The sequence below is a fragment of the Mauremys mutica genome, chromosome 1 (assembly GCF_020497125.1).
Source record: "Mauremys mutica isolate MM-2020 ecotype Southern chromosome 1, ASM2049712v1, whole genome shotgun sequence".
Taxonomy (NCBI): Eukaryota; Metazoa; Chordata; order Testudines; family Geoemydidae; genus Mauremys; species Mauremys mutica.
Window position 1 is genome coordinate 11,500,558 of NC_059072.1, and position 143,612 is coordinate 11,644,169.

Here is a 143,612-nt window from a genome sequence, read left to right on the forward strand (position 1 = left end):
CATGAACTCTGAAATTCTCTCTAATCAAAAACTAACTCTTGTAAGGACACCTTCCTCTTTCCACAGCCCCCCGTTCCTGCTGGACTAGATAAAATGTTTTTGTCTTTATTATTCATTTTAATAAGATGATTTTATACACCATTTATCGAGTCTTTGAGTCACTATAATCACAGCCCTGTGAGCAAGATAATGTGAGGGAAATTCATGAATGTTGGGCAGGGCTTTTTGCTCTATTAAAAAATGCTGGTGAATCTGACAGCTCTCAGCTCTCCACAGATACACCTGATTGCAGCCTTCGCTCTCCATAGAAACAGCCTTTATGGATTCTCCCAGCTCACAGTGGCAAGAGCTTATAACACACTTGATCGTGCCAGTCAGTGCTGCAGACAGATCACTGGGGTGAGTCATGTGCATTAGCATACCTAAGCTAATCCTGATCTTATTTTCTTACCGACTCCATGTCAGGTGGGAGTGTCTCGCAATTAGAATGTGGGTGATGCTCAGAGGAATTCAACTCTTGCATCTTTTATCAGGCAGGGGCTAAAATGCTAACACAGCCCCTCTAAACCAGTGAGCAAGATTTTACGTGGATAAGGAGAACAAATAATGGGTACAAAGATTGGACAACTGGAATAGAAATTTAGAGAGGGTGAAAGCCAAAGGAACCAAAGAATACTGTTAATTGGAGGGTGTGATACCAGGATAAATGAATGGAGGATAGGCGTATCAGTGGCTATTAGCTAAGATGGTCAGGGTTGCAATCCCATGCTCTCGGGGTTCCTAAACCTCTGACTGCCAGAAGCTGGGTCTGGATGATGGGATGGATCACTTGATAATTGCCCTCTTCTGTTCATTCCCTCTGAAACATCTGGCATCAGTCATGGTCAGAAGACAGGATACTGGGCTACAAGGGCCATTGGTCTGACCCAGCATGGCCATTCTTTTACTCATGATGCAGTATAGCCTAGTGGACAGCACACTGGGCTGTGACTCAGGAGCTCTGTGTTCTAATCCTGGCTCTACTACTGGCCTTCTGGGAGGGCTTGGTCTAGTCACTTCCCTTCCCCTGTTCCTCATTTTCCCCCATCTGTAAAATGGGGCTAATGATTCTGACCTCCGTTGTAGAGCTGTTTGAGATTGACTGATGAACAGTATTATTTTCTTCAGTACAAAACACATCTGCTTTCTCTGCTCCTCAGTGTTGTAGCTTTACTGTGGGTGAGATTTTCAAAGCACAATGATCAAGAAATCCAAAGCTATGGGTCAGCTCTCCCCAACTCCTTCATTTACCTATTTAAACTTTTTAGTACCCATCTTACACCCTAGGTACTTTCCCTGGATTAAAACAATGTAGCAATGAATGAAGCCAAGTCCGTCAGTCTGTTCCCGTGGAGCCGCCCCAACGGGGCTGTCCACGTCTATTTATTATAGTTGGTTACATAAATCATCCTATTATGCGCATGTACTAACACAAGCCAGCGTCTCACCCCCTCTCCTGATTGGTGCTTTATGCACTGCGTACTCCAGTAGTAAACACCTGGTCGGCGTTTTATCTGTGTGTCTCCTGACCGGAAGTGTGGGGGTGTGGGAACTACTTCAGCCGCTCTAAATCCGGGGGGCGGCATTCCTACCCCCTTAGTGTTTAAGAAGTGTAACGTTCCTACATACAGGGTGTAAAGCACTATATTAGGAATACACTGAGCAAAGCAACAAAAACCAATCAAGCAGGCGATAACAATCAAAGCATATTACAAAACAGTTCAAACCCATCCCATGGATGGCAGCCAAAAAGATGTACTCAGCCCAACTAAAACGGCTGACATTGGCATTACAATCTGATCTCATGGGGATTAAGCTTCGCCGGCATCGGGTGCGGGTCTCATTAATTTGGGAGCCAGTCAACATTGACCTTGTGGGGAGTATCAATGTGAGCCTACTTAGGCAGCATTGAGCTTCTAAAATATTGGCCGGAATATAATTAAAGGTCCTCTGACCACATGTAAAAAACCAACCCTCTGGTAACATGATGTGCCCGTAATTGCTGGACACATTTTGAAAGCGCGTACAATTCCATTTTGGGGTACCCACCCGCAAACATCCTTTTGGGGGCCTGTGACGTGTGCAATTAACCATCCGTGCACAGGTCAAATTGGCATGATTGGCTACCCGTGGGGTAAAGAGAAACAAGGCACTTGCAGGTTTCACATAAGTGGCTTGGCCCCATAGGCTCATTAAAAATTATTGAACCTCGGTGGCATTCATAAAATTTAACATCCCCGTTGCATCTGCAGCATCGCCTGGTGCCTTACATACTGGGACCAGGCAGGTGCCCAACAGGCCATGCATCTCAGGGGCCTGCTGTAAACAAAAGGAAAATTGATTGGCAAGGACCGCAAATCAAGCCCATATATTATAACACATGCGGCTATACAATTCGGGTTCGGCCCTAGCCGGTAACACACAAAAACAACACAACAATATGATAAAAGAATTAACGGTCAAACAAGCAAAGATAGCAGCAGTAAAATTCTCGGGGGTAGGCTTGGCCTTGTTATTCTCCAGCGTTTGCTAAGCCTGCTGCGCCAATCGTTTCACCTGCCCCCAGGTAACCTTTGGTGCTGTCTTTGTGGCTTGGCACGCTTGAAAGGTCTCGGTTAGATTCAGATTGAAGTTAAATATCGGGTTCTTGAGGCTTTGATGCCACGTCATTGTGCCACGGTCGCACATTCTTGGCAGGGACCCACAACGGACCTGTGGGAGTAAGCACAGCGGCATGCCCCCGTCCCCAGATTCTCAATGGAACGGGGCCATACCAATTAGGGTCTGGGCTCTGCCTATATTTGACAGATGGGCGTGGGAGCGGAATTCCCATCTTAAAATATCATTCAGTGGCTGTAAAATTTTGAAAGGCATTTAAAATATTAGGATAAACAATACCATCGCTAATTAATTTTGCTTGGCTCCCATGGTTGGCCCATCATCCCCCACTGTTTTATTTTGCTTTATCAGGTACTCTTTAAGTGTACAATAGGTTCATTCCACAATGGCGTGACCCGTGGAATTATACAAAATACCAAAAACGTGGTTAATTTGCCACTGCGTGCAAAAATCCGCAAATCTATGAAAAATGTAGGCGGGGCTTTTATCGATTTTTATCTATTGGGGGCGGCCCATAACGGCCACCGCAGCAAGAACATGATTAATCACGTATTTGGCCTGTTCGCTGTGTTGGGGGGTGGCCCAAATGTAATGAGAGTAGGTATCAATGGTAACATGTAAATATTTCCAGGAAAAAAAAAGGGGGAATAAAGCGTGATATCCATTTGCCAAATTTAATTAAATAAAAGGCCGTGGGGGTTAACACCCAATTCGGGGCAATGATGAAGACTTGCACAATGATTACGGGTTTAAACAATACATTGGGCCTGAATCAGGGGGATCTTAAAATGCTTCACTAAAAATTTAGCATTTTAATAAAAAAATGCATGACTATCAATGGGATCCAAAAGGGAACAGAATGGGTTAACTGAAAAAATTAAAGAAAAAAAAAAACTCCGGCCAGTCAAGGACACCGCTTCGCAACTAAGACTTGGCGAACAGCCAAAAGAAAGGGAGGGCGTGGCGAACAGCCAAGAACAAGGGGGCTTGGCGGACAGCCAAAAAAAGCAGCACTGAGCGCAACAGAACTCGGCCAGGTACTAACAAAATGTATTAGCCAAAAAGGGAAGGGAAGGATCACCATCTGGGCCCATGAGTCCCCTTGGTGCTGCTGTTTTGGCATAAAAGCCCAATTTTAAACATAAATACTTCCCACATAATCACTATCTATTACCCTGGGGACTATCTAAATGCCATATTTCCCGGCATGAAAACAAGGGAGGATTAACCTCATCGTGCCCGGGGGCAGGGGTCCAGAAAATTGGGTAGAAACCACCACCACCTCCCCAGGGAAAATAAGCTCCCTATCTTTAAAACAAGGAAAAAATATTTAAAAAAACAATCTTTAAAACCTATTATCACAAACTAATAATCCTATGGAATAAAATTGGGATTTGGGGTTCCACACTGCAGGGGTCCCATGGGTAAAATGCAGGCGTTAATCGCTCTAAAATCATGGAGCATTCGCCATTTACCAGATTTTTACTTAATAACAAAAACCGGCGAATTCCAGGGGCTAGTGGATTCTTCCACATGGCCCGCCTGGTATTGTTCCTCACATAAGTGATACAATGCAAAAAGCTTCTCCTGGGGCAGTGGCCACTATTCCACCCACACAGGGGTACTAATTAGCCATACAAGGGGAAGGGCAATAAACTCAATCATGAATAATAAAATGTGAACAAAATAAATTAACTAAAAAAGGCTGAAAATAAAACACTGGCCTCAGTCAAAAACACCACTAGCTACAAAAACTTGGCAAACAGCCAAGAAAAAGGGGGGCTTAACTATACCCAAACACAAGCGGCAAAACTTGGCCAGGCACTAACAGCACTGGCCTCAGTCATAGATAGTAAAATGTGATCCAGATTTGCTTAACAAGTCTCTTCCCCATAGGGATACAGCAATATCCATGATATAGGGTTTAAGGAGAATCTCCTTTCCCCCTTCTCGCGGAGTCATAGCAATCCATCGGGTGCTTTGTTGAGCAGCCTGCAATCCGCCCACTCCCCAAATGGCTGGCACTTAGGATTTGTCCCAGGTGGACGGCTACTGCCGAGCGGAGATGACTGTAACGTCAGCTCCAGTATCTGCCAGTCCCTCAAGGGGGATACCGATAAGCGAGCTTCCTCATTAATTCCCACTGGGCATCAGGATTATCTACCTGCCTCTGGATAGCCTCCTGTAATCTATTAATAAATTCCACATACGACTCTTGAGGGCTCTGGCGGGTGACGGTAAAGGATCCTGACCGGAAGTGTGGGAAAACAACAGTATTCAATATATAAAAAATGAAGATGTGTCTATTCCCCAAGCCAGCTAAATGATTAGAATGTAATGACTCTGCTCCAGCACATCAACCTGCTCAATGCCTGGGGGAAAGGTGGGTTTTACAGTCTGCCTGGAAGATTAACAAAGCTGGGCTCAGGTGAGCTAAAGAGGGAAGCGAGTTTCAGACTTTGATTTACAATTGCAGCTTAGATCTCACACAAAGGCAATGCTTGTAGCCAAGCCTACAATAAAGTATCTAAAGATTTATTAAATAGGAAAAGGAAATGAGAGTTATTTACCGAGTTAAAGCAGGTAAACATATATGCACAAATGAGGTACAATCTTAGTTTTCAAAAGGTAATAGAAACTTCTATAACAAGCAAGTTCATATGCTCTTTAGGACTAACCCAGGCTAAGCAGCTGGGAATCTCATGCTTATGCCTAGTAAACCTTGCCCCCGTCCCCAGAGTGCAAGCAGCATAAGATCCTGTTTCTTCTGTTTCGGCTTTTTATCCCCCTCCTGCTATGTGCGCTGAGCTGCAAACTCAGCTGATGATGAGTCATGGGAAATGGATTCCTCTCTTTATAGGGGCAGAGGGCAGAACAACCAATGTATTTTGTCCTCTTTAACTTCCCACAATAGTCAAGTGTGTATCAATGGACCTTTCCTGGTGCTGCTGGAGATCAGCACTTCATGCTGGTTAATGCCACTCTCCTGTCTGGTGATTTACACAGTCCCTGAGGCTGAAATACAACCACTCAACTATTACCTTGCAATATGGGATACAGATGTTATAAGTGAGATTAATGCATCCAGCAAGTCATAAGCATTCAATAAAGTCTAAACACATTCTTATAATTCTGATACCATTGTAACAATACTAACACACAGGTAAACCAGACTGATTCCAGCTATGTATTTGTCAGTGTTCAATTGACATATGGAGACTTTGGCATGAGCTGGCATTTTTCTGCTGGCATCACAGAGAGTACAATTATAAAATTTGCAGAAGACAGCAAGCTGGGAGGGGTTGCAAGCACTTTAGAGGAAAGGATTGGAATTCAAAATGATCTTGAAAAACAGGAAAAATGGTCTGAAATAAATAGAATGAAATTCGATAAAGACAAATGCAGAGTACTCCACTTAGGAAGGAATAATCAATTGCACAAATACAAAATGGGAAATGAAATTACTGCAGAAAAGGATCTAGGGATGATAGTGGATCGCAAACTAAATACATCAACACTGCAATAGCGTTGCAAAAAACCAAACATCATTCTGGGATGTATTAGCCAGTGTTGTAAGCAAGACATGAGAAATAATTCTTCCATTCTATTCAACACTTATAAGGCCTCAGCTGGAGTATTGTGGTCAGTTCTGGGCACCATACTTCAGGAAAGACATGGACAAATTGGAGAAGGTTCAGAGGAGAGGAACAAAAATGATTAAAGGTCTAGAAAATATGACCTGTGAGGAAAGATTGAAAACACTGGGTTTGTTTCGTCTGGAGAAGAGAAGACCGAGGTGGGACATAAGTCTTCAAGTACATAAAAGGTTGTTAAAAAGAGGAGGTGTTTTCCTTATCCACTGAAGATAGGACAAGAAGTAATGGGCTTAAATTGCAGCAAGGGAGATTTAGCTAAAACATTGGGAAAAACTTCCTTTCAGGGTAATTAAGCAGTTAAATTACCTAGGAAGGTTGTGGAATCACCATCACTGGAGGTTTTTAAGAGCAGGTTAGACAAACACCTGTCAGGGATGGTCTAGATAATACTTATTCCCACTTCAGTGCAAGGGACTGGACTAGTGACCTATCGAGGTCCCTTCCAATCCTACACTTATAATTATCCACCTCTGCGGTGACAGAGAAACTAAGAAAGTATTTTCAATAGAGATAAATAACTCCTTATATATTATCTGTATGTACATTCCCCAATGATGTTAATGACCAGTGTGACCCTGACTTTCATTTAAGACCTCACATGAAATTCTTTGGTGAGCCAGAATGTACATACTCGCATCAGGGTATTCTTGTAGCCCCCGTGCCAGTTGGCCTGGAGAGGTCCATGGGTAATGGTTTCTCTTTACATGTCCCTATTAAGTTCTGTTGGCCTATGATGAGAATATGCAGTGAGAAATTAATTGTTCACATTCACCCTTCCTGGTGCATGCACGTGTTTCGATGTATACACAGAGAGCTGGATTTAGATACCCTTCATCCCACTGAGTAGCACCTTATTTCATGGGTGGCCTCCCTGATGTAAACTGGGCTAATTGTGGAATAAGGTGCTACTCAGAATCTGGCTCAGAGTGAATTGAACACATGTGAAGATGTTGGGGAAGGGGGAGGGAGGAAGAACAATAAAACTACTCCCAATCTTTCAATGGATGGGGTATGATGCAAATCCCTAAGAAAGGGAATTTAAAATAGAGATGCAGGTCTATAGCCATGGATAACATCCCTTCCCCTCTGGGTCCAGTTATGGAGAAAGTGGACTCAGGCTCCTAGCTCATGGAAAACCCCAGTCTAGGTCAAATAAATAATCTTCATCCCAAAGCATCCCCAAATGCTTTGCAACTCTTCCTCTTTGAGTTGGGCTGGGGTTGCTGTCTTCACAGCATGCAGAAATGTTGCAAGCTTTAGGGCCGGAAGGTAAGCAGCATGTAACCAACGGATATTGAAAGTCTGTTGGGATATTGAAAGTCTTTTTCCCGAGTGTCTGGCTGGAGAGTCTTGCCTGCATGCTCGGGGTTCAGCTGATCGCCATATTTGGGGTCGGGAAGGAATTTTCCTCCAGGGTAGATTGGCAGTGGCCCTGGAGGTTTTTCGCCTTCCTCCGCAGCATGGGGCAGGGGTCGCTTGCTGGACGATTACCTGCTACTTGAAGTCTTTAAACCAGGATTTGGGGACTGCAACAGCTGAGTCAAGGGAGAGTATTATTTCAAGAGTGGGTGGGTCAGCTTTTGTGGCCTGCATTTTGCGGGAGGTCAGACTAGGTGATCATAATGGTCCCTTCTGATCTTAAGTTCTATGATTCTATGAACCCACAGAGGAAATTTAGGCAGGATGGAAGCATTCAAATAGGGAATTTGAGCACTGGGGTTGACACACCCTCTCCAAAACTGCCATGACACTTGTAACAATAACAACATACTGCTTCCTAGCACCATGCTCTGTTATTGGCTCATTACTGACTTGGTCCCTGATCGTGTAATGATCACCGCCCAGGGGGACCCACTCTGGCATCTGTGCTGAGCCCCATCCACTGCAGTGCCCCACAGCAAATCAGGATTAGAATCTGGAGTTCCTGGCTCCTATTATGTGTTATGTACATCAGTGGTTTTCAAACTTTTTTTTTGGCCACCCAGTTGAAGAAAATTGTTGATGCCCGTGACCCAACAGAGTTGGAGGTGAGGGCTTCAGGGTGTGTGGGGGGGCTCTGGGCTGGGGCAGGGGTGCACGAGGGGGTCAGAGCTCTGGGCTGGGGGTGCAGGCTCTGGGCTGGGGCAGGGGATGAGGGGTTTGGGGTGCAGGAGGATGCTCTGAGTTTGGGGGGGCTCAGGGCTGTGGCAGGGGGTTGGGGTGCAGGAGGGGGTCAGAGCCCTGGGCTGGAGGTGCAGGCTCTGGAGTGGGGCTGGGGATGTAGGGTTTGGGGTGCAGGAAGGGGCTCCAGGTTGGGGGGGGATCAGGGCTAGGGCATGGGGCATGGGCTTACCTCTGGTGGCTCCTGGTCAGCGGCACAGCCGGGGTGCAGAGGCAGGCTTCCTGCCTGTCCAGGCACCGTGCACTGTGCTGCACCCTGGAAGCAGCCAGCAGCAGGTCCAGCTCCTACGCGGAGACATGCAAGTGGCTCCACGTGGCTCTCGCCCGCAGGCTCCGTCCCCCCACCCCCAGCTCCCAGCCAATGGGATTATGGAGCCAGTGCTCTGGGCACAGGCAGCATGCAGAGCACGTGCCCCCCCTCCACCTAGGAGCCAGACCTGCTGGCCACTTCTGGGGTGCAGCGCAGTGTCGGAACAGGCCCTGGACCATGTCCCCTTCCCCCAGGGCGCATCACCCAGGGCAGGTGCAGTGTCCAGGGCTCCCACAGGGACCAGGCTGGGTGGCTCTTACTGCGGCCTGGCTCCAGCTTGCGGCCTGGCTCCAGCGGGTGGGGCCTTGCGGGGAAGAGGTCGAGGAGAAGCAGGAGGTGGGGCCCTGTGCTGTGAGGGAGGGGCTAAGGCCCCCACTGCGAAGAGGCTGGTGCCTGCCTAAGGCTACTCCGCCCATGTTAAAAGTGGGGCGCATGGCTCCTGACTCTCCCGTTCTTGGGCTCCTGGGGAGCAGGGGGCCCCACTGTCCTCTGTGCCCAGGGTAAATCAATCAACCAACCTAAACCCACCTCTGCCTCAGTGCTGAAGCCAGGCAAATATTAAATAATAAGGAGACTGTCTCTGTCCCCTCTCTAGTGGCTCTTTCACTGCCTCCGTTTGTGCTCCCCCGCCTGTTTCATTGTAAATAAATATCGCCTGCCCCAGCGCTGCCTTGGAAAGATGCCCGCCCTGCACCCCCATCCCGTGCAATTGTCCCCACTCCTGCAGCGAGCTCATGACCTGCCCACACCCTTCCCTGCCCTCCAGGGCTCCACAGCCCGAGCACCCTCAGGTTTGGCCGGGAGCTGGAGGTGGGGGGACGGTGCCTGCCGGCCAGAGCCAGGTGGAGCCACTTGCATGCCTCTGCCTAGGAGCCGGACCTGCTGCTGGCTGCTTCCAGGGTGCAGCGCAGTGCACGGTGCCTGGACAGGCAGGAAGCCTGCCTCTGCACCCCGGCTGCGCCGCTGACCAGGAGCTGCCTGAGATAAGCCCATGCCCCAATCCCATGCCCCAGCCCCGAGCCCCCACAAACGTGGAGCCCCCTCCTGCACCCCAAACCCTTCATCCCTGGCCCCACCCCAGAGCCTGCACCCCCAGCCCAGAGCTCTGACCCCCTCCTGCACCCCAACCCCTTGCCACAACCCTGAGCCCCCCTAAAACCCAGAGCTCCCTCCTGCACCCCAAACCCCTCAACCCCGGCCCCACCCCAGAGCCTGCACCCCCAGCCCAGAGCTCTGTCCCCTCCTGCACTCCAACCCCCTGCGGCAGCCCAGAGCCCTCCAAAACCCAGAGCAACCTCCTGCACCCCAAACCCCTCAACCCTGGCCCCACCCCAGAGCCTGCACCCCCAGCCCAGAGCTCTGTCCCCTCCTGCACCCCAACCCCCTGCGGCAGCCCAGAGCCCTCCAAAACCCAGAGCAACCTCCTGCACCCCAAACCCCTCAACCCTGGCCCCACCCCAGAGCCTGCACCCCCAGCCCAGAGCTCTTTCCCCCCTGCACCCCAACCCCCTGCTGCAGCCCAGAGCCCCCTCCTGCACCCCAAACCCCTCATCCCCTGCCCCAGCCGCGAGCTCTGCCCCACCGGCGGCTCGGCGCTGTGCCCGCTGCGTCAGGCGGGCTGCGGGGAGAGGCGGGTTCAGGCTCCCAGCCCCGAAAGTGCAGCCAGCTCTTAACTTCCTCCTGTGTCACAGTTCCTGCCTCGCTCGCTGTGTGCCGGGAATTGACCGAGTATGTCAGTTTCCTTCTGAGACAGACGGACGGACGGACAAGCCTGGCCGGCAGGGGGAGGCTGCGGAACCCAGGCGTCCGGTTCCACGCGAGCCCTGCTCATCATGCCCTTCCGGAAAGGTAAGGGCGCCGCTGCACCCCGGGGTGCGTGGGCAGGCGAGGCGAGGCGAGGCGAGGCGTGGCTGCCCCTGGCCGGGCCCGGGGGCAGCGGCTGGGCTGCAGGAGGGTTGAATGGCAAAGAGGAGGGCGGTGGGTTTGGGGGGGACCCCATGCCCAGCTCAAGGCCGGGGCTGCGGGGACAGGGGGTGCCGCTGATCCGGGGGCCGGTCCGCTGCTGCAGCGCCGGGTGCCTGGTAGTTCCGCGTTGTGCTTAGCGGGTGGTTTATTATCACTGGGGCGTCTGAGAAGCTGGTTGGCTTCCTGTTTGCTTGGGCTCGGATTTGAGTGTCCTCCTTGCCCTGGGCTATGGTGCGTGTAGCTGCGGTGTGTGTTAGTCACACGCACCCGTCGGCTAATAATAGGTACATAAACCGATCACGGGTTTAATTGGCTTCGAACAAGGACCTGGGATTTTTTTCCCGGTTATTTGAAAGGCACATTTTTCACTGCATTGGTCGCCTTGATTCACATAGCTGCTGTTGGACAGTTGAAGTACATCTCCCACTGCAACGGGTGAGGGAGTCATTTGAAAATGGTACAGACTGGACAAAGCAATGGGAAAATACACGGTAGAGACCAGTCCTGCGTTGTTGTGGGATGGACTTTGGCCACTTAGGCGGAGAGGACCTGGCTAGTGTGTGTGTTGCCCTCTGCTGGATAGAATTGGAACTGCTCAACTGTGTGTCATAGGACCTAGACTGCTAACAGAGATTCTCTTCTAACTGCAGATGTAGGCGATTGGGCTTTTGGAGCTGGAGGAGCTGAGTTCTATCCCAGAAGCCCCAGTGAAATTGTCATAATGTGGCAGCCTGGAATTCCTAGGTGGTCATGGATTTATTAAAGGGTTGAATCCATCCCACATTTCTGTGAAGTTCCACTTCAGTGATTGACTGAGGTCAGTCCCGTCCGCTTGGCCCAAAGTGCCGCAGGCCAGTGTGGGGTGAAAGTGCTACAGGGCAACGTACACAGCTTACAGGGGACAAAGGCACCTGCTAGCTGTCTAGTGAGCCACCTGCAGATATGTGCAGGAGTGGTGAGTGCTGCAGAGGGAGTAGATTCTCATCCTCCTCGAGCTGCTGCGATGCAGTGCCTTTACTTTAAGGGAAGCAGACTGGGACTCTGGAGACCTGCGTTCAATTTCTGGCTCTGCCAGTGGCCTGCTGAGTGACCTTGGGCAAGTCACTTCACTGCCCGGTGCCTCAGTTTCCCCATCATAAAACAGGACTAATGACTACTGACCTCCTTTGCAAAGTGCTTTGAGATCTAGCCATGAAGAGGGTTATATAAAAGCTAGATATTATTGTTAGTAATTCCCTTCCCATGTACACACATGTTGGTTCTGTGTGCCAGCAATGCTCTGTGACAGCTGTGACATCCCAGCATGGTGCGTGCCAGGATGCAGAATAGGAATCAGACAGGGCATCTGTGGGAAACCAAAAGGAAGAAAACCCCAGTACATTTCAAATGAACATTGTGTACTGCCCCTCTCTGAGCAGCCGCAGCAGGGCATATAACCCCACAATGGCTTCATCTTTCCAGTTACCGGTCACCTTTTAAAAATAAACTCACTTAAACTGGTGTACATCAGGAGTAACGCCAGTGAAGTGGCGTGAGACTGGTGTGAGAGGAGAACTGGGCTCTCTGTTTCAAGGAAGTAGGATTAGCCTGTGGCTATGAATACTGCACATGCTCATTTAAAGGATCAAAACACTTGTGGCATAAGCTTCTCTGGGAGGAGAGGGCTCTTTTCTGGTATCCCTGCTGGGCCCAAACAGCTGGTTAGATCGGCGTGCGGAGTTCACCCAAAATGATCGAGGGGGTTGGAGGGGTTGACTGATAAGGAAAGGTTGAGTGAGAGCCCTGGGGGAAATAGTCCCTTCAAGCATGTGGAGTATCTAACCCTGCAGCTTTGCTCAGAGAAGGGACTGTTTAAGGGGGCGTAAGTAGGAATTAAGGGATGAAATTGAGAGAGGGGGGTTTCAGACTGGATGGTGGGGGGGGGGGGCGGGGGAGAGAAGGGATTTCCTGAAAGTGAGACAGATCTGTTAGAATGTGAAACAGCCTCCCAGTGAAAGTTGGGGTCACTCTCACAACTTTGGACATTTAAAACTAGGTTGGACAAAGCACCATACAATGGACTGTGTGGAACAAGCTGTTTGGGTGGGAGGATAGACTGGATGATCTCATAGGTCTTTTCATAGGCTTGCATCCGAAGAAGTGGGTATTCACCCACGAAAGCTCATGCTGCAAAACATCTGTTAGTCTATAAGGTGCCACAGGATTCTTTGCTGCTTTTACAGATCCAGACTAACACGGCTACCCCTCTGATACTTCACCCTCTAGATTCTGCGGTGAACAATATGCCAGCTCTGGCTCCAGTGTGGTGAGGGCATGTGGGGTCATGTGCCCCCCCCCGATTTGCTGTGCGGCTTGTACTGAGCATGCTCAGTAACACTGTTGAAGCCGGCTGCCCCCCACTATCGGCAGGCCTGGGTCGTCTGAATCTTATCAAGAAAGTGGACTGAGTAAAGGACTGTCCCGGCTGAGAAGCTCTCAGTTGTTCTCCTTTTCTTGTCCTGGAGCATGGCCATGAGAATCCTGATGCTCTGCTGGCTCGTGCACTTCCTTTAAATCCAGTGGGTGATCCAGGGTGTGAAAAGGCAGCAGGGCTGGGGCCTAGGATTTAAAGTTTATGAGCCTCCATCCTATCCCTGCTGTGATCTCTCTCCTCCCCAGCCTTCTAAGCAGCTGGTCTCTTTCTCACTCCACCAGCTCGGCACAGCTGGGCTGTTTGACAGGAGGCGCATGGAACAGAGATGATGACATAGTGTGGTAAGAGTGGAAAACTGCAGTAAATACTGAGTCCGAACATGTGTGGGGAGGACCAGGGGAGGCCTGAGGAAAGACGAGGGTAATCCTGCGGGAATGGGAAGCGTGGGGAGAAGAGAACTGGTTCTGAGTGTCAGGGTGATCAGGGTGTGTGCAGGCTTGTTAATACAGAACGTGATCCCAGCCTAGGAATGTACTTCTGTTCCTTTCTGAGACTCGGAGCAGCCTGTCCTGGTTTAGATCTTTGCGGCTGGATTGGGCAGCCAATTTCAGATTTGTCTATGCAGTGTCAGGCGAAGGACGGAACCATTTGTAACAGACATATGGGAAACCCATGAGCCTGCAGGGAGCAAAGACCAATGGGGCAGAGACTGAAGGCCGGACATTCAAAAGTGCTCAGCACCCAGCGGCTCCCGTGGAGAATGATGGGGCTTGAGCACTTGTGTTAATCTGGGCTTTTCGTTCAGGTACCTAAATGGGGGCTGAACTCTATGACAATCAGGTCGCTGGTGGGGGGGGCCCTTTGATCACAGAGAGGCCTCTGTCCAAAGGGACCTTGGCCCAAGGATCAGCCAGTCTTGCAATCTCCTGTACTGGAACTGTGAAAGAGCACACACCTTGATTGTGTTTTATAAGGAACCTACTTCCACGCACATATTTAAGCCTGGCATGCACAGACCTCGACAAACCCAACCCTGTGAGGGAGAAACTGCTGCAGGTTGGTTGCGTCACTGCAGAAAAACAACCCAAACTCCTCCCAACCAACCCCTTCTTCCTCTTAGCATACGTGCAAGATAAGTGTCAACCCCTGACACTCAGCATGTGCCTCAGGTGGCACGTGACCAGGATTCATCACCGAATCTGGTCCACTGGTTGGATCATTAGCTTCCCTGGCCCAGGCTGGGTACTGCCGGGGAGCCAGACATGAGTGCTGATCCGTGCCCTCCTCCACCCTATGAGGTTGCAGAGCGTTGCCGGAGTACAGTTAAAAGAAAGCATGCCACCACATTGCTGACTTTTTGTCTCTCACCTTGACTGGATTTCATTGGACTTTTTGCAAATTTTATGTGCCACGCCAAGCTTGTGTGTCACAGCAGTGGAATATCAACACTGTCTCCTGTGGGAAGCGGGGGATTATATTCTGGTTTTGCAGGATAATGATGATCAGTGGCACAGGGCTCCGTGATCATCTCTTCAGGGTTTAGGGACCAGTAGGAGCCTTCCTGCCTTTTTTTCTTTTGGTTGCAGAGGGAGATGGGAGGAAAGTCACAACCGCTCTCTTAAGAAGAGGGCCAGAGCTTTGTAACATGGCCTCCTAGCTGCCAGGATGTATCTCTAAGGTAGACCAACTTTTAAGAGTCAGGACATAAGCCAGCTGCTAAGTGCCCTGGGTTAGTCCGATGTTCCCCCTGTGGCCATGTTATTGCACAATCCTCCATTATGAAGGCATTAGTCACTGCAGGATGCACGTATGCTCCGGTAAGGAAGTTCCAACAAGAGGAAGACGGTGATACCTGCAAGCTTGGAGCAGAGCAATAAGCCCTTTCTTCCTTCAGTGACAGGGCAGGGAAGCTGGCTCCAGTATCCTCCCCTGGCAGCAGAGTGCCTGCCCAGCCTTTTTAGACATGGGTTTTCTGGCAAGATGTCGATGTAGTTTTCAGCATGGGTGCAGAGAGCTGCCTGTGGGGGATATGGACAAGCCAGAGGTCTTCCCCCAGGCTTCCTTTTGCCATCAGAGAAAAATACTGGCATCCAATAAAATGCGTACAAAAATGATGTCATTTCCCTCTTCCCCCACCAGACACCCCCCTTCCCCCCCCAGACAGTAGATAGGTTCAAGTTGTCTGCTTTGTAGCAGGTGTGTAGCAGGTGTGTCCCTCCCTCCTCCTCCCCACACCCCAGCCTGTCTGTCTATGGTGGTGATACCTGTCCATGCTTATGTGCCATATCCATATGAGATCAGACATACCTACAGCACCCACAGCTCTGGCATCATGAAAATCTGGAGGTTTTTGAGGCAGCTCTGGAAGCGTCTGAAATTTCCTCCTTCCACCCATGTCTGAGTATGAGCCTTGGGTCATAATTGGGATTACGCTTCCCTTCTCAGCTTCTGGCATCGAGCGGAAGGGGTATTGGGTGAGCCATTGCGGGGGATCCAGTTGGCTGCATTCTTTTGAAGAGCCCTAGTCAATTCCTATTGTGGTCAATTCCCATTGTGGTCAATGGAAAGTCTCCTGTTGAACTCAGTAGGAGTTGGATCAGGTCCTACAGGAGGGAAACATGTACCAGTCAAAATCTGGAATGTGAGCTGACCAGTCTTGGTTTAATCCTGAGCTGATGGTGTCAAATTTGCAAATGAACTAAAGCTCAGCAGTTTCTCTTTGAAGTCTGGTCCTGAAGTTTTTTTGCTGCAGGATGGCTGCCTTTAAATCTGCTATTGTGTGTCCAGGGAGGTTGAAGTGTTCTCCCAGGTTTTTGTATATTGCCATTCCTAATATCTGACTTGTGTCCATTTATCCTTTTACATAGGGATCGTCCACCTTGGCTGATGTACACCATTTCCATGGGATGGAAAGACCTGAACAGCTGAAAACAAAATACAGGCAAACAAAACCAGCGAGTAGTGAGTGGGGATACAATGTAGCCAGGATACTAAGGCTATTTCCCCTCTCTGTTCAGGCATTACATTAGCTGTGCTCACCACCATAGTATCTGAGCCCCTAATTACTCACTTGAGCTGATCTAAGGTTTGTCCATCACTTGAAGTCTTTCAAGACTGGCTGAGTGTCTAACAGAGAACTTATGGGCTTGATGCAGGAGTCCCTGAGTGAGGTTTTTCTGGCCTGTGTTGTGCAGAAGGTCACATTAGATGATTGTAATGATCCCTTCTGGCCTTGAAGCCTAGAGTAATTCCCCTTGCAGTTTAAACAGGAGAAGTTATTTTTAGCCTCTCTCCTGTGTAATGAGGCAGGTGCAAAACCGATGCTGTGTTTTCACTGTTGAGATGGCTCCTTTTTAGTGCTGGACAAGGTGATGCCTTTAGCTACTGCTCAAGCATGTAGGGGTCTGTCTCATCCGATGAAAGATGCTAAATGCTTGTACATTTTCTGGGATGCCCACAAATCAGTGCATGCTGTGCTACACTGAACGACCACTGTATGTCATCGCAGTTCCACAGAGGGAGCCAAGCAAGCTTATACCGAGTGGCAAAGTGTGTTTCCTTAGGAAGACAAATGGAATGGTTTCAATTTCTGTAGCACTTCTTTACTGTCTAGTGGCTAAAGCACAGGACAGGGAATCAGGAGGGCTGGCTGCTGTTCCCAGCTCTGCTAGTGAGTTGATGTGTATCCTCGGATAAGTCACTTACATTGGTATTTTCAGAAGCCAGGTATCCAACTCCCACTGAAAGACAAGGGGTTCCTAACTCCCTTAAGGCCATTGAAAGTCTCAGACTCGGTTTTCCCATGTCAAAGGCAGTGATAATATCTACCTTCTGGGGGTGCTTTAAGGATTGATTCATTGATTTGCAAATCGTTTTGAGATCTTTGCACGGATGGTGTAATAGGTGCTCGGGTACTACAGTGCTGTGCAGAAGAGAAAATCCTAGATAGAGGCACACAGAACTATTAGAGCTCAACAAAATGAGCCGATAAGCCGCTTTGCAAACCAAAATGTGCCTGGCTCCCTCCCTCCGCTCTGCCCCAGGTGCTGCTGCTTTGCTACCAGAGGGTTGCCCTCAGGGAAGCATCTTCCAAAAAGCTGCCTGTGTGTTAACAAAAAGCTGCTTCTGTTAAATTGGACCAAACCTTTGTTCTCTGAGAGGATCTCCCCTTCCCTGCCCCCCACAGCTACCCTCCCGAAATGTCTAGGGAATAGTGCGTAATCTTGCAGGGGTGATTTCTGGGGTGGTTCAGGCCCCGATTTAAAGGTGTTTGTGGGGAAGGGCAGGAAGATAGATTTGCCTTTACAACATTGCTCTTGTTGCTAAAATATCTTGTCCTGTGGGAGCCGAATGCTCGTTAGCCCAAATTCTGCTCTCCGAAATCCACGTGTACCCCGGCCGGGGGAGTGCGGGGGATGCTGTGGGTGAGCGTGAGGCAGCGTGGCCAATGGGGCTGGAACGTGAGACGCCCCAGGCCCCCTAGTGATTTGGAGCCCTCTAATTGGCTGCCCACCCCCTTTGCCCACCTCCTGGGGCAGAACAACCAATCAGAGCTGCGGGGTCTCGCTCACCCTCACCCTATGGCAACCTGAAGCCGTCCTCACAGGAGGGGAGCAGGGCACTAAAGAGCCCACCAGAGCAGGGTGGCTCTGGTCCCTCGTCCCCCCTCCAGTGAGCAACGGGGACAGGACAGTGCGTCTGCTGCTCCCCCCTCGGAAGGGTGGGGGGAGGGGTGAAGAGTCTTTGGAGCTGCCCCCCAGCCGGGAAGGCAGGGAGGGGGCCCCACTGCAGCCCCCCCCAGGCTTGGAGAGTGGGGTGAAGAGCCCCAGGAGGAGCAGAGGTGAGACTAGGGGGGATGAATTGTGAGGGTGGGGGCTGAGGGGGGGCAAAACCAGCTGGTGGGATTTGCACTGGTGGGGGCAGAATTAATAGCTGGGGAGGGGAGGGACGGATGTTGGGGCGAGAGCTCCTGCCAATATCCCCTTGCTCCGTACAAGTGGGTGGCACCCACCGTGGTGATAGGCCCAAATCAACTGCCAGACCAAAGAAACACGTTATTGGCTTTGTAAAAAATAATAATAATAATAATAATCTCAAGATTTTGGGGGCCTGACTCATGGCTTTTGATCTCTTCATAGAGTCCAAGGCCAGAAGGAACCATTATGGTCATTGAGTCTCACCTCCTGTGTAACACGGGCCAGAGAACTGCCCCAGATTCCTAGAGCAGGTTTTTGTAGGAAAACATCCCATCTTGATCCAACGTGTTGAGGTTGGCAATGCTCATTAAGAGCCAGGGCCAGGCCAGTGCAACACTCAGGTCCTTCCTCCACCTACGCTGTCCTCTCTCATCAAGCTGAGTACTCTCCAAGTTCTTAGACAGGATTGTGCTACAGCACCCCTGTTGGGAAACTGTGTATTGTAGCAGGGTGATGAAATCAGGGTAGAATTTGCCCTTCTTTAGATCTTCACTACTACAATGGCCAGATGTGTCTTTGGCTATAATCCAGTTTGATGTTTTGTTTGGTTGTAAAGCTCCACAGGACACAACCCTGTGTAGATTCATATGCCATTGTGTTAAATATCCAGCTCATCCTTTGCTTCGGATGTCAGATTTTAATAATATTTTGCATTTTCCATCGAGGGAGCTCAAAGGAGTGTACGAAAGCTAATTAATTAAGCTCCTAACACCCCTGGGAGGTCAGTGTCTTACAGATGGGGAAACTGAGTCCCATAAGGCCAGGATCCTGGGATGTGACCGTACCATGAGTAGCACCCTCCCAGGAGCAGGATGGGCGGTGACTGCTGAGCACCCCACAGGATACAGGAAACCCGTGGCAAAGCCAGACATGGATCCCAGCTCTCCTAAGTCACAGGCCTGGGGCTTCACCCCAGCATCATCTTGCCTTCAGTAAAAACGTACCCTGAACGATTATCCGCCGAACTCAGTGCTCACAGGCTGGAAAGTCCTCCCACCCCGATTGCGCCACTTACTTCCTTGCGGCTGTTTGCTTGGTGACAGGTAGCGAGTAACACCCTGCCTGCCCTCATCCCTTTCAGGGGAGGCCTTATCTTTCCCAGTGTGGAAGCATGACTAAGTGGGCAGCCCAGGGAGGAGGATTGCTTTCCCTCCCATCCACCGCCTTCTTCCCCAACTCTTCCTTGGGAAGGTCTGCACACACACAGCCCTCTGCAGCCTCTTTCTGTGAGAGTGCTGCTGTGGGGTTAAGTCTGCGTCAGACCAGCTCTGGAGAAGGAGCAGGGCACCAGTTATTCAGGGCCTGACCTCAATGTGCTGAGCGCTGCTAACTTCCATAGGCTGCCTGCCTTGCTGTTGTAAGAGGGGACTCAGCCTACGCTGGTTACATTCATCAGTCTCATGAGCCATGAGATGTTAAGGAAACATGGGGAAGGGGCTGGATAACTCAGGGTCTTGGTGGCACGACACTGGTCCTTTAGGTCGCTTGTCCAGAGGCAGTACCATGCCGTGGCTGTTGGCAGGCCCTTGCAGATCGTCGTGTAGTGCTACTGTGTTCCATCACAGTCGTGGCTGCATTTCAGTAACTGCTGAAGCAATGGCTCTGTGTATACGTACCCCGAGAAGGTTGTTGGGAAGACACCATGAGCTAAAGGGACACCATCAAATGGAAAGCAAGTCCATTAAAAAAAAAAAAAAGTTAAAAGTAGCAGTCTCCCTTTATATCGAGGGTGGTTATAAAGGGTAAATGAATTATTAGGATGTTTGAATAGACTCTCACAGAGCAATAGGTTGCTTCTATCCATCTTCTGTAGCACCTTCCAGAACCATGTATAACACACATAACATTTCTAACTATCAATTAACTGCTTAGAAGCTATTCACAAATTAACCTTTAATGTAAAGTGTAGCCAAAGCAGTTTTATGTCCCATGCCTGCCCCTGCCCCCCTACCCTCTGCCGAACTTTATGGACCATTAAAATCTTAAGTATCAGAGGGGTAGCCAGGTTAGTCTGGATCTGTAAAAGCAGCAAAGAGTCCTGTGGCACCTTATAGACTAACAGACGTTTTGGAGCATGAGCTTTCGTGGGTGAATACCCACTTCGTCGGATGCAAGTGGGTATTCACCCACGAAAGCTCATGCTCCAAAACATCTGTTAGTCTATAAGGTGCCACAGGATTCTTTGCTGCATTAAAATCTTATGTTTCTTAGCTGTGCCTTGTGCTGTCTTGGAATCTGGTCATCACTGAAGGGAGAGGTGAGCTGAGCATTTACAAGACATGCTTGTTTTTTCCTAGCCTGGCCCCTGTGGGGGTCTTGTGCAGTTGTGAGCAGCCTGTCTGAAAGAGTCCCCCAATGAAGGTGGAGGACATGCTACAGCTCAGTAGCTACTATCCCCAAGTCGCTTTACTCTAGCCAGCTCTGGTAAGGAGCAGTGAGGGAAGCAGCGCGGGCGAGCCCTGTGAGTAACTATCCCAGGTTCTGGGCGGGTTCGTACAGCTCGTGCTGAAGCGCATGCTGTCATGGCTTCACGGGGTGAAAGCAAGCTGAGGGATGGCTACCCGAGCTGCAAATACCCTGTGATTACAGGGTAGACGGCGGCTTTGTGGCTTGATAGCTGGATGGTGATTTACTTGCATGAATTCATTTGGAAGACGGATCTGTTGAAATATCTGGTTTTTAAACTTATATTAAACCACACCGCAGGTCCAGAGATAAGAGGCTTCTCCCTTCGCATTTGCTGCTGCCGCAGAGAGGGGGCTGGAAATCGGGCACAAGTCCCTAAAGGCAGATGGTTGTCATGTAAACATTTGGGCTCTGATTCATCCTTGCCTCATGAGCAGATATGCAGATATGCAGCCAGCCTGTGAAGGAGCCTCACAAAGGGAAGGCTCCCACGCCTCTTCACCTGCAGCATGCCTCCAGAGGTGGATTCGCATAAAAGAAAAGGAGCACATGATTTTAGAGGGAGTATGGGGGAGGATTTCAAAGATAGCAGCTGTCAGTGCATGATCATGTCGCTGGTGCCCCGGCTGTCTCACATTCGGGTGACGCACGCTCCCTTTGCATTCAGATCCCCCTTCACGCCTTGGAGGTGCTCAGACCGGCCACATTTTGCTCCCTCATTTAGGGTTTATTTGGGGGTTCTATGGAAGGACTTTGCAACTGGGCTTCATTGAGATATTTGGGGTAAAACTCTGGCCTGCCTGGCTCAGGTGAGCTACAGGAAGAAGGTGACTCAGGAAGCTGCTTCCTCCCCATCCCACCAAAGCAGGAAGAGGGCTGGAGAGTCTGGGGGAACCGCTGGAGTGCTAGGATTCGGCCCAGCAGCACTCTGCCCTCCCAAAGGAGGGAGGCCAGACCTCAGCTGCTGTTGGCAGCAGTCACTAGGGGGCAGCACAGACTGGAACAGTGGTGATGAGGGGTGCTTTGAAACAGGGCCTCCCTTGAGCCAGCCTGCTGTGTGGGTCAAGCACCTTTCCTGGGCTGGTCCTGCTCTGCCGGCTTCCCCGTCCCAACCCCAGCATGCCCCACAAGAGGGAGGTCAGAAAGCCTCTGGTTTAATCTCACTCATTTAAACGGTGCCATCTCGAGAGCCCTGAGCTTGACCCACCCCACTGAATCTCAGTCACTAACGCCTCTCGGAATAGTTTGTCGCCTTGTCTAATCCCAGGCTCGCCTCACTGAGTGTGCTGTCTGCCATGGGACACCTGCGGGTGGCTGAAGTAGAAAGGTAGTGTGGTGTAGTGGGTAGAGCACTGGATTGGGACCCAGAGACCCTGGATTCTGTTCATGGCTGTGCCATGTAACCTTGGGCATGTCCCTTCCCCTCTCCAGGCCTCACTTTCTCCTCTCACCCTTTGGTTGTTTGCCTTGTCTGTCTAGACTGTAAGCTTGCCAGGCCAGGACTGTCACTAACAATGTGTGTGTGTACAGCCCCTAGCACAGGGGTGGGCAAACTTTTTGGCCTGAGGGCCACATTGGGGTTCCAAAACTGTATGGAGGGCTGGGTAGGGAAGGCTGTGCCTCCCCAAACAGCCTGGCCCCCGCCCCCGATCTACCCCTCCCACTTCCTGCCCCCCTCAGAACCCCTGACCCATCCACCCCACCTGTTCCTTGTCCTCTGAATGCCCCCTCCTGGGATCCACTGCCCCCGTGGGACACCACCCCCATCCAACCCACCTCCCCTGCTAAAGCCACTTTCTGAATCCGTCCCTGTGAACGTGGGTGGAGGACTCAGAGGAGCAGGGGCAGCCATGCAGCCAGAGAGAAGCGGCAGTTTCCTCTTCAAAGGGCCGCTTCTCTCTGACTGGCTCCGCGGCCGCCTGCTGCTTCTCCTGACTCCTCCACCCGCATTCACAGCGTTCCCGCCACCCGCACCTCCTGCCTGCTCCCCTGAGGCTGCGGGTGAGCCTCCCTCACTGCCCTCCCCACCCTTGGGGGGGTGCACTGTGCTGAGCTGCCCAAGTGCCTGGCCCTGGAGCCCCCTGTTGTTGGGGGGCCCATGCCAGGGCACCCTGTGTTCATTGGTAAATCTGCCCCACCCAGCTGGAGCCAGCCACACCAGTTACAGAATCTGGGCACCTCAATTCTTTGTGCTACAAACACTGGGAACATCTGCAGGGATCTACCTGCTGCTTCGTCATAGCCGTCTTTGTTTTTCCAGCAAAGCTATTGGATGTAAAATTCAGGACAGGCCAAGATGAGTAGGGGACATGCTTGATTCTGAGCAGATAGTTATTTACAGGGATGTCATATCCCAGGGGTCGGCAACCTTTCAGAAGTGCTGTGCCGAGTCTTCATTTATTCACTCTGATGTAAGGTTTTTTGTGCCAGTAATATATTTTAACGTTTCTAGAAGGTCCCTTTCTATAAGTCTATAATATATAAACAAACTATTTTTGTATGTAAAGTAAATAAGGTTTTTCAAATGTTTAAGAAGCTTCATTTAAAATTAAGTTAAAATGCAGAGCCCCCAGACCAGTGGCCAGGACCTGAGCAGTGTGAGTGCCACTGAAAATCAGCTCGTGTGCCGCCTTTGGCATGCGTGCCATAGGTTGCCTACCCCTGTCATATCCCATTCAGCACCCCTAAGAGGTATGATTTGAATTGTTTGAGGCCTCGGTGAGCTTATTCATTTATGGAATGAGTGGCCTTTGGTCAGAATATACAGGAAAGATGGTGACTGTGTAATCTACATAGACAGACAATACAGCTCTATTTTAGCTATCTATGGTATTTCTGTCCCTATGGAATCTGTCTGACATGCACCAGCTGACCAGACTGTGAGCTTATCACAAAACAGTGAGTAGTTTTTGGTCCCTCTCTCCCCCCCCTTTTCCTTTTCCCCCCCAGGAGTGCTAGGCACTCAGTCTAGCAGATCAGCATTGGTAGATTTCATAGATGGTATGTTTGAGTTGCTAAGTCCCTGGACGGTAATTTTAAATATGTAATAGTACTTTGCATTTCTCATCTTCAATTTTTTTACAAACATTAGTTCCATTAGTCTTACAAATCCCCTGTGAGGAAGGGAAGGATTATTAGCCTGAGTTTACAAATGAGGGAAACTTGAGGCACAGAGAGTTTAAGTGACTTGCCCAAGGCCACAGAAGTCAGTAACATCCAGGATCAGGACTCGGGAATTCCTGACTCCCACCCCCTATTCTAACCCCTAGACCACAGTTACTAAATTCTGCTGCCTTTTTTTCTCTGCCTAGCCTGTTATGTTCAGGGTGTGCAATCTGATAGGTCTGGCATCTGTAGTTCAGAAATTGCTGGCACTGAAGAGATGGATCTTAACTGTTGGGCTGGGTTTTTTTTCAGTGTTGTTGAGTTTAAGATGGATCATGAAGATGCAAATGCTATTCCGGCCTTCCCAGAGCTGCTCACTTGGGAGCAATAAACCTTTTCTCCTTTCTGACCCTGAAGGGTTTTTTAAATTATCTTTTTTCTCACTTTCCTTTGTTTTTTCCCATGCGAATTTCGATGTGAAACCCTAGACTCTGAAACTTCTGTTTATGCTCAGATGGGGCAGCGCAGATGAACTCCCCCCACTACTTCCTGCAGCCCAACCATTGGGGCCCATTGTCCTTGGTCCCTTCCATCCTAAACTTCTCTGAGACTGCCAAGAAGGGGGCCGAGGTGGTATGTTTCTGGGGCAGAGAGATGGATGGGTGTCTCTCTCCGTGGAGCTGCATTGGGGCCCCCTTTAGTGATTGTCTCCCTCTAGGGGTGGTTTCCCTTTCTCCCTTCACCACATCTTTGAGGTCTTTTCCTCCTCCTTTCTTTCGTCACCCTCCCCGCCTCCTTTAGATTTCTGCTTTCTCTGGGCAGTTCATGTCCATTCCCTCTCCCTCTCTTGGCTTCCTTTCCTTTGTGTCCCTCTGTGGATTTACCACTCTTCTCCTGAATTCCCAGCTGGCTATTAGCCAGGATGGGTAAGGAATGGTGTCCCTAGCCTCTGTTTGTCAGGATGGCAGGAGAGAGATCACTTGATCATTGCCTGTTAGGTTCACTCCCTCTGGGGCACCTGGCATTGGCCACTGTCGGTAGACAGATACTGGGCTAGATGGACCTTTGGTCTGACCCGGTATGGCCGTTCTTATGTTCTAGCTGCTGCTTCTGAAGCCAGTGGGTGGAAACTTAGCCTCGCAGTTCCTACCAATGGGTGTGTCAGACCCACAGTCCATCTAGTTCAGTGTCTCTGACAGTGGCCAACCCCAGCTGCTTCAGAGGAAGGTGCAAGCAACCCCACAGTTGGCAAATGTGGGATAATCTGCCCTCCATGGAGGTCTCATCCTAATCTCTAACAGAGTTTGGTTTAAACCCGAAAGCATGAGGCTTTCTCTCCCTCTCTTTGTTAGCAATAGCTATTGTAACACCGGATATTCTGGCTCTCCATGTAAATATCCAATCCCTCTTTTCACCTTCACAATTGTACCTTGTTTTCTGCAGCTTCTCCCTCCCTGCTACCGTCAGCAACAAGTGCTGCTGGCTGTTGCTCTGTTTATTTCCGGCTGCTGCTGTTGGTGGCTGGGTTTCCCGCCGCTGACAGGAATGGAGTGAGCCGCTGATGGATGGGATCGCTCTGTCACGCCTCTGATCCAGGCTTCCCGCAGACCCACACACATTCCAGACCTGGTGAATGCACTCCCATGTGCAGACAGGGCACAAACAGGGGGATTTGATACTGTGTGTCAATGCGTCGCTGTCCCGTCAGACTCACTTTACCTTGCTGATTGCTGCCCTTTTGTAGCAGACGTACAGTACCTCTGCACATGCCGTCCAGGTCGGCTCCGGAGTCCCCTCCTTGCCTTACTTCAGCTGGGAGGCGGGAGCCAGTTGGAAGATATTGTTGTTCAGTGTGGCCGCTGGGTGTCTTAACCTGGCAGAAAATAACCACACAGGTGGCATGGAAATTCACAGCCGCCTGGGCAGGGAGAAACCAGCTACTCACACAATGGCTGCTTCCCCAGTGTTGGCTGAGGGAGTGGGTGAATTGCCTGCAGGGGGTGCCAGTTAACTTCAGTCCCTTGGTTTTCCAGCACCACTCAGTCACTCCCCTCCCAGATAACTCCATGAGGCTCCAGCCTGGCACTCCCCCTTCCGCTCACGCCTGCTGGGAAGCTCCATCTTGCTCCCCAGCTCCAGCATCTCCCATTGCCTTGTCTCGCCTCCCCTCACCATAAGGCCCCTGCTGCCTAACTCCCCACGGCAGGTCTGTCGCACTGGACAATGGAGTTCCTGGTTGCCTGCCTGAGTCAGGGAGCAGGGCTGCTTTCTGGGCGTCATCTCCATTGCACCATGCGTTGCACTGATTGGCCAGGTAGCGGTGATGCCATGTGCGCTGAGCAGGGCTGCCCGGGGCGCGGGGGGGGGGAGCAAGTGGGGCAATTTGCCCTGGGCCCCGCAGGGGCCCTGCGAGCCGCTCTGGGTTTTTGGCAGCACTTCGGCAGTGGGTGGGTGGGTGAAAAAAAAAAAGCCGTGATTGGCGGCACTTAGGCTGTTCAAATGCCACGTCTTCCGTTTTTGTGTGTGGCGTTTTGCTTTTCAGAGGTCTTTGTGGTTGATTCGGGGATGAGCGCTGTTCACGCTCTCCCACCTTCGTTGCAGAGGCCGCGCTGACTCTTTCACAGGGCGAGCTTTCCTTCGGGGAGATAGTGGAACTGGTGAAAATAAGCAAATGGAATCCAAGCATTTTAAGCTGTTTGACTCCAAATCTCCTCCCCCTCACTGAATGCCGTTTCACTTCCATGGCATATGTCAGCGATCGGCGACCTTTGGCACGCGGCCCGTCAGGGAAATCCACTGGCGGGCCAGGACGGTTTGTTTACCTGCCGCGTCCACAGGTTCCGCCGATCGCAGCTCCCACTGGCCATGGTTCGCCACCCCAGGCTAATGGGGGCTGCGGGAAGTGGCGCAGGCCAAGGGATGTGCTGGCCACCCTTCCCGCAACCCCCATTGGCCTGGGACGGCGAACCGGGGCCAGTGGGAGCCGCGATCGGCCGAACCTGAGGACGCGGCAGGTAAACAAACCAGCCTGCCCCACCAGGGGCTTTCCTTGGCGGGCCACGTGCCAAAGGTTGCTGATCCCTAGCATATGTTTCCTCATTCCACCGCTCTTACATGGGATCCTTCCAGGGATGGGCAATTCTGAACTTCTAGGGTATGTCTACACTGCACTGCACTGGGTTCAGACTCAGGTTTGAGCCCCCAAACCCCTTCTGTCCACACAGAAATCAGTCTGACTCGGGCCAGGAACCCCTCTGGACTCAGGCCTGCGGACCCTACTGGGAGGGTGGGGGAGAGCCCAAGTCATGCTTAGATCTGGTCCAAGTGCTGTCACTTTGCAGTGTGGACGCAGGCCATGCCGCAGACCTGTGTCAGAAGGTCTGCTGACTGCAGTATGGATGTTAGCACAGTTCTGAGGGCCAGGGCCAGCAATTGTAAACCTGGGTTTTACAATGCGGTGTGGATGACCAAGCCTGGGCTTGGAAATGCCTGAGACCCCAAGCCCAGGTCCCCCAGACCCATCTGTACAATGCAGTGGAGACATACCACTAATGTCCAGACGAGAGGGAAGAAAAAACACTTTCTTGTTTGTGTGGGATGGGAAATGTACTGACCAAGCCCCGTTCTGAAGTCCCTACAGCGCCTCAGCCATGTGGAGAGCCCAGACCTGGGGCTTGCAGTCCCCTGCCCAAACCACAACCCCAGACAGCCTGTCCCCTTACTAACGAACTCTGCAACGCAGAGCTTCAAAAATCAAACCTCTGCTAGAAACCAGGGCCAGGTATGTTCTGCTCAGGTGACCTCTGATCCTTGGCATATGCCAGGCCTTTTAAAGGTGAGCGTGGGGCAGGCTCCCTGGGTACAGGGCCCTCTCTGGGCTGCAGCATGCCCTGGAGGCAGCGCTGAAGGGGTTAAGAGGTTCCTATATACCACTGGAATGGCCATGCAGCAGCTGAAATGTGAAACCCACCCTTTCGTCAACACTTTTCTCAGTGCCTCCCCACACTCTGGGTAGCTTGTTGTAAACTTGTTTATCAAACTGGAACCAGAGTGAGCCCTTACCAGGGGATTTTTGCAGCCCCGAGGCAGGTGAAAGCCTGACAGTTCTGGGAAAGTTCCTCTGCTTGGCACCTGGCAGGACCCTGCCTCTGCATCCCGAGAAACACAATCGTTGGAGTATGTAGGTAAACAGCCAGGGCTGTCTGGGAGCTCTCCTCCCCCTCGGCCATGCGAGCACTCCAGCCACAGCACTGGCTGTGCATGCCCTCTTCACATGTGCAGCACTGGAGGAAGTGCTGTTGGGCTCTCATCTCCCTCCCACTCCCAGCTCTGTTAATAGCTGTTCTCCTCGCTGGACATGTGAAAGGGGCATGAACAGTTACTGTTGCTGCTTCCCTGCCTCTTCTGCTTGAAAACTGACTTCCAAGAAACCTTGGGAACAGCTGAGGATGGTAAACAAGAGGAGAATGAACTCCCTGGTGCATTAATGTTTTGCTGAGCACTTGAGGGAGAAAACATATATATATTTTTCAAGCCTTGGCCCTGAGCTCATCAGGGCTTTACTTCTGTTTGAAGCAGGGGTAAGACCTGATTAGTTCAGTTGGTGCAAACTCTGGCTTGCCATTTTCTGTGCTTCGAGGAAAGTTTGCCAAGGGCTTAGAGCACTAACTTGCAACTCGGGAGAGCTGGGTTTAATTTCCTTCTCCGTCACAGACTTTCTGTGCAGCCTTGGGCAAGTCACTTAGCTTCTCTGGGCCCCGGTTGCCCATCTGGGCAATGGGGATAACAGCATTGCATTGCCTTTCAGGGGTGTTGTGAGGACAAATCAGTTGAAGATGGTGAGACAGATACTAGGGTGATAGTGGGCCATATAAGTACAGTATCTAAAATAAGCTGTCAGCATGGGTGTAGCTGCAGCAATGGCTGACCGCTGATTGCTGAATTGGAGCTATTGCTGGGCATAGACAAAACCTTGGAGAGTAAAGAGTACCTCAGCCCTGGTGTTTTCATGCTGATCCTGCATAGCTGAGGCTGCTGTGGCTGCTTAACTTCCTGTATCTTGTATAAGTAGAAGTTATAACTAATAGTTTTAATCTCTTGGTTGCCAGTTTGAATCCAGCCCTGGTGCTGGCAGTGACAGACGGTCATTCTGTATCACAGAGGCCTATGTGAAATGAGTTGCCTGTCAGGCCAGTTCCTTGGACAAAGCGTGACACTAGTTGGCAGCCTTGTCAAAAGAGTCAAGGACTTGTTTGGGCTGTGGAGGCCGATTATCCTCTCCCCTCTGGAGGTGCTCCCACTGGGGCAGGGGTCAGTATCGGGGAAGCTGGCTCTGTTGCTGCCGGGCGGGTCTAATTCTGGAGATGAGTCGAGGATGTCAGGTCAGCACTTTGCACCAGCGCAAAATTCCTTTTAGAAAAGACTGCCATACCATCGGAGGTACAGTGTTCCTTAAAGGTGCCCCTCCTTTCACTCTTGGGTTTGATGCGTGCGAAAATCTTCCATGATCTTGGCTGTGCTTTAGAGGATGCAGTAGAGAGATTTTTGATTCTTACAACTACTACTGTTGACTCAGTGCTCCTTAGCACAAGTGTTCGATCCATTGAACCGGAATCTGGTTCAGTCACACGATTCCCTGAATCCTAGGCACATGCTGATTTGTTGATGCGGGGTCCTCATGAGGGCTGGCTGGCTGGACAATGCTGCGAGGCACGCCCCCAGACACCTGCATCCCCCTCCCCACAGAGCCCAGCCGCGGGGCAGACACCAGAACCCCCCTCCCCACAGAGCCCCAACCACGGGGCAGCCCCCGCCCAGACACCAGCCCCGCCCCGAGCCTTTACTCCCCTCAACTTTTTTACTGTCCCATCAGGGGACATGGTGTGGCCCTGCCCGTCTTCACCCTTTGCCAGAGCTCCGTCTCGCAGGCCCTGTCCCATCTCTGGGAGAATGAGGATCAAAGAGTGTGCAGCCTCCCGCCCTGCCAGGCTGGGCACCCTGCTCACTGCAAGCTGGGCTCTGCAGAGTCCAATGACCCCTACTGATAGCCAGAAATTCTGCAAGGGAAACAGGGAATTCTGCAAAATTCTGCATTGTGCAGTGGTGCAGAATTCCCCCAGGAGTTGCACACGAGCCTTTATAATGTGTGCGTCCTGGCAAATGAGAGCTCAGGCTCTGCTAGCCTGACTCCATTTCTTTTGCAAACGCCGTGGCATGTAGGCACCATGTGTGTGACTCAGATGCATGTCTGACAGCCCCTGCAAGAGTCCCGGCTACACCGTTTGTGAGCTTCTCTTTCTCACATATGAAGACAAAGGTCCTTGCTGAGATCAGCTTTCACACAGGGGCTAGGGGAAGAGAATGGGGGTCTGGCTGTAGTCAGTAAGTTCAATGACCCCACCCTGGGCTATATTGCTAGTGACATGACGCGAGCCCATGTTCCAGGAGTCCGCCCCCAGAGTCCTGGCGGCAAGAGCAGGGGGAAAGCTGCCATCTCTACCCTGCCACCCAAACTCTGGGCATGGGCCCTCGGGGGTAATGTTGGAACAGTGGTGTTGGGATGACATCACAGTGCCACGTCTGCTGAAGCTGAATTCATAGAACATCCAATGTGGCTGAGGTGTCAATCTGAACAACACCCTCCACCCCGCTGCCATGTAGAGTGCAGCTCTGCATAGAAAGTCTGAGCTCAGCCAAAGTCCTAGCTATATGTTAGCAGGAAATGCTCCATGCTTTGCTCAGGAAAATCTCTATGGCATAGAGGGCTGAGATTGTCCAAGGTGCCTAAAGGAGATCAGCAGCAAACCCCCACTGGCTCTCAGTGAAAGTTAAATGCCCAACTCCCGTCCCTTAGGTGCCTTGGAAAATCTTTGCCCAAGAACTGATCATCACACTGATCAAGCTAAGGAATGTCCTGCCCTGGGTCTGACCCTGGGAATTGTTTATTAGGGAATTGCCAGCAGACGCTGAATTGGGACACTGTATAAGGATCTTCAGATCTCCTGTTGACTCAGACTGTTCTGTAACAGTTGTTTTGAGTCAGCAAGCGTTCTGGGCAAATCGCAGGACTCTGAAATGTGAAACAGTTGCTCTTGCGGTGGCATCCATGGGAGCAAAGCCATGAGACCAAAACTAGTAAACGGCAACGGTGACATCAGCTTTCATGGAAATGAAGGTGCAGACTGTGCTGTACCCTCTGAAATCTAAGGTTTTGTTTTGAGGGATGGGGAAGAGAAACTTTCAGCCTTCCTGGGTTCAATCAGTATATCAATGCATGATATGGCAATGCAAGTGCTTTGGAAGATAGGATTAAAATTCAAAATGAACTGGAGAAATGGTTTAAAGTAAATAGGGTGAAATTCAATAAGGACAAATGCAAAGTACTCCACTTAGGAAGGACCAATCAGTTGCACACATACAAAATGGGAAATGACTGCCTAGGAAGGAGCACTGCGGAAAGGGATCTGGGGGTCATAGTGGATCACAAGCTAAATATGAGGCAACAGTGTAACGCTGTTGCAAAAAAAGCAAACATAATTCTGGGATGTATTAGCAGGAGTGTTGTAAGCAAGACATGACAAGTAATTCTTCTGCTCTACTCCACGCTGATTAGGCCTCAACTGGAGTATTGTGTCCAGTTCTGGGCGCCACATTTCAGGAAAGATGTGGACAAATTGGAGAAAGTTCAGCGAAGAGCAACAAAAATGATTAGAGGTCTAGAAAACATGACCTCTGAGGGAAGATTGAAAAAAATGGGTTTGTTTAGTCTGGAGAAGAGAAGACTGAGAGGGAACATAACAGTTTTCAAGTACATAAAATGTTGTTACAAGGAGGAGAGAGAAAAATTGCTCTTCTTAACCTCGGAGGACAGGACAAGAAGAAATGGGCTTAAATTGCAGCAAGGGCGGTTTAGGTTGGACATTAGGAAAAACTTCCTAACTGTCAGAGTGGTTAAGCACTGGAATAAATTGCCTTGGGAGGTGGTGGAATCTTCATCATGGGGGGTTTTTAAGAGCAGGTTGGACAAACGCCTGTCAGAGATGGTCTAGATAATACTTAGTCCTGCCTTGAGTGCAGGGGACTGGACTGGCCACTTGAGGTCTCTTCCAGTTCTATGATTTACTTGGTCAGTTTTATAGTCAGCAAGACTGGAACCACAGCAATAAAAATGGTGTAAATTTTCCCAGTCCATCTTAACAGGATATCAGTAAATATTGTAATGAACTGAGCAGCATGTGGATGCACCACTGCCATATATGTTATGGAATCTGCTCTGCTCAACTACATGTTATAGACCCGATACAGCTAATCTTCTAAAAAGGCCGTGTCTTTAGCTCAAGTGACAGGGGTCTTTGCTTTTTGAAGCAAGGGAACGGGAGTTCTATCCCCTCTATTGCTCTGAAATGCCATGTAATATAATGTGCAGCGTACTGCCAACAACTGAAGTTTCAAAGTAGGATACTCAAGGTTCTGACTCACTGTTGCATAATAAACCCCAGAACATAGCAGGTAAACATCCAAATGAATTTTTTTCCAAATAGCTATTAAGTATGTCATTGTGGGATGGGCAATGGAAATGCCTTTGGAAAAAATATATTAACAATAAGCACTAAATATTGTTTATCTTGTCTCATAATTTCAGAGAAATTTCCTGTTAACATTAATTAGGGCGGGTTGGAAAACGTGAAAAGTGGAAATAAAATTGTATGAATATTTTTGTACAGTTTTCTCCCCATTTTCCAGCCAGCTCTCCCCTTAGTGAATGGAGTAAATTCATTACATGAAATATACAAATTAAAACCAGCTGGTTCAGTTGGCGTTTCAATGGGATTTCTTTAAATCCTTGCCCTACAGTAAGGAAAATTCAAGCAGCCACCGGTGTGGGAAACAGACTTCATAGCTATGTTAACATCCAATGGCATCTAGATTCAATCCCATCTCCACTTCTAAGAGAAGTTGGTTGGAATCTGAACTGCATGAGAGATACTGGCCTACGGAGCTTTTCAGCTCTAGCTTCTTGATCCATCTAGCCCTAGCCAGTAGTATCCGAAAGTCATTGCCACCTGGTGAGGAGAGTGGGAGTATGACATTTTAATCTTGGATTTTATGCCCAGCTCTGACATTCACTGGCACTATGGACGTGGGCAGGCTGGTTCGCTTCTCTGTACAGGGGCAGCATAAATTCCTTAAAAATGGGGTGGGGGGCACAGGTGGGTGAACTGTGGCCCTGCCCCCTGCTCCACCCCTTCTCCCTGAGGCCCTGCCCCTTCCCCAAGGTCCCGCTCCTGCACCACCTCTTCCCCCAAACCTCTGCCCCCCGCTCGCTCCTCTCCACCCCTCCCCCCCATCACTGGCCCTTATGGCCGATAAAAAGTGTGTGTGCGTGTGTGTGTGGGGGGGGGGGCGGGGGCTGGCCTCATACCTGCCCATCTGAAAAAAGGGAATAGTAACTCTAAGCTGTTGTGAGGTGTAATCAATGAATGTTACCTGCTTGGAGTACACGGCATGACAGGGGTCCTTCGGGAGACTAGGAAGGTTCGGGGCTGTTAGGAATCCTTGTAAAACCAGCTCTCTGTCTCAGTCCAGTTCCCGGTGAACACAGCTCACAAAAGAGAGGCCAAGGATTGAACTGGACAGTGGAAATGGACTTCCCCTTTCATGTCTGGAAGTGGTGCCTCCAGGTCAGGGCTGAGGCACATTGGACTGGGGCGGGGGAAGCCAACCCTGCTGCTGCCTGGGTTGTACCTGTTCTGGGGGGTAGGCTCAGGAGTTCAGGCTCTGGCATTGTGAATGTGGTACCAGCGCTTTTCCTCTGGGAATACAAGGCGCTGGGGAGTAACTGGTTGCCAGGAGATCAGCGAGCACCTACTTTGTTTTGAAATGCAAATGGTGAGAAATGATTTACTTTGCCTCCCTAAATGCGCCAGCATTTTGTAAAATGAAATGGCACAGGATGGCTAGAGCCGATTCAGAGACACAAGGTGCTGTGTATGATCTCTGATTATTTGGACTTGTGTTCCCCTCTGTTATTTCTAGCAGATGTCACCATTACAGAGTTAGGGGCTATTGTTTGGAGAGAGTCAGTTCAGTTTAGACTGAACCAGACTTCAATCAGAAGTGATGGGCTCCAGGCAGGAATCACCGAGTGAGATCTTTGGCTTGCATTATGCAAGTCAGAACAGTTGATCGAAATAGTCCCTTCTGGCCTTAAAGTCTAGGAATAAAGAGTTTAGTCTGATCCTTCAGAATGATAGGAATTCTCAGTGCATAGGTATATTGTAGAATTACACACTATCCTAAAGTCCCATCAGCATAGCAGCTTTGTAATCACGAGCACTTACGTAGTGCTTTGTATTTCAAAGCTTTGTGCAAACACTGATTTTAACTGAGTGATTCCATTAGCTAAGTATTACACCCATTTTATGAGTATGGAAACTGAGGCACACTTCTGCTTTGCCAGTGTGTTGCACCCTCGGGTGCAAATCTCACCATTCCAGTTCAATGGCAAATCAGGCCCAGAGAGTTTAAGTACGTTGCCTGAGGTTATGCATACACAGCCAGAGGTGATGCTGGATTTAGAACTCGGGAGGTCCTGGTTTCTAGACTTAAAATTGGTTCGAGGTACTGTGCTGCCTAAAAGCCCAGCATCACCAATCAATAATAATAACAAACACCACTTTTTCTTGTTTGCTTCATTGCTTAAACCAGCTGCTTGCAGGCAAACTTTAAACCACAGCTGATTTTACTAAAAATATCTATTTCCTTTTGCATCTTCGTTGATTATTGAAGTGGCTCTAGTCTAAAGAGAAGCTCCTGCCTCTGTAACTTTGCTACTCTATGAAGCCCCCAAACTATGTTCATGTGTGTGGGGGGGTCACTATTAGTTCCCATGGTAGCAGTGGAGCTGTCACTGCCATTGGCTTGTGACATCACTGGATAAATTAGGCCCAAGAAGGTGGCTGGGTTGAAAAAGACAGCCTCAGCTTCCCACATGGCACTGATGGGATAACCGGGGCAATGGAACCTGAGCTGAATGAAAGGTAAATGTAAATGAGAGAGCAGAAATGCTTCCTACCAGTGAGGACCATTGGATAATGGAGTAACTTGCTTTCTAAGGGGGAGATTCTGCCACCCTTTTTAAGGCTGAGTAGCACGATTAGCCCCATTAAAATGAATGGGATTATTAACAGTGGGAGGTAGTCCACTAACTTCAATGGGCTGTAGATCAGGTTCTTAGTTAGGCTAAGTTTAAAGGTACAAGAATCTGACCCTAAAAGAAGCCATTGGGGCCCTGTTATTAAAACTGTATGACTAATAACAATACCCTGTTCTTAAAGGGCCAGGTTCTTAGCCGATGTAAATCTGAGTAGCACTCTTGACTTGAGGGGTCATTTTCACCAGCTGTGAACCTGGATCATCACACCTGCCATCTGAGATCTCAGATTGCTTTACAAACTAATTCTCCAAATGTACCCGTGCGAGGTAAAGGAGTATTGTTCCCATCCTTCCAGTGAAGAAGATGTAAATCTAATAGTGATTAAGTGACCTGGCTAAGGTCACAGTGAGTGAATGGCAGACCTGAGAATAGCATCTAGTTACAAAATCTTGAAGGCCCAATCCATGCTCGTACAGCTACAGGTGCCTGAGAACCGCAGGTGTAAGACTGTGTCTGTCAGAGATTGAGCTGAAGGCCTCCTGAATATTGATGTTTGGATCCAGGCTTGAACTTTGCATCCAGCTTCTATTTCTATAAAGGACTGGGTCAAATTCCCCAGCTTGAAACATGCTGAGGCCCCATCTTTACCGTCTACGCATGTGAGACTGAAGAACTATGCTTGCGGGTTCGAGAGCCACAGTCGGTTACTTCATGATGTAGCAGTTTGTTATATGGCCTCACATGCTTTGGTTTTGCCCAGTGTTAGATTTGTGCGTGCAGGAACTTTGAGAGTACATTGCATAAGCCACTTGCATACGCTTCCTAGAGGCCTTTTGGTGTTGAGAAATGTTCCTGTTCTAACACTCTAAATGCTGGCTTCAGATGGATGCATGCAGCTGACCCTGCATCATTTAAGACCTTTTCGACAGAAATTGAGGCAAGACTCAGTGTGTACCTTTAAACGGCTTAACTGGTGCCAGGGGCTCATTCTTTCCAGTGAAACACATTTGTCAGATGGCCAAATGGGCCAGTGATGTCCCAGCATTCGACTGATTGCTATGGAATTATGTCAGCTTAGAGGACCAGTAGTCAATGGGTTAAATCTGTGGTTCATAAGCCTGCTATCTGGAAGGCTTCCATAGAGCAGTGGTTGAGTACCTCAGACTGAGTCATTTCTTTTAAATGCAATGACAAATGCATATTCTCTTCACAACTGTCAACAATCATGTTTCTTAAATGGAAAGATGCCTCTAACTACTCTGGTGGGTTTAGCAAAGTGCTGAGACCCAACAACCTTGGACAACTCACTAAGCCCTTCATTTTCAAATAGAGGTGCCTCAAGTTAAGCACATAAATAAATGGCCTGACGTTGAGCCCTACAGCTCCCAGGGACATCTGGCCAGGAGCATGATATCACTGGGACCTCTGCAAATTGGGCTCTGTAGTTTGGTGCCTAAAATATGGACGAAGATGCCCGTTTTAGGCTCCCAATCTTGAAAACGTTGGCTTCTATTGCAGGCCACAGGAGAGTCTGTATTACTAAACAAACCCTCATGCTGGAAAAAATACTTTGATATTTTGTCCCCAGTGTTAAATATTATACCCAGATGTAGATTTGAATCCTCTGTGTGTATAGTAGGTTTAGACTTCTGCCGTTCAGACTGCTTCTGTTACTATTTGACTGGGATCTTAAATAATCAAATCTCCTATCTTTGTTCAGGCGCCTTATTGATTGTTTGTGATCATTTTTCTGCACTGTTCATACATACCTCCCCTCCCCCATATTTGTAAAAAAAAATTCTACTTCCTTTTCTGACTGACGTTTAATTATATCTCTTGGTTAAGTGCGTTAATTGGGACCAGATACATTTAGTTAAGTGACAGATCAGAAAGGATGCCATAGCTTATTTTAAAAAGCGTTTTTGTACTATTTGTTTGACTCTGCATTAGTAACCGTCCTGTAGAAGCTCATAAATGATGTTCTCACCCACTGGATGTTGATTTTTCCTTTGTCCCAACCACCGCTTTGCCCCTCCATGCTGTATTTCTTTTCATGGTGCTGAAGTCAACGTGCCTCTTTGTCTGCCTTGGTTGTTCCTCAGTATCGTTGGTGTCCCAGTATTGCCAACTCCCGCCATTTTCTCTCAAGTAACGGGATGTCAGAGGATGCTGGAGCTCAGCTTGTGAGGACGCAAGAAGCTCCAGTCCCCTTGTGAAGTTCAGCTTTGCCGCAAGCCGGCAGGCTCCCTCCCCTTCACTCGCTAGTCTCACAGTAGGGGACGGTGCGGGGGCAGGAGCGGGGGAGAGGGCAGCATAGAGCCCTGGAGCTCAGCTGGGCTCTGTTCCCTCCTCAGCCCTCCCCTCCTGTGAGCAATGGGACAGAATGGTGCATCTTTTCCTCCCCCTGCAGCACACGGCCTGGAAGGGACCCCCTGCAGTCCCCCCTGCAGGTGTGAGAGAGGAAGGTAAATGTTGTGTATTTGGTTGTCATGGTTTTTGTTGCTATGGCAACTGAGTTAGATTATTATGGGTTAACTCAACCGGTTTCAACCGGCTGAGTGAGCTCTCTGTATATCTGTAAATAAAATGGAGGTTTTGGTTAGCTGCCTGCTCTCTGGCCTCAAGTGATTGCTTCCTACACCGGCTGCCCCAAGGATATAACAGTAAAGAACCCCAGAAGGAGCAGAAGTGAGTGTGGCAGGGGCGCTGAGAGTTGTTGGGGAGCTGAACTGGCAGGACATGGGAATGAACTGATGGGAGGACTGGGGGACAGGATAATTTCTGGGGAGGGGATGGGCAGATGTTGGGGTGAGTGAGAGTCTGTCCTTAAAATGTGTGAAGGATGGTGAATGGGCAACACTAACTGTGACACACCCTGGGGTTGGGCAGAGGGAGTTCAAAAATCAAAAGGGAGACTGAAGAAACGCAAGATAATCTTTTTTTGTAAAAAAATAGTTTTTTGGGGGGGTCTGACTCGTGATTTTTGATCTCGTGAGGTTGGCAGCACGGGTGTTGGTGTAGCTCTGGGGACTATCATGATCTTCGTACAGCCCCTTTCATCCCAAGGGATCCCCGAGTGCTTAACAAAGTACATCGTAATAAATCGACGGCCAGCTAAAAATTAAAACCCAAATCCTCCTGCTTCAGGAGCCCTTGAGCTAAAGGAAACTTGCTCTTAGGGAGTATAAAGCTGATGCCATAGCGTTGAATAGCACTGACTCCATCCAGTAGACCTCAGTGGTACACACAGCAGCAGTGAGTTTCAGTACACAGCCCGTGCCACTGAAATACAGCTGCTCTTAGCAGTGACGGATTAACTCCACAAACCCCTAATCTGCCTCTGGCTCTTAGTAGGGAGGACAGTGGCCAACTACACACTATTCATCAGTGCAGAGAGTAGGGACGGTGGAAGTTTTGGTTAAAGACGCTGGTGCGAACTACAAAATAGACCATGGGATTTAACGTACAGGCAGGGCCCCTGTTTTTGAGCATCTCATCTGAAAACTACACCCAGAATAAACTGCAGGGAGCTCAACTTCTCTATCACTGAATGATGTATGGCTGAGCAGCTCTTGCCAGGAACAGAACCTGCAGTTCCCGATGAGATAAGATACTCCAGGTCTGATTCTTAGACCCCCCAAGCTATTCCCTGCAGAGAGGCAGCTATTAGCTGCTGCTCACGGAGTTGGTAGGAAAAATTTACATCCCAGGTTTTGTGGGTCCTATGCAGTTAATGACTTTCCCCTGTTTCTCAGCAGTGAAGTGGCAGATTTGGACTATTTAAAAATTGGAGGACAAGCTTCCTAAGGCAGTGTTTGAACCCGAGCTGCTTGTACTGTTATGACAACCACTAGTGCACAGGGACTTCCCTTAGCAGCAGAAGTTACTCTGCCTCTGAGCCCAATAAATCGGCAGCAGCTTTAAGGAAGGCTAAAGTTTGACTCCGAACGTATTGCTCAGCAGTGGGCCAGCTACTCGGTTGCTATTTTAGTGTCTCATCATTTCTCATAACGGGTAGAATCATTTTTTTTTAATGGGGAAGGAAGGAGTTTCACTTGGTCAGATTCGTCATTCAACCTGATGTGCGTTACAAAATTGGAACAGCGGGTGCTTTGGTGCTGCAATCGTGTGTTTCATGGTGTCCTTCTTTGCCCCTCTCAGGGTCCCAAATCGCTCACCCTTACTTACTGAGGAGCGCCCCTTCATCCTCAAGCAGTGCCACTGAAATCCATAGACTCATTCCCAGAGTCCAGCATAGCCTGGCCGAGGGGAGATCACACCCGTGCAAGGGCATAGATCCAGATCAGAGGCTTGTATGTCTTTGCTCATCCAGCGCAGCGTGGCGGAAGGAGGCATTGCTGTGAAGGGGGAGCATGGCTTTCAGGCCCATGTGGCCGTTAAAGGCCAGTGTATCCCTTGAGCTACTGTATCACAGAACACAGGGAATGACATGCACTAAGCACCAGAGTCAGGACCCAGGGGAGGTTTAGGCTGGCTTTGCACCGCACCCACTGTGGTGCATTTTGGCCCTAACAAAGGATCTGGCTCATGATCTTTGTTTGCCGTTGGCTGTCACCTATGCACACTCACACTTTGTAGCATTGCCATGGCTGGACTGCAGCACCATGAAAATAGACCTTAAGTATTGTAGCGTTGGAACCATTCCTTTTATAGTAAGTATCAATCTATTTACTGACTTTAAAAATCAGGGGTAGTTTAATGGCAGTGCTTATCTGTAGTGACCTGTCAAGTGACAGCACTCATCCGCAGAGACCCCTGGCAGGAGAACATAATTTTACTCTGAATTTGTGGCTGGGCTCTGTCAGGCTCAACTGTATGCTCTGTTTTAGTATTTATTTTAAAATAGTTTGTGTTAGGTCTGGGAAAATTCTGCCAGATGTGGGGTCAGGAAGGAATTTTCCTATAAGTCAGATTGACAGAGATCTTGGGGGTTTTTCACCTTCTTCTGTTGCGTGGGGAGCAGGTGGTTTGCTAGAATCATCTGAGCATATCTAACCTAATCAATTTCCCTGCCACTGCAGGGGCCTCTGGCATTGGTGGAATCTCATAAGACCAGCCATACTGGATCAGACCAATGGTCCATCTAGCCCAGTATCTTGTCTTCCAACAGCAGCCAGTGCCAGATACTTCAGAGGAAATGAACAGAACAGGGCAATTATCAAGATCCATCCCTTGTTATCCAGTCTCAGCTTCTGGCAGTCAGAGGTTTAGGGACACCCAGAGCATTGGGTTACAGCCCTAATCATCCCGGCTAATAGCCATTGATGGACCTGTCCTCCATGAACTTATCTAAGGGCTTGGCTACACTTACAAATTTGCAGCGCTGCAGCAGGGTGTGAAAACACACCCTCTGCAGCACTGCAAATTGTGGCGCTACAAAGCGCCAGTGTAGTCAAAGCCCCAGCGCTGGGAGCCGCACTCCCAGCGCTGTCCGTTATTCCCCACAGGGAGGTGAAGTACGGACAGTGCTGGGAGAGTTTTCTCCCAGCGCTGGCGCTTTGACTACACTTAGCGCTTCAAAGCGCTGCCACAGCAGCGCTGCCGCGGCAGCGCTTTGAAATGCAAGTGTAGCCAAAGCCTAATTCTCTTTTAACCCATTTAGACTGTTGGCCTTCAGAACATCCTCTGGCAATGAGTTCCACGCATTGACTGTGTGTTGTGTGAGGAAGTACTTTCTTATGTTTGTTTTAAACCCGCTACCTATTAATTTCATTGGGTGACCCCTAGTTTTTGTGTTATGAGAAAAGGTAAATAACACTTCCCTATTCACTTTCTCCACACCACTCATGATTTTATCGACCTCTATCATATTCCCCCTTAGTCCTCTCTTTTCTAAGATGAACAGTCCCAATCTTTTTAATCTCATGGCATCGAGGCTGATTTAAGTGATAAATTACATACCACCGTTAGTTTTGCAATTTCATGTTTGCGTTTCTGCAGAACTCCTGGTGAACACCATCTGATCCTGGTGATTTTACTGTTTCATTTATCAATGTATATCAAAACCTCCTCTACTGACGCCTTAGATCTATCACCTGAAAAGAATGGCTCAGGTCTGGGAATCTCCCTCACAACTTCTGCAGTGAAGACTGATACAAAGAATTCATTGATTTAGCTTCTCTTCAATGGCCTTGCCTTCCTTGAGTGCTCCTTTAGTACCTCAATCGTCCAGCGGCCCCACTGACTGCCCGGCAGGCTTTCTGCTTCTGATATACTTTAAAAAAAACATCGCTGTTAGTTTTTGTGTCTTTTGCTAGTTGCTCTTCAGATTTTTTTTTTGGCCTGTCTAATTAGAATTTTGTCATCCCCTTTAAATAACCGACACTACTGGTCTCTGTGTTCTCTGTGTGTGGCACGCAACAATTCAGGCTCCTGAGGACGGAGATGCTTTAGTCTAACCCCAGTTACTGGGCTCAACACAGAGGTAACTAGGTAAATTGAGTGGCCTGTGATATGCAGGAGGTCAGAGTGGATGATCGATAGTCCCTTCTGGCCTTAAACTCCATGAAATCTATGAAAAATCATTTTTGTTTGATTTTGTGCCAACTTAAGCTTGGTGGGTTTGACTGCAGTTCAAAAGTTAATGGGTTCAACGTCTATTTAATAGAGCCTGGGCTAAAAAGAGCAAAGGCTGAGAGGGGGAAGGCAAGGTGTAGGGGAGAGAGAGAAATCCAGTCGAAATAATAGGGTTAAAAATGGAGAAGAGGACAGAACAATTACCTCCACTGTAGGACTCACTGGGTGAATTTCTCTGGCCAGTGTGATGGATGAGGTCAGACTGGATGATCTAACAGTCCCTTCTGGCCTTAAAATCTGGGAAGGATGGAGAGACAAACAAGACAGAGAAACATGAAGGTGTGGCAGGGAAAGAGAAGGACTCTAAGAGGAGACCGTTTATATCTCCTATACATGCCATCCACTTGTACCAGCCTGGCTTGTGGGATGGGGTATGATTCACTAATGCAGAGTTCTAGTTTCCTTGTGGACTTCCACTAGTTTTTCAAACCCTAATGCAAATATTTCCCAATGTTCGCAAAACCTCCCACTCCACAAACTTTTCCCATCAGTGATTTTTCACAAGTTTTTCCAAAGTCCAGCAAGAGAGAATTGTTGGCAGTGAAAATAGCTTCGTAGCCAGGTCCCAAGAGAATGAAACGGCCATAGTCTCTCATTGTGCTTTTGAAAGGTTCTCCCAGAAACGGCAGACAAATTCTGGGTTTCCAAAGGGTCTGGCTTTTTATTTTTTTTAAGAAACCGAGCCACGCATACATGTATGTAAGTACTGGAAACACTGGTCCATTTGTTATACAAATGGAACAAAAGACACCTTTATTACTATTGTGATATAAAACATTTAGCACCTCGATGGTTATTTATGAACTTTAGCTGATAGGTAATAAGTTATGCCCTTTTTATAGATAGGGAAACTGAGGCACAACCAACCCCCATCCTCTTCCCATAGAGGTCAGTGGCAAAACTCCCATTGATCTCAGCAGACTCAGGCCCTACAGAGGATAGGTGACTCTCCAAAGCCACACAGTGAGTTGTTATTGGAGCTCAGGAATTTGAGCCCAGATCTTCAAAAGTATTTAAGTACCTAAATAGCTTTGAGGAGTTGGGCCTTGGACACCAATTCAGCCAAGGCCCAAGCAGCTGCTTAAGACTTCAGTAGTACATAAGTGTGTGCTTAATTTTAAGCACACTCTTATGTACTTTATTGAATCTAGGCCTCAGGTCCTGGCTTCTTGGCCTGTATTCAGATCATGCCTTTGTCATCAACTTTAAAAAACGGAAACCCTGCCTTCTTTTCCTGCAACCTCATTACATTGCTTTCAGTCATTTCCCGTGTGTCCTGGGGGAAAGTACAGTGGTTTTAGGTACAGTATTTTGTAACAGAATCTGACGTAATTCCCAATAAGAACAACATAAGGCAGCCATACTGGGTCAGATCAAAGGTCCATCTAGCCCAGTATCCTGTCTTCCGACAGTGGCCAATGCCAGGTGCTTCAGAGGGAATTAATAGAACAGGTAAGCATCAAATGATCCATGTACTGAATCTATAGTTCTATCCCAGGGTAGCTACCAGTGAATGCTCACTATTTTTCTTGTAACTCTCCTCATTGGCCTGGAAGTAGCTCTCTTTGGAGTGTGATATGGGCCATTCGAGCCATTAAGCTTTGGGCATCTTTTGCATAATAATCTCAATATACACTGACATCATCTGGCATGCACGCTAAGTCCAGAGACATTGTAATGACAAATATGTAAAGTCCCTCTCTGAGTCAGTGAGATTTTGCATATTATCATCAGTTTTCTCTGACAGATCCAGTCTGTTCCTCTGCAGTCTATAGGCTGCACTTTTTGTGCCACATCGTGGAGCAGTGAATCTGGTTTCCTCTCCAAACTTCAGACCATGAAACATGGATGTGGCATAAGCTTTCCACTTAAGCTTCCTTGGGAATAAGAATAGGAGTCATGTCCTTTGGGAGTCAGCATTCCCAAAAATAAATCACTGTTAATCTTTATTTCTGTACACTGGATATTAATAGGAGAGATTTTACTGAAGATGGACCCAAGCTGCCAAATTCAGGTCCAGGTTCTTCCAAAAGCCTGGAGCATTTAGCTCTGGGCTTTGGGTTGACCCATCAGAGACACAAGGCCCAGCAGCTGCTATGTTCAGAGACTGACTCGTGCATCCGGAGGGCTTGGGGCACATGTACATGTGGGGTTTGGTGTCAGACGCTCATGTTTCTAACAGCAGAGAAACAAACAAGAACTAAACACACAGGCCAAGACTTTGAAATCACAAGCCCCAGTTTTTAAAGGAGCCCAGGGGACTGAAATTCAGTGGGAGTTTGGCACCTAAATCAAAGCCATCTAAGACCATATTTAGGCACCTAAATAAGTGGCTTGATTATCAAAAGTGCTGAGCAGTCAAGTAGCTCTTCCCGCTTTTGCTGAGATCTTCAAAATGGCCAAAAGGGCATTTGACATTCAGTTCCCATTAATTTTAACGTGAATTGTTGTCCAGAGCTGCCATAGGGATTGAAAAAATCTCACGCACAGAGCATTTTACTGTATGTTATTTAAGGACAATAAATAAAAATAGAAAAGAGATAAATAAAAAGGGAAAGAAGGAGAGAGATTATTACTGAGGAGATCAGAACTGAAAGGTTACTGGCCCAGAGCTATTTAAAGGCATTTCCAATTCCCTCTCTCTCCAACAGGGCTAGAAGCCCTGGTTTATCCAGGGTCTAATTCTGCCATGTTTAACTGTGCCAATTTCATTGAGGCTATTGGAAGGAGATGGTATTACTCAATGTGAGTAATGTTGGTAGAATCTGATAGTAACTAAAAAGCATCTGAAATCCACCAAAATATCATGCACAGAATTCCCTACCCCCCTTTAAGTGAAAATGGACCAAAATGACTCCCCCACCCCAAAAAAAAATAACACCGGAAGTTCTCCCAGGTAGACTTTGCAGCCAAAAAGCCAATTTCAAATGCTGACTTTTAAATTCCTGAAGCCAGCAAAGGGAGGTGTACAAAGGAAATGGTAGTGTACTGTATTTCCAGGTCCTGCCGTCTATGGTTGACAAGAGGTCCTTGTTTTTCTCTTAAATTCCACACATTTTCTTCCTTTTGAGTCTTGCCTTGTTTAGGCTACTTTTAAAATGTAAATGTGCTTGTTTAATTTTAAAAGTAGGTACATTTGGTTCTCCTGATAGCAAGCAAGGAACTAGCATACACTAGACTAGAGTGAGTTGTGCTATGTGGAGATGCTATGCAAGTATCCCATCTACTCCCCAAACTCTGCCAGTGCACATACAGCCTCACCTGCAACACCCCCTGCTACTCCAATTTCGGACCCTGCACAGCTCTGCCCATGCACCTCTAGTCCTGATCTTGGAAGCACTCAGAGCTTTCGTGATGAAGGCTGTATGCACCCCTGGATGGCTAGATGGAATTTCCAAGGTACAGGGCCTTAGCTGCTGCAGTACAAAAGGAGCTGTAGTGTTGTATGTGAACTGAAGACGGATAAGAACCCTGTGCAGGGTAACTTTATTTCTGCAGCAGCAGCATGGCAAATCCTAAAGGGACGTAGCCTCCTTGCAGATAAAGCGCCACCTAGATCAATCTCTAGCTAGGTCCTTCAGTAGCACCATTTTTTAAATGGTGGGATTTGGCTAACCAATAGACAGGAAGCCTTTTGGGTCCAAATCACAGGATTCTTCCTTTCCTGAACATCCCATAATGACTTTTGTTATTTGTATTCCTCCCTCTGCATCTTTCTTTACAGCCAGATCCTGTCCATTCCCTCTGGGTCCAGAGAGAACTGGCTTTTCTCCTTTTTGTTTGATGGAGGCGTCCCTCACCTTGGGTGACATGCAGGGAACGCTGCGTGACGGGCCGCCTGACACGCAGTCCTGAGTAATACCCAGATGGCCACTGCTAAGTGACTTCCAGTCTCGCACCCTCATAAAAGGGAATTAACTAAACAACTCATGGCCCCGGAATTGGGGAAGCAGCGTGTGCAGTTTACTTACAAGTGTGATAAGCCTGGTGGTGTATGAGAAGCTGTGCTTTTTACCACTGCACTTTAGATTAGACGGAAGCTGTTTTACAGCTTAGATAACCCCACCACCGTAGCATCTGAGTGCTGCACGAACACCAATGAACATATCCTCAATTTGACTCAGCGGGTGTAGCTGGGTGCTCACACCTTTGGAAATCAGGTCACTTACGTGCCTAAGGATTAACCTAACTTTAGGCTCCTGTTTTGGGGAATCTTGGCCAATAATTATTATGTAGCCTAATTGAAAGGGGTTCTGATTTTAATTCAATCAGGTTTCACTTCCTTGGTACTTGTGATGTCACTACCCTACCAGTTCTCCAGTCATCCACAAGTCTTCCAGGATAAACAGGATATACAAGTGTCACAGTATGAGAGGGGTAGCCGTGTTAGTCTGGATCTGTAAAATCAACAGAGTCCTGTGGCACCTTAAAGACTAACAGACGTATTGGAGCATAAGCTTTCATGGGTGAATACCCACTTCGTCAGACGCATGTAATGGAAATTTCCAGTGTCACAGTATTCTCTGCTCACCACTGGGGTGCCTGCTTGTGGCTGCAGCTGGGAAATAGCTTTGCCTGGTCCGAGATCCCTTTTCCATCTCTCGTGGGCTGCGGCCCTGTTCACGCTCCAGGAGTTGTGATCCTTCCTCTGTGTGACTCGGCCTTCCAGCCAGGTCACTATATGGTTTCTCCCTGCCAAAGTCTCTCAGGACTGGCTGACTGGGCATCATTCCCAGCCGTCCTCCAGTTCAAGCTTATGCCACTTCCCCAGTGGCAGGCAGGGGAACCTGGGCCCACCCACTACTCCAGGTTTCTGCCTAGGGACCCTACAATCAGCAGCCAAGGTCAGCTCCATCCCAAAATCCTGCTGTTGTTTTCCTGGACTGCTTCCTATTCTGTCTCTGTCAGACTTCCTCCTCCATCATCTCTCTGGGTGGGCTCTTCCCTCAGGGCCAGGAGTCCAGGACTTCTGCTCCCTCCCTGAGTTTCCTCCTTTTCCCTCTGTAAGCCCAGAGACTGACTGCAGGCTTCCACCTTGCAGCCTCCGTCTGCCCTCTCTTCCTGACCTTAGACCAGTCCTGCCTTCTCCTGCCCAGCTGGACTCCACCTTCAGTAGGTGCTTGCCTATCAAGCTTAACTATCCTTTAGCTGTGAATAGTCAGGTTACTTAACACCTCCCTCTCTCTAGCGGCCACCTTAATCCTTTTCCGGGGTAGTGTGGCATCGCAAGATCTTAATTTTTCATGCAAAGAAACAAGCAGGAGGAAAGAGTTTACACATCATCGGATAAGGACATGAAAACATTTTCCTGCCTTCTCAGGTCACCTTTAAATCAGGAGCGAAATTACAGACTTTGGTGGACCTGGTGCTGCTGTACGTTAGCAGCAGCATCTCAGCCCACTGCAATTCAGACAATGCTAAACTCTTCCTTGAAACTTGACTCCTTGGAGAAAGCTGACCTGAGAAATTCTTTCACTGATGGAATGGAGAAAACTGAATGCCTTTGCCTCTGTGGATACAGCCAAATCCGAGGCTGTACAGTTGTACTGTACCTTGAAAAGGGGGTAGACTGACCCTTCTAAACCTCTGATTCTATAATTCTGCCTGTATGCTGTGGCTATAGCAAGGATGGTTGGTATTTAAATTGTATAATGTAGTGTCTAACTGTTTGATCTACAGGGTCCCCCACTTCCTGATTTTGTAACAACTCTCGCTGCTCTTGACATACAATTTTGTTTTTTACCAGCCACGCCCTTTTGGATTTTTTTCCCAACTCCCAATTCCCTCCCGCCACCCCCACCCCCACCCCCCGGAGTGTTTTTTGGGACTTTGCATTTTATTCTCCTCAATCAAGGCTACCTTTACATGGGTGATTGTATATTTATTGCAAAGTAAAATTGTGGCCAATTATACGTTCTCGCTATAAGTTTGTAACAAAAATATATAGATTTGCTTCCAGAAATCAAGGGTACACTATATAGTGTTAAAAACTAGTTGACACTCTAAAGGTTGTTGTGCCAATTTGTTGGAATGGCTTCGTTTTCAAGCATGATAGGTATGTTAAAAATGATTAAAGCAGACTCATGATTCCCAGTATTGCATAAGGGCCTATAGTGTAGCATCTAACACTTGTGGTGTGTTTGTCTGTTGATGTGTTTACATTGTGCTCAGCACCACGTCTTGAGTTCCTCACCACTTCTAAACTTTCTACATAAATGAAGTAACTGCATGGGGGCAGACCCTCACCTGGTGTAAGTTGTCATAGCTCCATTGAAGTTAATGGAGTTATGACACTTTACTCCAGCTAAGGATCTGTCCCATCGTATCTAAATGAAGCAGCTTTGGGAATGCTGGGGACATGCCCCGTACAAGCTTGGGGTATATTTTTCTGGCTCTTCCATAATTTTATCTTCACATCTTTATTGGCTATGCTAATTTATTTCAGCCACCCTGGGACTGATTTCATTAAGGCAGTGCCGCTAGCCTGGAAGCATTGTTTTAAACTGGAAAGGTAGCTGGATATCAGATAAAAATCTGTCAATTTAAAAATTAAACCTTAACCAATCTGGTGCATTGCCTTTCCTGTGAAATAATGACTTGGCAGCACCAAGCTAATGGGCCCCTATAGGTCATTCCCTGGAATCTAACCATAATCAGTCATTAATCCTGCAGGGAATTAACTTTGCAAAGGACAATATTAAGCATTTATCCTTCCCCTCCCCCCTCAACCTCGTGATTTATTCTTGTGCACAAGAGCTCTCTCTTGCCTTTGTCATTCTGGGGCTGATCCCCCTTCCATGGGTTTTGGGGTAAGCCTCTATGTCCATTTGGAGAGAGACCCCAAATTTCTGCTGACTTCAGTGAGTATGAAGGGTGCTGAGCACGTCACAGGGTCCTGGGTCCCCGCAGGTTCTGTGTCCTTAATACCTGGATATTAGAGACTAGTGACTTCCCCCATTAATCTTACTGTTGTAGTGTGTAAATGACTATGCTTGCTAATAAAAGCATCAGGTCAGTAGGTTATGCTGTTAATACAGGGCTGCTGGACCAGCAGGAGTAGGTGCTTAGCAATAGGAACAACGCGCTGCTCCTCCTGTAATAACCAAGCTGAACTCATCTTGGGGGCTGGAGTTTCCCAGCCGCCTGCCTGTCAGCAAGCCCCCCTCTGAAGAGCTGCAGGAGGAGGTAGCGATCCGCGCCCGCTGGAGAGCGAGCCGGGCGCCGGCTCCTTCCTAGGGCTGCAGCTCCCTGCCGCAGCAAGTGCATCCAGCTGCGATGAAAGGAGCGTCTGTAGCCAGGGCTGAGGCTTCCCCGCAGAGTCATGCGGAACGTGAGGGACGTGCCTGCACCCGGCAGCCCACACCCCTGTCTGCGTTTTGCCTTTTGTGTCGCTTGTGTGTGTGTAAAAATCAGTTCACGCCCTGAAATGCAGCCTAGCGCTTTCAATGAGGAGGGGAAATGATCGATATTAAATAGAAACTATAATTGTCCTATAAAAATAAGCTCCTGCTCTCCGACCGGTTGCATAAAGGTTACAGGAGCCTGAATGGGGCAGGCAGCAATAGGATAGAGCCAGGGATTTTTCTTTGTTGGTTTTAATGCAAAATCTTTGCATTTATATTTCACCCCTTAATGGAGCGGAGCATTGTGCATATACAATATACTGGGAAATAATCCATTGATATTTGGTGTATATCTCAGGGAAATAATCCATTTGGGATTTAGTGTATTCACAATACAGTTCAGTGAAAATATTGATATGTCTATATTTTAGAGCTACTATAAAGTACATAATCCCCCCTTTTCTTATGCATATGAGAACTATACCCTTAGAGTTTCAAGATGTTTATATCTGTGCAATAAATGTGTCTATATATTATACACTTAGTGTGTATATAAAATATGCATGCACCGGTATTTACCAGTGGGTATTGCACCCAGACTCGTATATAATGCTAGAGAATGTATACATACAAATTGGAGCGACACGGTGCGCTCTTAAAATTATTCTAGAGTCGCGTGGATTATCCGTGCCATGTATGGATTTTTTTGCACGCTTGTCTCACTAATGTGAGTCCTTTGTCTAAGAAAAAGTTGATCGTAAACCCGCCCAGGGTGGCTGCAGCTCGCCTCGCCGCCACGCGGCGGCAGCACGGGTCGGCGTCTCCAATGCCGGCTGCTCCCTGCGAAGAATCTCCCCCGCCCTTGCCGGCTAGGGGCGGGCTGCGGGTGACGCAGCCTTTGCCGGCCGGTCTTTTGCTGCAGAAATAGCTGCGGCGAGGTGGGAGCCGGGGCATTCACACGAGAGAGGCAGGAGGTGGAGGCAGGCTCCCGGGAACCCGTCTCAGTGGCATTCCCCGAACGGCTCCTGCAGAGGGAAGCCCCCGGGGAAATTCCACCCGCGGAGCAGCGTGGCAGGGGCGTGAGGCTGCCTGGTCGGCGAGAATCCAGCCCTCCTGTCCCGGGGAACACGTGCTCCCCGCCGCTGCTTTTGACTCTGTCGCTCTGTCCCCGGGAGGCAGTGTCCCCGCCTTAACTTTGCAATCATTGCATGATCAGAAGCCTTAGGACTAGCGTGTAAAGACATCAGGTGCTGCAGCGTCCGGGCCCGCTTGTTTAAAAAACAAACAAAAAAAGGGCCCTTTTTATTGTCTTTCCCGTGCATCTATCCACCCAGCCGGACACGGAGCGCAAACCGACCTGGGTTGTAAAAATGCCCATGGAGCTGACGCAAAGCCGGATCCAGAAGATTTGGCTCCCCAATGATAGCCACCCTGCGCTGCCCCGCAGATGTGAGTACAGCACAGCGGGGGCGGGGGGCGGACAGATGTGTGGGAATAGGGCCGGGTGGGTGGGAGGGGTGATAAGCCTGAGCGGTGCCCGCACCTACGCAGAGCAGAGCCAGTCTCTGTGCGCGCTAATGCACCGGCAGGGTGGGCCATGCGGTGTAGTTCCGGGAGCTGCCGGTCCTGGCTCTCGCTGGGCGTGGGATGCCGCGAGTGGGGGGAGCTGTGTGCTCCACACGCCTTCCCAAAAGCTGCGAGCGGGATGCTGCCCCTCCCTTGCTCCAAGGGGCCGCCCCTTGTGCCATGGATTTATCCCTTCGGGTGAGCATCGCCCCGTGTTTTAAAACGGATCCTGGGCGCTGCTTGCAACATAGCCTGGGCCCGCAGGAGGATTGCACCGGGGAGCAGTGGGCATGTACCCCGGAGAGGAGAGTACCGGGCAGGCTCGGGAATGGAGTTTTCCTAGAAATCAAGCGTTGGACATGGGGCTCCGGCGGAGTGGGTGGGAGGAACATCCTCCCCCGTCTGCCCTGACGGGTTTCCCTTGAGCAGAGCATCCGTGTGAGGCTGAGCAGGGCGGGGCGGGGGGTTGCTGCACGCGGTGGGCCGAGGCCCCCGGCGAGCTGCGCGCCTGAATGGGCGTCTAACCGGCCCGTCGCTGCGCGTCTGCGTGTCCTTAGTGCAGCCGGCATGGGCGGGGGGTGACCTGAAACGCTCCCTAGCCGCAGCCGCCTCCTCCGGCCGCACGCAGGGCTGGAGGCGGGCGCTGCTGCGGGCGCGTGTGACTCCTCCGTGCGGGGGGGGACACGGGCTGGAAATGGCGATGGGTTTGCCGCGTCCGACAGCGCGCATCGCTCCTCGGCTGGGCGGGCGGGGGCCAGACCCGCCGCCTTCCCGTTCTTGGACCCTGGGGCTGCTGGAGGGACGGGACCAGGGAGCTGTCGTGCTGGGAGAGGACCGATGTGGCTGCCCCACGTGTAGCGTTGCTGGATTGGGGAGGAGAGGGGAGGGGGGAAGCATGGATGCTGCATTGTTCCCAGGGCCCCTCTCTTCCCCCGTACGGGAGATCGGAGCCCGGTGCAGTCCCACCTCCCTCCAAAAGAAATTCCTGCACCTAATTCTCCTCTTTGTTAAGGAGCTGCAGGGGCTGCAGTGCTGAACTGCATCGCTATAGCCTCTTGCACCCAGGGACCGCCACGTTCTTTACAAACATTAATTAATGAAGTCTCATATACTATCCCCTGAAGAAGAGCTCTCTGGGTAAGCTCCAAAGTGTCTCTCTCACCTGCCGAAGTTGGGCCAATGAAAGATATTACCTCACCCACCTTGTCTCTAATATCCTGGGACCCACAGGGTACAACAACACTGCATCGTACCATCCCCGTCTTTCCCCATGAGAGCTGATTAAAGTGTTGCTCCCCTGAAAAGTCCCATTGCTTTGAACAAGAAGTAAAGTCTGTAGCATCCCCCCCTCTTCTCCCCGCCCCCATCACTTTTAGCTCTGCCAGGATGAGACAAGTGGTGGTGGCTGGGTGCTGTCATAGTTGTGGGTCACCTGGTTATTTATCTTCACCTGGCTTTGGCTAGGCTCCTCCGCTACAGAGAAGTCTGGAGGGACAACCCACCCTATCAGGGGATGCTGATCTCTCTAACTCACTTTCAGAGCCATGGCCTGGCAAACCCGACCTAATTTGGTAAAGTTACATCACTCGTTATTTCGGCTGGGATTGTCAAAAGCCTGATTCTGCTTGGAGTTTTACCATTGACTTCAATGGGAGCAGAGCGTTGGAAAGTCTCTCACCCTCGGCTTCCATGTGCAAAATGAGCAGCATAAGTGACTTGATTTTAGTTGTGATCCCGTAGCAGGGAGGTGAAAGGGGGTAAGCGGGGTGAATAATAAAGATGAAACGTTAGCTTCATAATTTGATTTTTTTTTAAACTGGAGTGAACAGAAAGTCTCGTGGTCAAAAAAAAATGGAACCATTCAATTAAAACAAAAACGCAAACACCGGGATCATATAGGTGCTACTGCAGTACAAAGCATCAAAATACATTTTGCCTGTTCGGGAGTCGGTCAGCTTATATGTAAGCAAAGCTGTAAAGATGCAAGTCACATAACTTTGACTACTCCTCAAGAAGCAGTCTAGAAACCTTTGCACAAATACTGCTGTTATGAGGTGAGGATTGCTTGTACTCTGCACGCAGGGAATATACAGAGGTAATTTGGACAGTGAGCGATTCTAGTCTTGTCTTTTAGCTAAGCATTGTATTTTAAAATAGCTTGTACATTTGTGTCCCTCGACCAGAAACATTCCCCTTTTAAACAGCTGGGGTTAAAAACCAGCCACTGATTCTGCTGGCTCTCTTGCCTATGAAATATGTAAGAAAGAGAGAGAGTGTGTGTGTGTGTGTTGAATGCAAATACGATTTTACAACAAATAAGGAAAACAAATGTGGTCTCTGATCCTACAGAGAAAACTATACGGTATTTTCCTAATGGATTTGCCAGTCAAATTAAATGAGATTTTGTTAGCTGTAGAAACTATACGAGTGTTGCCAAAGCGTAAGAAAAAGCCCGACCCCTGGGATTTCTGTCAGAGATGGCACAATGTGCCCAGAACAGGGCTACCCCCTGCGTTCCTTTGTCAGTCAGCTGGGTAGAGTAAACCGAGTAGGAAACAGCTTTATGGAGAAGGCTGCAGATCTGTGTGGCAGCAGGACCTTGATTGCTACAGGATAACACGTCTCCTGTCTGGGGAAATTAGCTGTGTAGTTAGCAGATGGGACTTTTACAGGGTACTCCGCTTAGGTGTTTGGCTTCTTAAAGAAATCCTTATAAAAACAGATATGGCCCACAGTCATCAACGTAAATCGCCGAGGGAGAGAGAGCTTGTGATGCGTTTTGGTTTATCAAGACTTCCGTGGAAGTGCTAGTTGATGTGATAATGGAGCTTCGATTACTCTGGAATGGGTCCCCTCAGGGGTGATTCCTACTATACTTCTTTAATGTTATTCATTTGGGCATCAAGGATAAGCCCCCCCCCCCCCCCCCCGCAGCTGCTCCATACAAATAAAACAAGGAGCACAAACATCACTCCGGACTGCAGAGCTAATACTGAGCTACAATAGAGATTCGTATCTAATGCAAACAGCCTGAAATCCCAGGGAAAGCAGGGAGCGATAGTGTCTCTTTTAAGCATCATCAAAAAGCTTCCCGGGCCAACAGCTTGAATTTTTCTGCGTGTGTGCCTGTGAGATAATTAGTCGGATTGGCTGACTTCTTGTTAGGGGAGATCGAATGGATGTGAAATGATGCCTCTCTCCCGCCTTTGGATGGTGATCCATTAAATTTCTGTCAAGTTGCACGTCTCTCACGTAGTCTGTGAAGCCAAGTTATTGCAGACGGCTTAATGGGCAGAGCCACTCACTTTACAAGAGGGAGGGGTGCGTGTGCATGGAATATTTGAGGATGCACGGCTGGTACTTTTCTCTTTCTTCATCCTTGCTCAACTTGCATGTGTCCCTGTGTGTGTGTGTATATATATTTGTGTGTGTGTATTATTATACAATTATATACCTAATATATATGTGTCCTGTGTGCACTGTGTACAGGCAAGCAATTCTGTGGAGTCAGCTACCAGAGCGCGCGCGCACACACACACACCATAGAAATGCACTAATTTACCAAAGTGTTTTTATATAAATGTGTATGTGCACATGTGCATGTATATTTTTATAAAGTATATGCATTGTAGAAAAGTCTAGACAGGTATATTACACACATCTGTTTTGCAGCCTCTCCTAACCCAGTGTCATTCTGTTGTTTGTCCTATCTTGCAGCTTTGTATTCTTGCTGTCTGTTTGGCATAGGCTAACAGTCTTTATTTAGACAGTAAAAATAAACATTGATTGGGGGGGGATTTTCTATTTTAAACTCAGGTTGGTAGTAGCAGGAAATCCCCCTCACACGCGCTTTGATGAATATAATGGCACATTGGGAATTGTTTGCACTGATTTTTGTGCTTCTAAAGATCCTAGCTGAATCCTCTTTACAGTTGGAACTTGTTTTGGTTACACTGAAATCTGTATTATTTTTAGTGGAGGCTAGAAAGGATTAACGGAATCTTTGGTTCATTTTATGTGCTCCACGCTTTGCACCTTTCCAGGTTTTTCATTTAGTTCCTGTAAACGTCATTGAAAGACTCCCACTGACTTTGGTGGGCTTTAGATCAGGTTCTTAACAAGGAAGTGCACATGCAATTCTCAGCTGCCACTTCTCTTTAGGAGGTACCTTTATTCCAATGGCTCTCCCCAACCCCAAGTTTATGGACCTTCCTTAAAATGCAGCTGATGAAAAATTTCCAAATGAAGATGCTCAACTCCTGCAATTCCCGTTAAAGTCAGTGGGAGCAGTGTGTGCGCCCAGCACCTCTGAGGATCAGACCCTAAGATTTGCAGATTTGCCTGTGTGTATGTGCATGCTCATCCTTGCAGGGTCAGATTTAATTGACTGGAGCGTAAGAATAATGAAATATTCAGTGGAGCGAACCGTCCAATTCCCTTCTCTGTTCAAGTATCTATTTATTTTTAATGTCGAGCACACTTGGCAAAATTCCTCTTGGCTCAGTGTTGTGGATCTTTTTTTTCTGCTGTGGGGGAAGGGAGCAAATGTAATTTCTTCTTTCACCTCTCACCCTCCCTGGCCAATGGTGAGACTTCAGCAGTGCTGGTGTAAGTGTAGAGATGGGGAAACACCTGCGGTGCTGCCCTGAGGTCTGGGATTGGGGATCTCTTGTAACTGCTGCAGCCCAGCTCTGATTTGGTGAGCTCAAGTGGGAAAATTGGGGGAACGCTCCTTTAATCTCGCCCTGCAGACCCGGACTGCAGAGCCCAGAGGCGAGATGGTAACTCAGGAGAGCAAGGCTGAACAGACCCGACCAGGAATTTTTTCTTTTCAGATTTGTTTTAGTCTTTTACTGGAGTGTTTCAAGACCGGCTTCATTTTTTTCCCATTAGTGCAAGAAAAACTCGTGTGCGTTTTTTTTTTTTTAAGTTAACCATTCTATCATTCTTTGATTTTTCAGTGTTGACCTCCCTGTTGGCTAAGATCCAGTCCTCTGTTAGTCAGCTATATCAGGCACTGGCAAGAGTAATGACTCGAGGATCTAATTGGTCTTTTTCACTGTTGCTATAATTTTGTACCAAGCTGTCCTTTTTCCAGTAGCTTTAGGATTTTTTTTTTTTTTTTTTGGACGCAAGGTGGTAGAAATCTCCTGATCTCGATGCACAGGAATGTCCATAGACATTGAAAGGAATCTACACCCCTTAAATTTGACTGCAACTCCCAAATCTAGTTTGAGAAAAGTCCTACCCCTTTCCCTTTCAGCAATCTGCCTCTTGCTTGCACCATCCAAAAATATTGGCGGAGCTCAGCAAATCACATGATCCAGATTGATCTGATGCAGCCGAATGAGAGTCCCGTTTATTGCGTGCACAAAGCTCAGCTTCATTCTGTGCGGTTATTACATTTATTTTTCTTGCTGTAATAACAAAAGACATTCACTCCTTGCATGCCATTCTGATGAGGCTGACAAACCAGACAGAACTATCAGTGTGTAAGGAAAGGAGAAAAAATGTCCTTGAAAGGCTTGTGAATAAAATGAGGACTGGTGATAACTTCACTCTGAGTTGTCCATAGGTGACTCTTATTTAAGGCTGTTCTTATGCTTAGCATGAAGACCAGGAGGTTTTGCATATGGGATGCCAAGTAGCATTAAGGAACTCAACTATAATCCAGATTCTATTATGCCATCAATGACAGCTGTCATCCTTTCTTGCATTTTTCTATACCTGGTGTAAGTGCCAGTCCTTTCCTTGTTGGGGGTGCAGATGTCTAAGTACGAGATAAATTTGGCTCAGAAATCTTGCTACTTTTTGGCCATGTAATTAGGTTAAACGAGGAGGGATCTTTATTTTAACAGCTAACCTGCCGCCGTGTCAAATAGTGCTTTTTCTGCTGTCATCTCTGAACTGAATTTCAATCCATTGACACAGATCGGGCTTTAAATTTTAAAAAGTACCTGCTTCAAAATAGCTTTAGATACATGTGGTAAGCAGTGGAGGCTGTAATGGACCGTTTCGCTCTTAAATGTCTCTTTCTGAATGGCCACAGCTCTGCAGCGAATGTGCATCTTTCTATTTCTGTCCTTTTTCAAGCACAAGAGGGTGGTCAGTTGCATGTTTGTGTTCACTTAAAAGCTGTTACTCATTCTAAGAAAGCTGGTTGGAACGGACTGTCCAGTGGGTTTATAGCCTTCTCTTTCAGGGCTTTAGAGACCTGCAGTCATGTCTGCAAGCTTTTAAGTGCAGCAGTCGCATCGAAAGCTTTGGCTACACTTAGCGCTTCAAAGCGCTGCCGTGGGAGCGCTGAAGCACTAAGTGTAGTCGGAGCTCTCCCAGCGCTGTCCGTCCCAGCGCTGGGGCTTTGATCACACTGGCGCTTTGCAGCGCCGCAACTTGCAGCGCTGGAGGGGGTGTTTTTTCACACCCTGCTCCAGCGCAGCAAATCTGCAAGTGTAGCCAAAGCCTTAGTCTTTCATGGATTTTTTTTTTCTGCATCATAAATCCAGTACCTCATTTGGATCTCTTCCTGAGCACAGACAGACAGGACTAGAATGGGCAGGGCCGTTCTGCGAGACCCAATGGAAGTGTATTTGCTGAGTGGGGAAAGCAGTCCGAACAAGGCCTGCCCTATGCCTAGGTCTGGCTAGCGTTGCCGTGGCTTGCATTTGTGAGCACCAGTTTTGCACTCTGTTACAGGAGCGAAGTAACTAAAGGCCGTTTCAGTGAGAAGTCACTTGCAGTGAAGCACGTTTACACTTCCCGTGTCCCTGGGATGTTCAGGACACCGTGCTCCTTGTTGTGAGAGGACTTCAAGAACACTTGAGTCCTCTGGGAGTGGTGTACAAAGCAAAGTCACAAAGTGGGGACTGGGCGTGGTTTAACTTGACTTCATCTGCCTGCAACTCCAGAATGCCATCTCGGCAGCGGCAGCAGCAGAGAGCATTAGCTAGGAGCCAGTTCTGCTCGGGCATGTGTGATCCGTGAACGCCTTGCTGCTAAGTTGGATCAGCTTCAGTCAGTGCCTTTTGAATCCCAGTGAACTACTCACTTGTATAGAAGAAGGTCTAGGTTGCTGGAAAGTCATATGCAGGAGGCGGCCCGTTAGCGTTCCAAAGAGCTTGGATACTGAGTAACTCTTCTGGGAACCAGGTTCTGAGGAGAAGTATCTTGTGTTTCAAACCAAACATAATGAATCATACCATTGTCGCCTGCATTCCACTAGCTCTTTATTGAAGTAGTCCACCAGTGTCCCTGTGAGGTGGGGGAGCTATTATTGTCCTCATTTTATAAATGGGGAAACTAAGGCACAGAAGGATGATGTGACTTGCCCAAGGTCGTGCAGAAGTCTGTGGTAGAGCTGGATGTAGAACCGTGTCTCCTAATCCTGAACTTCAGCTGTAAGACTGTCTGTCTTCCCTCTCTTCTCTGTTCAAGTATCTATTTATCAGTGCTTAGGAGAAGAGGTATTGCTTGGTTTCATCAGGCCACTGCATCAGGCTTCGTTACCCGGCAACCCCAGAGCTGTCTGCTGCCCATCTCTGCTCAGTCTGACACGTGTTCATTCAGCAGATCCTGTTGCAAAAATGAGTCAGCAAATTTGCGGGCTCGAGGCTGCAGTGCCTGGCGCCAGTTGTTCGGAGGGGGAGAGGGAAGACTAAAGAGGGAGGTATTAGATTTCCTCCGGCTGTGGATGCACTGCGGGGATGTTGGAGCAGTAGTAAGCACCCTGATGCCTGCTTTGTCAAACCTCGCAGGGATGATGCTGAGGGATTATAATGACTTCTTGTGTGTTTTCTCTCTTCATTGTAGCCTGCGGGCCGCAGCTTACCAATTCCCCCACTGTGATCGTTATGGTTGGCCTTCCAGCTCGGGGGAAGACCTACATCTCCAAGAAGCTGACTCGCTACCTCAATTGGATTGGTGTCCCAACAAAAGGTGAGGCCCCAGCCAGCTGTTCCTGCTAGAAGATGTGTGCCCTGGTCCACTGGGGATGTGCCTGTGGAGTTAAACACTCCAGTGGATTGAGCCTGGCAGGATCTCCCTCTTCCGCATCCATCGGGGAGAGAGATCCTTGAGAGAGGATCCTGACTACTTGGTGGCTTCTGCCTGCCCCCCGACCCTTCCACTGATGAGTGACTACAGAGATGATCCTTTTTCACCGAGGGGGCCAAGCCCATTTGGTTTGTTTACCGAAAGGGCTTCTTGCAGCAGAGTTCAGTGTGTGAGGGATTTCCCAAAACCTTTTGCTCCACCTCCTCCCAGGGCGAATCTGGCTCTCGGGTCTGTCCAGAGCGTGTGGGCCCTTGCCAAAGCTCCCTGCAGTGGAGCAGTGGGCTGCTGAGCCCAGCCATGTTTGACACCCTGGCGGCTCGGATCCCTGGATCCCTGGAGAATATCAGCAGGAGATGCTAGTTTCGTAGTGGGGGTGTTGTGAGAGAGAGGGTTAACCCTTTTCCTGCCAATCCCTGGATGGGTCTCCGTACATCCTGTCATGCTCCTGGAGCCTGCTGTGCTGTGTATGGGACATACTAGCTGGCCCCTTTCCAATGCTGTTCTCACTCCCCGCCTTCACCTTGCAGTTTTCAACGTGGGAGAGTATCGCCGGGAGGCGGTGAAGCATTACAGCTCCTACGACTTCTTCCGCCCTGACAATGAGGAGGGCATGAATGTCCGGAAGTAAGTTTGCTGTCGCCTTGTTCTGTTAACCCGCCCGCTCTCTTTGAGCCAGAATCTGCTGTAAATTGGAGGGATTTACAGCAGATTCTGTAATCTGTAATCAGTAATTCCCTGATTTCAAGGGAATTACTCTGGAGCTAGAACGGTGTAACTGGAAACACGGTCCGACTCGGTCTCTTAAGATTTCCCCTGTTGCCTCACCCCCACCCAGCTTCTCTCGTTCGGTTTCCCATTCAGGGCTTAGGCTCAGACCCTGAAAGGGATTTAGGCACCAATTCCCTTTGAGGATCTAAGCCTTAGATTTTTCAGAAGAGCTGAGCGCCTGCAGCTCCCATTGACATTAGCTGAACTTTTGAGGGTGCTCAGCATTTCTGAAAAGTGAGCCCTGAGAGTATCGTCCTTGGAGCCCGGGGACTCCCCAGTTCCAGGCCAGGCTATTGACATTCCTGGTTTGGGGTTCTGTGGTGAGAAAGTGGAGTGCAGCTCCCTTTTAGCTTGTCAGAGCCATCACAAGGTGCAAGGCTGCCTGCTGTCCCGTTGAGGTGTTGAATAACCTGCACAGTGGCTTCATGTTCACAGAGTGCTGTAGCTGTTATCTAATCAGTCGCTCACAGGAGGTCAGAATTGGGATTCCCATCTGCAAAGTGGGCAAACCTCGTTGATGTGAAGCCAGTGGCCCTAGAACGGGGGCTTTTGGCCACACAGCTCCAGACCGTCGATCAGGGGATGCCAGTCCTTGCACAGGAATCGTGGGTTGTGAAACGGTTAGGAGGAGTTGGAACTTTAAGGCTTCTTCATCAGGAACAAGCCACTGGCTCTTATAAGCATCTCGAGTTACTTAAGAAACATCTCTTTCTTCCTCTGCTGCAGACAATGTGCCTTAGCCGCCTTGAGAGACGTCAAATTGTATCTGTCGGAGGAAGGTGGCCAGATCGCGGTAAGTTCAGATAAGGGGCTGCTAGTTGAAACAAGAGGCCTCTTTCCATCCTCAAAATACTCCCTTGTCAGTGTGTGCTGAGACAGTCCCCCAGTGAAACTGCATCCTGCGGCCTGTGTTCTACACACTGGAACAGCGCACTGGGGAATAGGCCGTTCCCATCATTACAGGACTTCAGATTGGTCCCATCTCCACAGTATCGAGACCCTCACAAACATGAACACAATCTTCCTCACAGCCTCCCTGTGAGTAATCTACCTGCTGCTTGCAGGGCTGAACAGAGGCTGAGGAATTAAGTGACTTGCCCAAGGCTACAAAGGAAGCTTGTGGTGGGAGAGCCAGGAATTGAACCCACAACTTCAGTGCCTTAAGACCATCCTTCCTTGCACATGTCATTAAATCCACGGGATCCCTTCTGCTCCCTTACTTGCCTTCTGGAGGTTTTTACTGCCATGTTTTTGTTATAAGATGCAAAGGCTTATAACTGAAAACTGCTTTAAGTGATGAATTTATTACTTTCTTTTTCTGATTCTAAACCCCAGCAAATATATTGTCAAACAGTATTCCCCTGTCCCCCTCCCCCGAGAGCTATTTAAATGTCCCCTGAAGGTGACCGCCCTGACATTTTTATTGTATAGGTTTTTGATGCTACCAATACAACAAGGGAGAGAAGAGGAATGGTCTTAAACTTTGCCAAAGAAAATGGGTTCAAGGTCAGTATACACCAGACTTTTATCTGTCTAAGGTACTTATATGGCCTGCGTTACCATAGTATCTGACAGTTCAGAGTAGCAGCCGTGTTAGTCTGTGTCCGCAAAAAGAACAGGAGTACTTGTGGCACCTTAGAGACTAACAAATTTATTTGAGCATAAGCTTTTGTGGGCTACGGCCCAGTTCTTCGGATGCATAGAATGGAACATATATTGAGGATATATATATATACACATACAGAGAGCATGAAAAGATGGGAGTTGTCTTAGTTGTCATAGTATCTGAGTATCTCTCAGGCTGCACAACACCCCTTTGAGGTGGGGAAGTGCTGTTTTACAGATGGGAAAACAGAGGCACAGAGAGACTTAGGTCCACGTCCTAAAAGGTATTTAGTTGCCTAACTTGGGAGTGAGGAGTCTAAATACCTTTGAGGATCTGGGCCTGTGACATGCCCAAGCTCACACAGGAAGTCTGTGGTGAAGCAGGGTATTGACCCTGGGTTTCCAGAGCCCAGGTTAGTGGGAACCAAACATAAAGAACATTTCCACCCTACTACCCCCTAAGATCTCCAAGCCAAGGAGAATAAAATAGATGAGCTGGTGAGAGGGGAAACTTTCTGCCGTATGGTGGATTAGGAAATAGTTTTGAAACATTCTATTCAGAATGGCATGGAGTGGTTAGAGCAGACATCAGGCTGGATGTAATAAACTCCCTGTTTCCCTGCCAATCTTCAACCGGTGTTTGCTTTGTCTTCCAGGTGTTCTTCATCGAATCTGTTTGCAATGACCCATCCGTGGTTGCCACCAATGTTATGGTGAGAATGGAAAGCTATTATCTATTTCTAAATCCTGTATTTGCACAGATTGTATCTGACCCTAGCTGGTGATCAGCTTATTGTACTTCGGCGGCATTGGGATAATTTACACCAGCTGAGGATATTTAATTTTGACCTGTCTCAGGGCAGAAAGTGTGTAAAGACTGTCTGGCACCAGCCCCTTCAGGATTAGGCAAATGCATTTGAATACAGCCATCACTTGCAATCTTTTCTGAGCTCCCCAGTCCTCGTTCTTTTAATATGTAACTGCCAGGGATCCACAGGATCTGTGCCACACCCCAGCTTTTGAACAGTCTCTTGGAGGAAGCCCTGCAGTGTGCCAGGACAGCCCCCTCCCCACCATCGGGATCTCGGTTCTCTTTCAGGGTTGGCCACGCTGCTTCATGGCCTCCTAGACTGAGCTACTGGGCTCCAGCCTGCTCTGCTCAGCAAGTCCAACTGAGGGAGACTCCTGGTAGAGACGTGTATTCTCTTCCAGGTCTAACGCACTCCAGCCGGTATTTGCAGTGTCACCCCCAAACAGCATTTTCAAAACGGAGTAGAGTTTATTGGTCAAGTGGGAAGTCCTTAGGTTAGCACAGAGAAATGAAGGTTAAAGCGTAGTCCATTCTGGTCAAGACACAATTCATCAGCCAAGCTGTGGTGAACTCCATTTTCAAGCTCTCTCTCTCCCTGACTTCCTTCCTTAGTCTATTCCAAGGTGAGAGAGCCCTGAGCTTCTTCCAGAAGCCATCTCTTATCCCCTGTTGGTCATGTCTGTCCTTTGTTCTCAAGGCAGGACCACACTGAGTTCACAGCCCCCCTGGCCAGAGCTTCCTGCTGGTGAGACTCAAGTTATGAGTCACTGGAGCTTGCATTGTGTCTCTGTTTCTTAATGACTCTAATTGTTTCACCCAGACGGGGTGACACACATCTCTATGTTGTAGTCTGCCCTGAGAGCAATCGTGATCCTTTTCCCGCCACTTGGTAGCAATCCAAAGTAGGGGGGAAGCTGAGCCACGCATATGACTCATAAAAATATTACAAAATATTCCCACTTTGTCACAATCTAACTTCATAGCAAGGGGCAATTTTTTCAAAAGTTCTTAAGTGGCTGGAGTATAAATCCCATTTTCAAAAATGACCGTGAAGCCTAATCTCAGTGCAAGTCAATGGGACTTAGGCTCCTAAGTCACTCCTGTGCTTTTTGAAAACTTGACTCAAGGTCTGTGTAGCCGAGCGCTTCGTTGCTCGCGGTACAAATTTGCTGGAGCCCACTCTGTCACGCACCAGTGCCCTTTTATTTCCCCACCACCACGTATATACAACTATATACAATTCAGTACCAGTCAGGTAGCCCCTTAGGGCACAGCTTGCTCTTACAGCAGCTGAGAGCAACCAGTCTTCACTTTCCCCATCCTCCTACTTCCTTCCTGCTAGCTTTATAGGCCTTCCTCTCAGCAGGCTCACAGGTGATTGCTCTCAGGCTCCTTTAATGAGCCACACCCGGCCAACTCCAGCTGGTTCCCCTTGATGGGAGCTATGCTTGCAGGTTCTGAGCTAACAGGGGCCTCTTAAGCCAGCACCCTGTTACTGTCTGCTGTTAAACAGATGCACAAGAAAAGACAGTAACCGGGCCTCACTACGCACTTTTCCGCTTGCTCGATGAAGTCTTAGCTAGGGAAGAAACATTAATGGCATGCAACTGCCTTCTTGAGAAGCTGTCTTTTTGGTGCCCTGCCTTGCCTGTGCATGTGTCAGAAGAGGTGACCCCCTGCCTTCGGGTTGGCCAGAGAGGAGAGGGGCTTTTTTTATTTCTTTAATGAAAATTCACTTTCCCCGCTAACCTGTTCCCAGGCACTGTTCCAACTGCCAATCTTATCTCCAGTTCTACATCACAACTTTCCAAGTCATTTTACAGCACCTCAAACTCCATTGGCTCGATGCCCAGAGTTCAAATGGTGTTTGTCCTTAGGTGACAAGGTTTTATGGCCGGGGTTTGTCTTGTATTGCTGTCCGGTGTCACCACATATGAAGCTGACTCATTCCGCCCCTTTCCACAGAATTCCCTTAATGGTACTATTAACCTACACAGCTTTGAGTTACATTCAGACAGATAAGGGTGCACCTGGGAACATCCTACACTTGAATCGGGTCCATCTCGTCACCCTCATACAAGCACAGTTCCTGTGAAGTTCAGTGGGAGTTTGGCTTCCATGGGCAGGCCCCCAAAAGAACCGAAAGCAAAACCTTGGAGCTGACCAGATTTCTCTCTGTCTATCCTGGATTTGGTTATTTCCCTTCTGATCTCTGTGGATACCTCACACCTTATTTTACACAAATCAGTAACTTCCCTTCAAGTTAGTTAATGCGTAAGTATGTGATTGGAGATAAAATTGTGTGTAAGGTTCTGCTTTGCCAGACGTTACCGATTAACAGTGTGTTAGTGCTCAGATGCAATATAAGAAAATAAATTATAATAATGACAGCAACGACACAAGGCCCTGATCCTGCAAACAGTTCTGCACACATTTAGTTAGCTTCACTCTCATGAGTTGTTTCATTGGCTTCCATATTACTGACATGTGTAAGCCATTGTAGGGGTCAGCATGTTTGATGTAATTGCAACACCAACACTGTTAGCTGCAATGCCAAAGCTTGGGGCTGCAGCATCAGAAACTTGGATGATAACATTGTGCCCTTACAGCATATGTCATTCAGGGATCTAAAGCAATTCACCAATGCTAATAGATGAGGCCAGTGGGAGAAAGTAAAGTACTATTACCTCCATTACACAGATGGGAAACTGAGGCACGGAACATTTAAATTATTTATAATGCAGTAGGTATTCATGGACAAGGACTCCATTCTGCTACGTGCTGTACAACTATCTTGCCTAAGGTCACATGCTTCCCATGTTCCACTCTAACCACGTAGACATCACTGGTTCTCTTTACAAGTTGTTGGATGGTGTATTTTTTTTTTCCCTTGGTGTGGGTGTGCTCAGCCAACTCGTTAGGGAGCTGAGACTGTCACTGGACTCACTTCTCTTTTCTTGGCAACAAAATGTTGAGGCTAAATCACTGAGAAACCCTTGAGCTAGGTAACCTTTGATTCGGAGAGGAAATGGTAACCCAAGATACGCGCTGCAGCCATGTGTTTACCCATCTTACACTTACCATTTGTTCTTACTTTACTTCTTTTATAAGTTCAAAATTCCAGCTGTAAGTGGACTCTTTGTACGTGACTCTTGGAAGAGCTTTGACACCTGATATTAGACCAGCCTGATTGCTCCGAGACATATCGTGTTTGCACTGTCATTGACTGAGGCGCTAGCTTTTGTCTGTACAGAAAGCTTTCTGATGACTCTTTGATTTGCTTTCTGTGTTGCTACAGGAAGTTAAATTGTCCAGCCCAGATTATAGGGACTGCAACTCAACTGATGCCATGGAAGACTTTATGAAGAGAATCAATTGTTACCAGGCCAGCTACCAGCCGCTCGACCCAGATAACTATGACAGGTAAGGGGTTTTGCTTTGAAATAGCTTGGCTTCGAGGTGTTTTGTCTTGGAAGAAAAGGGTAATAAAATATAGATCTGTATTTCAGTTTCTGTTTGAAAAAGTGAATTTATTAGAATAAAATAAGGGCTGGTCTACACTGGGGGGCGGGGGTCGAGCTAAGATACGCAACTTCAGCTAAGTCGAAGTATCTTAGTTCAACTTACCTGGCCCTCCTCACGGTGGCGAGTCAACTGCCGCGGCTCCCCCGTCGACGCTGCTTATTCCTCCTGCCACGGTGGAGTACGGGCATCGATTCGCGGATCGATTTATCGTGTCTAGACGAGACGTGATAAATTGATCCCCTAGAGAGATCGATTACTACCCGCCGATCCGGCGGGTAGTATAGACATATCCTAAGAGCGAGCCCCAAGCTCTCGTTCTAAACTCAAGGACCAAAAGATCTGGCTTTTTTACCATCCTTTATGCCTTGTGGCTCCAGCCTGGAGCCAGAGTACCAGAGCATCCTGCGGTAACTTTTACATGCAGACACCTAGGACGCCCTGGCCACCCTTAATGACTCTGGATAGAGTCAGTTTTAGTCTGCAGTGCTGCAATATTGATCTCCTCTGCTTCTCCATTTGGGAACACTTTTCTACCATGAGTAACTCCTCCATCACCCTGTGACTTTCTGCACCTGGCAGGGGTGTGGAGCAGCAGTGCCTTTCAGGGTTTCAGTGTAGTCAGTCATTCAATGTGTGGTGTCAATCCCAGCTGTCCGGAGGTGTGAAAACCACATGCAGGATGCTGTCTTATCCCAGATCTCTCGTACAATGGAGGCTTGTGCTAGATACTAGCCATGGGTCTGGAGTCAGAAGAATCTTATTTAATCTTTTTTTAATGGAACAAGGAAAATGGAGATTACCTGGCCAGTCTCAATGTAGCAGTGATTTCAAAGGAAAGCCTTAAAGCTACCATGAAATACCGCTGCAGCAAATCCTTTTAACATGGGGATTATATCCCCTTGACATTTATTCTCGAGAGTTGCCTTTGCTTCATGTTTCCACTGCTCCTTGCCATGGTTTCCACAGGGACGTGTCTCTGATCAAAGTGATCGATGTTGGCCGGAGGTTCCTGGTGAACAGGGTCCAGGATCACATCCAGAGCAGGATTGTCTATTACCTAATGAACATCCATGTCCAGCCGCGCACCATTTATCTGTGTCGACACGGTGAGAGCGAATTCAACCTCAAAGGGAAGATTGGAGGTGACTCTGGACTCTCCAATAGGGGCAAGAAGGTAGAGGAACAATATCCCTCTTGTATTTGGGCATGGGGGAGAAAGTCCCTGGTTCTGTAATATGCCGTGTATGAGAAAAAGTGGCAGATATATATATATATATATATATATATATATATATATACACACTTGGTGTTGGCCTGAATGTGTCTTCTGAATTGGCAACATTTCAGTGCACTACTGGCACCTAAATGAGCACCTCTGAAATCCAGGGTAAGCAGGACCATCTGGAAGCCCTGGGTAGTGGAGGTTCAGTAACCACACTCTTTGTTTTATCTCCTTTAGTTTGCCAGTGCATTGAACAAATTTGTTGAGGAGCAGAACCTGAAGGACCTCAAAATCTGGACCAGCCAACTCAAGAGGACAATCCAAACGGCAGAAGCCCTCAAGCTGCCCTATGAACAGTGGAAGGCGCTCAACGAAATCGATGCCGTAAGCATCTTAACTGGATTACTAATTGCCGACTCTCACTGTCTGGGTGAGCAGAGCGGTGAGGGCACTGGCCTTCCACCTCTGCCCAAATGTCACAGTGGAAGCAGGGTTTGCCCACTCCAGCACACTGTGACCTGGTCAGCGCGGCTGGTTGTGTCCAAGAGAGGCCTGGCGCTGTAATAGCAAACATGGGAAGGGGAGGGCCAGGACTGAGGTGCTGTGGAAGTGCTGAGTGCGGGGAAGCTGACTCAGTGCCTGGCTCTGACGGCCAGTTCTGACGTTTCCCCAGCAGTGACGTTGAACCTCTCCAGAGATGTAAAGAGGCAATATTGTTTCCCGGCCTGGTTTTGGTAGCGCATGCGGTGCTGCCAAAGAGCTTGTTAGCTTTTGTCTCTAACCTACTGGTTTAAAATTGCTGCCACCCAGGGCCACTGCACAGGTAAATTCTTAGGGGCTCAATTGCAGGTTATTCTCTATGTGCAGGAGGAGGGTTTGCCATAAGGCTGCCTGGTACCTGCATTGGTTGGCACCTGCAGCTCTGTTGTCTGGAGCCCAGTAAATAACCTCAGGGGATGTCTTGTTCCCGCAGGGTGTATGCGAAGAGATGACTTACGAAGAGATCAAGGAGAAGCACCCGGAGGAATTTGCTTTACGCGATCAGGACAAATACTATTACCGCTACCCTTCTGGAGAGGTATGTCTGCAGAGAAACCCTCTGGGACGTGACTGGCCTAAAACACCACATACTTTCCTGTCATACCCATATACCCTTCCACTCTGCATCCAGCCTAGAGGGCAGAAAATAAATGGGTCAGTCTAGGATCTCTGAGTACTTTGAGTCAAAGTGGTAACTAGATGAGAGTGCTGACCCCTTTGGGCACTTGTCAAATTATTACGGGCTGGTTCTGATTCCTTAGTCAAGTTGATGGATGGTCCCGTTGATTTCATGAAGACCACTCGAGGCATAAGGTGCTGCTTAACCCGAGTAAAAGTATCTGAATCTGGTCCTATATTTAATGTAAAATAGCATCTTTCAGCCCAAAGGAGTTCTCTTTACTCCCCTGCCCGAAGGCACCCTCCTGAGGCTGATGGTAGCATCTCTCCAGCGCTCTCTGCTGGCTGGGGGAGTGAGCTGATGGTACATTTTTAAGGGTGATGAAGTGATGTTTGTCCGTTGACATGGGAGTTTAGTTCCGTGCTCTGGAATAAAGGCAAAGATGTATGAGGAATATCCACCAGCTTCTGGAAAAATACAGGCTTGTGGATTTCAAAGTTATGGAATAGTGGTATGCGTAATATTGACCATAGGGTTCTAAAATTCCCACCAGCTACCGCTCTTGTTTCTGTATGCCAGTCCTCCAAAGTTTATGGTTCTTGTAGAAGAACGAGCTTCTGAAACAGATATTATTATCCTCAAAAACTCCATGTAGCTTAATAAACCCTTCTGGTTTCCAGTGCAGATATGAAAGCAGAATTCTGTCTGTTGCTGAGGTTCTTTCTCCTCCCAGTACCAGAGCAGAGAAGTGACTTTGTGTTTAGTGTTCTATCATGAGATGTGGTGTGTTCATTTTAGACAACTGCTGAAATTACTTTGAAGGGTTGGCTAATGGGCCATAGAGCCTTTTGCCACAAGTTCATCAGTTCAAATCCATGTTACTTGTGACTTAAAGTCAATTCCTAGCGGGTAGATGGCCACCATGCTTGGCACCCTTGCTGACCGTCTCTGCAGAGAAGCCAAGGGCCAGATGTTCCACTGAGCCAAAACTACCTCCTGATTTGTAGAGGGTGGTCCCTATCATTCAGAGTTAAAACAGGTTGGCGGTGTGGGAGATCTTGCACTGCCTCTGCCTCCTGTACTCTGACTAGATGGAAGACCTCAGTCTGTAAGGCTGATTGATTTAGAACCTTTCACCAACGCTAAATTCATTTTTGAGCTGAGAGATGTTCATGGTTCAGAACCGATCTGCTTAAGCAGAAGGGCATAACTTCCAGGCAAACTCTCGCTGGCATTGTGGAAAGGTTGGGTGGATCTCAAATGGTGGCGGTGATTCTTCTATGGAGTAGGAGAGGGGGGTTGTGAATATATGTCCAGTTTAAAAGAATCCAGTAGGAGAAGGAAACTCCTTCTGTTACCGCCCCCACGTAAAGCATCATTTCAACAGTGTTCCAGCTGCTTTTGTCCTGTAAGTCATGGATACAACTCCAAACTCCAGGATTTTTGTGGGTTTCACTTGGTTTAAAGATGGACCAAAACGGTGGCTTTGCTTTTGACTCCTTGTAACTCCTGACTGTGCTCTGTGAATTTATCTCTAGCTCTGTTTATTTTGCAGTCATACCAAGATCTGGTGCAGCGCCTGGAGCCAGTCATCATGGAGCTGGAGAGGCAGGAGAACGTCCTTGTGATCTGTCACCAGGCTGTGATGCGGTGCCTTCTGGCTTATTTCCTAGACAAGAGCGCGGGTATGTGACACTCACCCTGGCAGTCTTAGCGGGAGGCAGTTGGGTCCCATGTTGCTTCCGGCTGTTCTACATTGGGATGCAAGGGGAGGGGGGAAGGAGTGTATTGTACAGAAGCTCAGAGAGAAAGAGACTCCTTGCACACACTCCTGGAAAGAGTTCTCGAAGTTGGATGGTGTTGGGAGAGCTGCTTGGTGCACATAGTTCTGTGTCTGCAAAGACTGGGCCATATGACACTCGCAGTATTTTAAGTGGCATTGCACCAGCCTGAGCTGCTGCTGTATCATGCGTGGTCTGGTCACTGAGAGTATAGGTCCTCTCCTGTGCTGCTGGTCCCTGCTCCAGCTTCTGGGCTGCTGCAGTGTCATTCCTCTGAACGTCTGTTGGAACTCTGGCCCCGCCAAGTGAGCTCCAGGGTTGGCCTGAGGAGTCCCCGAGTTGCCGAGGAGGGGGCATTTAGTCTCCCAGTCCGATCTTACTGCTGAAGTGGGAGATCGGAACTCGCCAGGGGTGTTGGGCCAGCTGTAGAGTGGAGCCCTGGGTGGACACTTGTTTTGCCTGTGCTTCGGGTGACCTAGGCAGTGTGCTGAGTTATACACGGGGAGGGGAGTTCCCACCGGCCTCTACAGAGGGGTAGAGTCTGTCCATACATTTGCAGAATGGATTCTGCCACCTCTGTTGTCACTAACCTCCCCTCCCCCACCTTGTTTGCCGTTCCTCCAGCTGAAATGCCCTACCTGAAATGCCCCCTTCACACGGTGCTGAAGCTGACACCTGTGGCCTATGGTAAGTGGAACGTTTTTCCTTGATGGGCTGGCTCGCGCGGTTGGGTGAAGTGTTTGCTAATGGTTGCACCTCGGCTCAGGATAGATTGTAGGCTCCTCTGGGCAGGACTGGAGCTCTCTTCCTGTGTGTTTGTGCACTGCCTAGCCCAGTGGGTCCCTGAGCCAGACTGAGGCCTTTGGCCTCCACCCTAAAGTAATGAGGAACCATAAATTGCTGATAGTCTCTCGCTCCTCACTGCAGGTTGCCGAGTGGAGTCCGTCTGTCTGAACGTCGAAGCGGTGAACACTCACAGAGACCAGTCAGAGGTGAGTTGTGCTTTGCTTTAGATCTTTCAGTCACTCTCTCTCCTTCCTCCTAATGTTAGCCGGCAACAAGGACTTCAAGAGGGGGCGGGAGATCGCTTGGCTGGGCACCATGAGCAGCCATTTTAGAACTGGCTTCAGGTGTTGCAGGCAGATGAGGAGGCTTCAGAAATTAAAGACCCTGACCCCTCAACCTGCCTTCAGGTGCTTCCCCCTACATGCTAGGGGTTTGATCCCAAGCCCACTGAAGTCAATGGACAGACTTTCATCGGGCTTTGGATCAGGCCGTCTGACAGCCAATGAGCCTAGACTGATAAATGCCTGAGGAGGAGGCAGGGAATGATTTCTGCAGCACCGTAGTTAGGGACAGAGCCATCAGGCCACATTCCTTGTTAAGCAGAAGGGGTGAGTGCGCTGTGTGCTTGTGGGAGAGGAAGGGAAAATGTTGGCAGTCTCCTTTAGGGAGCAAGATGAATGTGCTGTGGTGTAACAGCTGGTGCTGTGGGCTTGTAAGCTAAGCAGAGTTAAGCCTGGCCAGTACACAGACAGGAACATGTAGGTACTACGAGCAGTGGCGCTGATGATTTAGGAGATGGCATACTTCCACGGTGTTGGCACTGAAGGCATGCTCCAGCACAGTGTTCACAGGTGCTGTGCTCACAGATCCAATTTAAATTGTCCCCCTTTCAGGTGGCTATTTCTTTCTTCTTCACTTCCTGTCCTAAACTGCATCGTAGTGTTGCTAGAAGTCAGCCTTTCCCGCCTGTAGTCGGCAATGGGTGAAGCAATTCCCGGCTAGGTAGCGTAGATCAAGAGCTTCTGAATCCTTTGACAGCTGCTGTATTGTAGCAATGGGTTCTGCAGCAATAACAAGAGCTAGGCTGTGGTGAGAAAATAAAGCTAGACAAGCACAAATTGCTCTGGTTGTTCTCCAACATGCTGCACGGCTAGCTGTCGCTCCCTTTCACCCAGGAATTACGGGCAGTTCCAAGAAGCAGAACATCCCATAGGGGAGCATAAGCCCTTTGCAGTGGAACTTCCCTGGCTGCTCTGTCCAATTGCCGAATCAGTCGCTCTCATTGGCTAGACTAGCTCCCTCCTGTGCTGCTTGCTTTTGTGCTCTCCACTTGCCTATCTGTTTGGGTCTGCGGGAAAGATCTTGAGAAGGAGACAGAAGAACCTTCCTGTTCTAGTCAACTGTCACCACAAGTCATGGCCTTTTCTGTGTGCGTAGACCCAGAAGGGTTCAGAGCGTAGGGTTTTCTCCCTTGGAATGTCTCTCCTGACCTTTGTGTTGCACTTAGTGATCAGGGACATTAATGCATCAGACACGCACCATATATGTAGTTGGGGGTTTTTTTGGGGTGGGGAAATAGAGGAGAATTTAAAATTGCTTTTTTTCATAACTTTCGCCTTCTTCCTTTTTGTCTTTGTCTCGCTTTAATTTAGGAAGCAAAGAAGGGACCTAACCCGCTCATGAGACGTAATAGTGTTACCCCTCTAGCAAGCCCAGAGCCCACCAAAAAGCCTCGCATCAACAGCTTTGACGAGCATGTGGCTTCTTCTTCTGCTGCCCTGCCAGTCTGTATGCCCCAAGAGGTGCCCACGCAGCTGCCTGGACAAGTTAGTCGAATCCTCCTTCTTCTCTTTATTGTTGTGCGCTTCTTGTCGCTTATTAATCTAGGGAGGAGCCTTTGATTATTTTAATTATGCTGCTGTCTTTGAGCTAAATTTAGTTAGTTTACCACCAGCGCCCTGCCCTCCCTTCTATTAAAAGCACCTAAAATTAACTCGCTGTTCAGTCTCTTGCTTCTTGGGACCCTTGGAAGCCCAGGAAAATCCAAATCCAGGCTGAACTGAGCAACTGTGTTGTTGAAATTTAATGTTTCTCTCTGGCCCCATTCAAGTGCCTCTGAACTCAGCTACTGTGCAAGCTTCTAAATGGATGCATGGTGCTGGTTTGCCCACTCCCATTCCAGATCATTCATTGGCATCTCCACTCCTTCCTTCTCTGGGATCTAGCTGCCCTTTACTAGATTGGAGTTTAGTTCTAGATGCTGCAAAGAGGGAATCATTCTTGACATTATCTTAATAATGACCTCTGGGAACCTATGCCCTGGCCGCACCTGCTTCCCTTCCCATCGCTCTCCCAAGAACTCCAGCCTAGCTAGACGTGGGGCAAGAGAACAGCCTATGTTGCCTTCTTGAACGGCAGCCCTAATGACCAGCTGTCACGGAGCTGATAAACTGGCTTTGACTCTATTGGCCACGACTTGATTCGCAGCCTGGCAGGAACCATCTGCTGTGTATGGTTGCACAAATCCCAGGGGGATGCGTGGGCTTTCTTGTTCTGTCCATTATAGAGGAAGGAGCTCCTCCAGGGGCACTGCTTAGTGCTTATTTCTCCCCATGATTGCTTGTCTGATATTTCATAGAGTAGTAAAACTCCTTCCTCCCAGTCAGTTCCCCCCACAATTAAAGATCTGGGGTGTTGGCTACACAAATACCCAAAAAGTGCATCTGTTCAGGCCTTAGAAGAGACCTTAGTTATAGAGGAACTCCATGCCCCCATTAGTGGGTAATAAGAGCATGCTGCCTGGTCTGTCCGCTCTTCCTGTGCCCTGCGGTCCATGTTAATTCCCTGTTGCCCTCTCCACTGTCTTGTAGGCCAGTCCCAAAAAGTAAGGTGGCAAGTCCAAACACTGCCGGGCTGGGATGAATTGCTGGGATGAATTGCTGGAGGTTCTGGTTGGTGGCTGCTTTGCACTAACATCTGGTTCCCAATTAGCACTAAAGGGGATGGTTAAGGAGGCCTCCAGTTTTGGTGTCCTTCATGCTCGCGCTCCTTCCAATTAACCTTGGAATTGCTCTTTGGTTGATTGCCTCTTGCTGATTTCAAATGACTCCCTTCCTACGTGCACGCTGTTACTGACGCCTCTCTTTCCATTTTCTCTCTCTCTTTGTCTCCTTGCAGCCTTTACTAGGGAAGGCTTGTCTGTAAGTATCTTCTTGTGAGTTTTTCCTTTGCGTGTCTCCTACCTTCCAGCTGGCTTTGTTGTTATCTTCTTTGTTGTTGCTGCTGTGAAACTAGATTGAGTTCTGGATTTTAATTCTGTGGCTCCAAAGTCTTCCTTCATTAGGGGGGAATTCATGCATCTTTATGGGGAGAAAGATGGGGCCATCAGTGGTATTCAAACACTCAAGGGTCTTGGATCTGCTACTGCTAAACCCCAATCTCTCTTCTTCTAGTCCCCCTCCTGCTCCCTGTCCAACCATTTGGTCAAGGACATTGGAATCTGTTAAGGATTCTCATCTGTGCTTGTACCCTCTAATCTGGTTTGTAGTTCTGGTTTGTCCTTCCTTCCTGCCTGGGTGCTGGCTTGGCTTCCTGTTAGCTGTGACACTCCTACTGCAGCAGATGTGGTTTAGCAGTGTCTGATTAGAAGGTGGAGAGAGGGGCTGCTTTGCCTCTGGTGCAATCAGTCTCCGTCCTCCCCAACCCGTTCGTGCTATTCTCTCCTGGCCAGGGATGGCTTGTATCTCTGGCTCATGGAGAGGCTTCCACACAACAACTTTTCCACCTCCTTAGAATGCAACAAGTGGGAGCAATGTTCCCTCTAATTTTTTCCTTCCATGTGTGGAATGAATTTTGGTATGTGCAACACCAATATCAAGGTGATGTGCAGTTGCGTGCCACCAGTGCAACAAAAAACCTGAATTGCTGATCAGACTTAAGCAGCTTTCTGTACCCTTCTACTAAAGGGTTGCTGAAGCTGCATCTGTGGTTGACCTTGCTATGTATTTATTTTCATAATCTAAAAAGTAATGCAGGGCCTTGTATCATTTTCTGTTACAAGAGCTATGTAGATAACTGCCATTTAGCATTTGAATGCTCAGAGTTTTCTAATTTGCAAGGTTATATTATAACACTTTCTGCTAGGGAATCCGATCATGGCTTTGTCAGAAATTGAACAGGACAACATTGAATCTGTCAAGGCACCAAATCCTGCTACCCTTCTGTATAACCCAGCCAAAGTGGGGTGTGTCTACTGCAGAAAGTGTGGGCAGGCAGCAGTGGGGAGAGGCGTCTCTCCCCGCCACAGCCCCGGGGCTGGGAGAGAGGTGTCTTTCCCTGCATGCCCCATGCTCCCCACCCCACTGCCCCCATCCACCCCCACCTCACCTTACATATCCTCTTCGGGGTCCAGGCCCGCCTCTGGCTGTGCGGCTCCACTAATTAGTTACATGGCCCTTGATGCCCTCTTGTGCAGGTGTGCAACTTAGAGGGAACACAGAGTGGGAGGTTGCACCAAATGAGCTTCCTGGGGAGGGTCCTGCTTCAAGTTGCTCCCCTCACCCTAGAAGGATTTTATCTCCTGTCTCAAGGGAGGCTGTTTAGACATGGCATCCATCTACCTGCAAAACTGTGACAAGCCAATCAGGATTTGAGGCTTCTTGGGAGTAGTCTATCCATGTTTGCTTGGGGATGGTAGACAGTAAAGTAGACACCTTCAGCTATGGCCAAGATTATGATTCTTTTATATATATATAGAGAGAGAGAGAGACACACACACACACACCTATCTCATAGAACTGGAAGTGGCCTTGAAAGGTCCCCTGCCTTCATTAGCAGGACTAAGTACTGTTCTTGAGAGGTGGGATTTTTTGTTTTGTTTTTTTCTCCCCCATGTTCCCTAAATGGCCCCCTCAAGGATTGAACTTACAACCCTGGGTTTAGCAGGCTAATGCTCAAACCACTGAGCTATCACTCTTCCCCCCTGCCTGCCAGCCAGCTATTGTTGTATCTGAGCTTTGAATGCATGCCCCTAACTCCTGATGCTTTTGTACTCCATACTGTGTGGCTTTCTACAGATCAGTTGCAGAATAACAATGTTAGTTAGAGGGAGCCTAATGGGCACATACTGGTGCTCTGTAGTCTGCCAGGGGACAGGTACAGCGTAATGGTGAGAAGGCATCAGTTCATCATCTTACGCACTGACTGGATCAGCCTGAGTCACAGTTAATGTTGCATCTCTGTCCTTGTTGGTTTCAAGATGCTGGGATTTGCTATTAACTAAAATGAGCAGCATTCAGTAAAATGAGGCAGAATTCAGTTGTGCTTGAACACAGGAGCTGGAACACGCTGACAAATCTCACTAATTCTTATCCTCTCCCTCTCATCTTGTGATAGTCTATCTGCAGTATTAAATCTAACAGCCTCTGTGTTGTTGGGAATGGGAATGGGTCACATTAGCAAACCTGGGCAAAGATTTTCGTTTGTGGGGAGCTCAGCTCTTGTATGTTAAAGAACAAACGCAGGCTTGTCTTGATTTATGTTTTTGATTTGTCTAGCATGGCATGCACGGCTGCTTTTTCCTTTCCTTACTGCTTCTGAGGCTGCTTCTTAATATTGTCCACGTTGTAATCAAAAGGCACTGAACAGCTTGCTGCTAACTGTGCCACTGAAAATGCCCCCTCTGAAGCAGAGGTTCAAAACCTTTTGGGGAGAGCTATCTCAGTTTGCCAGGCCAAGAACTCTGCTGAACCAGCTGATGCTCCCAGCCAGTGCTCTCCAAGTTCTGACAGTAGTTGCAAGACTAAAGCTTAGGGCAGGCCAGACTCCATTATGGCTTGGCGCTTGCCTTGCTGACTGACTGGTGGCACCTTCATGCTTTGCTCATTTAAGGTAGGGAAGAGGAACCTAAGGCATTAGGGCCAAATTCAGAGGTGATGTGTAACTGGCATGTTCTTCCAACCCCCCCCCGACTGTATGTTATCCCATCTTAGGCTGACTTAGACACATGTTTATCATCGTACACCCTCCTCCCTGATCCAAATCTCTATGAGCTTCTAAGTGGCCTCCTTAGCAGCTAGAAGAGAGAGCAACTTGCACCAGTCATAGTCAACTTCTGACTTTTACCCCTATTTGGGGATATATGTTACACTAATGTACACTCCCTGACTCGTTTTGTTCATGGGTCTAAGTAGGTCTATGGCGAGGTTGACGGCAGGTGCTCAGCTGATGTAAATTTGTCGTAGTGCCATTGAAGTCAATGGAACTCTGACCACTTTCACCAGCTGAGGATCACGGAGTGTCTAATGTCCCGTCCTTCTGATTCTAGCTCCCAGAGCCTGAAGCATCAGTGGCTGGGAACCACCATCCTAGTATGGATTAGATGCTTTGTTGTTAATAGGGTTCTATACAATATAGCGGGTAGCCTAGAAAGCAGGCAGGAAATAAGATCACAGACCAGGCGCCTAGCACCTTTGCTGGGAAGAGACTATAGTAAGTGCTCATCACTGTAGGATCTAGGCACTGGGGAGCAAGTGGGGAGGACAGCTGTTGCCTTTTGACTATAATGGGGTGTGTGTGTGTGTGTGTGTGTGTGTGTGTGGTCTTTTTATTTATTTTGATCCTGAATGAACTTTTATTAAATCAAATTTAAAGTCTCTTCCCCTCCTTTCCCCTTCTCTCTTTCCCCTTCATGCTTAAAGACGAACTGTGTATCACTTCCTTAAAGTTTTCTCTTTACTAATATTTCCAAGGTAAATGGCTCAGTGCATGCTCTGGCTTCCCTAACTTGACCCTGTCTCTTTGGATAGCAGTGAGAGCATCTCAACCCACTTCTGCATCTTGGTCCATGCTATAAACCCAGCCAGGACTGAGATTTCTGTTGAGAAACTGGTCTCTTTCCCCTTTTCCCTTCCCTGGGATGTTGTGATGTGGAAAACTCGCCAATCACAACAAACCTTCATATCTCATATCTAGTGGGAGCTGCTCAGTGTTGTGACCACTGCAGAGGGTGTCAGTCTTGCATTGTGACTAGTGTGTCTTTAGCTGTTGAGACTTGCATCCTTTTCACCTCTTTGGCATGGATTAGAAAATGCTTTTCTAGTTGACCTTGGTGTTTAGTGGATGTCTTTGCAACAGCAGTTCTGAAGAGCTACAGTTGAGGTCCATAGCTGGATGGTGTCTAGGCTTGAGCAGCAATGGAAGACCCTAGTGCTTTTTAAAGACAGTATTGGGGCAAGTGAAAAGTCTGGAGATCTTAATCTGTAGTTCACGGTGAGGCAGACTACAGGAAGCCGAGCTCCCTTGCTCCACTGGAGCAGCCAGTGTGTGCATGTCTCATTCAGCCATCGTGCAGGATAGTGCTTAGCATAGGTTTGCTGAAATGAGAACTGGTGGTTCAACTTCACTAGTGCAAATTACTTGGGGTTCAAATATGTGCTAGGAGGTCTGCAGAAACAAAGAAAGACCCAGATCCCTAGTCTCCACCCACTTGGGCCTTGTGTATTCATTTATGCCTGTGCAAAATGGGTAGTATTTCACATTCACGCTGCACTGGTGTTGATTACTGTGCAGTATAGAATCCAGCAAGGCACTTACTGTCTAAATACAGACATGACACAAGCGAGGGCCATGGACACAAACAATAGAGGGCAGAGGGTGAGAGGCAGGCGGCATGCTGATGAAAATCTCCTCTGTTGCTTTTTTGTTTATTTAATCCTGGCTGTTCCCTCAGTGCGCATCGTCTGACCTGCCTACGTAGCAGATGCTTTTGCAGTGATCCCTACAGTGGCTCTGTGTTAGCCTTCCCTTCCCCATGTCCCATCTGCATGTACAGGATGCTGCTGAGTTTCTTGCTGTTTGGTTTCCGAGTTACAGGGCAAATCCAACCCCTGCTTTGCTTTCTTTCTTTGCAAGAACATGAACAGCTCCCAGAAGCAATCATGATTTCTTCAGGGCTGTTGGAAGCCTACGGATGACGCCGATTCCATTTCATCGTCATTTCTGATGTTTGCTTGTATCGTACTCCTCCATTTGACTCGAGGTCGACCCTTGGCTGCTTCTACCATAGCTGTTCGTCTGCCGACTGGACTGTATTGAGTTGGGGAGAGAGAGAGAGAAGAGCTCATCAACCTGGAAAAAGTGGATTCAACAGCCAATCCATAGGCCATCTCTTTTTATGTCTCCTTGGGTGTTCGATATATCCTAGCAAGCTGTAACGTGCTTCTAGTGCACTGAGTTGCTGGACTTTCTTTTTGTGTGTAAGCGACGTGACCTTGCAGGGATGGCTGGTACTGCTCCGTCTCCTCCCGTTCGTGTGTATATATGTGGAGGAGACAGGGTGAGCAGAGAAATACAAAAGGGGAGGGATGTCTTTAACTCCTCCGTGAACCGGGCACTCCTTATTGGTACCGGCGATGGCCTGTGATATGCACGCAGCCAGGCTCTTCGCGGCATGTGACCTGACGGCAGAGGCAGTTGGGTGACATCCTTGACTGTTGAAGCAGAACTCTACGGCCGTGTTTACCAAAACAACAATTCTATAGCTCTGTAAATATCAACGGGATCTGCCGGGCTTGTACATCTGCTTCTGAGACAAATGGAATCTGCTTTTAGCCTCGACCTGAGAAGCGCTGGCTGAGGAGAGATGGTTTGAGCCACTGGGCGTGGCAGTGAGGCTTGGACTGGGGGGAAGCCCCACCTTGCTGTTGTTTGGCTGAGGGTGGGGGAGGGGAGGAGCACAGGCCTATGTGATCCAAGAGGCGTTTCCTTGTCATTCATCCCCCCGCCCCCCCCTCCACTTCCCAGAGGTTTTTACCCTGCACTTGAGCAGGATTTGCTGATCTAAAGTAGGTGTCTATGCTAGGCTAGGTGGGTTTGGCAGACACACAGCCCTCTTGGGGATGCATGGAGGTCTGTCTGTCCGTGAGGAGCAAGTTCTTTTGTGTGTGTGTGGAAAAATCCACATTCAGAGGCATTTAAACAATAGTTTCTTTTTATAAACTGCTTGGTTTTGCACTTTACATGTGGCAGGGGTGTGACTCCCCCCCCAGCCCCCACTCCAATCCTGCCTCTTACAGATGAAGCCTAGATACTTGGATGCTGTACTGCGTGAGCTGAAAGATTCAGACTGCAAAGCAGTGGGTAGTTACAGTATTAGCGGTGGGGAGGGGTAGAGGGTGGGTGTGAGGTACTAATTTATGGACTAGTCGTAGGGACTGGTCAACTTCCAGTTGTTCTGTATGTGAGTCTCTTCTTGACCGTCTGTTCTGTGTTTCAAGTTCAGGGGCTTAAGCCCAAGAATAACCACTACTGTGTCGTTTGTGCAGAAGTTCGTGTGCGCTTGTGTTCTCCTTGTACAGCATTTGCTCCCGCCTGGCTTCACTCCAGAAGTGGGGAGAGGAGAAGACTATTGAAGTAGTGTCTCGTTTTTCCTTGGCCCGCCAAGCCCTAAATCTTGGCTAGTCCCTGTGCTCTCTTTTGACCCCACCGCACGCTCTCTCCGGTGCGCCAGCGCTGAGCCAAAGAGCAGAGTGGAGCTCAAGCAATACATTTATTGTCTTAACGGTTTAAAGTGCAGCTGAATCGTATGCTGAAAGGATGTACCCTACAGTCCATTAGCAAAGCGGGCGGGGGTCCTGAGCTGTCAGCATTGTGCTGGGGAGTTCTCCACTCATGTTTGTTTTATTTCTTTGTATTCGCTCTTGCTTCAGGTAACTGGTTAGTAGGTGAGGTTCCTGCAGAGGGGAGCAGAAGGGCTCTGGTGAAATGTGGTTACTTCTTTGGAAAGGTGAACCGCAGTGCCTAGTGCTTTAGTCTTGCACAGTGAAAATGCTTTGTACCTTTGTACGTTTTAAAGCAGCACCAGGGAAGGGCCGGTAGTGGCTCTCTCAGCCCATATCTGACCCTTGAAGATATTTTTATTGGTGACCTGCCATTGTGAGGTTTGTTTATATACAGCTATTCTTGTAAAGATGAAGTGGAAGAATTTTTTTGTTTTTGAATAGCTGTGATAAATGCAGAGTTCCCTTTTTGCCTGCGTGTTTTACGTCTGCCATTTAGTTTCATTCGTTTTAGAGAGACTAATTTTTAGAGAGTGAGTGACCTATCTTTTGGACGGCTTCCCGAGGAGTTTAACTTTCTCCCCCTGCTACGGAAAGATAACGCAGCAAACGCAAACATTCGGGCCCGGGATCCATTTTACACACACTCAGACTTCAAAACAAACTGTATCTCCCGTTCCGAAAATAACTTCATATTGGTGGGGCCTACAAAAACTGGGACTCTGTCTGAAAAGGAGCATGTTTAGTTGAAAGGGAAAGGGGTGGAATATCGCTTCAGACCAATCCCCCGATGCAAAGAGGTGGTGGCTTGGAGGAGGAGTTAGTCAAGCAAAGGGGCTTGCTGGGATTGGTTCTGTCCATCGTGTTCCCCTGGCAACTTGACACCAATTCTCCTATTTCTACAAACAGCAAATATTGGGCCCGGGCCGTGCCATTATAACACAGGGTGGGTGGGCAGAAGGGGCTAACTGAACCACACCAATGACTTTTGTGTGTTTTGTGATACTTGAATTTATTTTTTTATAATTTTATAGCGAAGTGCTGTTTATTTATTTAATGTATGCTGCAGAGCTTGGAGAGAAGGGTAGGTCTTTTGGGGTTTATTTTATTTTGACTTATGATATGTTACTTGTATTCTGTATATATGTCGGGAATAATTGCCTGAGATGAAAGCTGTGCCAGTTTAAGAACAGGGTATGCCTTTCAGAAATTTGTATATTTTGCAGCTGCTGGACCAATAAAATACCTTGTTGAAATAGACACTGGGCGTGATCCTTCATTTGGCAACAGTATTCTTCTCATTCATGGTTTCCCTGCTGTGCCTAATGCACTGACAAGCACCCCTTGAATGCAACTAATGTTTGACTTACTGTACATGGGCAGATCAACTCCGTGCCTTACAAAGTGTGAGCTGCACAGGGGGCGACCCGCACAGCACCCCGTTGTGGTTAGCGAGGTTGGACACCGGCACAGGGGTGTTATCCATGCAAGCTATGGTGGCAATTGTCACTGAGGGGTATGTCTACCCAAGAAAGAAAAACCCGTGGCTGGCCCATGCCAGCCAACTCAGGCTGCGAGGCTGTTTCATTGCTGTGTAGTTGTGGGACCCTATGAGGTGGAAGGGTCTCCCAAGCCCAGAAGTCTACACAGAAATGAAACAGCCCTGCAGTCCAAGTCCGAGTCGGCTGGCAAGGGCCAAGTGCAGCTTTTTCTTTGCTGTGTAGACATACCCTGAGTCACTTGTTGGAGAGTGGCAGGCAACCAGCATACTGCAGAATGGTGGGGGTAGTGGACACAGCCAGGGGGCAAATCCAGCCCATGTGGAAAACTACTTTGGAATCCTTAGCACCCACGCTGGTCAGAACTTTCAAAGGTGGGCGTCTAAATGGCAGATCCAGACAGATCTTAAAAATCAGACCACTTCTACTTTGGTGTCTAAGACCTTTTAAACAGCGGCAACTTCCAGTGGAGTTATGACGGAAGCTACTGATGCACAGCAGCATTGTAAACTGGCCCACTTTTATTTAGCTTAAAGTGCAATAGAAACTCCCTGTAAAACGGAAGTGGTCTTGCTATTAGGGGACCGCCACTGGTGTGTGCTTGGTGCTCTGTGAGATAAAAATACACAGCCTCTGCCCCTACAAATATCACAGTCTGGATGGACATCCCTCTGCACTGGGAGAGCAGGAAGAAAGCTCAGTCATGCAGCTTTTCTAGTGGCCGACTCTGGGTTTAAGAGACTGTCAGACCTATTGGGTTTATTTCTCAGTTGAATATCTAGGACTCACGGCTTAATGGCCCCAGCCTCTTTAAAGAGGTGTCACTAAGACCAATCGCACCCCATGCGCTGCAGGTTTGAATGTGAAATGGATGAATAGTTGCCATCGAGCATGTGTTCAAAGGTGGCTGACGTTTTTGAGCTCAAGCCCTCTTTTCTCTTTCTGCGCTAAAAGCAGTCAGAGGACGGTCACGCAGTTTTCTTTGGAGACCATCAGCCAAAACAAAAGACAGCAGGAACACCGCGGGAGAGAGTTGTTGGTTAACTCCCCTGCAAGGGCTTTTCCTGGCTCAGCAGAACAGTAAGCAAAGAATACTTTGTTTCTCTTAGGGTGACCAGACAGCAAATGTGAAAAATCGGGACGGGGGTGGGGGGGCAATAGGAGCCTATATAAGAAAAAGACCCCAAAATCGGGACATCTGGTCACCCTAGTTTCACCTCCCCATCTAGGGCTTTGTTCTGTTCCCTTTGACGTGGATTGGCAAACCTCCCGTTTGAACGGGAGAGGTTCAAGTCCTTAGCTGCTGTTACCGAGAGGCCTGAGCAGCCAAGTTCTGGTTCCAGTTTCCCCACAATGGGGGGGCATCGGGTTGGGCCTTTGGGCAGCCGGGAGCCAGTTGCAAAGGTTGGATGTGGCTATGAATGTCTCCACAGTCCAGGAGGGGTTGGACCCAGCTGGTTCGGGCTCATCTCTGTTAATTAACCCTTTGGCTGACGCAGCACAGGCCCCTGCTATACCTTCGAGCTGGTGCACCCCATATCTAGGCTTTGCAGAATGGGTTACTTCAAGTCAGGCTTCAGCGTCCGCCCCATCCTAACTGGGCCAGTTTAGAGCAGCTCTTTGAGACGGGCCAAACTGCAACATGTTGATGCTTTGGTTGTAGTTTTGGAGGGTTCTGCATTTTATAAACCCCTGCTCCACCCCCGCTCCAGAACACACCACATCCATGGGCCTGGATTAAGGCAATCCAGGGTCCTAGGCACACTGCCACACAGATCCACCTGGGGCTTCACTCCTGCACTGGGGCCTTCCCCCCAACCTTGGAGTGGTGGTGGTGGTAGGGCCAGCAGCATGGGGGAAGGGATCCTCCCTGAGGGGTAGCAGTCAGGTCCCCACTCAGAAGCAGAGGAAGCAGCAACCTATCTGCTTGGCTGGGGTGGGCTGGGTCTCCCACAAAACATCCCAGCAGAGGATTGTGCATGGCGGTTTGTGTCATGTTTTCTAAGATCCTTGGTGTCCTACTAGGCTGCTCCTGTGGGTGGGGGAGGCAATTGGGTGATTTCTTCTCTCCCCACTCTCTGTTTTCATCGGGTGGGTTGGCAGGGGACTAGCTCCCAGAATTCCCCTCCAAAGGAGGGTTAGCAAGCTGTTCTCTGTGAATTTTTGTTTGCTTGTTGAGGAGCCAGTTGACAGGCCTACTTCCTACTCCAACTCTCCTGGGAGGCAGGTGACTTGTCCAGCCCCTGCTCCCAACCTTACCACTGTAGCAAGGGCATCCAGAAACTCATGGGACAAGACTTCCCAGAGTGCACTGCTGCAGGACAAAACCCTTAAAGTCAGAGCCCCACAGGGCACTGGGCCATTTAAAGATCCTCAACCGGGGTAAACTGAAGTCAGTAGAGTTGTGTCAGTGGAGCTACGTGGATTCACATGAGTTGAGGATCTGGGATCCAGTTTCTGCTGAAGAACTCTGGGCCACTAGCCCCCAAACCAATGCAAAGAGAGAGCAGTCCAGTCAGTCACCTTTGGAAGAAGCCAGAAGGAGGGTGTCTAGAGGGGGTCTGCTCCTGGAACTGAGGAGGGGATGGGGGTAGAGATGGTGAGTCAACCTAGTAAAAACCCAGAAGTCGTGAAAAAGAGGAAATCCCAGTGTTCCCATCCTGTCCACAGCCCAGTAGGGGATACCAGGGTGGCTCTGGGCAATGGGAAACGGTGTTCCTCCTGGTTGGATAAGTATCCAAACTTTGGAATGCTCCTCCAAAGCTAAGCCTGAACCTTGTTCATTTATTCATGGTCACGGGCCATAGCATTCCAGGTGGAGTTTACAATCCAGGCATCGTTCCCTTGTTTTCTTTAATCGATGCAGTTTTCAGCTAGAGGCCGTGGACGCTCTTGGGGAGGGAACAGCGGTGCACTGCAGAAACCACCATCCCACAGGCTAACCTGTGCTCGTTGTTACCTCCATTAAGCTCAGGGGAGCTGCTGTGGATTTACTCTGAGGTAATGGAGGGCAAAAGCTGCCCCCAAGGGATAAACTCCTTGGGCCAGATTGTCAGCTGGTGTAAATCAGCGTAGCACCATTGAAGTTAATGAAGCTAAGCCAGCTTTCACCAGCTGAGGAGCTGGCCTCTTGCACAGAAGCCTAAACGGGCCCAGCGACCAAACTCCCCAATGGACACCAACTCTCCATGAAGGTTTGAAGCACCCTGGCAGAAGGTGATGTGGGGATGACGGGGAACTTGCCCCTGTTACCTGTTCTGTGGCTAAATAGGACCATGGTCTCCAGCTTGGGACACCAGTGGAGGAAGGGAGGGAGCTGTCCCGAAAAAAAAAACAATCTCGCTCGTATGTGTTACCCAAAGCTAATAATAGCCATTAGCCATAACATATGAGCACGCTGCCTCCCCTGTTTACCAGACAAGCAGAAGCTGTGCAGAAAGGCCAGATAGCATTGGCCTTGCTCTGCTTACCCAGATAAGAAGCTTGCTTGCATAAGCATTACTTGGATCAGGGTATTTTCAAGGCTATCGGGAAATTTCTGCTGCCCTGAAGTCTCTGGTGCATCGGTCTCCGTGTTACACCGGTCACTGCCTGTCATGCATGTTAAGGTTCACGAGACACGTGTTGTGGGATTAGAATGTGAGATACTGAGCTGATTATGCTGGGAGTTGTGTGTGAAGGACTGGCCTTGGGCTTGTTCTCATTGGCCAGCTAATTGTAAATAGGATACAGGTGTGTAGGATAATTACCCTATGGGTTACAGCTGCAGCTGTGTTGATTTGATTAATCAATTAGCCACCATCTTGTATATAAGAGCATGCTGGGAAATGAATAAAGAAGCATATGCATACACACACACGCTGTCTCTCTCTCTCTCTCTGCTTGGGCTCTGTTCCTGCTCGAGTGCGATGCAACAACGTGTGACAGCATCAACAACCAATTTCTGCCTGTGCCAATGGGCTTATTCCAACAGAGCCCAACTCATGAGGAAGCCACCATAGAAAGGTCTATGTGTTAACCCCATGGTGGCTTGGCTGGAGATTCCCGTGCCAGCCAGGGATCTAATTCTGCTACTAGAGGATACATGCCCTGTTGGCTCTAAAGCAAGTCATCTACTCGGGAAGGAGAAGAGGGCCACCGGAGCTTCTCATAGTGTATCTAGGCTACGATACATCCTGTGGGTAACAGATTCTGATAGTTGCATGTTACCATGGTGTCGTACTTAAAGTATTGTCCAGGATCTTTTCAGGGGGAATAAGGCAAAACGCCATGTTTATTAGTAATACATGTAATTAACACTGTATCATATGCATATAATATATATATTACACTTATGCATTCACACACACACACGCACACTCCATCTTGTTGTTACCAATTAGTTGCCCCCCCTAACTGCACTGGCCAGGTGAGTTAGGTGGGGGAGGGGGTGAAGCCAGGCTTCTGATCCGGATCGATGCTCCCATGTTGACAAGATGAGCCCCGGGGTCCTCTGCAAGACACCTCACCTTTATAGCAGCTTCCCTCTTATGCAAATCTGTACCAGATTCAAAATCTGTGTCTGTGTCCCTTGGTCCTTTGTCCTGCTTTCTTCTGGGTGTTGTCCCGATGCTGCAAAGAGGGTATTTCCAAAAGAAGGTCCTTGCTTCTAACCCCCGAGGCTGTCAATATGTCTGCTCCTCTTTAATGAGCCCGCTTGACAGGGTTTATTGTCCTTGGGTCTGGCTTCCATCCCCTCTGCAAGGGTTGCAGCTGTCTGGAGGTGCTGCCTTCCCGCCTTCCTCGTTCACACCTCCTTCATTCAACAGGGCAATTGATTAAGGGAGTTGGGGGAGATCTTATTTTACTCCTAGCAAAAAGACATGTTTCTTCTACTTTAACTATCCTTAGGGGCTATAACATTATACCAAGGCTTAACACAGTTTTCTATAAGTTTTTCTATATAGGGATCGGATACAAAGTTGTATGAAAATAGCTTAATACAGAGTTATACAAAATAGCTTAATACAGGGATTTATCTACAGCGGTAGGTGCAGGAGAGAGAACGTTTGGGGCACAGACTCGGTTTAAAGGGGCTAATCCTTGCGCAAGTCTCTACCAGTCAGGATCCTTACCTGTGCTATAGAACAGAACACACAGCAGCTATAGCACCTGAGTGTCTCGCCCCCTCAGGAGGCTTCTGCGTCTCTCATAAATTCTTCCTGCATTCCTTCCTCTTTCCTGTTCCTCCAGCCCCACCACATAAAGGTCGAGCATTTCTGCTGTCATCACTGGGTGGAGAGGCCTCGGCGATCAATGGGAGTTAGGTGAATCCCACTCCTGGGACCTGTCATGGCTGCTCTTTCTTATAAGACTCAGGGATGCAGCAGGGGGTTGCCAGTATAGTCTCCTATGGTCTCCATTGTTTGCTGGATTATTGCTCCAGTATTGACTCTTTTTCCAGGACCAGTCCTGCCAGTTAACTCGGTGCCTCGAACGTTGGCAGGAAGTGGAAGGGACATGATCACAATGGACGGGACTGAATATTGTTGGAAGTATTGGTGAGGTCCTCGACCACCTTTTTTCAGAACAGTCATCTCAAAAGAGACCTCTTACCATGGTGCTTTGGCCTGGCCTGAGAGCCCTCAGCTCCTGCACATGTGGAGCACACGGGTGTGTTACAAAGCATCCAGCCTCCCTCCCTCCCCCGACTCGCTTCTTTGTGACGTACATTTTGTACCTTTGCAAAGAGGAGACGTTCCTCCAGGCAGGGCAGCTTTAAAGGTTACTCCTGACAGGAGGCTCTTTTCTCTGCTCTTTCAATCTAATCCTCGCCCGTTCACCAGTCTCGGCAAGCTGCTCCAGCAGTAGCAAAGCCACAGAACTTGTGGGTGCCACTACAACAGAGATCCCAGCTGAGCCAGTTCTGGAAGGCATTACAGCCAGTAGAGCTACGTTTGTATAACGCGGGAAAGGATGAAATCAAAGGAGTGAACCTTTATGGTGCAACAAGTGAGCCCTCCAGAAGCACGTATTACTTAGACTGAACACAGGCACTCAAACCCCTCACACTTGAAGAAATTGGAGAGAGGCCCAAGGAGAGCAACACAAATGAAAAAAGGTTTAGAAAAGGGGCCATGTTTAGTCTTGAGAAAAGAAGAATGACGGGGAGGCCTGATGATAGTCTTCACATATGTTAAGGGCTGTTATAAAGAGGATGCTGACCAATTGTTCTCCATGTTCACTGAGGGTAGGACGAGACGCAATAGGCTGAATCTGTAGCAAGGGAGGTGTGGTTAGATCTTAGGAAAAAACTTTTTAACTATGAGGGTAGTTAAGTTCTGGAACAGGCTTCCAAGGAAGGTTGTGGAATCCCTGGCGCTAATGAGTTTAAAGAACAGGATAGATAAACAGCTGTCAGGGATACTTGGTCCTGTCTCAGTGCAGGGGGCTGGACTAGATGACCTCTTGTGGTCCCATCCAGCCCCACATTTCTAGATTCTATGCACCTCTCGGCTGAGGGCATGGGACAAGTTTTTGGGGTTTGACTGCTGTGGCAAGGAAAAGTAAACTTGGCTACATTTTTTGGCTAGTAAAGGAGCAAAAAAATTAGCCATCAACATGGACATTACCATCAGGTGGTTCCTGCAACCTAGTGCAGGGATGAGCAAGTCCCTCTGTGCTAAGCAGCTCTGGTGAGACTGTGCTTGGAATCTGGCTTTCCGTTCTGGCCACCCAAATGCCAGCAAGATGTAGACAAACAGGAGGAGGGAGTGACAAGAGCTCCAGTCAACGGAGGGCCCGAAGGGATTGATTTCAGAGCAAAAACATTCTAGGAGATGGATAGAGCTTAGCTAAGCATCCTCCTAAGATAGGCTGTGATTAAACAAGCTGCACTTACCAGTCACACCTGGTGTTTTAACCACCCAACGTTCAGGACTGATTTGATCTTAGAGATTGGAGACCAGCCACACAATCTGGATCCAAGTTTGGATCCCAGATGAAACCCCCTTCACCAACATCAGGGCCATGGTGTTGAGAGAGAGAGAGAGTGTGTGTGTGTGTGTGTGTTAAAGACATAGAGTACAGCAAGGAGTTCTTTAGTGTGCACCAAGGGGATATAACTGGAAATTAAGAAAAGGAGAAATGTATTATTTGCATTGTGATAGTCTCTAGCATCCATAGTCATGGCCTGGGACCCCATAGTCCAAGATGCTGAACAGAAAGACTGTCCCTGCTCCAAGGAGTGTACAGTCTAAGTGTAAGACAAGCGACAACAGATGGATATAGACAGACAGACTGGAGAGCACAGGGAAAGCCTGAATAGCAGGAAAACGCTCTCCTGGCGTAAGATATCTTAGCCTGTAAAACAGCCTCCCAAAGGAGTGGTTGAGTTTTGGACATTTAAAACTAGGTTGGCCAAAGCCCTGGGGAATTAACTGTCGGACACAGCGTTGCATTGGCCCAGTGGGATGGACGAGAAGAGCTCGTAGCTTTTTTCCCAGTCTCTAATTTCTATGCTGCTCCGCAAAGGAATGATCCCTGGAAGAGCCGCGTAACCATAATCGGCTGTTTCCTGAAGCTCGGCACTGATGCAGCAAGTGGTCGGTGACTGAACTCGTGGGCAATAAGCTGTATCAGCCACTCGGCTGCTTTCCCTTTGTGCCTCTGAAATATTGTATGGCGCAGGGGCTGGCCTGCTCTCCGTTGAAGGCAATTAGCCCTGAGGTAAGAGATGATGGCTTACGTCAGCTATGGAGATGCATTTCCCTGAGTGCGCCATGTCCCTGCTCCTCTGCTTACCTCCCAGCGCTTGCTGGCACCAAACAGCTGTAGCAAGCTCCGGGAGGGAGGGGGGAGGAGCGGGAATGTGGTGCACTCAGGGAGGAGGCGGGCAAGAGATGGGGCTGGGGCGGGGATTTGGGGAAGGGGGTTGGAATGGGGCTGGGAGGGGGCTGAATTGGGGCAGGGACTTTGGGGAAGGGGTCGGAATAGGGGCAGGGAGGGGCAGAGTTGGGGTGGGGACTTTGGGGAAGGGGTTGGGAGGGGGCGGGGTAGGGGTGGAGTTGGGGTGGGGCCGGGGGCAGAGGGGGGTCGAACACCCACTGGTGCCAGAAGACGTCGGCACCTATGACCCGGCCCATCCTGGCTAATAGCCATTGATGGACCTATCCTCCATGAACTTATCTAGTTCTTTTTTGAACCCTGTTATAGTCTTGGCCTTCACAACATCCTCTGGCAAAGAGTTCCACAGGTTGACTGTGTGTTGTGTGAAGAAATACAGTACTTCCTTTTGTTTGTTTTAAACCTGCTGCCTATTAATTTCATTTGGTGACCCCCTAGTTCTATTGTTATGAGAAGGAGTAAATAACACTTCCTGATTTACTTTCTCTACACCAGGCTTGATTTTATAGCCCTCTAAGCTATCCCCCTTTAGTCGTCTCTTTTCCAAGATGAAAAGTCCCAGTCTTATTAATAATCTCTCCTCATATGGAAGCGGTTCCATATCCCTAATCATTTTGTTGCTCTTTTCTGAACCTTTTCCAATTCCAATATATCTTTTTTGAGATGGGGCGACCACATCTGCACGCAGTATTCGAGATGTGGGTGCACCATGGATTTATACAGAGGCAATATGATATTTTCTGTCTTATTATCTACCCCTTTCTTAATGATGCCCAACATTCTGTTCACTCTTTTGACAGCTGCTGCACATTGAGTGGATGTTTTCAGAGAACTATCCACAGTGACTCCAAGATCTCTTTCTTGAGTGGTAACAGCTAATTCAGACCCCACCATTTTATATGTATAGTTAGGATGATGTTTCCGATGTGCATTACTTTGCATTTATCAAAATTCAGCTCCACGGAAAGCAAAGTGTGCTGCATCAGTTACCCAGCTGAGGAGCTGGTCCATATAATGCAACAAATCAGTGGCCACCTAGAGATTCACAGTTGTTCCTATGCTGCATGTTTGGCCATTCAGAACTTCATGGCAGCAGGACTAGCACTCGAGTCCTTCTGCTCCGGAAGCACAGACATCTAGCGCTTAGCTGTCATTATGACAGGTGCCATACAAACCTGGCATTTAGAGAGAGTTAAAGGAGAATCTCTGTCAGCTGTTAGCACTAGGTGGCCTATGACACACAGTTGAGCAGTGCCGATGCTGGCCAGCAGAGGGACTGCTACAAATGCACAATAGTAATGACGATATTAATGCCTAAATTGGGGCCTGATTCTGCGGTCTTGCGCCATGTACCACTGACTCCTATCCACTCCGTGTGCGTGAGAAATGCTTGAGTTGGGAGGGAGAGATCCTATAGCTAGCTGGAGCCGAGCCAGCTTACGGACTGGAGGAAATTTGCCCCTTGGGTGGCGACACCGCTGATTCTGAATGCCCTTCCCTTGAGGCCCGAAAATAAACAGGATGGCCGAGGAGAAACAAAACAAACCAGCAAGTCCTGGGCGGTACCTCCCCCCGCCCCCCCCCACTCCTGTGTTTGCGAGGCACGCGGCCCTGTAATACCAGGATCAGCAGCTTTGAACGTGACCTTTGGTAACCTCTGCTGTGGGCCAGTGCAGCTGAAATAGGACGAAGTCAGACAGAGGGGTTAGAACAGAGCAGCCAGACAAACTCTAACTGCCACGTCCGAGCAGCTTTCGCTGCTCCCCTGGCGCGTCCCAGCCTCTCCCAGAAGGGTCCAGCGAGCCTGGAGAGTTGCAATAACTGTTGCTGAATGCCACCCCCCGCCCCATCCTACCCCACAAATCGTTGGGATTCTGATCCTGCCTTGGCCGCTCCTAAGACCCGGCCAGGAAGAGTTGAGCCAACGCACCAGCCAGCGAGCACCCCGCACGGCTTGTCCTGGCAGGTGCCGTCACGCTTCCCACAACCTGCCCACGCGTAGCAGCACACGGAGGCGTACGCCACTGGTATTTCATAACACGCCTGCCTCTGAAGCGTCGCTTGGAGGAGTACAAACAGCCGCCCTGCGTTAGATAGTTTGGCCAGGTTAACTTTTGTTTGGCAGGGGAAGACAGCAATGGTGTAGCCACGGGTGGGCCCGGGTGGGCTGTGGGCCACACACTTAGCATACGGGCCCACCCAAATATAGCTGCCTCTCCCCACGTTGGGCTGGCTCCTTGGGGCTCTGGGCCCAGAGCCCAACTCCTTCTGCTTGGGTCGGGCTGGCTCTGTGCGTGTCCAGAACCAGAGCTCGGCCCAGGTCAGGCTGGCTCTGGGACCAGAGCCTGATTCCTTCTGCCCAGGTTGAGCCAGCTCTGTGGACAAAAATTTTCATTTTTTTTTAAACTTTCAGGGGTCTCCCCTGTCATATTTTTACTTTCCCTTAACCCCTCACCTCCGACTGGAAAAAAAGGGAAGGGAAGAGAATACACTAGAGAGGAAAGTGGGGATTTTCCCACTAGTGCAAACAAATTATAAACATTTTGAAGAATGTTAAGGCTTTTTTCTCCCAAATATTTTAATTTCCAAAAATTAATGATTTGCAGACAGGAAATATCATTTTTCAATTAAAAGTAGAGAAAAAAAACCCCTTGCCATCAAAAAAAATTCCCGCCAGCCCTAGTTGTGAGAGCAGAATTAGGCCCATTATTTCAATACTTGTTTCCCTACCTCATAGCAGAAAGGAGTTCAGAGACAGGCAGTGAAAATGATCAGAGCCAGGGAAAGATTGCTGGAGGGAGGGAGAGATTGACACGATTAGGACCATTTAGTTTAAGGAGGAGAGTGGTGTAGAGGAAGTGATTCAGGCACGCCTCGCTGTGGTTTCATTCAACTCATCCTGGCTTTCAAGGGCCATGCAATGAAACAAAAGGCAACACATTTCAAACTGCTAACGGCCGCTAACTAGGCTGTGAAAGGCATTTTCACAAGATAGCTCTCAGGCCTGGAGCTTAGTAGGATTAACAAAAGGTTCAACTAAGGAGCACGTCCACAATTAGAAAAGGGATAGAAACCTTCAAGTTTCAGAGCAGGAGCCAACTGATAGCCTGAGATAAAGGAAAAGTTTCCTCTAGGCATCTGATTCATTACAGGGTTCCTTGCACGTCCTCTGATGCTGGCTGCTGTGGGAAATGGGACTAATGGACTAAGCAGACCGGTGCTCTGATGTGGCAGTTCCTCTGTTCTTATTCCTGGAGAAGGGACAGACCCAAAGCCTTGAATTCCAGCCCCCGCAACTTGGAAATCCACATCCAACGGTGCTGGTACAACGGGTATAGTGGGGGTGCTGAGAGACTTGAACCAAACTGTAAACCCTGTTTATGATGGAAACCACTTCAAGCCAGGGGATGCAGCAGCACCCAGCACCCCTCATTCCAGCACCTCAGTCAGGGGTTCTCGCAACAAATTTTTTGGTGGCCTCAGAGTGCGGCTACCAACTCTCACCAATGGCCACACTGACTCTTTTTTTAATAAAATACTTAATTAACTTTAGGAAAAACAATTAAATATGCACAGAATCACATCCAAATCATTAACAACAAGGAGTCCTTGTGGCACCTTAGAGAGACTAACACATTCATTTGGGCAAATCATTGTAATGTATATATGTAGGGTTTTTTTGTCAGACTCAATAACAAAAATAACACTATAAAAGCAGCAAAGAATCCTGTGGCACCTTATAGACTAAGTGATGTTTTGCAGCATGAGCTTTCGTGGGTGAATACCCACTTCTTCGGATGCAAGAAGAACTTGCATCCGAAGAAGTGGGTATTCACCCACAAAAGCTCATGCTGCAAAACGCCAGTTAGTCTATAAGGTGCCACAGGATTCTTTGCTGCTTTTACAGATCCAAACTAACACGGCTACCCCTCTGAAAAATAACACTGCCTCTAGGGTGACCAGACAGCAGATGTGAAAAATCGGGGCAGGCGGTGGGGGTTAATAGGAGCCTATATAAGAAAAAGCCCCCAAAATAAAATCGGGAGCAGTGGTCACCCTAGCTGCCTCCCACTTCGGCCCCCCACATCCACGGCTTAGTGAGTCGCGGGGCTTGCTGTGAAAAGTGATAGTTGTATATTTGTTAATATCACAGCGCACTTAGTAGTTGGGTGACCAGACATCCTGATCAAATCGGGATCAATCCCAATATTTAGGTGTTTGTCCCGCGTCCCATTCGATCTTTGGTCGGGACGCAATTTGTCCCGATATTTCACTCTGCCGGCAGCACTCGGCCTTTTTTTTTTCTTTTTCTTTTTGCTCCACTGGTGGACCCGCCCCGCAATGTGTCCCGATATTTTCTCCCTCTCATCTGGTCACTCTACTTAGTAGCTACCTGGGAGGCTCTGAAAAGTGATAAGTGATATTAACAGACATACAAGTATCACTTTGCTGAGAAAAGTGATACTTGCATGTTTGTTAATATCACTTTTCTCAGCAAGCCCCAGAACTCTTTAAGCCCTGGATGGGGGGGCGAAAGGGGGGAGGTAGCGGGGGCCAGAGGCGATGGTGGGATGGATGTGGGGCTGGGGGAGGCAGCGGGGGCCCTGGCAGTGAGGGTGATGGATGCGAGGCCAGGAAGGCAGCAGGGTCCTGGGGGTTGTGGGGGATGGATACAGGGCTGGGGGAGGCAGCGGGGTCCAGACGCGATGGGGAATGAGTCCCACTGTCGCATGGCTAGAGCCTCGGCCTGATGTCTGCTGCCACGCAGCCAGGACCAGGCCTCAGTGCCCGTGGCCAGAGCCAGCGCTCTTTGCTGTGCGGCCAGGGTCAGGGATCAGCACCCAGGGCCAGGTCCCACCACCGCGTGGCCGGAGCCCAGGCACACACAGCTGTGGGTCAGCGCCTGATGCCATGCAGCTGGGGCAGGGGATCAGTGCCAGGGGCTGGGGCCTGCATGGCCGGAGCTGTGGGTCGGCGCCTGCTGCTGCTGTGCAGCTGGAACCAGGGGCAGGAGGCTGAAGCCCCACAGCTGGAGGCCAGGGCCACGTGGCCAGAGCCGGCGGGGTCAGTACCCGCCGTCCCACGGCTCGAGCCCAGGCCCTTACGGCCAGGTTCCTGAAGTCCCACTGCTGGAGCCTGCTGCCCAACCCCCCTCCCCGCACCTTGCTCCTGCAGCGTTGTGCCCCACCTCTCTCCAGAGGCGGCACATCCAGGAGCAACAAGGAGGGAGGGGGAGGGGCAGATTCTTTATGCCCCCCCTCCCCCGCCAATCACCACACAGGAGGCTGTCACGGCCGCACAAAAAGCGTCTGTGGCAGCCACGGTGGCCGCATTTGAGAAACGTTGACCGAGGTCCAGAGAGGATTCAGATTCCTCTCTGCTGAATACAAAAACTGAATTAGAGGGCTGGTGGTGCTCCAACACACACAGGCTGTATCGCGGAGGAGGAAGGAGGGCCAGTGCTCAGGGCCCTGGGCTAGGACTTAGGAGACCTGATTTCTGCTGCAGACTTCCTGGGTGATGCTGAGCAAGTCTGCGGCATGAGGCTGCTAGAAATGCCCTATTTCAGGGGGGTGTTGTGAGGCAAACACCGTTAAAGGATGTAAGGTGCTCAGATACTGTGGTCCTAGGAGGCTCTAAGTACCTTAGATGGATAGATGTGCCTTTAGTCAGTCACTCAGACATACCTCCGCTAATAATGCAACGGTTTCCCCTCTGCCGTGGTTATAGGGTGACCTGATGTCCCGATTTTATAGGGACAGTCCCAATTTTTGGGTCTTTTTCTTATATAGGCTCCTATTACCTGCCACCCCCTGTCCCGATTTTTCACACTTACTGTCTGGTCACCCTACATGGGTAACTGGGGCCTTACCCATTGCATTGAGTGGTGTTTATTAATGCTGCAGTCTCTTGGGACTTAAAAAAAAAATTCATGCTCGAGACCGCTGAAGGCAAAGGGAAGATTGGTCCATTTGCACAGGGATGGTGCACTTTTGCATGGGCTGTAATCTATATCGACTGTGTACAGACAGGGAAGGAAAAGGAAACTACCAGGAAATTACAAATGTCGGAAAAATAGGGAGGGTGTTAGTGAGCCTGCGGGCTCTAAATGATGAGTTAGGAGGGGGAAGTGAAGTCCTTGGTATTTTTTCACACCCCCCTCAACCACTCTGGCAGAGACAGAGGTTGGAATGTATCCAGAGAACATCAGCGTCCCCCGCCCACCTAACGTGCAGCCACGAAAGGGTTAATGGATGCTGGACCATCCTTCAGGGAGCTGGCCCGAAATAGCTGGGCCCGCTTGTTTCTCTGCTCCGTTACCTTGGCGACTGGCTGCAGAAGGGCCGGGCAAGGGCGAGGAGGACAACTCCTGCCTTCACAAAGGGGGCGTGGGGGCGGAAGGGCCTGGATTCTAATTGGATCTTGGGAGAGATCAGGCGATGCCTCGCTGCAAGATGCTGCGCGAGGTGGAGAAGAGAAACCACGGACACAGGGGATTTGCATGCAGGAAAGAAACAGGCCGAAGAATGGAGCCGTGCCGGCTCCTGCTCTGCCCTAGTTAACTAAGGGGTGTGTTTTAAATCACACCACTTACTCCCTGTTACAGACACAGTCAATGGACTACGGGGAGGGCAGTGGGGGAAGGGAGGGCATAACTCCACACTGTCTCGGTTCTCAGCCCAGATGTCTTAAAGGGCCATCTTAGTCTTGATGAATGGCATTAACTCTCCAGAGCCCTCACGGGGGGGGGGCTTGTCGTGCATGCCCACAGAACTGTGCTTGCTCCGGGCCCTAAGACGTGGCACCTGCCCCCTGCGGGCACTGAAAAAGTTTAAAAAAAAATCCCTCTGAACATACACAGGAGCTCTGGAACAATGTGTATAGTGGGGGTGCTGAGAGGCATTGAACCAAACTGTAAACTCTATATGATGGGAACCACTTCAAGCCAGGGGGTGCGGCCACACTCCCAGCACTCCTTGTTCCAGCTCCTCTGATCCTACAGAGCAGTTTCTTCAACATGCCTGAAGCTCAGCTTGCAACAAAGTATTTCCAATCCGCTCTGGTTCTTTACCTGGCTACAACCAGAACTACGGTATTTCCAGCGTTTCCAAAAATAAAATTCCCTTCCTAACAGGAGGTCTCGCTTTCCAGCAGGACTAATTGTAGAGCAGGTCAGTCCCAGTCATGGGTCCTGTAGAGCAGGTGTTCCCTGACATTTTCCTAGGGCAGGCCCTCTCTCAACAACGACGTCACACTTCCCCGCCGATTTGCAATCGCTCCGACTTCCTTCCTTCCCACGCATAGGTGCAGGAACTACGGGTGCTGCCACACCCCTGGTTTGAAGTGGTTCCCATCGTATACAGGGTTTACAGTTTGGTTCAATGGCTCTCAGCACTCACACTACACAAATTGTTCCAGCCCCCCTGCTCCCACGGGCAGCTGGCTAGTGTCCCTGGACAGACACAGCAATTGCCTGCATGGAACCATAACGTTTGGCCAGAATGGAATGTATTGTTATCTTGCTCGTAATACAATCAAAACAAGGCAGCATCGCCCAGGACCGTGGGACAAACCAGCTCTCTGCAGACCACAAGCAAGTGCTCCGCAGCCCTGTCCACAAGGGTAGCGTCCCCACTACGCTTATCAACACCCACACAAACAAAACGCCTCCCGCACCTGCAAAGACGTCCCCCTGCCTGTTCCGAGGCAGAATATGAGTACAGAAACCCGGCATGTCTTCGCTGCAGCAGGTAGCTCCAGTCAGCGCTCCAGCCCCGCTCAAGGAGGGGCAAGGACATTTCAGAACAATCATTGAGTTACACAGCGGGATTGGATTAGCAGCACAGAGTGATTGGATTAGCCGCTGCTGAATTGTTGCATGACTGCCTCAAGCATCAGCATCGCTTGGGTCAGCTAGTTAGAGTTAGGTGGAGTTGAGTTAGGGCTAACACCCAGCTAACTGTGCTGTGAAGATGTATCCTCAGCGGCCACATGCTAGAGGTGGATTTGGGGAGGCACAGAGCACAGCCTAACCCCAGAGACGAGTGACTATGCAGCCAGTGGGACAAAGGAGAGATTGAATCAGAGAGATCCTTTCTACGCCATGATCTCCAAGGAAGTGTGACGAAGATTCCCACACACTATCAGGAATCATAAAGGACGTCTCAAAGAGTGAGGATGAAAGACGGTGCTTGACCCTAGGAGAAAGGAGAGTGATGGCAGAGATGGCCTGTTGCAGGAATGTCACAGAGGATCAATCCCCAAACACAATGTATGTAATGCTCTTCTGGGTGTATCATACCCACTGACAGACGCTCCACAGGCCTGTCTTTTCACTACACTTTGGCAACACTTGGCGAGCTTGTCCCGCCAATCAAACGCCTAGTGAATTTGACCAAAATCGATGGAACTAAAATGTATGCCAATTAAACTGTTTTAGGTTTCTAAAGATCACCAAAGCCCTTGAGTCAAAGCCCATGGTGACTCATGCCATTCATTTCCATTGCCTTTGGATCAGGCCCTCTGAGACCATTTCATAACTTGCACCCTTTCCTTGGGGACAACCAGACCCAAAGCCAAGCACACACTTAGAGATGGGCTAGTACACGTCTTTTCTAATTCTAGCTTCTGTGAGTCTGTAGGAAAGCTAGTTAATTACACAGAAAAACTAGCCTAGGTCAAACGAGCTGGTGATCCCAGCTCAGTTCCTAGCAAACACGTAGCTCTGAGACAGAACCTACCAACCCATTTGAGCCCCTAGTTAAAGGGTTTTAGAAGATCATTTGTTGGCAGTCTTACAAGACTCAGTACAAGCTTCCCTACTGATCATTATTGTCCAAGGTCCATAAATTGCATGGATCTTGTTGAATGGTGGGCCTACAGATCAGCACAGATCCTTATGGGAGAAGCTTGCATTGTTGCAGCCCATTCTGCTTTTGGATACATAGATGATCTCAGTTTAATGGATTTTTAATGCCAGACCTGGTACCAGTGCTAAATTCATGTTCAAATCCATGGCAATGGAGCATGTCACAGGCGGAGCATCTGGCCCAGACAAATGGCTGTGACCAAAAAGTATCACTGAAGTTTAGACACCAGCAGAAATGCTAATCATGATCAAGTGAAGAAACACCACCCTGGATGAAAGTACTAGAACATGTGCAACCAAAAATCCAGGTGTTCCCAGAAGCAGTTTAAATCCCAGAGATAAGGCTGTGATTTTGGTCAATGTAGGGACTATTTCCGGATATGGGCCTTGCCTTTTCACTGCTCTGTCTATCAAAAGAACTAAGACAACAGCAAGGAACCCCCCCATCATAAATTGATCCAAACCAGACTTCATGCACACATTACACCCTCTAAAGTTGGAGGCTGACATGCAAGCAAAACCACCTTCCTCAGTTGGGTTTTGGCTAGCAAGGAACATTATTTTCTCCAGAAGGTTTAAAAATACTTAGTCCTCCCCAGATCAAAGGGTGTTTAGAACAGGGCAAGATGGAATTACCATTTGCATCTTGTGCATCTCACCCCCCGACACATCCTCTGTGCCCTTATGGTGAAGTTCTACAGGCTTTCATAGCGAATGACATTGCTGCAGTGGAGTACAAAAAGACCCAGAGGAAGGATTTCATGCGTTATTGAATGCTATGGGGCAGATCCTCAGCTGGTGTAAATTGTCGTGGTTCCATCCATGGAGCACTGGCAGCGTGCACCAGCTGGCAATCAGCTCCTACGGCATGGAAGAGTAATTTCTGTAGAACCCTAATAAATGGCGGTACAACCTTATTGGTTTCATCTTGATTAAATTCTGTCAGGGTTTCCCATAAAGGAATGCCACTATTTAGGGCTCTTACTCACATTGAGTAGTACTTTACTCTGACAGTAATATGCAATGACTCTGAGTAAAGCGCTCAGAATCTGGTCCTTATATTGTTAGCTCCTCAGATAAGGGACTTTATTGTCTCATTTGTCTGTAAGGTGTCTAGCACACTTTGGTAGCTACTTAAATATGTAATAAAATAATAAGACAATAATTAAACATCACTGTTAATTTGTAATAGGGGCATCTTTCCAGGTTTATTTAACCCGCACGCGGGTTTATTGCAAGCACCTATGAGCATGGACACGACAAAGACACAACAAATCCTACGTCTTGGCAGGGGGTTAGACTAGATGACCCTTGCAGTCCCATCTAACCTTATGGTTCTATGACAGAGACCAGTCTCAGATCTTCCATTAGGCAGCTTTCTTTTCTCCAGGGCTGAGCTGTCATGCAGAGGCCTGTATTCTAAGTTGTCCAGGATAACAAAAGTCTGATTCAGTCGGTCACCAGAACAAGTTGCATTGCATAAGTTAAAAGTACTGTAAGAAGGAGTCTTCCAGTTTCCTCCTAAAGTCATGGGCTAGTGAGACGTAAGTAATGGGGAGCAAGGCAGAAATCATTTACGACTAAAGCTGGGTGGGGCCCACACAAAGTCACTGTTTACTGTTGTAAACAAAGGTTTCATTAAGATCTTCATCTGTTTTGGTGCCCTTATCCACACAACAGGTCACATTAACATTCGCCCGAAGATTTTACTTTGACTGCAGCTATCATTCATTGTAGACCGCTCGACACTACACGAGCCCTCTTGCAGGAGATAGGTGCTTTCGAAATGCCATGCACCGCCAGCGCAGTGATAATGGACATGCTATAAAGCAGTGGTCCCCAACCTTTTCCAGGTGGTAGGCGCTGGATGATGAGCCTCTTGATGACGCCGCTTTTCGGCGGCATTTTGGAGGATGCTTTTCCGCCGGCCAGTACCCGGGTGCACATAGATGCCTCGGCGGGTGCCATGGTGCCTGCGGGCACCGTGTTGGGGACCCCTGCTATAAAAGGCTATGGCAGTGGGTCTCAAACCTTTTTACTGGTGACCCCTTTCACATTGCAAGCCTCTGAGTGCGACCCCCTCCTAATAAGTTAAACACACCGTTTGATATATTTAACACCATTATAAATGCTGGAGGCAAGCGGGGTTTGGGGTGGAGGCTGACAGCTCGCGACCCCCTCCATGTAATGACCTTGTGACCCCCTGAGGGGTCCCGACCCCCAGTTTGAGAGCCCCTGGTCTATGGTATTGCTAAGGCACCTCTTACTGCTGCATCTAGGCACCCTAGATAGATTGCTGAGGGGTTGGGGAGGGTGGCATGTGTAAGTCTATAAAAAGAATCCATTTCAGCATGTGAAGTTGTGGTGGAGAGAGAGCTAGAGAGGACAGGGAGAGTGTGTCTGCTGCATGACTTAACAATTTTGACAGTACTTCACTCTGTAAGGGAAATGTGTGTGTTCTGGGAGCGGGTGTCAGTGCTGAGTAGCTGTGTCTGGAATTTAGGCCAATGCTATTCATCCTTTGGAATGCGGCACACAATTGCATGTCAGTGTCTGAATATTTGATGCCTGGGGCGGCCGGGTCCTCATGAATGTGCAATGCAGCTCTGCAGCATGGCTCTGTAGAATGCTAATTGCTTCTTCCCAACTGCTGGAAAAGATGCCCCACTGTACGATGCCAGCCTCTGCCAGGCACGCATACAACCCCATTGCTGCTTTCTTTCCCTGACACAGCCTGCTAGTGAAGTTTCTGCTACATCGTAAGACCCATCGCACCATGGTCTGTCAGCAACAGGACCACAGCTGATGATTGATAGGCAGAAGATTAAGAACTGCAAGGATGCCAGCCAGCCAGCCTCAGAGGAACTGGGCTCTTCGCCACAGCTGAAAAGCTGGGCTGACTTTGAAGAGCTGATTTGGTGGTGGAAACCTGAGCGTGTGTATTCCAAGTTTATTTAGAGCAGTGGTTCTTAACCTTTCCTGCAGCCTGCACCCCTTCTCAAAATATGTTCTCGCACCCCTTATCAAAAATGCTTGAAGTCGGTCAGTTCTTTAAACCTAGATATATTTTTTGGTTGTATATTACAGTAATAATTTAAAAATGTATAATGTTAATAAATACATATGTCTGATGAAACAAAGTACTGGTAGTTGTACTTACGTGCCTGTGCTTAATTTGTGTTTTCGATGATTTACCTTCTAAAAAAATCTGGCATGTCTCACACCCCCAGAAAGGGCATGTCTCACACCCCCAGAAAGGGCATCTCGCACCCCCCAGGGGGTGCGTGCACCCCAGGTTAAGAACCACTGATGTGGAGTCACCTTTTCTTTTCATGCAAAGGCTGCTGGCCTGACAGCTCTGGAGTCTGGAATCTTTTATTGATGCATATCTGCAGCACGGATATTGGCTTCCTCCACATTGTTTTGCCAATCTGTTTCCATGCTGATCTGGGGGGCAGTTCGGTCTCCATAGCCCAGTCTGTCCTAGGCACCTCTGCTGAGACTCCCAGTAAGAGGGCCAGTTAGTGCCCACAGCGCTGACACTCTCTGTGATGTGGTTAGCTGTCTGCTATGAGTAAACAGAGACTAAGGCATTCATTTCGAACCGGCCACTGAGCTGCCTTCAGATAATAACATGAGTCATCCTATCTGCGCAGCACTTGTGGGTTTTGAACCGAGAAAGCAACAGTAGGGTGAGCAGCAAATAAACAAACAGAATCCAGGAAAAGACACTGAAATGTTAATATGCAACAGTGAAACTGACTTCCAAGTGAAATGCAATTTACAGGCACTTAACATTGGGCTCAGGACTCATGGACTTTAAGGTCAGAAGGGACATAGGCGCCAGCTTTCAGCACCGGTGGGTGCCTGCGCCCCCCCTGCCCCTTTCCCCGCCCTGACTCCACCCTTTCCCCGCCCCCGGCCCTGGCCCCATTCCATCCCCAAAGTCTCCAGCCTAACTCCGCCCCCTCCCTGCCCCTATTGGATCCCTTCCCCAAATCCCCCCCAGCCCTGCCTCTTCCCCTAGCACACCGCGTTCCCCCTCCTGCCCCCTCCCTCAGCTGTTTCATGGCGCAAGCACTGGGAGGGAGGGGGGAGAAGCAGGACGCTGCGGCGCGCTCGCGGAGGAGGTGGAGGCGGAGGTAAGCTGGAGTGGGGGGATGGGGTGGGGAGCTGCTTTTTTTCCGTGGGTGCTCCAGTCCCGGAGCACCTGCAGAGTCGGCGCCTATGAGAAGGGACCATTATGATCTTCTAGTCTGACCTCCTGCACAACGCAGGCCACAGAATCTCACCCACCCACTCCTTTAACAAACCCCTTACCTATGTCTGAGCTATTGAAGTCCTCAACTTGTGGTTTAAAGACTTCAAGGTGCAGAGAAGCCTCTAGCAAGTAACCCATGTTCCACGCTGCAGAGGAAGGCGAAAAACCCCCCAGGGTCTCTGCCAATCTGCCCTGGAGGAAAATTCCTTCCTGCCCCCAAATATGGCGATCAGCTAAACCCTGAGCTTGTGGGCAAGACTCACCAGCCAGTCACCCAAGAAAAAATTCTCTTTAGTAACTCAGATCGCACCCTATCTAGTGTCCCATCATAGGCCACTGGGCATATTTACTGCTAATAGTCAAAGATAATTAACTGCCAAAATTAGGCTATCCCATCATACCATCCCCTCCATAAACTTATCAAGCTTAGTCTTGAAACCAGTTATGTCTTTTGCCTCCACTGCTCCCCTTGGAAGGCTATTCCAGAACTTCACTCCTCTGATGGTTAGAAACCTTTGTCTAATTTCAAGTCTAAACTTCCTGATGGACAGTTTATAGCCATTTGTTCTTGTGTCCACATTGCTACTGAGCTTAAATAATTCCTCTCCCTCCCTGGTATTTATCCCTCTGATATATTTATAGAGAGCAACTATATCTCCCCTCAGCCTTCTTTTGGTTAGGCTAAACAAGCCAAGCTCTTTGAGTCTCCTTTCATAAGACAGGTTTTCCATTCCTTGGATCATCCTAGTAGCCCGTCTCTGAACCTGTTCCAGTTTGAATCCATCCTTCTTAAACATGGGAAACCAGAACTGCACACAATATTTCAGATGAGGTCTCACCAGTGCCTTGTATAATGGTACTAAAACCGCCTTATCTTTACTGGAAATACCTCACCTGATGCATCCCAAGACCGCATTAGCTTTTTTAACAACCATATCACATTGGCGGCTCATAGTCTTCCTGTGATCAACCAATACTCCGAGGTCCTTCTCCTCCTCTGTTACTTCCATCTGATATGTCCACAGTTTATAACAAAAAATATTGTTAATAATCCCTAAATGCATGACCTTGCACATTTCACTATTACATTTCACCCTATTACTATTATTCCAGTTTACAAGGTCATCCAGATCTTCCTGTATGATATCCCGGTCCTTCTCTGTATTATCAATACCTCCCAGCTTCGTGTCATCCGCAAACTTTATTAGCACATTCCCACTTTTTGTGCCAAGGTCAGTAATAAAAAGATTAAATAAGATTGGTCCCAAAACCGATCCCTGAGGAACTCCACTAGTAACCTCCTTCCAGCCTGACAGTTCACCTTTCAGTGTGACCCATTGTGGTCTCCCCTTTAACCAGTTCCTTATCCATATTTCAGTTTTCATATTGATCCCCATCTTTTCCGATTTAGCTAATAATTCCCCATTTGGAACTGTATCAAATGCCTTATTGAAATCGAGGTAAATTAGATCCACTGCGTTTCCTTTGTCTAGAAAATCTGTTACCTTCTCAAAGAAGGAGATCAGGTTGGTTTGGCACGATCTACCTTTTGTAAAACCATGTTCTATTTTGTCCCAATTATCATTAACCTCAATGTCCTTAACTACTTTCTCCTTCAAAATTTTTTCCAAGACCTTGCATACTACAGATGTCAAACTAACAGGCCTGTAGTTACCCGCACTTCCCCCCCCCCCCTTTCTTAAAATAGGAACTATGTTAGCAATTCTCCAGTCATACAGTACAACCAGTGAGTTTACAGATTCATTAAAAATTCTTGCTAATGGTCTTGCAATTCCATGTGCCAGTTCCTTTAATATTCTTGGATGAAGATTATCTGGGCCCCCTGATTCAGTCCCATTAAGCTGTTGGAGTTTGGCTTATTACCTCAGATCTGGTAATATCTACCTCCATATCCTCATGCCCATTGGTCATCCTACCATTATCCCTAAGCTCCTCATTAGCCTCATTAAAGACTGAGACAAAGTATTTGTTTAGATATTGGGCCATGCCTAAATTATTCTTAACCTCCACTCCATCCTCAGTGTTTTGCAGTACCACTTCTTCTTTCTTTGTTTTCTTCTTATTTATATGGCTATAGAGCCTTTTACTATTAGTTTTAATTCCCTTTGCAAGGTCCAACTCTACATGGCTTTTGGCCTTTCTCACTTTATCCTTACATGTTCTGACCTCAATAAGGGAGCTTTCTTTCCTTGCTGATCCCTCCCATCTTCCACTTCTTGTAGCCTTTCTTCTTCACCACTGTTAAAAATCCAGCAGAACCATGCAAACATTTTACATACAATTGTTTCTTTGAATGTGTTCTATTTGGAGACTTGTGGGACTCTCTGCTGCAGGAGTCTGAGTTGGAAGGATTTTTTAAATGAAAGGATCATTTTATGACAAATAATAGAGCTGGTCAAAAATGTCTATGGAACAGTTTTCTATCAAAAATGCAATTTTGTCAGAATTAAAATGTTTCATGATGATGTGTTGATTTTGATGGGGGAAAAGGCAGAATGTTTTTTGACTTTCTTGTTTTGGTTTGATAATGTTGAAATATTTTGTTTCAATTTATTTTATTTAAACATTATAATATAGTATAATATAATAATCTACATGTAATGAATCAATGTTACGAAAACGAAATGTTTTTTCTGTAGCAAAATGAAATGCTTTGACAGTATCAAAAGAATTGGCCATTATTGAAATGAAACATTTACACGGTTCAAAAAAAAAAATCTGAATTTTTGTATCATGTGGAATTTCAAACTTTCAACTTTTAATTTTGATTTGGAATTATTTTTTTGTAAGTCTGAAATTCCCCATGAAACAGAAATGCCACTTTCTGACCAGCTCTAATATTAGCAAATAATTCATGCTGGATATGAACAGGCTATAGACCACCAGGCCAGGACGATGAGGTAGGCAAGGCTTTCTTCGGACAATTAACTGACGTTTCCAGAACACAGGCCCTGGTTCTCATGGGGGACTTCAATCACCCTGACATCTGCTGGCAGAGCAATACAGCAGTGCACAGACAATCCAGGAAGTGTTTGGGGACAACTTCCTGGTACAAGTGCTGGAGGAACTAACTAGGGGCTGTGTTCCTCTTGACCAGCTGCTCACAAACAGGGAAGAATTGCTGGGGGAAGTAGAAGTGGGTGGCAACCTGGGCAGCAGTGACCATGAGATGGTCGAGTTCAGGATCCTGACAAAAGGAAGAAAGGAGAGCAGCAGAATATGGACTCTGGACTTCAGAAAAGCAGAATTTGACTCCCTCAGGGAACTGATGGGCAGGATCCCCTGGGAGAATAACATGACAGGGAAAGGAGTCCAGGAGAGCTGGCTGTATTTTAAAGAAGCCTTATTGAGGGTGCAGGAACAAGCCATCCCGATGTGCAGAAAGAATAGCAAATATGGCAGGCGACCAGCTGGGTTTGACAGAGAAATATTCAATGAGCTTAAACAAAAAAGGAAGCTTACAAGAAGTGGAAACTTGGACAGGTGACTAGGGAGGAATATAAAAATATTGCTCGAGCATGCGGAGGTGTAATCCGGAAGGCCAAAGCACAATTGGAGTTGCAGCTAGCAAGGGATGCAAAGGGTAACAAGAAGAGTTTCTACAGGTATGTTAGCAACAAGAAGGTGGTCAGGGAAAGTGTAGGACCCTTACTGAATGGGGGAGGCAACCCAGTGACAGATGATGTGGAAAAAGCTGAAGTATTCAATGCTTTTTTTTGCCTTGGTCTTCACAGACAAGGTCAGCTCCCATAAAGTGATTAGAAATCTGGCTAGATTGTCGGGCTCAACGGGTAGTGATCAACGGCTTGATGTCTGGTTCACAGCAGGTGTCAAGCAGAGTGCCCCAGGGACTGTTTCTGGGGCTGGTTTTGTTCAACATCTTCATTAATGATCTGCATGACAGGAAGGATTGCACCCTCAGCAAGTTTGCGGATGACACTAAGCTGGGGGGAGAGGTAGATATATGCTGGAGGGTAGGGATAGGGTCCAGAGTGATCTAGACAAATTGGAGGATTGGGCCAAAGGAAATCTGATGAGGTTTAACAAGGACGTGCAGACTCCTGCACTTAGGACAGAAGAATCCCATGCACTGCTACAGGCTGGGGACCAATTGGCTAAGCCGCAGTTCTGAAGAAAAGGACCTGGAGATTACAGTGGATGAGAAGCTGGATATGAGTCAGCAGTGTGCCCTTGTTGCTAAGAAGGCTAACTGCATATTGGGGTGCATTAGTAGGAGCATTGCCAGCATATTGATGGACATGATTATTCCCCTCTATTTGGCACTGGTGAGGCCACATCTGGAGTATTGAGTCCAGTTTTGGGGCCTCCACTACAGAAAGCATGTGTACAAATTGGAGAGAGTCCAGCGGAGGGCAACAAAAATGATTAGGGGGCCGTGGCACATGATTTATGAGGAGATGCTGAGGGAACTGGGCTTGTTTAGTCTGCAGAAGAGAAGAATAATGGAGGATTTGATTATAGCAGCCTTCAACTACCTGAAGGGGGTTCCAAAGAGGATGGAGCTCGGCTCTTCTCAGTGGTGGCAGATGACAGAACAAGGAGCAATGGTCTCAAGTTGCAGGGAAGTGAGGTGTAGGTTGGATATTAGGAAAAACTATTTCACTAGGAGGGTGGTCCTGCTTTGAGCTGGGGGTTGCACTACATGACCTCCTGAGGTCTCTTCCAACCCTGATCTTCTATGATTCTATGAACAATCAAATTGCATTAGTAAAGGCATAAGCTGATCGTTGCAGAGATCAAGACAGAATTTTAACCCTAATACAGAATTGCTCTATTGGTAGAGCCCTTACTTTGTTTGGATAATTATTTCCCTTTCCTCTGAGGCATCGGGTAGTGACCAATCCCAGCAACTGAACATTGTGAGCAATTGTATTGCCATTCAAGAATCTGTCACCAAATCCACTGACCTGAGGTAGACTTTGAGTCCTTTAAACTTAGGCCCAGAGCTGTAAAGGTATTTAGGTGCCAAACGTCCACTGAAATCAAAGGGAGTTAGGCGCCTAAATACCTTTGAGGATCTGGGCCCTACTCCCAGGTGGAGGGCTTTACTGCCATGGATAGCTCCTTTGAATAAACTGGGGTCCCTCACAGTTGTAAAGACTACAAAGTCCATGTCTTGCTTCTGGATGCAAAAACATCTTTGTGCTGAGACAAAGTTCGGGACCTGTCCAACCTGTGTACTACCTGTATTGCTCTCTGGGTCCGAAATCTGGACCCTCTTGCAGGCAGACTTGGAGTGGCTATCCAAATGTGCTATCAGCACCAAATCCTGGCTGGTTTGACTTTGCGCGAAATGTCACAATCCCGCAGAGATCTGGCCCTCCTCCAATTGCTCATCCTATTCAAAAGCAGCATTGCACGCTTTTCGGCCGTGTCACCAAGATGGAGCAAACCACCCCAGCAGATTGTGCTATGAAACTGAAACGCAACACGGTGTATGCCCTGACCTTACCTGGCGCTGCTCACGGGCCTACCCCAGAGATTCGTGGATTAGCAGGATTGAGCCAGATCTGGGAACTTTACTACACAATGCCAGGTGCGACGCCATCCACTGTGGTCACTCTGGCTGGTGCAACGGTCCTCCATTGACTATGCATATTTTATGATAGAAAGTAGTAAAGACTATGCCAGTAGCATGGTAAGGATTGGGCCTTTGATCATCTTCTTTCTGTTAGATACATTTTACTACTGAGTCCCTGTTAGCTGAAATTCGGGAGAATTGCCTGTAATTGCATGGTTCTAATCTCAACGATCATGATTACTGGTTAAGATGGATGAGGATATTACACCTCTACAGACATTAGGCTGCACAACAGGCAGACATACTGACTCCCAATAAACCCATTCACTTTTTATTTAAACTAATTCTCTGAGAGGTCAATGAAAAATGTACAAAGGATCCAGTAAAATTAACTTGGATTAGTCACAGTTACAGAATTCTTCCTGGCCCTAACACTAATACACATTTTATAGCTTTTCAGCCTAAAGAGAAAGCAACTAAGACTGGCAGGGAGTGGCACACCAGTCACTCTAGCACAGGCTGATGAGGGTTCAATCCTGCCCCATCTAAGCCAATGACAAACCACCTTCTGATTTAGATGGGAACGGGAACAAGCTATGAATTGGCATAGGAGGGTAGGGTCATTGATTCCAGTTTGCTAAGGTTCAGGCTAATGCCAGATTCACTTTCAGTACAAGCCAATTCACACACACACCCAAGCCCTGAGTTTCAGTTTCAGACCAAACCCCAAACTCAAAGTGAAACCAGGTCATAGCAGTCAAGACTCACCCAGCTTTGCCTGGAAAGTCTGAGGCCCAAGAAACTGCCAATTTCACATGGGTTTGATGCAAAATCATAAACCAGATTCACTCATAACTATCTGGTTTGCAGTGGAAGCAGGCAAACTGCACGGTTACACGGTCGTCATTTTGCACAGAACTTCTTGAAGGCCTGTTTTATAATGTCAGGGAAATAAAAGCTTCCCCCAAAAGAAACCGGTTGTACTGCAAGCAAAAGCAATGTGAGTTGTGCCTTTCCAAGGAGATGTCCTGCCCTGGGTAAGGATAAAAAGGGTTAAAAAAAACCCCCAAGGATGATGTCATGGTAGAGATCTGATATAGGCTACCTAACCAGGTGGATGAGGCTTTTTTTATACAACTAACAAAATCATCCAAAGCGCAGGACTTGGTGGTGAGGGGAAACTTCAACAACCCAGACATCTCCTGGAAAAATAGTAAAGCAGGGCACAGATTAGCCAACAGGTTCTTGGAATGTATTGGAGACAGTTTTTTGTTTCAGAAGGTGAAGGAAGCAACTAGGGGAGAGGCTGTTCTAGACTGGATTTTGAGGAATAGGGAGGAACTGGTTGAGAATTTGAAAACGGAAGGCAGCTTGGCTGAAAGTGATCATGAGATGATGAGTTCATGGTACTAAGGGAATGGTAGGAGGGAAAACAGCACAATAGAGATGATACATTTCAGGAAGGCAGACTTTAGCTAACTCAGGGAGTTGGTAGGTAAGATCTCATGGGAAGAGTGTCTAAGGCCTTGTCTACACTACACAGTTTTGCCGACAAAACTAAAAGTCAGCGGCTGTTGACAAAACAGTGGAGGTGTAGATGCTCCTCCCACCGATGTAACTCCCCTGCTAGGCTGACATCATAAAACCACCTCCACGAGAGGCGCAGGGCTTATCTCAGTGTAGTTAACGGTGATGCGGTGTCTGTGGAGACGCTGTGTTCCTTACATGGGCTGTTGGCTTTCACTCTTGTCAATTTCATAGCTGCCCAGGTGCCGTGAAATTAACAAGAAAGCAGCTGCTGCCCGGTATCCACTCCAAGCTGGGCTGCCACCCAGGCTCTTGGCTTGGGCTGTTGCCCCGATTCCCTGCTCCTCACATGTAACCCTGCTGCCTCCGGGGTACCAGCTCCCTGCTCGCCACCGGGAGCATGGCAGCCAACCGGACTGCAGGCGTGGATTTCCCCGCCGGAGGTGAGAAACCCCGGGAAGCTTCCCCCCTGCTCCCAGCTGGGAGAGAGGAGGCGAGAAGCCCTGCGGAGCAGCTGGGCTCCTGGTGGGGAGCTGCACGGAGCTGAGAGCCTGGCACTGCCCCTCTTCAGTCCTTGGAAGTGCTCCTGCTCATAATGTGCACCACCGACAGAAGGAGGGTAGTGCAGACAACCGTCACTGTAGTAATTAATGCAGTGGCCATAAGTCGACGTAACATAGGTTGACTTATCTTTGTAGCATAGACATAGTCTTAGGGGGGAAATAGTTTGAGAAAGTCGGCAGTTTTTCAAAGAGACATTAATAAGGGCACAAGAGCAAACTGTCTCACTCGGAAGTATGGCAAGAAGCCACCCTGGTTTAACCAGGAGAGCTTCAGTGGTCTAAACTCAAAAAACGAGTCCCACAAAAAGGGGAAACTAGCTCAAGTTACGAAGGATGAGTATAACCCTCCCCCCTCCCCTAAGGCTGTAGGGACAAAATTAACAAGGCCATGACACAAAATGAGATTAAACTAGCTAGAGACACAAAGGGTAACAAGAAAACATTCTACAGATTCATTAGAAGCAAGAGGAAGACCAAGGATAGGAAAGGCCCTTTACTCAATGAGGAGGGAAAGCCAATAATGGAAAATGTGGAAGTAGCAGAAGGGCTAAATGCCTTTTTTTGTTTCAGTTTTCACCAAAAGGTTAGTAGCGATCGGACATCTAACACAGTGAATGCCAGTGAACAAGAGGCAGGATCTGAGTTAGGCCTTGGCTACACTTGCAAATTTGCAGCGCTGCAGCAGGGTGTGAAAACACACCCTCTCCAGCGCTGCAAATTGCGGCGCTGCAAAGCGCCAGTGTGGTCAAAGCCCCAGCGCTGGGAGCGCGGCTCCCAGCGCTGTACGTTATTCCCCACAGGGAGGTGGAGTACGGACAGCGCTGGGAGAGCTGTCTCCCAGCGCTGGCGCTTTGACTACACTTAGTGCTTCAAAGCGCTGCTGCGGCAGCGCTTTGAAGTGCAAGTGTAGCCAAAGCCTCAAATAGGGAAAGAACAAGTTAAAAATTACTTAAGTGAGATGTCTTCAAGTCGGTAGGGCCTGAGGAAATACATCCTGGAATACTCAAGGAGCTGACTGAGGAGATAGTTGAGCCATTCGCGATTATCTTCGAAAAGGCATGGAAGACGGGAGAGGACTGGAACAGGGCAAACATAGTGCCAATCTATCAAAAGGGAAATAAGGACAGCCCAGGGGAAGTACAGAGCAGCCAGCTTAACTTCTGTACCCGGAAAGATAATGGAGCAAATAATCAAGCAATCAGTTTGCAAACACCTAGAAGATAATAAGGTGATAAGTAACAGTCAGCAGGGATTTGTCAAAAACAAATGGTGTCAAACCAACCTGATCGCTTTCTTTGACAGGGTAACAAGCCTTGTGGATGGCGGGTAGAGGTAAACGTGGTATGTCTTCACTTTAGTAAGGCTTTTGATACTGTCTCACATGACCGTCTCATAAACAAAAGAGGGACATATAACCTAGATGGAGCTACTATAAGGTGGGTGCCTAACTGTTTGGAAAACCGTTCCCAGAGATTAGTTATCAGTGGTTCACAATCAAGCTGGAAGGGCATATCGAGTGGGGTCCCACAGGGATCGGTTCTGTTCAATATCTTCATCAATGATTTAGATAATGGCAGAGAGAGTACACTTATAAAGTCTGTAGACGTTACCAAACCGGGAGGGGTTGCAAGTGCTTTGGAGGACAGGATTAAAATTCAAAATGATCTGGACACACTGGAGAAATGGTCTGAAGTAAACAGGATGAAATTCAATAAGGACAAATGCAAAGTACTGCACTTAGGAAGGACCAATCAGTTGCACAAATACAAAATGGGAAATGACTGCCTAGGAAGGAGTACTGCGGAAAGGGATCTGGGTCAGAGTGGATCACAAGCTAAATGAGAGTCAACAGTGTAACACTGTTGCAAACTTTATTCTGGGACCTATTAGCATGTGAGCGTTGTAAGCATGTCACGAGAAGTAATTCTCCCTCTCTACTCCGTCCTGCTTAAGCCTCAGCTGGAGTATTGTGTCCAGTTCTGGGCATCACATTTCAGGAAAGATATAGACAAACTGGGGAAAGTACAGAGGAGAGCAACAAAAATGATTAAAGGGCTAGAAAACGTGGCTTATGAGGGAAAATTGAAAAACTTGGGTTTGTTTAGTCTGGAGAAGAGAAGACTGAGATGACATGATAACAGTTTTCAAGTACATAATAGGTTGTTACAAGGATGGTGAAAAACAATTTTCCTTAACCTCTGAGGATAGGACGAGAAGCAATGGGCTTAAACTGCAGCAAGGTAGATGTAGGTTGGACATTACGAAAAACTTCCTAACTGTCAGGATAGTTACGCACTGGAACAAATTACCTAGGGAGGCTGTGGAATCGCCGTCATTGGAGATGTTTAAGAGTAGGTTAGACCAGCGGTCCCCAACCTTTTGAGGACCAGGGACCGGCAGAGGGAGCGCTCGTCCCGCGGCTCAGCTGGACCGCCCGCAGGTGTGCCTGTGGGAGGTCCACCGGCTCCGGTTGAGCTGCCGCAGGCATGACTGCGGACGGTTCCCTGGTCGCGCGGCTCAGCTGGACCGCCCGCAGGCACGCCTGCGGCAGCTCAACCGGAGCCGGTGGATCTCCCGCAGGCGTGCCTGCGGGCGGTCCAGCTGAGCCGCGCGACCAGCGAACCGTCCGCAGTCATGCCGGCGGGAGGTCCACCGGAGCCCCAGGAGCAGCGGACCTCCCGCAGGCATGACTGCGGAGGGAGTGCTCGTCCCGCGGCTCGGGTAGACCTCCCGCAGGCATGCCTGCGGGAGGTCCACTGGGTCGGTTCGCGGCCCGGTTTGTAAGAGGCCGCGGCCCGGTACCGGGCCGCGGACCGGGGGTTGGGGACCCCTGGGTTAGACAAACACCTGTCAGGAATGGTCTAGTTATTATGTTGTCCTGCCTTGAGTGCAGGGGACTGGACTAGATGACCTCTCGAGGTCCCTTCCTGTCCTACACTTCTGAGCCTTTCTGGCTCTATACCATCTGAGGTTTCCCCTAGGCCGGAGGAATCCTGCACCAGGCAAATGAACTGCCACGGCAATGTAAAGCAGCTGCAGCAGGGGCCAGGACATGGCCCTGTTGCTTTGGGATGAGATCATGTCCTGAACAGTTGTGGTCATTAAAAACCTGATATAGTTTTCTGCAAGAGTAGGAAGCTTATCAATCACTGACATTCTGGCCAGCCCGGAAAATGGGCAATCTCATTTTGCCTACCGATGTCCCCCAGAGTTCCAACGGGCTATGACATCTTTCTTTACTTGCTGTGCTTTGATCAACACTTGGCTCACTCCACCCCAGGAATGAATGCATTTTAGTGGGGGTCAAAGGGATTCCTATCTGTCTAGCTTAGGTTTTTCTAAGGTGTCTGTAACCATGGTACATGAACACAAATATATGTCTACATTTCTATATTAGTCTGGTGTCTCTTTTCATCTTTTATTTCAGAAGGTGAGGACGACTTCCCATTATTCTTTTTTGCTAGTTCTTCCAAGGAGTGAATGTGAAGTCTAGTATCAGAGGGGTAGCCGTGTTAGTCTGGATCTGTAAAAGTAGCAAAGAATCCTGTGGCACCTTATAGACTAACAGACGTTTTGCAGCATGAGCTTTCGTGGGTGAATACCCACTTCTTCGGATGCAAGTAGTGGAAATTTCCAGGGGCAGGTATATATATGCAAGCAAGAAGCAAGCTAGAGATAACGAGGTTAGTTCAATCAGGGAGGATGAGGCCCTGTTCTAGCAGTAGAGGTGCGAAAACTAAGGGAGGAGAAACTGGTTCTGTAGTTGGCAAGCCATTCACAGTCTTTGTTTAATCCTGAGCTGATGGTGTCAAATTTGCAGATGAACTGAAGCTCAGCAGTTTCTCTTTGAAGTCTGGTCCTGAAGTTTTTTTGCTGCAGGATGGCCACCTTAAGATCTGCTATTGTGTGGCCAGGGAGGTTGAAGTGTTCTCCTACAGGTTTTTGTATATTGCCATTCCTAATATCTGATTTGTGTCCATTTATCCTTTTCCTTAGAGACTGTCCAGTTTGGCCGATGTACATAGCAGAGGGGCATTGCTGGCATATGATGGCGTATATTACATTGGTGGATGTGCAGGTGAATGAAACAGTGATGATGTGGCTGATCTGGTTAGGTCCTGTGATGGTGTCGCTGGTGTAGATATGTGGGCAGAGTTGGCATCGAGGTTTGTTGCATGGATTGGTTCCTGAGCTAGAGTTACTATGGTGCAGTGTGCAGTTACTGGTGAGAATATGCTTCAGGTTGGAAGGCTGTCTGTGGGCGAGGACTGGCCTGCCACCCAAGGCCTGTGAAAGTGTGGGATCATTGTCCAGGATGGGTTGTAGATCCCTGATGATGCGCTGGAGGGGTTTTAGCTGGGAACTGTATGTGATGGCCAGTGGAGTCCTGTTGGTTTCTTTCTTGGGTTTGTCTTGCAGTAGGAGGCTTCTGGGTACACGTCTGGCTCTGTTGATCTGTTTCCTTATTTCCTCGTGCGGGTACTGTAGTTTTGAGAATGCTTGGTGAAGATTTTGTAGGTGTTGGTCTCTGTCTGAGGGGTTAGAGCAGATGCGGTTGTACCTCAGTGCTTGGCTGTAGACAATGGATCTTGTGGTGTGCCCAGGATGGAAGCTGGAGGCATGAAGGTAGGCATAGCGGTCGGTAGGTTTTCGGTATAGGGTGGTGTTAATGTGACCATCACTTATTTGCACTGTGGTGTCTAGGAAGTGGACCTCCCGTGTAGATTGGTCCAGGCTGAGGTTGATGGTGGGGTGGAAGCTGTTGAAATCTTGATGGAATTTTTCCAGAGTCTCCTTCCCATGGGTCCAGATGATGAAGATGTCATCAATGTAGCATAGGTAGAGAAGGGGCGTGAGTGGACGGGAGCTGAGGAAGCGTTGTTCCAGGTCGGCCATAAAAATATTGGCATATAATGTGAAGTCTGAATGCTAGTTGAAGTGTTCACACTGGGAAAGCACCAGTAATCATTCCCTAAACTTAAGTTTGAAACAAATCCTGCTTGAAAATCCCCCTTGGGTTGGGTGGCAAGTGTCAGTGAAACCCCACCATACTCTGTAAGAGGGAGCTGCTGGTTACTGTCGTACCAAAGCAGACTGGAGGGGAACAAATACTCAGCCCTGGTCTACACTGAGGGGGGGTTGATCTAAGTTATGCAACTTCAGCTACATGAATAACGTAGCTGAAGTCGACGTACCATGGTGTCTTCACCGTGGTGAGTCGACTGCTGCCGCTCCCCCGTCGACTCTGCCTGTGCCTCTCACGGCACTGGAGGACAGGAGTTGACGGGAGAGCGTTTGGGGGTCGATTTATCGCGTCTAGACTAGACGCGATAAATTGATCCCTGCTGGATTAATCGCTGCCCACCGATCTGGTGGGTAGCGTAGACATACCCTCAGTAAGCATGAACTCCAGAAGGAGCCTACCACTCAGCCTTCAAGCAAAGTTAGGCCTGGTCTATACTAGGAATCTAGGTTGGTATAACCATGTAGCTCAGGGAGGTGAAAAATCCACACCCCTGAGCGACACAGTTAAACTGATCTAACCCCTGGTGTAGAAGGTGCTAGGTGGATGGGAGAATTTTCCCATTCACCTAGCAACTGCCTCTTGGGGAGGTGGGGTGTCTATCCCAATGGGAGAACCCCTCCCCTCAGCGTAGGCAGTGTCTTCACTGATGCACTGCAGCTGTGCCACTGCAGCGTTTTAAGTGTAGACAAGCCCTTAAACCAGTTTGGGTTTGAATCCAAAACTTTCCACTGGTCCAGTTGATTACCTTGCCATGAGTGAGCTCCTGTAAATGAGACTAAACAGACAACTGCCTCCTTAAATTCCTGGGATTAGTATTTGTAAGAATTGACAATAGGCTGTATTAATTCTATGCTTTTGATAATGGACCATATTAATTGATGACTTGACAAATTGGTGATTCAATTCAGTATCACTGCTAATCTATTGATTTACTGAGTCGATTCCAATTTGTGAGCTTGATTTGATCATTGTGTTTTCCTAATTAGTTCTGTAAATATTCATAGTGGTTAGGCCTGGTGATAAATTTGTTTGATTGCAAGCTTGCAGGCTTATTATCTTGTAATAATTTCCATACAAAGTATACAGAGCTGATTTGACTTTCAAATAAGCAAGTTGGGTCAGAACAAGACTCGAGAACAAAGGTAACTTAGCCAAAGTATTTGAGAGCCACTTAGCTTGTTCACTGAATTAAATCTTTGGTTTCTTATGCAGGGTGGGTAAGCTTTGCATCCCTTTTATATATAATTTTTTTATAATTGGAGATATACCAATCTCCTAGAACTAGAAGGGACTTTGAAAGGTCATTGAGTCCAGCCCCCTGCCTTCACTAGCAGGACCAATTTTTGCCCCAGATCCCTAAGCGGGCTCCTCAAGGATTGAACTCACAACCCTGGGTTTAGCAGACCAATGCTCAAACCACTGAGCTATCCCTCCCCACCTTCCTGTGTTTGTCAGCAAAAGCAAAGAGAAGAGCTTGGCTTATGCGTGACGGACTGGTGAAGGGGTTGGGGAGGAGGGACTAATGGACTGGAAGAGGGAGGAGAACTGCTGGCTTTGGGAGAACAGGATTGCCTGCATTGCCCTCAACACGTTCAACACTTGCAGTTGTGGCCTCGGAAGGGAGGGAATGAACAGGGGGATTTATAGATTCGAAGGCCAAAAGGGACCCCCACCAGCTCTCCTCCCACCACGCATGTTAGCCATGCTTATTATGACAGTGCCTATGGTCCAACCAGTATCAGGGCCCCATTATGCCAGGCATGGCACAAACAAGGAGAAGCAGAAGTTCCTGCCCCAATGAACTTACAGCCTCAGTTACCGTGTGGATGTGCCCATTCACATTGCAATGGGTGTGTTTATAAAGCGTAGGGAAAGAGCTCGATACAATAAAATGGGCCAACCCCACAGTTACCGGTACTTCCATGCCGCTGAGCCAGTCACACCAGCCATGCATCTGGGCCAATGCTTGTAAAACACTTCGAGGGAAGTGCCTATTAGCTACGCAAATTACACCATCAAATGGACCATCGATACCTGTTAACACAGTAAAAAGAATAGGAGTACTTGTGGCACCTTAAAGACTAACAAATTTATTTTAGCATGAGCTTTCGTGAGCTGCAGCTCACTTCTTCGGATCATCCGAAGAAGCGAGCTGCAGCTCACGAAAGCTCATGCTAAAATAAATTTGTTAGTCTTTAAGGTGCCACAAGTACTCCTGTTCTTTTTGCGGATACAGACTAACACGGCTGCGACTCTGAAACCTGTTAACATAGTGTGTAAAGAGTTAAGTGAAAGGGTCAAGAACACTGCCCCTGGTTTGAGCAGCTCTGGGGAGACTACAGCTTTAGTAATCCTATAGAAGCCAGGCTGTCAGACACCGGACCGTTAGTCATCCCTTGTCCCTCCCTCCTGCTCCAGGGCTGCTTTGGCTCTGGGGAGAGGTGAGAAAAGGGCGAGGTGACTTAAGGCAGGTTTAGCTTCTGCTTATTCCCCTGCAGCCAGGAAGCGGAGTAAATATCAGAGCACACTTGGAGCCTTGTTAACACCTCTTCTCTATTTCAAATCGCCTGCCCCACGCCCTCTTCTTCCTCCTGCAGAGGTGAGCCTGACGCAGTCCATATTTGTAGAGCACGTTCCCTTTGTCCCTCTCTCTGCATCACTCATTTATCTGTTCTGCTTCATTGCTCCCCAGCTGCCCTGGGAGGGCTGGAAGAGCAGCAGCCTTTGCTATTGCACAGGCTGGATTTTGGATCCTAAGTTCCTACAGCTCTGTAATGTTCAACCCCACACAAACCTGGAAGCTGATAAAGAGCCGAAAACCCAGCAACAGCTAAGGAGACTCACTTGATATGGCTGCAGCCCTGGGTGTGAAGTAAATGCAGGGAGTTACTTGTCCACCCAAATCCTACATTTTTCTCTTTGTCATTACACACACACACATAGCATTAGGCACCAGCATTAGCTATGGTTCTAGGGCCCTCATCTCTTTAGATCGGGGGTATTTTAGAAAGAGGATCTGCTACAATCTGAGGCCTTCCCTACACAAAAAAGTTGTACTGCTTTAACTACAGCGGGCGTGTCTACGCTTAAAACACTGCATTGGTGCTGCTGTACTGCTGCAGCTGCACCGGTGTAGCACTGTAATGAAGACGCTCTACACTGATGGGAGAGAGCTCGTACTTAGCCCACCTCCCTGAGAGGCAGTAGCTTTGTCAGCTGGAGAAGCTCTCCGGCCGACACAGTGCTGTCTACGTGCGGGGTTAAGTTCGGTATAACTATCGCTCAGGGGTGTGGATTTTTCACATCCAAGTGATGTAGTTATACTCCTATAGGTCTCTAGTGTAGACCAGCCTCAGATGTTATGTTCTTTGGAGCAGGGACGGTCTTCTTTGTTGTGTGCTTGTACAGCACCTAGCACAAAAGGGTCCTGGACCATGAAGAAGGCTCCTAGGTGCTACAATAATACAATAAATAATAATAATAATCTACCTGTATAGTTAAAGTGGTAAAACTCCTGGTATGGGTGTAGTTATACCTGTATAACCGGTATAAACAATACTGGGAAAGGCACCTTTGCACTGGGATGACTGCATACACAACGAGTTGTGCTAGTACAGCTACTTGGTTAAAAAAAAAAATCACATGCTCAACCCTAATCATAGAAACATAGAATATTAGGGTTGGAAGAGACCTCAGGAGGTCATCTAGTCCAACCCCCTGCTCAAAGCAGGACCAACACCAACTAAATCATCCCAGCCAGGGCTTTGTCAAGCCGGGCCTTAAAAATCGCTAAGGATGGAGATTCCACCACCTTCCTAGGTAACCCATTCCAGTGCTTCCTCACCCTCCTAGTGAAATAGTGTTTCCTAATAGCCAACCTAGACCTCCCCCACTGCAACTAGAGACCATTGCTCCTTGTTCTGTTATCTGCCACCACTGAGAACAGTCTAGCTCCATCCTCTTTGGAACCCCCTTCAGGTAGTTGAAGGCTGCTATCAAATCCCCCCTCACTCTTCTCTTCTGCAGACTAAACAAGCCCAGTTCCTTCAGCCTCTCCTCATAAGCCATGTGCCCTAGCCCCTGATCATTTTCATTGCCATCTGCTGGAGTATCTCCAATTTTTACACATCCTTTCTGTAGTGGGGGGCCCAAAACTGGACGCAATACTCCAGATGTTGCCTCAGCAGCGCTGAACAGAGGGGAATAATCATGTCCATCAATATGCTGGCAATGCTCCTACTAATGCACCCCAATATGCCATTAGCCTTCTTAGCAACAAGGGCACGCTGCTGATTCATATCCAGCTTCTCATCCACTGTCATCCCCTAATGGTTATACAGGTACAACATCTGTGCCAGGCCTAAACACTGATCAACCCATCTAACTGTAATCACTAAAGAGAGGAATTAAATGTTGTTGCTGGCTAATAATACAGCCGTGGAACCAAAGGGCATATCCTGGGCTGATAGGCCCTATAAATGCTAATAGGCCTTACTCAAAAAGGCTGCAGTGGATGAGACACAGGGGTGTGAAACAGCACCTGGGAGAATGTAATTGGGTACACACACAGCTCCTTTGAGATAGGAACTAGTACACTTTGATCCCTCCAGGGATTAGAGGAACACCCTTGTATTGAGGAAACTGAATTTAAAATGTTGACATTGGTGATTAGATAAGCAAACTTGGTGAGAAGTCTGAGCTCCTGTCTAAACTGGTAATGATGGCCCTTGACATGTTGAATGACAAAGAGTTACCAGAGGGCCAAGGAAGGTCATAAACCATGCACAGGGGAAGGTGCTTTGCAGGGCCATGCAAGACAGAGGACCGGGGGTTTCTCAGTGAACCTGTGTCTGCCTTAGTGGCTTACAGAACCAGTATCTTAGTTAGATGCAACTTGTAAAAAAACAAAACAAAAAAACCAAAAAAAACCCTTGAACTTAGATTGGACTTTTAGGGCGAATCTCCCTGAGAAAGTTGCACTGGTATAACTCGCCGTGTGAATGGAAACCCATAACTCAGGTATGAATTTAAACCAGTAAGTCAGACCAGCTCAGAGGGCCCCCTGAGCACTCTTCGTGGTTTGAGTGGCTTACTTCTGTTTAGTTTCAGTCAATTAGCAACAGGTTTAAAACTAACCCCAAATAAGCTGCCTTTATATGAAATCAGTGTCAACAGAGAGGTTTGCGCCTGTTTAAAAAGCTGATTCAAGCTACACTGGTGCAATTTTCTCTTGTATATCAGCCCTTAGTGTTGAGGGGGACAAGGGCTGTTTGCTCATCCCTAGTGACAAGACTGGCTCTGCCTCTGTGGATTAAGGGGTGAAAAGGTAACGGGGTGGGGAAGGGGGAATAACAGGCTCACGAGTCATAAAAAAGAGGCATCAAAACAGCTGTTGTCCCTACCCATAGAAGCACTGTGGATGGGGGTCTGTGCTGATATCAGATGGTTCCTCAGACCTTTGGGGTACCAGGCTTCAGTGATCTGCCATTGTTTGGTTATATGATGAGAGTATTTATAGCTCAACTTTAAGCTAGACATATATAATGTTTACAACGCTAATACTTTGCATGAAGAGAGCAGTCTACTTCCAAGCATCTAAGATCACTTTGCAGACACCATCTATTTGAAGTCAGGTCAATGGAGATGACAGCAGCTCCTTTTATAGCTCCTCAGCCTGAGCCCCACGAGCCTGAGTCAGCTGATCCAGGCCAGCCGTGGCCATGCCGAGGGATTTTTACTGCAGTGTAGACATATTCTTATTGACCCAAATCTGGATCCTCATGTTGTAAGCACGTTATGCAGCCACTGACCCACAGAGCCAGGCTGCCACACAATTAGAACCATAGAATATCAGGGTTGGAAGGGACCTCAAGAGGTCATCTAGTCCAACCCCCTGCTCAAAGTAGGACCAACACCAACTAAATCATCCCAGCCAGGGCTTTGTCAAGCCTGAGCTTAAAAACCTCTAAGGAAGGAGATTCCACCACCTCCCTAGGTAACCCATTCCAGTGCTTCACCACCCTCCTAGTGAAAAAGTTTTTCCTAATATCCAACCTAATCCTCCCCCACTGCAACTTAAGACCATTACTCCTTGTTCTGTCAACTCTGTGCTTCTAACCAGTCTCCAGCCCTGAGCTGCATCCATCACCGGGTAGATAATATAGGACAATGTAGAAACCTCCTCCCTTTCTTCCCCAAACCATCAGAGCTACTGAGCACAGGGTTGTTATTCTCCCGATGCAGCAGGATCCCATGATAAGCTACAGCACCATTCTGCCAGATAATCAGGTGACTGACTGCTGAATCCTGACACCTCATTTACACACAGGTCATTGCAAATTCCTATCAATCTGAACCTATCTCCTGCACAGTCTCACATGAACTGCTGGCTCTCAGCAGTTCTAGAAGAACCAGCCACACCAATGGTGCTATAGACATATTAATATATTGGGGAATAATTTAGCTAATTTCCCCTATATAGCTAGCATTGAACCCTTCCAACAAATGTCTTGAAGGAGTGAAATGATAGAGTGAGATACAGAAAACGGTGGAGGGGGCAGTACATGTGTCCTCCATATAGAAAACTAGGACATGGCTGTTCATTGATTGGTTATTATTTATATTACTGTAGTGCCTAGTGCGGGATCAGGACCCCATTGTGCTGCAAACACAGAATACAAAAGACAGTCCCTGTCCCAAAGAGCTAAGTACAATCTAAGTATAGGACAAGAGACAACAGATGGATGCAGGCAGACAGGGAAGTACAAGGAGTCAGTCTGATAGGCGGTGATCTCACCACACCAGCAGCCTCAACTTTGTCAGGGTTCATGGCAAAGGAGAATTTTGAGGAGGGCTTTGAAGGTGGATGGTAAGGTAGCTTTGCAGATGTTTATGGGGAATGTCCTGCAAGTGAGCGGGGCAGCATGGGAGAAAGCAGGAAAATGCTTATTTGAAAATGTCACAAGTGAGTGATGGAGGCCGGCATCGTGAGCCAATCGGAGGTGAGCGTTGACAGCTCTACAGAGAATGAGAGATGATAGAATAGGGTGGGGACTGACTGACGGGTCTTGAAAGTGAAGATAAGCAGTTGATGTTCTGTGGCCTATGGTTTGCTGGGTTCAGGCATTAGTTTAGGCAGGAATTACAGTGGAGTCGCAGCATAGGCACATTTAACTTATGCAATTTTAACTATACACGCTCGGCAAAAAAAAAAAAAAAAAAAAAAGAGAGAGAAAAATAACAATTTAAATACTGTACCTGTAGTGCGGGCGATTCCGTCCGCCATTCCACTCAAAGAGCGTTTGACTATACGCGAATTTCGCCTTACATGCTGACTTCAGAACCTAACCCCTGTGTAAGCTGCGACTCCCCTGTACAAAGTATTACATCCTGCCTCTACCCTAGGGACAAGCGTTGAGTTTAGCTTGGGTTTAGCTAGGCCCAGCATAACTCAACCACTCTTCCTCGTCAAGACAAATGCAGAGAGGTCAAGGATTAAATGGGCCATGGAGAATGTACACCCCCCCCTCACTCTCTCGGTGGTCCCCTCTCTTAAGAGCTCATATAAAGAGCTGCACAGAGCTCATATAAGAGCAGGGCACAAAAAGTTTTATTGGTCCTACCCAGCCTGGGAAGGTATTCTTGAGCGCCCCCTACTGGCACCACTATTGACATATATCAGGGGAAGCCGTGTTAGCCTGTATCCACAAAAACAACAAGGAGTCCGGTGGCACCTTAAAGACTAACAGATTTATTTGGGCATAAGCTTTCATGGGTAAAAATTATACCCAAATAAATCTGTTAGTCTTTAAGGTGCCACCGGACTCCTTGTTGTTTTTATTGACATATATGTAGCCCTACCGTTCTCTCAGCACTTCCAGGGCTAAGAAGCATTGGCAGGAAAATGTGTAGGATAACTTGTACTGACTGACTGCTGCAGCTCTGTTGTCCCTGTACTCTGGATGGAGGACCAGAGTCTCTGGGGATCATAAAATGGCACCTTTTGCCTTACAAAATTCACAGAAAATGAAAGGCGAGGAAAATGTAATTATCGGAAGAATGAAATACTGTTGTCTGGCAATGAATAAAAGCTGGACAAAAGAACATTACTAGCCACTACAGTTCCATTCTTCCTAATCTACTTTTGGCTACAGGCTTCAGTCAGCGCAACGTTATTTCACACAATTTAGTGAAGGTCAGAGGGAAATTGAGCCAGATGATACATATCCAGAGCAGCGGTAATTTGTTTTTGAGTTTATTGGCTAATCTGTTATCTGATCCAAAATGTTTCATGTGCTGAAAAGTAAAAGGAAAGTTCGAAAAAGAACAGTAAAGACATGAGAGGTGTGGTGCAAATGCATTAGCCATTAGCTCTGGGTCAAATTCTACTTTCAGTTACAGTACTGTAAATATGGATTAGCTCTACCAGAGTCAATGGAGTTACCCTGGACTTCCACCCACATAAGGGAGAGCAGAATTTGGCCCTCTATGTTCAAGTTAAACAGAACACATGTAGGTCTAACTTGGTCCTACTCAATAATTCATAAACCTACCCATGGAAGCTCTACTCTGAGAAAGGAAGAAACAAGTCATCCTTAATTGTGTCTCATATAATTTTACCAATGAAAGGACTTTTCTAATGACCTACAATAGGGCATGTCCATCCTCTTATTTGGAAGGTGGTGTCCTGCCTGGGGATTTTTCTGGGTTAATTTCTGCCCCTGGACTCTCAGATAGCGGTGGTGGCCAGAAATGCTTGTGTCCATTTCTAGGTGTCCAACAGGCTTCACCTGCTCCATGCTGTGGCCTAGCTGTGGCGATCTGGCCCTAGGCTATTGCCATCCAGTCTACCTGAGGATGATCCTGAAGGCCAGGCAGATACACCAGCTGGTTCAGAATACTGAGGCACACATTCTAGGTAGGGCACATGGGTGAGAACATCACACCGGTGCCTTGCTGTTTTCAATGGCTTCCAGTCCAATGCTAGTACAGATTTTTAAGGTCCTTAACTTTCCGGTGCTGGGTGGACTCAGCTATTTTAGAGATCACCACCAGTATTAGTGAAAATATTTGTGAATCCCAGAAATATCATTCATTATCCTCTTGTTTAAAAAGTCCCAGTTATCTATTCAAGCACACACCAGCAAAAGGGATTCATGGATAGTCGAAGGGAAAATGGGTAATTTGCAAAGACCAATAGGCTGGAATATGTTCATATTCATTTAATGCTTATGGTTAGCGAATATGGCAATAGGAATCAGGATCAGTTTGTGAACACAAAAAAGGCGGTGGGGATGTGTGGCTCAGGCCTTGATTCTGCAAACATGCATCTGCTTCGCTTTAAACACCTTCCTCATGGCTTATGGTCAGGGTGAAATGGAGATGCCAATGCCCAGATTGCACAGCTGCAAACTTTCTCTCAATGTCAATGCTGGGAGGCCATGAGCAGCCAAAGCGCTGGAGCAGCTCACAGGCCAGACTCCTGTCCTATCAGAGGCTTGATATACATGCACACTATCGGATCTCATGGGTCCCACAGACCTGAATAGGCTGCAGCTCACTGCAGAGGAATTTCTAGAGAAAATGCTGAAGGGAAATATCAGGGGCCCAATATGATCCAAGCACTGGTATCTATTGCTTGGACTTGTGTGGTGCTAGGTGAGCCCAGTTCAGCATTGCTGACAAGGACTATGTCTACACTACCACGCTAGGTCCACCTACGCTACGCAACTCCGTAGCTGGAGTCAACATAGCTTAGGTCGAGTTACCAAGGGGTCTACACCGCAGGGGGTCGACGGGAGAAATTCTCCCAATGACTTACCCTACTCTTCCCATTGGGGGTAGAGTACAGAGGTCAACCGGAGAGCGATCTGCTGTTGATCTGGAGGGTCTTCACTAGACCCACTAAATCAACCGTCGGTGGATCGATCTCGATCCCAGCTGTAGTGGAGACCTGCCCAAGGTGACTGACCACATCTGGAGCTATTTATCCAACCCTTCCCACCCCATTGTACTTTGGGAGGTGGCTCTGAACCACCACAGGGTATGGTTCTGCAAATAAACAAATGAGGTTTTTTGGAGGCAAAACTAAAACCCAACCTCTGGGCTTGCCCTGCTGTAGAGTAATTGCTTTGCTTGCTGACCTAGAAACAGAAACATGAGCAGTAAGCCCATCTCCAAACAAACACCTCCTGTGCACTGCTAGCCTTGCTAAGCCCATGAAAGAACCTCTGCCAGCCAGTGGGATAATATAATTACAGATGCATTAAACTACTTGAAAAGAACCTACATGTAAACAAACCTGAACACCTGATCCTCATGGCCCAAGGCTCCTGAGGGCAATTTGACGCCTGGAATGTGTAGATTTGTCACCTGAGCAGTATTCCAATTTTGCAATCTGGAGTTTTTGGGTGGCTGGTAGATGTGTAATAACATCTGTGCCCTCCCATCTCCAGTGCTGCTACGGCACTCTGACACTGGTGGGTATGTGCTCCAAATGGCTACCCATGCTAGCTTGATGAGAGCTAGTGCAAGGAGTGTGCACGAGCAGGGAAAACACACCTCTAGCTCATAGTGTGGACGGAGCCAATGTTGCAATGCAGGGGTGGTGCTAGCCCACTGGCCGCCCTAAGCAGGAATATCCCCCACCCCATGAAACACAATAAATAGAAAATGGGGGGGGGCTCTTGAGCTGCTTGGGGCCCTAAGCATTTGCTTAGTCTGCTTATGCCTAGTGCCGACTTTATAATAATAAATGGAGATATCCTATCTCCTAGAACTGGAAGGGACCTTGAAGGTCATTGAGTCCAGCCCCCTGCCTTCATTATCAGGACCAAGTACTGATTTTTGCCCCAGATCCCTAAATGGCCCCCTCAAGGGCTGAACTCACAACAGTGGGTTTAAGGAGGCCAATGCTCAAACCACTGAGTTATACCTCCCTCCAGTGTTACAATGTGTAGAAAATCACTGGGATTCACAGACTGGGGGTAAGTTCCTAGGCTCCCTATAGAATGAACGGGGAGAGAGAGGCTCGGAAGAATGGAATTCACAAAAACCAGCCCCTTGAGCAGAGAGTCACCTAAACAAGCCAATGGGAGATTCTGATTGAGAGGGTTGTCTCCTAAGCCCCTCCCCTCCTGGGGAATTCAGCCCCTGAATCGAGGTTGTAGAAAACTGCCTATCTCTGCTTGTGAGCTACAGCCTGGAGCCCGTCTCCCGGAATCAAGCATCTAAGCTGGTTCTTGCAAGCCCCATCACTGTCCACCTTATAGCCCCATGGTTAGCGCACTCACCTAGAAAGTAGGATACCGAGGTTCAATTTGCCCCTCTGCTTGATATAGAGAGAAAGTATTTGAACAGGTGTTTCCCCCCTCGCTCAGAAGCACCCTCTACACAGTGGACTATGTGATATGCTGCTGTGGGAGAGCACCACATCCTAATAACCCAGAGCTTAATGATTAGGGCACTCACCTGAGAGGTAGCAGTTCCCTGGTCAAATCCTTGCTCCCCCTCAAGCAGAGGGGGGAATTGAACCTGGGGATCCTATATCCCAGGTGAATGTGCTAACCACTGGGTGGAAAGTTAGAAGGTGGGCAGCACGACCTCTGGCCAAATGGGACCTGAGCTGGGAGGCCAGCTCAGAGCTCGCCTACCAGATTGGGCTCCAAAGGTGAGATAGGCAGCGGAATGCCTAGTTTCCTTTGCTTAGTGGAGCCAGCTGAGTTTTAGGAATCTGGATGCCTAGAGGGAGGCAGCAGGGAGTGTGCCCACAGGCAGAAACTTAGGCACGGAGGGAACTTTTACTGCAAAAATGTTGGCGCTGAATAAGTTTAGGTGCCTACCAGGTGGCAGCTGAGCAGGGGCTTGGTGAAGGCCAGTGGCACCTAAATATACTTATGCACTTAAACTTGCAGTTAGTTACCTAAGTCCCTTTGTGAATCTGGCCCTTAACCCCTCGTTGGTTCAGTCTGCCCACTGATAACACCACTGACCTCACTAGGTGGTACTGGGGTTTAATTCGTTAATGTCTGTAAAATGCTTTGAGATCCTTGGAGGCTAAAGCCTTAGAAAAACGATCCCTTCCTCTTCATTGCTAGCTGCTAATTAATACTGATCTTCAAAGTTCTACTTCTCTTCCTGAGAAACCGCCTCCTCCCCCATACCCTGCCTGGCAGCGGAGGTCAGCTGATGTGCTCTCTCTAGGGGTCCCAGCCAGGACTGGAATGTATGGGCACCGCTGATGGGCTCTTTCCAACAGGTTTCTCAACGCTGGAACTGCTTCCCGTCAGTCCAACAAAGCTGGAGTTTGTTAAACCTAAGGGCACAATATTCAGCTCGACTATTTGCACTGGCCCTTTAGGGACACTGCCAGTTTGAGATCTAGTCTTTTTTTAAAAGATGAGTTAAAAGTAGAGATGGCTTGGGGGGAGCGGGGAGAAGATGAGGAAAAAAAATTTTTTTTCACTGAAATTAGACATTTTTCTACCAATCCTAGTTCCTAGCCCCATTTTCCTGTTTTCTTTTTAGATGTTTTTCTGCGCTTCATTCCTGTATGGCAGACCCACAGAAATACCAGGCACGACTGACTCTGGTGAAATTGACTATGCCTTTTGGATGAAATTCCCTCTGTGCAGAGGGCCAGCTAAATGCATATGTGCTACTTATATCCTGCATACTCTAAGGCTCCAGTCCTGAAAGACTTAAGCGCATGCTTAATTTTACAGCCTGTAAATAGTCCCATTGAAGTAATGGGGGAGTGAATTTAATGCAAAGTGCGGTCAAATGCACAAAGTAAACAAACTGATAAAACACAGAACTCCCTCCCCGCAAAAAATTTCTTGTTAGAATAATTGTAGATGTCATATGTAAAACAGAGGAAGATAAAAACATTTCAGACAGAAGAGGGAGGTTTACTTGGGCCATATGCCTTTAATATTTGTAAAGCACTTTGAGATCCTTGGATGTAAAGCAGAATAGAAATGCAAAAATACAATTGTTATTTTTAAGCCGTACTTTCCACTCACATGAAGCAGCAAATGCCATCAGCCTGAGCAGAAGAAAATTACCCACCACATGCAATAATGGAATTGAATCCGAATAAAGGTGAGCTGTTAATTACATTGTCTCCTTGCAGCGTTTCCATTACAAGGGGTTCCTATTAGAGGGTTTAAAACATTGCCGTAACCAAGGCTGTTAACTTTTCAGTCCAAGAACTGAAGTCAGAGTATTAACTAGAGCTAGTTAAAATAGAGACAAGCCCTGGCAACACCTGATTCTCGGCAAAACCATGAGTCGGTCTGGGCATATGGACATATCGGGGAATGATGGAATGTTGGAGCCTTTTATTCTCATCTTTCATGCATTAATAGATTTATTTATCCTTTTTGTACAGGCCACGCTGTTGTCTCTCCGGCCACACATTCAAATGAAAACCAAATTAACGTAACAACAAAAGACTCCGCACCTGACAAACCAGAGTATAAACATACCCTAGCTGAAGGCCCCGATTCAACAGAGATTTTGGAGCAGGGGCTTAAGTTCATCCCTCTTCAGCAAAGCACTTAAGTATGTGCTCAAGTCCCATTTAAGGCCCTGATTCAGTGAGCTCCTTAACCACATGCCTGACTTTAAGCAGGTGAAAGAAATTAAAGGCGCACGCTTAAGGACCTCACGGAATCAGAGCCAGCGTCAATGGGATTTAAGCACATGCTTAAGTCATTTGCTGAAGAGGGATTCTGAACTGGGACCCTGCCCACTGACAGGTATAACAGGGCAGAATGTGTCCCACTGTTGTTAACAACAACAGGGATTCCTTCCCCAGCGACAGATCACTAACCTGACCAGTGAGTCACTTCTACACACACTGTTTATAAGGCCTGGAGGCTATAAACACTGAGTACGTTTTAAAGGCTTTCGTTACCTCCTGGAACAATACGCAGGCTCCACTTTGCGTTAACGTGCGGTTCTCAGCTGCAAGCCAACGTTGTAAAGGGTGCATCATGGACCAATGGGGGCTATGGGTGCTCACAGGATCTCAGGATCAGGATCAAAACTCAGTCCTCCCGCGATGGAGAGCTGGGAATGGGTGGGAGGTGGCAGAGGACTGCAAGTCCTCTCTCATTAAAATAATAGACATAACACACAGGGAGAAGATAAAGAGAGGAAAGGGAGTTATAGGTCTTGTCTGAGCCCTATGTCACAAGACTGAGTGGTTAGCTCACTTCTTGAATCACCACACTCCTAAGGACGGAAATGTTCAGTCCTCTCTGAGAGTGAAGATTTTAAATGATTGACATTTATGTAGTGCCTTTCATCTGAAGTGCTCTACAAACTGTGCATATGGGAATCACTTCAGGTCCTCTTCCCTCCACTGAAATGCAGCCACTTCTAGGGTGGAGCGTAACAGCTGCTGAACAGAGCCGAGCAACACTGTACAACACTTTATGTCAGGGAGGGTAGAAAAATACAGTAAACAGTTTAAACTGCAGGCAAATTTTAATGACCAAATTGGAATTTAGCCAGCACACTAATGAAAAGTGCCGAGGAATTTTTAATGACCACAAGTTATTTGATGTTAATTTGCATCTTAAAGGTAGGAAGTTCTACGGCACATTGCCTGCTAACATCATCCTGGGCATTGGTTCAATATACCGAGGGAAGAGTGCCTCTGTTGAATCCCCAGTGCTAGTCGTACTGCACCGATTTACTCTTCTTGGCAGTCCCCCTATCCAAGTTCTCAGAAGGCCCAGTGTGGCTTTGTTTGTGAAATCTTACAGTTCAAGCCCACATGGCTCCAGGCACAGAGATAAAGATTATCTGAGCATTAAGAGAAATAAAACATGAAAGGATGCTGCGTTTACCTGAACTTCGCACTGTATGAGACGTGAGAGCTTGAAACAGAAACCTCTTTCCATAGGTCTAAAGGACAAAGGTAAGGTTAAAATCACCTAAAGTCTCCACGTTCTTTCATTGAGAGCACTCTGTCATACACCTACACAAGCCATTGCCTAGGAAGGTGATTACTAATGAGCTTAGATCTCTGGTTAAATATTTGATAACTTTATTGTTACCTTGTCCTTCCTTGTGTCCACCTGTTGTCTGTTTGTTTATCTTGTCCAGCTAGTGTATCTTCTCATAACCTAGGGTACGTCTTCACTACCCGCCATATCGGCGGGTAGCAATCGATTTCTCGGAGTTCGATATATCGCGTCTCATCTAGACGCGATATATCGAACTCCGAACGCGCTCCCGTCGACTCCGGAACTCCACCACCGTGAATGGCGGTGGCGGAGTCGACGGGGGAGCCGCGGACTTCGATCCCGCGCCGTGAGGGGGGACGGGTAAGTAATTCGAACTAAGGTACTTCGACTTCAGCTACGCTATCAGCGTAAGGAGCGTACCATAGATCGAACCCCCCCACAGTGTAGACCAGGCCCTAGACTGTGAATTCTTTGGGGGCAGGGACTGTCTTTTTTCTATGTGTCTATTCAACGCCTAGAAAAATGAGGCTCTGATCCTTGATTGGTACACCTAGGTGCTATTGTAATAGAAAGAAAGAAAGAAAGAAAGAAAGAAAGAAAGAAAGAAAGAAAGAAAGAAAGGTGTTAGTGTTATTTTATGGCTCTAGCAAGCATTCAGCAGCATTACTTAGGTGACTTTAATACCAGCCATTCCACTTAGTCCAGATTGCTACAATCATACAAAAACAATCGATGTAATGTTGGCAAAATGAAGCAAAGCTAGTTTTCATAGGTAATCTCGAAAAACAGCACAGTGGAACTGAGTTGTAAGTGAGTCCCTTAATGAGACTTACACATATGTAGAATAGACCTAGTGTGAGATACTAGACCTGGGAAACAATGGACAACACATTTAGCATGTGATCCAAGTGCTCTTCTTCCATGGCCTAAGGCAAAACACTCTATAAATCTGTCCCGGTGAATGAGTATTGTGACAAAGTTCTTCTCTACCTCGGTGGGTCCTGCGCTTATTGGCGGATTTGCTCACCTCACAGATTCACCCTGTGGGTCGGGAAACAGCCCAGAGACCTTCCCCTCTGGTAGAAGCCACAGTCCAGGTCAATTCCTCCTGTGTCTGATCAGGAGTTGGGAGGTTTGGGGAGAACCCGGGCCTGCCCTCTACTCCGGGTTCCAGCCCAGGGCCCTGTGGACTGCAGCTATCCAGAGTGCCTCCTGGTACAGTTGCGGGAGAGCTGCAACTCCCTGGGCTACTTCCCCATGGCCTCCTCCCAACACCTTCTTTGACCTCACCACAGGCCCTTCCTCCTGATGTCTGATAACGCTTGTACTTCTCAGTCCTCCAGCAGTATGCTACTCACTCTCAGCTCCTTGCACACCTCTTGCTCCCAGTTCCTCGCACGCACTTCCTCTCCCCTGGCTCCCTGGCTCCCCCTTTGGCCTGACTGGAGTGAGCCCTTTTATAGCATCAGAGGAGCCTTAATTAAAGTCAGGTGCTTAACAGCCTCACCTGACTCTTAGCAGGTTAATTGGAGTCAGGTCTTCTCATTAGCCTGGAGCAGCCCCTGCTCTGGTTGCTCAGGGAACAGAAAACTGCTTATCCAGTGGCCAGTATATCTCCCTTCTACTACTCTGCTGTTCCCAACTGGCCTGCGTCTATCACAGTATTTATAGGCCTTTACGTCCACTTGGTTGTAATTCCTACATAACAACACCCCAGAACACTATACCTCCCGAAAGCCACTAAATCAAGTGGTCTTACACGTTTCTGACAAACAGAATCCGTCACTAGTGTCATGTACCGAGAAGCTGCAGTAAACCCATGGAACTAGTCTGGATTTACACACAATGGCCTGAATTCTCAATCACACTACGGCCTTTCTACACCATGCTGGGGCCTTAAGAGTGGGTGCAAGTGCAATGTACTGCCAGAGTGATGTAAAGGGGCCGTAGTGTAGACGAGAACCAGGCCTTAAGTCTTTTCTACTCCCCTCACTGTTGTCCAAACAGCACGGTTAGATTCCCCTTTGCTGACAGATGTGAACCAATGTCTTATGCAAACTAGTTCATGTTTATTTTATTAGTCATAGATCTAGTCGCGCGCCCCCTCTTGGCTACTCACCAGACTGCTGTGGGGGGCTCCAGTCTCTGAATCTCCAGGTGCTTTAAGCCTCTGGAGTCTGAACAGAACCCAGGCACTGCCCATTTTTTAGGGTCTTAGGAAAACTCTTGGGTTGCAGACCCTCTGTCTAGCACACGCTCCTGACACCGAAGACCTCGCGATGCAGCTTCCTAGCCCCTGTTACCAGTGCTGACCCCCTCAGACGCTCCCTTAGCTCAAACACACCCTTTCCCAGAGCTCCAGCCATGTTGGCCCACAGTTTATCTCATCCAGGGGCGCATGGCAGATGCAGCAGATAACACACACTTTGCACAGGATTCTAAAACACCAGCACTCTTTACTTAAGCACAAGAAATACAGAGAAAGTCCAGATCATTTCAAAAATAACACACATCCTGAACACAATGTCCCTCTTTTTAACTCACCCTTCCCTTGGGAGTCTTTGGGAGGGGGGAACTGTCTGAGCTCAGGCTGGTTTTACCTTTCCAGGTTTCTTGTTGGGGTGGAGGAATTGAATTGGGATGTCCCCCCCACCCTTTTTTTTAAAATCACTTAAGGAGAGAGAGGATCATGACTTAGGGCCTGTACACATTCCCAGGGCCGCCCAGAGGGGGGGCAAGTGGGGCAATTTGCCCCAGGCCTCCACAAGAGTTTTTCGGGGCCCCTGGAGCAGGGTCTTTCACTCACTCCGGGGTCCCTGGAAAACTCTTGCGGGGCCCGGGCCCCCGGAGCTTCTTCCGCTCCGGGTCTTCAGCGGCAATTCGGTGGCAGGGGGTCCTAGCGCTCCGGGACCTGCCGCTGAAGTGCCCCAAAGACCCACGGCAGGGGGTCCTTTCGCTCCGGGACCCACCGCCGAAGACCCTTGGCCCCCTGAGTCCTCTGGGCGGCCCTGCACATTCCCACTTATGTTGGTATAGTTCATGTTGGTCAGGGGTGTCATAGAAGACTCTAGAAATTCCTTGTGTGGGTCTCAAGCTTTCTCTTTCATATTTTGCCTTTTAAATGAATTACTGTGCTGAACCTTGGAAAACGAATAAAGGAGTGTATTCAAAGGGTCAGAGTCTCTGGGCTGCTATGTCTGTTTTGTAACGCTTGAGCAGCACAAAGTGGATGGGAACTGTCCAGTAATGGTCATTATGCAGTGCAACTCTCCATTAGCATAAAGCTGGTGGAGTTGGTGTAGATACATCCTGTGCCAGCCACGCACTGACCTGTGGTGTAGGGGGCATCTCAGGATGCTTTGGGGGTGGAGGGTGAGTGTGGCAGACCAGAGCTCCATTACATTGATCTCCCACTGGTGCCAAGTCACTAAAGGTATGTCTACACTGTAGCTAGGAGCATGCTTCCTTGTGTGAGTAGACAGCGCTTCCTGAGTTAGTGCACTAAAAACAGCAGTGTAGCCATGGGTAGCGCAGGCAGCAGCTTGGGCTGGCAGCCTGTGTACAAACCACCCGGACGCACTAGATACATAGGCAGCTAGCCCAGTGCTGCTATCTATGCTACTCCTGGCTATGCTACTAATTTTAGCATGGTAGCAAAAGCAGAGTTAGCATGTGTCTGTCTGCCTGAGCTGGAAAGCACGCTCCCAGCTGCAGCGTGGATGCACCTTAAGGGACCTGATGGCAGTGGGGTAAGTTAGAACCTCTCAGGAGCTCTAGTTTAGGCCAGGGCTGGATGGTGTAGAATCAGGCAGATGCTGTGGGCTCCCCTGAGTTGGAATGGAGCATGGACGCAGTGGAGAATGTATCCCCCAAGATGCATCTCTAGTCTCTGCTTTTGTATTTGTGCCTCTCAAGGTTATCACATAATATAGATATGCGCTTCTGCACATACCAGGTATCCTTCTGCTGCAGAACACCGCTTAACTTTAGGCTCCCAGGTTTGGAAAAAAGAAAGTCACCTGGGAGTTTTCATCCATGGCCTGTAGGCATGTTTTGAGCGAACAGTGAACCCATTCACGACCGGGTGCCATGCATTTGGGGCATGATACTCTGATAAAATTCATAAATGCTTGAGATCCTACACGGTGCTACGTACAAGTTGAAATGAGTATTGTTTGTGATTGAAGTAGGTGAATGTAAAACCAACCAGGTCTTTGTGAAATGCAGCCTAAATAACCCATATGTTTTGAGGAAACACGGGAGAAAGACAGCATTTTGATGAACTAAACGGTGAATTGGAAGATCATCATCAATATCACGAGGAGGGTGATGAAGATCACGTCATTGCTATTCAGCACCATCCGGAATGGGCGACAGGGAATGGCTCACTTGATGATCACCTGTTCTGTTAATTCCCTCTGTGGCACCTGGCACTGGCTACTGTCAGAAGACAGGATACTGAGCTAGATGGACCACTGGTCTGACCCAGTATGGCCGCTCTTAAGTTTATCCTCCTTCTTGGATACCATGAACAAGTCCAAACAGAACCGAATAGTTCTTCTGCCCCCTTGGGCTATTGTAGTCTTCTATTTCTGCTTACAAACCCTGTCTCGGGGCTCCCTCCACAGGATCCTACTCTGTTCACTGTGGGTCTTTCTCTGTAGGACAGTCCTGCCTTCTCTGGAAAAGAGAAGACTCTGGAAAAAATTTTCCAGGAGACTCTGGAAAAATTCCACCACGATTTCAACAGCTTCCACCCCTCCATCAACCTCAGCCTGGACCAATCTACACGGGAGGTCCACTTCCTAGACACCATGGTGCTAATAAGTGATGGTCACATTAACACCACCCTATACCGAAAACCTACCGACCGCTATGCCTACCTTCATGCCTCCAGCTTCCATCCCGGACACACCACAAGATCCATTGTCTACAGCCAAGCACTGAGGTACAACTGTATCTGCTCTAACCTCGCAGACAGAGACCAACACCTAGAAAATCTCCACCTAGCATTCTCAAAACTACAGTACCCGCACGAGGAAATAAGGAAACAGATCAACAGAGCCAGACGTGTACCCAGAAGCCTCCTACTGCAAGACAAACCCAAGAAAGAAACCAACAGGACTCCACTGGCCATCACATACAGTCCCCAGCTAAAGCCCCTCCAACGCATCATCAGGGATCTACAACCCATCCTGGACAATGATCCCACACTTTCACAGGCCTTGGGTGGCAGGCCAGTCCTCGCCCACAGACAACCTGCCAACCTGAAGCATATTCTCACCAGTAACTGCACACCGCACCATAGTAACTCTAGCTCAGGAACCAATCCATGCAACAAACCTCGATGCCAACTCTGCCCACATATCTACACCAGCAACACCATCACAGGACCAAACCAGATCAGCCACACCATCACCGGCTCATTCACCTGCACATCCACCAATGTAATATATGCCATCATATGCCAGCAATGCCCTTCTGCTATGTACATCGGCCAAACTGAACAGTCTCTAAGGAAAAGGATAAATGGACACAAATCAGATATTAGGAATGGCAATATACAAAAACCTGTAGGAGAACACTTCAACCTCCCTGGCCACACAATAGCAGATCTCAAGGTGGCCATCCTGCAGCAAAAAAACTTTAGGACCAGACTTCTAAGAGAAACTGCTGAGCTTCAGTTCATTTGCAAATTTGACACCATCAGTTTAGGATTAAACAAAGACTGTGAATGGCTTGCCAACTACAGAACCAGTTTCTCCTCCCTTGGTTTTCACACCTCAACTGCTAGAACAGGGCCTCATCCTTCCTGATTGATGTAACCTCGTTATCTCTAGCTTGCTTCTTGCTTGCTTATATTTTCCTGCCCCTGGAAATTTCCACTCTTGCATCTGACGAAGTGGGTATTCACCCATGAAAGCTCATGCTGCAAAACGTCTGTTAGTCTATAAGGTGCCACAGGATTCTTTGCTGCTTTTACAGAACCAGACTAACATGGCTACCTCTCTGATACCTGCCTTCTCTGCAGTCTCTCCCTGGATCTTGCCTCTCTTTCCAGGGCCTGCCACTGGGATCAGTTCTGTCCTCACAGCCTTCCTCAGTCTGCCTACCCCAGACTTTTCCCAGGAGATAGAGAAGGAGGGAACTCCCTACCCCTTCTTTCTTGGGTCTGCGCTCCCCAAACTGAGCTCCTTTAGCTCTTTATAAGGCCCACCACTGCCTCCTCCGGCCAGGAGGCAATTAGCTAACATCCCTCCCAGGTGCGGAGCATGACTAATTGGGATTCTTTCCCTTGCCTTGCAGACGAAAGGGTTTAAGCTCCATCACAGTCACCAGTATAAGAACCTAGCTAGAGAGTCAGACAGATATTAATATTTGCAGGAGAATGACTTGGACACATTCAAGTCATACATTTACGTCTCCTCTCTAGGGATGCCAACTTTCCAATTTTTCAAAACCGGACACTACAGGCCCCCTGCCCCTGGCGCTTGCTCCCCGCTTTCCTCATCTCTCCCCATTCTCTCAGGACTCACTTGCTGCCTGCAGAACTGGGCTGGGAGGAACTGATGTGGCACCAGCCTGCCCCATCAGCAATGGGGGACGAGGGGGTTGAATCCCTGGAGTGAGGGGCCGGGAAGCTGAGAAGCCCCACCGTGCCATCACGAGTGGCGACCCTGGCTACCCGCTCTGCTCCTTAAATCCTGCGTGCAGTCAGGATCCCTCCCTCTGGCATCAGCTGCTCTTCCCACCCTCCTGGTGGTGGAAGCTGGTTACTGTGGTAACCGGACTTTTGGTGTCCGGTCAGCAGTACTGACTGGACACTGCACAGGTCCCTTTTCAACCAGACTTTCCAGTCAAAAACTGGACACCTGGCAACCCTCCTCTCCCCACTTCTAGATGAATTTTTTGTTTGCTTATATAAACACCCAAAAAAAAAGGGGTTTGATTTGCTTCAGAAACTGGAATTGTGCAACAGCTGCACCCATGATCTGGCCTAACTGCCGGCATGTTTGAAAACAAAACCAAAATCATTAGCATGTTTTACAGGAAAAAATAGCTTCCACCCAGAAGCAGTTACTGTTCCTAGGAGATTCTATTCTGGAGACACTAATAGTTGTTTATACAATACAGCAACGGGCCTGCTTCTGATCTTATGCTGGTTTTGCTTTAGTGGAGTTATTCCAGATTTACACAGGTGTAACTGAGATCAGAGTCAGGCCCAGTCTAAGCAGCTCTGTAAGTGACACTATAATGATTTGTCAGAGCCATGAAATCCCTGAATGCATCAGAACAGGTCACAAGCCAAATCCAATTGATCTGACTCATACTCGGGGGTCTCATTAATTGTCCATGTGAATGCGGCAAACTGGATATGCCCATGGGAATGGAGTATTTTTAGTCTTTGAGTTTCCCACCTTTTCTCTATTTATGTCAGACCCGGAATAGTATTATACAAAAATAAACCCAAACCCCAAACCCACTGCTGTGACGCAATGAGGGCTGCAACACGCTTAACTGACTCAGACCCAAAAAAGCAACTAAATGAAAAGTTAAGCCACCCAACCACACATACTCTTTTCATCCACGTAATTTCCATTACTGCATAGACCGTACTCCACAGACTACCCACAGCAGCCTTTGCTCGTCAAGTCTCCTTTGCTCGATACCCCTTTGCAACTCTGCCAACCCCATCCAAAATCACCCTAGAATTTTGAGTGATGACACCTTGTCAGGGTCAAGTTCTCAATGTCTCCATATGACAGGCAGCATCTCCAGCAGTGCACTGTCTCCAGTACCATGCTCAGGCATAGGCTAAGCACTGATGCAGAGGAAGGAGCCCTACTTGATGAACCTCTGAGCCAGCAAGATGTTGAGCAGACTCCTCAGCTTCCATTGACTAGTAGGAACTGATTGCATTAGCACCTTATGGAATCAGCCCCTTGATTCTCACATCACCCTGTGATTGTTTTTCTTGGAGGTCCCCTTTCCTAGTTCTGACCAGGCCCAACCAACCCTGTTGAGGTCCTGATTCAACAAAGCATTGTAAGCACGTGCTTAAACCCATTCTTGTTCCGCATAAGGCCCACATGCTTAAGGGCTTTGATGAATAGGGATAGGCTGATGAGTCTGTGTTTTAGCTCACAGATTCACAGATTATAAAACCTTAGATTTTAAGGGACCGTTTTGGTCATCTAGTCTGGCCTCCTATAATAGGGATCTGGTCCATGACTAGGGCTCCTAGACACTATGGTAAAATCAATCAATCAATCATCATAACTAATTATAACACAGACCAGAGACAGGCCCTAGACTTTCCTCAAGTCTTGGGGGCTGAGGGATAGCTCAGTGGTTTGAGCATGGGCTTCTTAAACCTAGGGTTGTGAGTTCAATCCCCTAGGGGGCCATCTGGGGCATTACTTAGTCCTGCTAGTAGAGGCAAGTGGCTGGACTCAATGACCTTTTAAGGTCCCTTCCAGCTCTATGAGATAGGTATATTTCCTTATATTATTCCTGGATGAAGACCATAATTTCTGGTTGAGTTAGAGTGCATGATGAAGACTGGTCAAGTATCAGAGGGGTGGCCATGTTAGTCTGGATCTGTAAAAGCAGCAAAGAGTCCTGTGGCACCCTATAGACTAACAGACGTATTGGAGCATGAGCTTTCGTGGGTGAATACATGCATCCGACGAAGTGGGTATTCACTCACGAAAGCTCATGCTCCAATACGTCTGTTAGTCTATAAGGTGCCACGGGACTCTTTGCTGCCAAGACCAGTCAGTTCACAGAATGAGGTGGTGCTGTGTTAGACTTGAGAAGCAGGAAGTTTCAGAGACAGATGACTACGAATGGCTTTAGATAACAAACTCTTGTGCATACATTGATTCATGGTATGAAAGGGAATGTTACCAAGTCTCTTCAGTGCACATTTATCAGAAGGCAAGACCAACTTCCCTGCTGTGGGTGTGTTTTGTGTATCATGAATGAAATAAAAGAGAAAAAAAATTAAAGGAGTGATTAATTTTGTACAGTTGTTAAAAGAATATTGTATCCTGTACATAAAATAGTTCTCTTGGGTCTGTCAGTGCATCGCTGTGTTGTCTAGTTGGATTAGTAACACCATAGGGAAGGGATTCTGTCTTCTTTTGTTTTGTACAATGAATCTACTATGACATTGTGGGGTGCTCGTTAGCAGGTAGTAACATCATCTCTGGATCTGTCACTAGCATGCTGTCTCTGTACTATATAATGGAAAGAATATTTCAAACCAGGGGTCTGAATAGAAAAATGGAAGAAGGCCTTTTCCAGTAGTCCCCTAAGACCTTACTCTTAAGGGTCGTTAAGAAATAATGCCAGAGCAGTAGCCTTAATTCAGGGGTTCCCAAACTTGCTGGCATGATCCCATTTTAATGAACTATTTCCTACTGGGACCCCAGACAGCATGGAGGACGCCATTTTGAAGAGCAAAATAGTTTTCTTCATGTTGCATTATCTTGCATGCACCTTCCGTGTGAGGTTGTGCTGTGATGAGTAAAATGTCATCCTCAATACACTAGGGATCGCCATGACCTCATCTGCTGATGCTGTGACCCCAAAACTGCTGCCTTAATGGTCTAGCCTGCTGTCCTTGGGAAGCACTGAATCCAATTTGAACATGAGGGAACCAGACAGAAGCCCTGTCTACACGAGGTGCACTTTATTGGGATAGGTATACGTATACTATACCAGCAAAGTGCTCCTAATTGGTATAGCTTATTTCACACCCCGCCTCCCCACCTATGAGCAGAACAAGCTGTAGCAGTAAAAACGCTGGCATAGCTGCATCTACACTAGGGACTTTTGTCAGCACAGCTATGTTGGTCAGAGATCAGACCTCATCAACCCCTGCCCGCCAGAGCTGTTGCTGGCAGAAGTCTGTAATGTGGCCGTGGCCTGAGAGACCCAAACACACGGCAGGATCTGGGTTTGGCTAGGAGAATGTAAGTCGGGTCTGTTCTGTTCAGTGGCACTGGGACCCTTTTAATAGTGGGGGTGATGAAAGCCAGCCCCATTACCCCCGTCCATGTCCCACTTCAGCAGGGACCATGAGCAGTGCTGTGTCTCCAGGAGCGGGGGACCTGGACACGGGTAAGGGGGTAAAGGTAGGACGGGGCCAGGAGCGGAGCCAGGACCCCACGTGCAAGGCCAGTAGCGGAGCCCTGGTCGCGGGGCCAGTGGCCGGGAGCCCGGGAACATAGCCCCGGGGTCGGGGGGCTGAGTGAGGGGCCCCTGGCATAGGGCCAGAGGCCAGGGAGCGGGGCCAGTGCCCCAAGAGCAGAGTCCTGGGCATGGGACCGAGAGTGGGGCTCTGGGTGCAGGCCCTGGGCACAGGGCCAGCAGCTGGGGAGCAGGACATGGGGCCAGGGGCCCTGCATAAAACCTGTGGGTGCTGCAGCACCCCCCGCACCCACTTATATACTGCTAGAAATACACACAGCCATTACTTAATATACTGATAGGAATATACAGAGCTGCCTACAATCAAGTCCCTGATGCAAAGCCAGCTGAAGTCAGCGGGACAGACTTCCCAACCCACAAAAGCACTAGTTAGGAGAACTTCTCAGCTTAAAAAAGGTCCAGAAGAAAGCTTTGTAACAGTTGAAACGTTTCATGCTGACATTTCAAGAACAAAAAAATTCAGACTTGTTTGGTTTGAAATGATTTTTCATTGAAATTTAGCTAATTAGATTTAAAAAAAAAGTCCAAACTGAAATGAAACGTTTCAAAATGATCAAAACGAAACATTTTCAGTTCTGAAATGGAAAATCATTTGGTTTGTGAATATTTTCAAGATTTTGACTCTTCATCTGATTTAAGATGGGAAAATATTTTTGAACTCTTGAAAATATTCCTGGATGGGAAACCCATTTCCTGCTCAGCTCTAATCCCTGCCCCTTCTAAGCCTGCCTCAGTTCTCCCTTCTGTTTGCCATACCCGGACACACTGCATTTATATCTAGAATACATTCCTTTGCATTCCGGCTGCTTAATTCTAGCTTTTGTGAGTTGTACGGTGTGTCCCATGAAGCACAGTCATTTAGCTAAACCATGAAATCCCAGCTGAGAACATAAATATCCCGGGGGCACTTCTGATAGCATCTTATTTATGTTGCCAAGTCATATTTTTTTAATATATGGGCAAGATTCCTAATTACTTTGCCCATAGATGTGTGACCCACTGAAAACACAGATTATAAGTCTCCTGCTGGTAGCCCTGCATAAACCTGTTACAGTCTGTAATCATGTTGGTTCCCCTAACTGACAGGAGAGATCTTGGCATTTCTTGCTTGCTTTGTAGGTGGGCTCGTGCGTGAGGGCTGCCGATTGCACCATGTGTACTTTACCTGTGTGAGTCAGCTCAGCAGAACCCTGTGGTATGACAAAAAGGCAGCCTAATACAGGGATCTTTATGCAGTGACTCAGAGAGGAAACTCTGCTCAGCTTGTGACTCCTGGAAACTGATGAGTCACCATATCATGTGCTCCTAACCTGGCAGTGAGCAAACTAATCACCTTGTACAGGAGGGTTAAGTACTGAATGGTTAAAAGAACTCGGTTTGAATCTGGTCCAAAATTTAGTTTTCACAATAATGACCACACTCCTGCAACAGCTGAGAGCAACAGAAACACTGTTTTTTTAAAAAAGTAAATTCCAATGGGAGTAGTTTTCTTTAAACATGTAATTATTCCCTTGTGATGTTGGCAACACAAATATGACTGTACTGGGAACATGAAAGTGAAATTGACTATAAACACTAGCCAAAGTGACCTCATTGACTGTCAGTTGTCCAGGCTGAAACTATTTAAAAAAAAAAGAAAGTGATTGTAAAACCACAAATATTAGCAGAGAATTTAGTATCAGATGTATGTAAACTAATTTTATTACATATTTCTGGGTAGAACTGTGTGAATAACCAACTTTTAGTTCAGAGACTGCACCAACAATTAAAAATAAAATTACGTTGACCTGAAATGAAAATTATTCATTTTTTTTTGACAAAGTAAAAAAAAAGTTCATTTTACGTTGAAAATAACAGTCCATTTGACTTGAAATAAAATGTTTTGTTTCATTTAAAGTTTTTTTTTAATCTTTAAAAAAGAAAAAGAAAATGGAAGTAAAAGTCAAAACAAAAAGTCTTTTCATATAAAAATGAACATTTTTTGGTAGAAAATCTTGAAATGAAACATTTGGACTTTTTCATAGAATCATAGTAATGTAGGGCTGAGAAGGACCTTGAGAGGTCATCTTGTCCATCCCCCAACACTGAGGCAAAACCAAATATACCTAGACCATCCCAGACAAGGTGTCTAACCTGTTCTTAAAAACTCCCAATGATGGGGATTCCACAGGGGGCGGGGTAGAGAATGGGGCAAGGGTGTTTGGGTTTGTGTGATTAGACTGTTGGCAGCCCTAGGTTTCTCCCATGGCCAGAGGCTCGTCCCCTTCCTCCTCTTTGGAGTCCTGGCTAGGGGTCTCTGTTCTATTATCCGAACCACTGCGTTATCTGAATTCCTTGCTTATTCTGTAACATGAGCTACATGGGGAGCAAGGAAAGGATTTCAATAACACAGTGGTTTGGATCATAGGGTTTTGGATAAACAGGAGTATACTGTATCTCTCATCCACTGCTTCCCCCTATCCACTAGGCCAGTGCGAGACTTGTAACCCTGTCAAAGAAGGAAGTAAGGTTGGTTTGGCATGACTGGTTCCTGACAAAATAAATCCATACTGGCTATAACTTATTACCCTACTGTTAGGGCTGCAGGTTTGTCATGGTGGGAAAACCGTCACAGATAGTGTGATTTTTCTGTTTGTCTATGACTCTTTTCTGTGTCCGTTACTCACTCCTGCGTCTCCTGTCCCTCATGGCTGGGCCGGGCTCCCTGCTTTGGGCACTCTGGGTCGCACTCTTATTCAGGTTTGACTCACCCGACCCTCCATCATGACTGGAGAGGGGCATTGGGCCCAGTCCCACAGGACACAGGAGCCACAGGAATTGCTTCTGAGGAGTGAAGGTAGGTTGGGCTTTCTCCCCGATCCCCCTCTGTGCTGCCCCTCTGCCCTGGGTCGGGATTAGGGTTGTGGTACTGGGGTGTAGGGTGTCACTGCAGATGGTCGGTGCCCCCTCAGCGGGGAGAGGGGAAGGGCATTTTTTATCAAAGATCATGGACCAGTCATAGGAAATTTAGTAACTTGTGACTTTTACTAAATTTACTGTGATGACTCTGTGATTTTTTATAAAAAATGCTGTGACAAATCTGCAGCCCTACCTATTATCCTCTAGGTGCTTACAAATTGATTGTTTGATCATTGGTTCCAGTATCTTTCCAGGTATCAAAGTTAGGCTGACCGGACTATAATTCCCTGGGTCCTCTTTGGTCCCCTGTTTAAAGATAGGTACATTTACCCTTCTCCAGTTCTCTGGGAGCTCACCCGTCCTCCATGAGGTCTTGAAGATAATCACTAATGGTTCCAGGATTGCTTCAGCTAGTTCCTTAACTGCCCTAGGACGAATTTCATCAGGTCCTGCCAATGTGAATACATCTAAATTATCTAATATTCTGTAACCCGTTCTTTCCCTATTCTGGCTTGTGTGCTCTCCCCCCCGCCCCATTTATATTATTAGTTATGTTGAGGATCTGGTGACAATTAACCGTTTTAAGTGAAGACTGAAGCAAAAGAGGCATTATGTAAGCGGGGGAATAGTCCTGCTAGCATGAGGAACTTTCCTGGCTTATACACTACCCCGGTGGAATGGGCTAGCGAAAGGATCTGAGTCCCCGCTCCCACTCCATTTACCCGGACGCCTGCTTGACCTTGAGGGTTC

At 48.2% G+C, this 143,612-nt stretch overlaps 1 protein-coding gene across 10 annotated transcripts; it reads left to right on the top strand.

Annotated features, from left to right (window-relative positions):
- The first annotated feature begins 10,601 nt into the window (after positions 1 to 10,601).
- Positions 10,602 to 80,817, top strand: PFKFB3 (6-phosphofructo-2-kinase/fructose-2,6-biphosphatase 3). Of its 10 annotated transcripts, XM_044978443.1 has the most exons (17): positions 34,604 to 34,688; positions 42,290 to 42,364; positions 50,079 to 50,193; positions 58,120 to 58,245; positions 58,890 to 58,986; positions 59,857 to 59,923; positions 60,562 to 60,636; positions 61,392 to 61,448; positions 64,845 to 64,969; positions 66,038 to 66,245; positions 66,531 to 66,677; positions 67,267 to 67,371; positions 69,008 to 69,137; positions 69,858 to 69,920; positions 70,161 to 70,225; positions 71,672 to 71,845; positions 77,931 to 80,817. In XM_044978443.1, exons 3-17 carry the CDS (start codon positions 50,115 to 50,117, stop codon positions 77,958 to 77,960), a joined length of 1,548 nt encoding a protein of 515 aa, XP_044834378.1. In that variant the 5' UTR covers positions 34,604 to 34,688; positions 42,290 to 42,364; positions 50,079 to 50,114; the 3' UTR covers positions 77,961 to 80,817. The 10 variants fall into 10 exon arrangements, with proteins under 10 accessions (XP_044834396.1, XP_044834371.1, XP_044834411.1 ...); XM_044978436.1 differs by lacking the exon at positions 42,290 to 42,364 and having other exon boundaries at positions 34,576 to 34,688; XM_044978485.1 differs by lacking the exon at positions 50,079 to 50,193 and having other exon boundaries at positions 34,605 to 34,688.
- The last annotated feature ends 62,795 nt before the right edge of the window (positions 80,818 to 143,612 follow it).

Bases quoted from the DNA above. Each gene is read 5' to 3' on its own strand.
- PFKFB3 (XM_044978436.1), top strand. From the start codon at position 50,115: ATGCCCATGGAGCTGACGCAAAGCCGGATCCAGAAGATTTGGCTCCCC. The intron at 66,246-66,530 runs GTAGAGGAACAA...TATCTCCTTTAG, and splicing joins TCTCCAATAGGGGCAAGAAG to TTTGCCAGTGCATTGAACAA. The intron at 67,372-69,007 runs GTATGTCTGCAG...TTTATTTTGCAG, and splicing joins ACCGCTACCCTTCTGGAGAG to TCATACCAAGATCTGGTGCA.